General features: G+C 43.4%; 5 protein-coding genes across 5 annotated transcripts; 3 read left to right on the top strand and 2 right to left on the bottom strand.

Moving 5' to 3' along the window:
* Positions 1–4,281: 4,281 nt before the first annotated feature.
* LOC112576380 (sodium-independent sulfate anion transporter-like) lies at positions 4,282–56,257 on the bottom strand. The gene is made up of 20 exons (XM_025258765.1): positions 56,086–56,257; positions 22,397–22,608; positions 21,888–21,990; positions 21,201–21,405; positions 20,455–20,540; positions 18,793–18,872; positions 18,126–18,180; positions 17,622–17,721; positions 17,011–17,180; positions 16,409–16,481; positions 15,885–15,935; positions 15,177–15,237; positions 14,163–14,218; positions 13,448–13,595; positions 12,926–12,983; positions 12,221–12,292; positions 11,669–11,839; positions 10,602–10,667; positions 9,999–10,092; positions 4,282–7,411 (listed from the first exon to the last, which is right to left on the bottom strand). Exons 1-20 carry the CDS (start codon positions 56,149–56,151, stop codon positions 7,365–7,367), a joined length of 1,974 nt encoding a protein of 657 aa, XP_025114550.1. The 5' UTR covers positions 56,152–56,257; the 3' UTR covers positions 4,282–7,364.
* Positions 56,258–65,117: 8,860 nt separating this feature from the next.
* LOC112559397 (N-sulphoglucosamine sulphohydrolase-like) lies at positions 65,118–71,212 on the top strand. Its single transcript, XM_025230625.1, is given in 8 exon segments — positions 65,118–65,800; positions 66,449–66,581; positions 67,330–67,463; positions 67,984–68,161; positions 68,363–68,601; positions 69,283–69,458; positions 69,757–70,069; positions 70,072–71,212. Coding segments are annotated over 8 exon segments (1,650 nt in total). The 5' UTR covers positions 65,118–65,691; the 3' UTR covers positions 70,440–71,212.
* A 1,475-nt stretch (positions 71,213–72,687) lies between these two features.
* Positions 72,688–87,263, bottom strand: LOC112559369 (leucine-rich repeat-containing protein 45-like). The gene is made up of 18 exons (XM_025230557.1): positions 87,107–87,263; positions 86,259–86,345; positions 84,445–84,596; positions 84,094–84,155; positions 83,599–83,669; positions 82,486–82,664; positions 81,937–82,065; positions 80,520–80,632; positions 79,701–79,759; positions 78,525–78,602; positions 77,750–77,885; positions 77,146–77,223; positions 76,244–76,355; positions 75,925–75,995; positions 75,532–75,717; positions 74,651–74,824; positions 73,670–73,817; positions 72,688–73,352 (listed from the first exon to the last, which is right to left on the bottom strand). The coding sequence occupies exons 2-18, from the start codon at positions 86,342–86,344 to the stop codon at positions 73,174–73,176; spliced, it is 2,013 nt and encodes a 670-aa protein (XP_025086342.1). The 5' UTR covers position 86,345; positions 87,107–87,263; the 3' UTR covers positions 72,688–73,173.
* Positions 87,264–87,661: 398 nt separating this feature from the next.
* Positions 87,662–92,627, top strand: LOC112576357 (D-threo-3-hydroxyaspartate dehydratase-like). The gene is made up of 9 exons (XM_025258737.1): positions 87,662–87,917; positions 88,693–88,874; positions 89,489–89,626; positions 89,851–90,003; positions 90,135–90,314; positions 90,625–90,746; positions 90,924–91,113; positions 91,615–91,720; positions 91,888–92,627. Exons 2-9 carry the CDS (start codon positions 88,720–88,722, stop codon positions 91,975–91,977), a joined length of 1,134 nt encoding a protein of 377 aa, XP_025114522.1. The 5' UTR covers positions 87,662–87,917; positions 88,693–88,719; the 3' UTR covers positions 91,978–92,627.
* A 646-nt stretch (positions 92,628–93,273) lies between these two features.
* On the top strand, positions 93,274–108,089 carry LOC112576351 (transmembrane protease serine 9-like). The gene is made up of 15 exons (XM_025258724.1): positions 93,274–93,657; positions 95,164–95,294; positions 95,609–95,697; positions 95,997–96,084; positions 96,352–96,538; positions 96,883–97,032; positions 98,065–98,171; positions 102,509–102,626; positions 103,056–103,177; positions 103,359–103,447; positions 103,764–103,851; positions 104,191–104,374; positions 104,923–105,070; positions 107,502–107,676; positions 107,950–108,089. Exons 1-14 carry the CDS (start codon positions 93,546–93,548, stop codon positions 107,641–107,643), a joined length of 1,755 nt encoding a protein of 584 aa, XP_025114509.1. The 5' UTR covers positions 93,274–93,545; the 3' UTR covers positions 107,644–107,676; positions 107,950–108,089.
* Positions 108,090–108,762: the final 673 nt, after the last annotated feature.

Here is a 108,762-nt window from a genome sequence, read left to right as displayed (position 1 = left end):
TTATCGCCATTGCACATGGCGCCCAGGTGTCGTGCTGAAGGCCTCAAGTGGTTTGTCACAAAGCTGAGGCCAGGAAAACAAATTTTATTGTTGTGTAGGTACACTAGCTCTAACTTCATTTCATGTGCGTAGAATATGAGGATTGAAAACCACAACATCTTGATGGAGACAAACGTGCTGACCCCGAGGTCATATTCCGGCCTTGACCTTGTCTCAACGGTTGTCTGGCAAAACATCGGCCTGCAGGTGCCACCCTGACCGACATGTCACGAAGACAATAAGAGAAATACTCACAAAATATTGATGTATTGATGTATCGAAGTCAATGTGATGTCACGTGATCCTCTGTGTGACCTCTGACCCCAGGCCACGTGTTTCATTGTGTTGTTATTATGAGAATCCCTGGGACAGCGTCAGAGAAATGTGTTGGTGAGAAGGAAAGTCTGGTGACAACAGTCTTACCGTGTCTAAAAAAACAAAAACAAAAACAAAACAAAAACAAAAACCCACAGATTTAATTTTGTAAAAGTTGTCAACTTGTGACGTGCGTTGTTGTTATAAAACTGTTGTGTAACTGACCCAAGACACAAATGTGTGAGGTACATGGCCTCAGTACACTTAAACTTGTTTAAATCATCTTCTGACTTAGAAATAAACTTGCAGAACTTGTAAAAACAAGTATTGACACTTGCATCATTCATGTTCGTAACCCGAGATACAATTTTATATTCTAGCCACATTTCACAAGAACAAATCACACGAGTCGTTGCCCACTGAGAACCTGAACCACCGAGACAAACTTTATAGGAAACCTGCACTACACCAGAGTCCATGACACGTCAGCAAACAAAAGTAGAAACAAGTAATGAATGATTGAGTGCAGGTGGCGTGTAGCGGGTGTGCGTGCGTGCGTGTGTCTGCCACAAACAAAACATCTTGTCTGTCTGTCTGTCTGCACACGTCAACAAACACGTTGCACGACTTTTCCAAAATAATCCCTGAGGTGCGACTGTCCTCAGATAAAGCGTCAATGTCCACTCTCTCCACCACCCCACCCACCTTCCCACCACACACCCGGCAGCAGCAGGACGTCAGGTCTTCAGACCACGTGGTTGTGAGACAGGAAGTGCGGCCTCCACTGGCGCCACCTTCCTGCTGCCTGCTGTACAGACTGGCAGGTGCTGCCGACACCTGTTGGCCCACAACACCTCCACCACGAGAAAGGTGGGGTGTCAGGACAGTGTCCTGTGCTGTGTACCCTGTCAGCGTCTTGTTACGTCACAGCAGGAGGGGGACGTGACGGAACATCCTTTGGTCTCATCCTGGCCAGGTAGTCACAGGTAGGACACGACATTCAGTAAACACAGAGCTTGTTTACAGCAGCATCAACAAACATCCAATTAATCATGGGACAAGCAAGGACCGTCCATTAGTAGATATACAGGATACAGGATACATGATACAGGATACGAGTACACGCCAGGACAACGACGTGTGGTCCTAGTCGGGTGGCCGTTGTCCGTGTGTATTGCGGGGACTCACCGGACAGTCAGTGTCAGTAAGACGGGTGTGTACCCGTTACAAAAGTCGTCAAACACACTGTTGCTAAACTACTTGTCCAAAATAAGTGGGTTAACTGTAAGTTGGTAATTTTGTGTTTCGCTGTCTTGCTGTGAATGTCATTACACGTGTAAATTGCCCTGGTAGAAAAGCCTGCCCACCCGGGTTAGAGGAAACGGTCCATCTCTCTGTGCAGCCCGTCCATGTCTTCAAACCTTATTGGCGCAGCTGAGTCTCCTCGGTGTTGATCCTCTCAACGCCTCCACAGTTGCTTCTCTTGCTATCACCCTGTGGAGGACTTCAGACACCAACCGATCCTTTCTCTGTGTATCCTGACATCATTCCTGACAGCACCTGCAGGTTCATTCCTGTGAACCCTGCGAGGTCTTCGCTGACCGTCGAGAACATCCTCCTTGCTGCGGGTCTTGTCAGTAAGTTTATTAACTTTAGTGTGCAGCATGGCTTTGTGTACCCTGTCAACATGTTCCTCCACTTCAGAGTAAGCATCGTACCCTGTCAACATGTTCCTCCACTTCCGAGTAAGCATCGTACCCTGTCAACATGTTCCAACACTTCAGAGCAAACATCGTACCCTGTCAACATGTTCCAACACTTCAGAGTAAACATCGTACCCTGTCAACATGTTCCAACACTTCAGAGCAAACATCGTACCCTGTCAACATGTTCCTCCACTTCAGAGTAAACATCGTACCTGTCAACATCTCCGTTGACCTTTGTGTACTTGTCAATGTCTTCGCTGATCTGAGAGGACAGCCTCTGTCAGCCTCCTTCCTGTTGTGGTGTCAGTGTCTTCATCCCAGAGAACAGATGGAAGATGCTCGGCTTCGGGGAGTGGGGATGTGACCTCCATGCTGACAGTGAACGCCGTTCACATTCTTGCCTCCTCAGCATCTTCTTTTGAGCGGCTGCTCACTGGTTCCTACACCACTTGGTGAACAAGCGAATGAATAAAGTCAGTCAATGACCTGACTAGTGGAATATAGTGACTCATCATCCGTGTCATTGGACTGAGCGGTGAGTCGACCTGACTATTGGATTATTCTGATGAGTCGACCTGACTCCTGGGTAACTGTAGTGAGTCGACCTGACTATTGGATTATTGGTGAGTCGACCTGACTATTGGGTCTCTCATAGGATTTCGCCTTGCCTTCACCTAATGACTTCAGTGGACGCTCCACATATGCAGACATACAAGTCTATCCAATGTCAATGTCTGCCTGCATGCACTCACATGAAAGAGGCTACACACACATGCACACACACACACACACACACACACACACACATGCAAACATAACTCAGCCCAGTGACTCCAAGCCAGCTTGATATCTGTATTATTGAAACACTCTTGTGACATCAAAAGATCCCAAATGCAACGTGTAAACATTTTCGCCCTATTTTATGATCCAAACTGTAAATGTGTGAGACTACACAATAATCTAAGCTTTCCAACATAAAATGTTTATACATTGTCATTCTCTCCCCTTCTCCTGCTAATTGTCATTTACACAAACTCTTGAAAATTACAGGTAGAGGTTTTTATGCACATTTGACAATGATACTCATTGATAGAAAATGATCTTTAATTAATGAGGTACAGCGACCTACAGCTAAGCAAAATGATGTACAGTGATACAAAATGATCCACAATAGTGCAGATGATCTACAATCATTCACAAGGCACTGTAGGGAATGGTGACCGTGACCCAGAAATGAAAACTAAACAAAACAACAAAGATCTCTCTTAAAATACTGCGGCTTATACCGCGTGTGTACAACTTGAGATCAGAAAATCGATTTAATTCCAAGTCATATGTAGTTAATATCAGGGAAGCGTGTTTACTGAGAAAGAAAATATTCCAAAAATAATAGGATTACATTTTTCGAAAGAGAAAACGTCTTTAAGTAAGCTTTGCATAATTTACAAATATCTCAGAATTATCGATTTTGCCAAAGAGAGAAGACTTGGAATATCGTATTGAAAAGGATTTAGTGAAAACACGTAATGTGCAAGGTTAGCATCAGAAATATTCAGCATTTGCCCCAGAAACAGAAGGTGAGCATGAAATAACCTCCGAAGGATTTTATCAATATGAAAGAACTATATCAGCATACAGGAAAAGAACTGTATTAATCTTTTGTCAGCAAGAGAAGAATGATGCCAGTATCTAAGAAATGTAAATTCCTTGTGTGTTAAGATCCAACAGAAAAGTGCCTAACAGAAGATGCTGATGCTCAACAAATGATTTGTGGATGTACAGCACAAGCGATGTCAATATCCCACAGAATTTTGATAATTATTGTGGATCGTTACAAACAGAAGACACGACACTGCGCAATATTCAGTTAAACATCACTTGCTCATTCTATGGATAAAGGTAAAAATTACAGAGTCCTATAGCTAAGATGCTTTAGGGGCAGTGAGAAGGTCCACTGGTCTAGGACATGGCAAGAGGAAAGTAGAGCCAACCCGCTCAGTAACTTTCCTGATATATCAGCTACTGATCGCCACAGACCAGCAACTGGGTGGGCAGGGTCAGTTTTCCAGCCACAGGGTGGAGCACCCCTCAGACTAGTCACCTGCTCTACAGCTGATATATTAACTTCTGCTCCCCACACCCTGCCTCTATTGGGCAGCAATGATTGCTAAGGATTATTCTTGTTATGAGAAATGAATTTTGACGTAGGATATGGCTGGAGAGACCAAATTCAAATGATATAATATTCCATAACAGTGTGAGAGATGCACATGCATGCACGCACACACAGAGAAGGGGAATGCTCTGTACCATAAAGTTAAGGTAAGTGCAAGCTCTACCACTCCCTTACTATTGTCAATAAGGTTTTGACACTGGCTGGGACCTTGTTTAGCAATTTCCATGGCTGCTGGTCATCCACACACAAGTCACTAGATGTCCAAATGAACTAAGAGAAGTATGGGGCGTAAATCTCTTTCAGACCAATGGACACTTCTGTCACTATCGCTCAGTCTATACATCATATCTATGTGTGTGTGTGTGACCTGCAAAAGAATTCTGCCAGCTAACTAAGCTAATGAAGCTCTGGATTCAAAAGGGAAACTCTGCTGTTAAATCAGAAGTGATCTGCAAACATTTCATGAGCATGACATGCCCATTCCAGCACAAAGTCATGTCATCAGTCATGTCACCGGTACAGATACCAGCACAACCTTTCAGTTACATTGCAGTTCTTATCACTCACATCATGACTCAAGACAGTCAAACTGAGGAAAGCCAACGGTCAACAATTAGGAACTTTGGATAACTCTTTCAGTTGTTTATTTAGTACGTTCTCCATTTCTACTCATTTCATATCCCACTACTCAAGTATTATGCTCTTGATAAACATTCTAATGACCACCAAACTTTTCTTGACAAAACACAAGAGAGAAACCAAAATGCGAGGTTATCGCAGGAAAGACTCTAGGACTTCAGGAGCTACCAGTACCCACACTTAACTTAGTGAACATCTTGGTGGCATGATTGTGGTTTTGCTGTTTGATCTGACATATTCGTTGTCATCCTTGAGCTAACTCCTCCCACCCTGCAACTAGTTTTGTATTTTATTAAGCTTCATATAGTGAAAAGTTTATTTTAAGAAACTTTGATCATTTGGGCAAACCACATGGCACAAATCTGCAATGATAAACAAACATAACAAATTCAAAAGTTTGGATTATCAATTTAAATGAGTATTTGAAAAAAATTATCAAAAACAAATTGGAGCATTCATGTGCAAAGCTATTGTGCGAATGTTAATTTTAAGAAGTAGAAAATATGGGCATTATGGGTAAATATTCCGCTTGTTTTTCACAAAATAAAGTCCTAGCTAGTACTAGCTATTCACAACCTGGTCTCTTTACTTTAGCCCTTTACTTTGCTTCAGTGAACAGTTCATCTACATGTTTATGTTGTTTTTCAAATGTAACAACAAACGTAAAATTCGAAATATGTAAAAGGCTCTCTAAGTGTAAAAACAACAGTAACATAATAGACAATACTTACAATTGATATTAGCATGTCTATATCAAAGGCAGCATGACAAGCAATGTTTATTTTAAAACTGTCCATCAACAATCTCTTTACTAAGATGGAGAGTATGAGCCATTAATCTCAACACCAGAAGAGAGTACATGCGTCTATTCTATCTTTAAAGTATATCTCACTACTCAAGTATTATGCTCTTGATGAGAAACATTCTAGTGGCAGCCAAACTTTTCCTGAGAAACACAAGACAACACACTGACGTGAGGTGTTATTTCAGGAAAGACTCTAGGACTCCCCAAACAGCAATCAACGCCATGCTGCAGTGAACACCGACATGCACAGTCACAGTAATACAGTCTCTACAGTCTTTAATCCTAAGGACCACAGAACTGATGAAGTCCTTCACTAATACTTGCATACTTTGATTATTTACTTCTTTATGAAACTGTGATGCTGAAAGAGCAACCATTTCTACAACTCATACCTGCAAACTGTTGTTTCTGCTACGTTAATATCAAAGGCACACTTTGGCCAAGAACATTATTTTATATATAAAAGTAAAGTTTAATCTATTCTTTGTGCATAAAGACCCCAAATGGATTTCATAATGATCAATATACAGCAGAGTATACATCTATAAAAAAATACATCGCAACAGCAACAATGGCAAGGCAATGATTAATTTTAGGGAATGTGACACAGATCCCCTACACATCAAAAATAAACTTCAAGTTGTTCTCAAGTATATATATATCCAAGCTGTCTGGCGGATTACAACATCACAACACATACATGTGACAGAATAAGGATGGTGACAATATGTCAGCCAAACATTGATAATAGCAGTCCGAATAACATATCTTTGTCACTGACAGAGTTATTGATGATACATTCTCAAGCATGCTCTCTTCGTTAAGTACACAGCAGAAAAACAAATGTCTGAATTAATGTTGCACCAGTAACTTTTGCTTTTGTTTAAAATTGTACCATTAGTTTGAATTTCATTTCCTGCTAACTATATATAGCAGCAACAGCTGTAAAGACTGCTAGACTACAGATTCTTTTTAACGATCAGTTATCTGCAATAAAAAGCAGGTGTCATTACATTAAACTTTATAAAAGGAATACAGCATCTGGCTTAGTTTGGAGCCTGCTTAACAGCTGTTACCACACATCCTTAAAAAGTATCAATGAAAGAATGGAGAAGCTTTGTGTAGTAATACTACAAATAGATGTGCTACATTTCCAATAATTGAAAGAATAATGGTTTTTGTAGCAATAATTTTACAGAGACATCTCCTACATCCCCAACCCTAAAAAAATCCTTTAAAATTCTTTTTTAGAAAAAGACAAAAAATATTGCAACAATGTTATGGCCCTAGCGAACATCCTGACATTCACACTGGCCTATGCCAAAAATATTGATTCCAAGTGTTAGGTGTGTTTTCACAAATGCAAAAGTTCATTGTTGAGATTTTTGTGGATGCTAGAAAACTACAAGGTGAGTTGGAGAGATGCGTGGATGTTTTCTCAGGACAAGGTCAGGTCCAAGTATCTCTGAATCTTCAGTCATTTTTTGAGTTCCACACATAATCACCAACACAGTTGTCCTGGGCACTTGCATTCACATTCTTTTGAAGGGTGTCCGTGATGAAACAATCCAGCGAATATGTCCCTCATGACACTCACAATGAAAGGCTGCACAAACCCTGGGTCTCACTGCAGACAGGGCATGAAGTAACAGCTTTGTGCAGGCAAAGAAGACAGGACACAGGTTTACAAGCGGCTAATGAAAGGTTGCACTTCTTCATGCAGCTCATGACCTGCAAAACAAAACAGATTCTACACTAATCACTTGCACTGTAGCAGCCTTTTGACACAAACATTTGAAATCACTTTGGCTATAAGGTATGAAGATCGTACAATTTAAAAATACCAAAACAGGAATTAATTTTTACACTTTTTGATGTGATAATGAAAACTACTAGCATGTCTCACTGAGTTATTAATATGTCAGAATAAAATATTTTATTTTAATGACACTGGTGAATGCAACTGAGATGAAAAGTGTTCTGATGACAGCAAAGATTAAAATATACTTACATTAAACAAAAATAAACATCAACAACAGATATTTCACATTTAAAACATGAAAAGAAGTGCCAATGTAAGCATAGAGGTAAAAGATTAAGTGCTGGCAGTCCCAAAGACTTGTGAACCCACTTTAGCAACTTACACATTGAAATGGACTGGTTTGTCTGGAAAATTTGTGATTTGTAAGAATTCAAAATAGCCTTTTCTATCATGTAGCTATATTTTGATTTAGCTGTATACATTGTTTTCGTCATTCTGTCACTAGATGACAGATGAAAGATAAAATTATTTAATCTCAGGTCTCTCAGAAAAATAAAACTGTTCATCTGTCTTTTATGTCATCACAACTCTCCAGGCAACCCAGCAACATATTGTGTATGTTACAGAACTTAATATATACTTGCTGTTGTCAACATTGTATATGTTCATAACACAACCCAGCATCAAGTCATTGTTTGTACTCTTCTTTCACTACAAGCTAGCTGCATTCTGACGAGCCCCTAAGGCAATTCAGTCTTGAGTCTTTACAGCCTTAAGTGCTTGCTTATATTTTACAATAAAGCTACCATAAAGTGAGATTTATTTCTCAGAAACATAAAGGTACCAATACAAATTGATTGTGTGTGTGCTAAAGCAATCATGTGCATGTGTGTATCATAACTGCACTTTCATTTCTTAACAATCAGTTACCAATTATGCGAAAAACCTAATCATGAATCTGGTTTTGAAATGTTTAAATTTTTGAAGAAGAAATCTACAACTGAGAAATGATGCAAACATACCAAACAGCTACAAACAAATCAACCAAACATTCAGATTTTTCAAATGGCAAAGCAAAATGCAATAAAGGTCCATGCAGGAGGGTGTGGACTAATGCCTACATGTTCTTTAATGAATCAGCACATAAGCATCATGGGAAAGGTGCTTTTAACTTTGTAATTCCCCTCATTAAATACAATTAATAATTATTAAATAATCATATTGTGATCATATATCATTGTTTTAGAGCATGACATGACTCAATGTCCTTTCTACTTAATTTACGTTTCTGTAGCAAACAGCATAATGTTCAACAGCATACATTACATACCCTCTGTAATGACTTGCCTTTTCAGGTTTTTAAGGTTGTCCTAATCTTCTTGTGAACACTAGATGCTAGTAAAGACTGAGATCTGTACACACATTAGTCATTATTTTGAAAGCTGTCATGGTGCTAGGGTTAACAGACCAGACATGCAGCCCATGACCAGTGACTGGTCATCATGCAGGGTCTAGTTTGATGTCAGGGTGATGGCACAGGCTCACTATTTATCCATAAATACTTGTACAAGACTGGGCTGCACTTCAGGAAGCCAAGGGAATCATTGGGAAATGTTACTAATCACGGACACTACCAAGGCAAAAGGTTGACAATGTGAAAGAGGAAAGCGTTGTGGATAAAATCATAATGAAAGCAGCAGAAAGGTCAGTTTTCTCCACAGAGGTGTCACCTTCAACACCTGACTTAGCACGTCCTTTTGGTGACTCACCTGTCATGAAGGGTCGGAAAAAAAAAAGCTTCACTGTTGTAAGGGAAGCCACTCTGATTCAGACAAAGGAAAAATGTGACTTTTCATTAAGGTAACTGTCAATTTTGTGAACAAATTTAGTTCACACTGAAAATCTTGGAGAGTCATAACATGCCTATTCACAACTGATGTCAATGATGCTTTGGCACTTACAAATCCTAACTGAAAGAAAGCCTTGAAAGAAATTTAAAACTGCCGATTTTATGGCAACACTATAAAGTGATGTCACCTCATCTAGGCAGTGTTCTGCATCGTCAGTTTTGAAACAACTGTGGCCTCAAATATATTTCAGATGTGTTGGTGAGACTGGCCAAAACTTAAACATAAAATCTGTAAAACGTTTGTGTTAGTATTTGTGTGCAAACTCTGTTCTTGTGTAAGCTCTGTTGTGACCCAAATGCTCACCTAATTTTTCACTGCTGTTTTCTTTACCATTTTTATTTCATATATGTACATAGTTCTTCTATATCTTTTTGCACAGTTACAATATGCTCTATGGTAAGAATTGTAGACAATAGGAAATTCACCACTTGGTAGCTGACAGCTAAATATTTCAGTCATGAATTTCAAGGAGGATATGAATTAGAGAAGACATGGTGTACTGAACACAGTCACAAGGGAGGAAACAGACGGCAGTGATTGTAGTAACGTACCTTGTGGAGAGAGTTCTTCTAACAGACAGCAGTGACTGAAATAACGCACCCTGTGAAAAGAGTTCTAACAGACAGCAGTGATTATAATAATGTACCTTGTGAACAGAGTTCTTCTAAAGCCTCCTCCACTGTGCCACATGTCTTCAGCTTAGAAATGTCTGCTTTTAGAATATCTTTCATGACCCGTGGCTGTGAGAATGAAATAAAACATCAGCAATAAATAAACTCACAGGAAATATATACTCATGTATCTATGCATAACAAAAATGAGAATTTATAAAGGGGAAAGCAAAATATTTTAATGGCTGGATGGCTGAAGGTGGTGTTTTATGCTGTTAACTATTAAGGCTGTAACAGCCAGAGCAACCTAAACTAGCTCTCTACAGAGAAACTGAGGACGTCAGAGATGAGACATGCAATCATGACTCACAATCTCTTGCTGTGGTGACCACTGGATCCTTCAGCTTCTATCAAGCTTGATCAGTTAATAAAGCCACAGTCACTAATGTGTTCCAGGAAAAAAACTACCTTCCAAGTTTCATTTTGATTATAAAACATGTATTTAAGGTTAATATAATTCCCCCTAGATCAACATGGTTTTAAAATAGTGCTATTGGATACTGTGCAAAGAAAAAAGTTGTTTTTTTAAGTTTTGCTGCTGACACACAACTCACCATTTTGTTGTATGTACAACTTACCCTTATCTGGCAGAAAATAATGCGCACAGAATGACGTGAAGCATCTGCCAGTAAAGACTTGAAAGTCTGGAAAGAATGAATTCAACTCATTATTTAGTCATCCCTAAGATAAATGCAATGCAAAGCATAGAGAACTTGATTCTGTTAATGCATGCTGTTAATGACTGAACTTCTACATCTACAAAAATTCAATACAGACAGTTATAATTCCCACATTTGTAATTAAACTATTTCATTCAGCATTTAGCTTCCTTATTGTTTCATTTATGTTGAAATAAAACAACGGGAAAAAGGGTAAGTGAGAAAGATGCCGCACAGTCACAATAATAGCAAGAATGCTTCATGAAGAATGAATTTCAACAAATTCATCTCGCATGACTACCAAAGATATAAAAAAACAATGTTGATTCAAGGCATAACATTAAATTTTTGCTAATTTAAGCACAGCGTCCTTTTCCATGTGTGTAGTATAAATGCATGTTATATGGACAACTGACAGATTATTTCAAAACGGTGTTCAGTTACCTTCTATTCCAATGCCGTCAAGTGGCAAAGCAGAAAGAACAACTCAAAGGGAAATAATTCATGTTGAAACTATTCTCAACACAATGAGATTCTTCAAGTGTGTCCCCTAGTGTTTATTTTGTTCATCGTCTCTTCTGGGTGACTATCACACCTTCCTATCTGTTGGGAGGGAGCAGGGAGTGCTGTTTGCAGTGACTGTCCAAGCTCAGCTGACATGTACATGAGAGTGAATGGAGGTTATAAGGGGAGTTAACAGCACTACAGCATTGGAAGTATGGATACCATGTAACACCTGCTTACCACCTAAGTGGCAAGTCTGTCCACTGTTTCCTCTGGTGACCAGTAGCAGCAGATTAGCCATCAGCCAAGGTATGAATGATTTTCTTCCCTTTGTTGCCCATAGTTTACTCACTGTGATATCTAGTTTATGTTAGCTGATCTAGCACATGAACAATCTTATCACTACAAAGATACTACCTGAGAGGACAAAACTGTCACAATGTTATTGTTCTGAAGAACGGACTCGACATAATCAGCCATACCTGGACTGCTGTGTAGTCTACTCCAAACACATGGCTCATATCCACAATAACAGCTTTAGGCTTCTCATCTTCCAGAGCCATTTTCATGATCTTCTCCTCCACATGCTCCACAGCTGGGAAGAAAAGACCTTGATCTAGCTGTATGATGACAATGCCCTGCTTCTGTGTCACCTGGTGACAGAGAGTGTACTTTGCTGATTAACACCATACACAAATCATCTGGTGACAGGCAGTAAGTACTGTGTGTGCTAAAGCGACCTACAAAAAGTAACAGTCTCTCACACACTCCATTTTCTGGTTGTATAATGAAGATGCTGAAACCTTGTTGTTATGAAATGCCTTTATGTAAAGATAGGTAATATACCTGCACATGCACACAACCACAAAATGTACTTTCATACAATCATGTACAAGTGCATCAACATTGTTTTGTGACCATATATGTACACACTTATATGCTCTTTCTTTTCTATCTCCTCTTTCTCACAAAAATTCTACATTTCTGTTTCTGTGTGCTCAAACACACACAGAGAAAAATGTGTGTGTCCTTACCTGAAGTCGAGGTCGTGCCATTGGGTACAAGAGCAGAAGAAGGGACAGTCCAACACCAATCAGTATGCCATACTGAACACAGGAGAAATCGCATTATTAATACAAGCGGCACTGTTCTACAGTAGAAAACTGATTATTAACTTCAGCAGATTTCTAACACAACAGAGCCTTCTGAAATACTAGTTTCAATAGCCTACCTTACAGGAAACTGTGATTTTAAATACTTTAAGCACACAATTGTCCACTTTATAGGGGAAAGTCAGAGCTGATTGGATTCTTTATGTGAAGACATAATAGATATTGAAAACTTTCATTGTTTTATTTGTGAACTTTATATTCAGGCTACTGTTATAAAAACAGCAAAATTATTACAATATACATTTACAGTTACTTGAGTTTTTTTCAAAAATGCACAACATTCATGTTATTGATTTCTCCTTTTCACTTTTTCATAAAAGTAAGAATAGTTCATAATAACTGCTAAAACGTTTCATCATGTCTTTCTCACATACATGCATATGTGTGTGTTGATATTAATTAACTAGAAAAAGTCCAGAAAAAAAAGTAAACCTTCCACTACATTCAGAAGAATAAATAAGCCTCAAAGCAAGGAGAAGCAGAAATAATCTCCTTGTCTTCTTTTTCTCCACAAATACACAAACATACACAGATTGCACAGAGAGAGAGAAGTGATAAAATACAAACCTCAATACCCAAAACAAAAGAAAGCACGAAGGTAATCAGATGTATCAGCAGCTCTATTCTGAAACACACAATATAAGTATAAGTCACTTTCCTTTCTGACACACATTGCTTTAAGTCTATTTTGAAAAGATATCTATTGTTAAATATTCCATTGTTTCATTTCTGAGTGGAGTCAGTTCCAGTTCTAAACATGAAACTGATACATCGATCATGTGACTTATTTTCACTCTGGCCAGTTAACTCCCAGTTTAAATGATCTCTTCATTTCTACTGTGAAATGTCCGGAATAATTCTTGTCCTGACATATTACAGAGATGTATTTTGCTTACATCAATTCCAATTCTAAAACCACTAATGCTTTTACCTGCTCCTAATGATTTCTCACTAAGAAACAAATTTCATCAGTGCTCACAATGAAGTGAACAAAGCAATGTTAATAATTGTCCTTATAGAAGGATGTATTTTGACACAGCCAAGCAGCCCACCATTTCAGCTACATACAGTGTCGAAATCATAAAGTACAACATACTGTTTGTTCTCCAGAGGATAGGAACGATTTTGTAGTCTACCATCTGAATGACAGCCATGATGATAACAGCCGCTAGCGCTGACTTGGGGATGTAGTAGCAATATTTCACCAGGAACTGCAGTGCCAACAGGATTAGCACACCTGTGTAGATGAGCAAGTGGCCACATCAGTGATAGTAGTAATTGTCCCACATGACATCAGTAGTAGTAGCAATAATTGCCCACATGATGTCAGTCACAGTAATAATTGCCCACATGATGTCAGACATAGTAATTATTGCTCCACATGATGTCAGACATAGTAATTACTGCTCCACATGATGTCAGACATAGTAATTACTGCCCACGTGATGTCAGACATAGTAATTACTGCCCCACATGATGTCAGACATAGTAATAATTGCTCCACGTGACGTCAGTAGCATGTAGGAGGTGGCTTCAAATGTCTGACATCTCTATTAGTAATGACAGCTCCACAGCAAGACAAATAGCATTCAGCAGCGATGATATGTTGCTAACATATGAGGTTGCTAAAAAATGTTACACACAGCATGTAAACACAAACGTGTGTATTAATGTGTCTCTGTAACTGCACACATGCAAGATTCAAGGAAAACTTACACAAAAAAGTGTACCTCTTTGTATCAAGCATAATTTAAAAGCTTCTTTTACCTACAAGTTAACAGATTCCATGAAATGTGAAATTTACCAGTGAAAAGGCCACCAGCTGGAGTTTTAACACCACTCTGTGAATTCACAGCTGTCCTGCAAGCATTAGCAAGAACTACTATTACATGGAAGGTGAGTTATCTTTTGTAAAAACAACAAACATTGTAGCATGCACGTTGAGGAGTTGTATGGTAGAAATGTGATCACGTTTGCTATATGGCAGTGGAGTTATGCATTGTATCATGTGCTGTAATATCACAGCAATAAGCAGAGCAGTGGAGTGATTGTTGTTATCATATACTGGCTCTTTCTAAAAGTTTGCCATCTTGTACGTTGAGAAAAACATTCAGTATAATCTTGTTTATAGCAGTTTTACAACTGAACAAGGCTTAATCTAAAAACAAGCCAGAAACTACTCACAACATGCATGCACACTTCCCTCCCCAACACACATAAATGCACACACAGTCAATCCATTAAATACTTTTGGAAAAAATGAGATCTCAAAATTGATTGTTAGTTCTTGGGTATGCCTTAAGTGCACTTCCTGGGAATTGCTGTGTGTTTCAAATGTGAAAAGGGAGAATTTTGGTTTTTCAAGTAGAAAGGCACATGGCATGGTTTCTACTGGTGATCTGGTGACAGTTTCTACCGGGGAATAAATGAGAAAGAAAGTCAGGAAACCTTCCACTGTAAAGACACCAAAATCAAAGGAACCACCTTGTATTCTATGTGCATCCTGACTAGAAGCCAGCGATGGTGTCCTGAGCCACTCAATTAAAGAATTGTGATGTTGCTAATGTAGAACAATGCAGGCAGCATATTTTTGAATTCCCTAAGTTTGTTTAGTTTCTCACTGGACAAGCCAACAAGAACTGCACTACAGTAATCAACATGGGCACAGAGTGAGTCACTGGGTTTTTCAAGAGATACTACTAATTTTCCCAATATGTCGTAAGTGGAAGTTGAATATTTTACAAAGCTAGTTGATTTGTACTTTCCAGAGACAGCTGTGCAGTTAGGTGCATACCTATAATATCACAGAACTACTCACCTTGAAAAACTACCGGTAACAGGGTAGGAATGTACAAAGCTGCTGAGAATGTTGGCAACTCCTGTCAAATAAAGTTTATAGTTTTTACTTTAAATATAAAAATATTCATATAATGTTGGCAAGTCTGTCACATCATGTTTTTAAATTTTACATAAATTACACATATATTGAGAAAAACTGGGGCAACTTTAATAACTCAATAACTAGCTCAAAAATAAAACAGAAGAATTATTCCTCTATGCTTGTAGCTTTGATATATATATATCTATAATAGAAGAATTATTGTACTTGTAGCTTATATTTTCATCTTCAGAGCAAAGAATTACTTATTGGATTATGTGCTATAAATAAATCTATGGCTTCTTATGTCAGCTGTTTGACCACTGATTGGATAATTGTTTATTACAGCAAATAAGCAAGAATCATTGTCTGGTACAGTCTGTTTAGTCATTAGTGAGCACATGTATGCCGTACCCACATGTATATGTGTAGGCCATTCACCGGCATTGTGCATTAATTAAAAAAAAAATTACAAGTCCCACATGCAGTAGCTTATGATCCCAACATAAGAGTGCTCTCAATCTACCATTGTGATGACACCAGTATGTGTACTACACACTGGCTGCTATGCCACACAAAAGTGTGTGAAATATATTGTTTTCTTCTGTTATCACCCTTCTTCAGAAATTTGAAAATGTCTCCACTTACCGATTGATATCAACTCCTGTGTAGCATCAATCTTGTAGTTGTTGGTGCGTGCTAAAATTAATGAGAAAAGAATAGTCCATTTCTGATTATTCCATTTATTTATTAGTATACAAAGAAGCATCACAAACACTGAGCACAGCAAGTGTCACACAAACAGCGATAATAAAAGTGTCACAGTGATCATGACAAGTATCACACAGTGATCATGACAAGTATCACACAGTGATCATGACAAGTATCACACAGTGATCATGACAAGTGTCACACAGTGATCATGACAAGTGTCACACAATTATCATGATAAGAGTGTCACAAACAGAACCACTCAAACATCTGTACTAATATTATGCAAGAATTTCTTATCTTCCACACATTAGTATGATAAACAATATATACAAATAAGAATCTTCAGATGAAAAAGTGTGTGATAGTCCCTATCATCTAAGTCAAATGCATCCTTTCCATTCCTCTTTGAAGACTTTGCAAAGTCTACCTGAGACAAGATGATGCAGAACGATACTAACCAAAAGCTTTTCCAATAGCTATGGCCTCCACAATACCCAAGAGCGGCACAATAACAAAACCTGCACCAATTTTCTGAAAATATATTTAAAACAGTCAGGTTAAAAAAAGTACAAAACACATTCTCAAATTGGTGATTAATAAATATGGGATGGTTGAATAGAGCTACTTTAGTCTAATGTAAATCAAGTTTACAAAATGAGCAATCAAGAAACAGTAAACAGCTAAACAAATCAGTGCAAGTTTTTCAAAGATCTGATGAAATGTGTGTGTGTAAAAGAGAGAGAGGAGGGAAAGCTGTACTTTTAGGGGAAATCAGTAGCTACAGCGTCATGCAGCTTCAACCATGCTATAAACTTTCTGTATAAGATATAAACTTATGGCTGCCTAGCATATCTTTCCAAGGATTGTTTTTGAGATTTTGAAGTAGTTGCAGTGTTTGTGTTTATAGTTTCATCCTATGCTTTTTGCATGAAGCTAAGCTGCCAGCTCAGCTTGTTCTGGTCTCAGTCTGCACTTTTGCACTGTGCAACCCACACTTTTGACCTTAAAAACCGCTGGGGTAGTAGGGTTGATACTTGCACTGTGCAGAAAGACTCTTTACCTCAAAAACCACTGGGGTAGTGAGGTTGATACTTGGGTTGGAAAACGCTGGTGGCTCAAAGTTAGGAATACCAGGGGTGATCTTGCCAGTGAGCGAGAAGACGTTGATGTTATGACTTAACATACCAGCTGCAACCCCGGCTGCCACAATCACCACGATGGCATTTGCACCTAAAACATAGTTTGTGTTGACCTTATTTGAAGCACTTCTTTTGCAAATCTGGTACTAACCTACTCAGGAGCAAAATTATTATAAACATCTACAAACTCATTTTTAAAAACAATTGTTACACAAAGTTATTTTGCTTCTCATTTATTTGGATCTGGAAAAATTTAGAAAAGTGATGAAATTTACACAATTTTTGATCTGGTGATGGTGATGACAATGTACAAACCTACTTTAAGTTTATAATTTTAATTTTGACAAAAATTATACACAAAATGTCATCTGAACTTTGGGTACTTTAATATAACAAACCAACAGCAGAAAATAACCTACTGCAGTGGTACACAAACTATAGTGGCTGCTTGATGCACACATTCACGCACACACACATACACATGTGCATACTGATCACAAAGAGAGCATTAAGCGTTACCACCAAACTATACCTGTTCCAACAAGCCAGAGAAACTTGCGAGCAGCTCGAACATAAAGTCTGACTGGTCTCTCTGGGTCATTCTGGTCCTTCCACTTGATCTCACGAAGTTTCTGTTCAATAACATTTTGGATTCATTATCTTCATCAAAGAAATATTTGTAATCTTCTTTGTGACCATAGAAATATCACAATAAAGCATCAGCAACTATCAGGAAAGATAAATATTAAGAAAAGGTGTCAGAAGACAAGCACAAAGTGAGAGCCTTTTTTTTTATGACATACCACTTGCCTTACAGAACAAGTATTGAGTGCAAACTCCTTTATTCTCTTAAAAAAACAGTACACAGAACTCGTTTTCTGACTTTGCCTGACTGTTTTACACAGCAACAGTTTTTATCTTCACTATGGAGAGGTTTACTTGGCATCTCTTTTCATCCAACATGATAGGTGACATTGCAAATAAACTGACTTCAGACATGACACATGTCTCTTTCATGATGTTACAGTCTACTCACCTTCAGTGCAAAAAGTGCCACCATAGAAACTAGACCCATCACCATGTCCCATATTCTGAATGAAAAGTGAAAAAAAAAGAATGAAAACAAAATCATTCTCAAATTCCTGATTTACTGAAGTTATTACCGACAGCAATTACTTGTATACACATGTGTCTGTGGAGGCCCTCTATCAAGCTTGATTACTGTCACTCCTTGTTCTGGGGAGGACATTCTCACATGCTAGTCAACTTTCACAACGTACACAACTCTGCGTCACCTCTGGTGCTCAAAGCAAAAAATGTGACCATGTCCCTCCTTTCCTTCATTCTCTGCACTGACTGCCCCTCCAAGCTTGCATTCAGTACAAGTTGTAGATTGCTATAAAGTATACTTAAGTATTTTGTATTCTGTGCCTACTGTCTCACTGCCGGATGTACCTAGAACAACACATGCTATAAACAATCTTCACAACCCCTATAGCCATTAAGCTATGGCACGTTTTACCTGTTTTTTGTTGTTGTCTGTTTTAAATGGCACGTACTGTGCTAGATTTATTATGTTATAGATGTGACATATACTGTCACTACATTTTACCTTACACAAGAAGATAAGAAAACAAAACACTGATACATTTACTGAACATAAATGATCTGCAGACAAACAAGACATCAAACTGTTCACTTACTTTGTCTGTGGGATCTGCTTACATGTGTAGTACACCATTGGCATAAAATCCTGTGGAATATTCTTCAGTCCCAAGATGCTCTGTGGTAGACAGACATTTTGAAGCTCTTAGCACCACTACCAGTGATAAACTATGCTAAATCTTTGCTGTGTCTTAGCTGTGGTAATCCAATTAATTCAGCGACTAATGGCTGAACAAGAATGAAAAGCTACCTGCAAGCTGTAGTTAACGGTCTGTTGATTTCTTGTGAATACCTGCTACTGCTAGATGTCTAAATAATGGGGAAGTCGACAGGGCCTACAGTGGACTACCCACCAGTCTTGGAGGATCTAGAATATGCCAACAACCTAGGACTATCATCCCATAGGCACCAAGACCTCCAACAAAAAACCAAAAATCTAAGTAAGACTGCCAGTATGATGGAATTCAACACTGGAAAAACAAAAGTCCTAAGGAACAACATGACAAATAATAATCATCTCACAATCAGCGGAAGACCCCTAAGGCACATAAAAGAATTTGTGTACCTGGCAGCTAGATGACAGCAGATGGTGACTGTTAACACAAAGATCAGCAATGCCAATCAAGCTTTTGCAATGCTCAAGCCCATCTGGAGATCCACTGGCCTCAGCACCCACACAAAGATCAGGATCTTCACAACCAGTGTCCTTAGTGTTTTCAGTACGCTAGAAGACCACAGCCTCCATCAAGAGAAAGCTAGAAGTGTTCCAAACAAGTGCTTGCAGAGCATACTAAAAATCTTCTGGCTCAGCACCATCTCAAATGAAGAACTGCGAGTTAGGGCAGTGATGATCACCAATGATGTAAAAAATAAAACAGTGGCACTGGCGATGGCTAGGACATGTGTACCGCATGCCTCCCGACTCAATCACCAGAACGGCCCTGCAATGGACACCTCAGGGAAAGAGGAATAAAGAGACATGGAGGGGAACCATTGAGAAGGACCTCAAAAGCAGAGGCCTATCACTCAAGACAGGCCCCAGAGCAGCAGCAGACAGAACCAGACGGAGGTCATTTGTTGTCACTTCATGCGTCAGGCGGCACAGAGATGATGAATGATATTATTTCAAGTGTTATCACTGATGCTAGGAGTGAAGTGGGTGTGCAGATAGGAGTAGCACCACTGCTTTGGAAACCTGTCCTGCCATTCTAAGGGCAGCTCACACTTCTTTGTTCGCCATTTCTCACCCAGCTTTCACCAGTACAGCTAGTACACCCCAACCCCCAGTCCACTACTCAGACAGCCAGGACAAACCTGGTGAAGGTACCTACAGCTGGTCCCAAGTCCCCAGTAAACAATTCAGGTTTTGTCTACCATAGTTCACTTTTATGAGAATAACAGAATAACGCATTTTTTAAATGTCTGAAAAGCCATCTTGAGAACTCCTTACGAATGTAGATACTTAACACAAGTTCCACATGCCAAACCAGTAAAATAACAGACGAGAAGGGCAGGTCAATAGTATAAAATACAAACCACTTCACCCAAAGCTGTCTCATGCAGACTTACTGCATATTGAGTAGTACAATAAGATACGACAAACTGTACTTGCTTCTTACTTCTATACTTTAGTGAACTTGTAACAAGAATAAATCCTCCAAGTACAGTAATGAGATGTAGCTAAGATGTGGTCCACTAACCTTGATCTGGCCAACTGCAATGGTAATGGCAGCAGCAGAAGTGAAGGCATTAATGACCGAATGAGAGATGTAGCTGACCAGTATACCTGTCAACAAACAAGTTCACCACATATGTAAGCTGACCATTAGACCTGTCAATCAACAAGTTCACAAGATAATGTAGCTTAAGATATACTGGTAACCTTCCATGTACATGAGACACATCATATGCCAGTCAATATTTCCACAGTTCATAAAGAAAGACTAGGCCTGAGTGGAAAATAAACCTCAGCTCATTATTGTCAACAGCTGTTACGTTCATGTTATTAGTTTCAAAAATGGGGAGTAAATTTTTAATATTTCTTTTACTATGTACATTTGGGTTGACGTAAATTTGTATTTCTAACATCCTTGAAGCTTGCAGCCAAGAGCTTTGAAATGTGCTAAAGAGGTTGTGCTCAGTAAGAAAGTAGACGCGATCTGAAATGAGATGTTGACTTTGAGATCTTGTCAGTGTGTTCAGTTTACACAGCTTGTAGGGGAACCCTAGAGCCCTGATTCAAATTTTACAATACAAGTCCTCATCTCTCCACTAATTCTAATTGCAATGTCTACAGAATATAGTTTTCCTGTTTTTAAGAAAGTGAATAGGTCACACAGGCAGGAAAATAAAAATGAGAATTAATCTTATTACAGGCTGCAGCTGATAACTCTAGTGGTGAAGCTAGAAAGGATAAAGCAATCACAGGAGACAATCAAACACCAACCTAAGTTCAGAAGACCCATGGCAAGCTGGATTAAGCCACAAAACAGAGTCAATACGATGGCCATGGTGGGGTCATTTTCCACAGTTGATGCTGCAAATGTGTTTGTCAGCAGAGACATGATGGCTGTTGGGCCCAGCGTGATGTCTTTGGCAGTGCCCATAAACATGTATACAAAGCAGCCCATAAATGCCGAATACAGGCCGTACTGCAAGCAAAATGGGGAAGAAATGCTGTGGAGTAAGAGACGATTGTTCCAAAGTGACACGGACAAAAGGGCATTTATACAAAGTTCACACACAAGTTCAAAAATGCCAAAAATTTAAAACAGTTAATGCTGCAGGGATAATAGGAGATAAGCAGATCCAGGAAAGATAAACAAAAAGGATTTGATTACTAAGCTACGAATGTTGTTATATCTGTTTAGGAATATGGGAGAAGCTAAAACAGGCTAAGGAGAAACTTCATCAATAACAACAGGTGTAAAGGTGTGAGAATGGTCGGCTTAGTCAATCCCTGAAGACTTTCTAATCTCAGGCACTTTGTCAAAACTTAGTAAATAGCCCACAAAGGCTAGCAATCCTTTCATCACAAATGGCAGAGAGAGAGAGACATACAGGTGTCAGATGGTAAGCAGCTTGACATTTTGTGCTGTGTGCATCTGTCTGTCTTTGATATCACTGCCCTTACTTGAGGCTGAAGCCCTGCGACGACAGCATAAGCCAGACCCTGGGGGATGACAGTGAGACCCACCGTCAGACCGGCGATCAGGTCACACTGGAAATGGTTTAGCCTGTACACACAAGACATCATCACTCTTTAATGTAGGACTTATTCTCAGTGTCTTGCAAAGGATAGGTGTGACTCAGCATAGGGGAGCATTAGCACACCGCTAGATGGCCTGCCAACGTCCTGCCTGGATTATAAGGTCAACAGCAATATGTGGAACATGGTCACCTCTCTCCTTGTCACAATTCAATTCAACTTTATTATCTCAACGAGGAGAAATTGCAAGACGTAGGGAAGTGGCTCAAGCTTGGTGGTTGTGTAACTCGGACAGCACTTTAAGTCGCCACACAGACAGACCTGCACTGTGGGACAATGCAACAACTAGGACTAGTGTTTACACCAACAGACTGGCGGACACACGTACCCGGGGTGCCAAGCGACTAGCTCCATCGCCAGGCAGCAGCACTTACCTGTACTTGGGCAGCCACTGGATGATGGGCAACTTCCGCTTAAGTGTCTTCATAGAGAAGCACTTGCGGCACGACTCCTTGACCTTTCGGCGCACGCGCAGTGACGTGGGCACCTCTTCCGTCTGTGGATGTTCGCCGCCATTTTCACCCTGGTCGCCGACATCGTTGCTGAAGGCGATGTGGTCGTCGTTGACACTGCCGTTGGGGGCCGGCTGGAAGGAAATAAAAAGGGCGATGAATGGTGACATTTTGACATGGCTGTGCAGTGTCACCAAGCTCTGCTGGGCCAAGCAACACCTCAAATGTGTTGTCACCAACATCGCATGACACTAAGACTTTAGAAAACTTCTGGCAATGAACGGAGTTCTTGTAGTCCTCGTGACCTGGTGTGACAGAGCGGTGACGAGGTTAACTAGCTGGCACAGCCAGGTGACTGAGCCACACCTGTTGAATGAGTAATAGGAGTTTTTAGTTGCATGGTGGAAGGGAAAGACAATGTAGTTAACCATTGCCGGCCAGCACAGCGTGCGACCCCAGGAGGCGCTGTCTGTCACAGAAGGTTGAGGTCGCTCGTCCCCATGTGAGTACAGTGTCTGACCCCAGGAGGCGCCGTCTGTCACAGAAGGTTGAGGTCGCTTGTCCGAGTGGAGGCGACAGTGGGTTGGGGGCTTTTCTTTGATCACTGCAACATCAGGCTCCAGTTTGCTCCTTGTTACTCCTCGAGGAGCATACGGCTCCAGTGTCAGAGACCATCACCAAGTGTGAACGGCAAAAAGTGACCTTGTGCCGGACTATGAACTCGAGTATGTTTTAACAATCGCCCTGAGAAAAGGACTTTCTTTCATGACTGTGTTTAAAATTAGAGATATTAATAAGTAATAAAAAGAGATAGTAGTAAGGACTGACTGATATATATAAATTAAAAAATCTTTTTTGAATATTTATCACATACTTTTGTAAAAAGTATTTACCATATTTTTGTTAATATAATTTAATGTACACAGGCCTGCCGAGAGGCCGAGTGCTGTGAAGAAAAGAAGGCGCAAATGTGCAGACGTCTACCTGTACACGAGTGTGACACCTGAGCTTGTGATCAAACTGATCTTGTGACACTGTGACATCGCCGTAGGTCTGCAGTGTAGTGTGTCACGTGAATATGTGGGAAAGTTTTCACTTCTCCCTGTGATCATAGTCTGGTGTGTGTGTGACCTGCACGTGTACAGAAGTTGGTGACCTCTCCCTATCATCAGTGTGACCTCATCAGATACCCGGCCTGTGGTGGACAGGGACCGCTGTACAGGTGTTCACAGAGCGGTTAGCAAGTGAACTGCCACTCCACGCACTTTGTACACAACACAAGCTAACAGTCTGTCGGCCTCTCTCTCGAAGCAAAGGTGGAACATCTTCACAAACATTCCATAGTGAGTTCAGTCCTAGCTTTGGTACGTGAACACAATCAGAATAAAACACTTTCTCTTTCTTAGAACATCCCCCAAGAACCATCTATAGCAACACATGTCAAGAACCGTTAATGGCGATTATCCCCCAGTAGGCATTAATGCAAAGGTTCTCAAATTTCACTGATTACTTACGGCGATCAAAGACTGAAACGGAAAAGAATAAGTAGGAGAATGAAGACAGCAGACAGGTGAGGTGAGGGGTGGTAGAGAGCAGGCTGGTGTCATCTAGCCATGTAAAACAAACTTGTCCACGATCAAATGCAGCACCAAAAGCGTACCAAAGGAGCGGTTCATCTTCCGGTGAGGTGGGACTACTCACATGTCCACTCTGAAGGAGGGCGAGACAGCTTCAGGTGAGACAAGACAATCTCGACAACGACCACCACACTCACACACTAAGCACATCACAGTGAGTACTGTCAACCCCTGTACACACCAACTGTCACACCACTCATTACACGTAGGTAGATGTCATCTGATGGTAGTCTAACCTATCCCTCCCTCAACAGACAAAACTGAGTTTGTGAGACCCTTGCCAGCAACAGCAACCCTCACTACCGCCATCAGCAGCCACGGAGGCCCGTCACCGGGTCATCACCTGCTACTGTCAGTGAAAAATATCTACAACACATAGCTATCCCGCTGGTGTCTCGATACAACACATAGCTATCCAGCTGCTGTCTCGATACAACACATAGCTATCCCGCTGGTGTCTCGATACAACACATAGCTATCCCGCTGGTGTCTCGATACAACACAAAGCTATCCCGCTGGTGTCTCGATACAACACAAAGCTATCCGCTGGTGTCTCGATACAACACATAGCTATCCCGCTGGTGTCTCGATACAACACATAGCTATCCCGCTGGTGTCTCGATACAACACATAGCTATCCCGCTGGTGTCTCGATACAACACAAAGCTATCCAGCTGGTGTCTCGATACAACACATAGCTATCCCGCTGGTGTCTCAATACAACACAAAGCTATCCCGCTGGTGTCTCGATACAACACAAAGCTATCTAGCTGGTGTCTCGATACAATACGCAGCTATCCATCTAGACTAGAGGAATGCCAGTTGCCGTTCAAAGATGATTACGAAGACCCTCCGTCATTGCTTCTGACTTGGGAGACAAGAGGATTGGAACACGGATCACAGGGCGAAGTCCGGGCACATGTTTGGAAATAAGATGACGAACGCGTTTTATGAAGAAAGATTTTGTGTCCCAAGGTGAATTTAGAATTAAGGAAAAACAGGTTTTATTACAAACTAAAGGATGTCACGAGAGACGAGTGTTAGACAATCCGCTGTTAGTACAATGAATACAATGAATCTGTCAGGCAAGTGACTAGTCCACTCTAGTTTGTTAGTTGCCACAACTGTAAATGCGTCTATCTGCTCGCTTACCACTGACAGCCATCTCGAGTATAATTAATATCCAGCAGCCTAGCCTGATTATCTACGAGGCCGAGCGGGCAATATATCACAAGTCAGGTCAGGTCAGGTCAGTCCCATGCCCGGTCCGGGCGTAGGGGGGACCGTCCGGCAGCAGCAACAGACAGAATTTTCCACCCGGTCCTGTCTTGAGCAGATGAGAGCAGGTCTGGCATCTCGCGTTCGGTCCATTCTTTAATGTTGGTGACCCAGCTTTTCCTCGGACGACCACGACGACGGCTCCCTTCGAGGGTTCCTTGTAGGATCGTCTTGGACAGGGTGTTGTGGCGGGTGACGTGACCGAACCAGGCGAGCTTGCGCCGCTTCACTGTTGCCAGAAGGGGCTCATGTGGGCCCACGAGGGAGGTTACGGTGCTCCGTACGTATGCGTTGGTCTTGTGTTCGCGGTACGAGATGCGGAGCAGCTTTCTCAAGCACTTGTTCTCAAAGGCCTGGAGCTTCTTTTCCGTTGCGGCAAGCAGCGTCCAAGTCTCGCAGCCGTAGAGTAGGATTGACACTACGAGGGACTTGTACAGCCTGTGCTTGGTACTGAAGCTGATTGAGTTGCTTCGCCAGATCCTATCCAGCCTGGACATTGCGGATGTTGCCATACCAATCCTGATACGGATCTCTGCTGTACAGCAACCATCTCTAGTCAGGGTGGCACCCAAATACTTGAAGCTGTTGACCTCCTCCAGTTTCTGGCCGTTCATGACGATGTTGCTGCTGCTGTCGGTGGTGGAAATAATCATTACTTTGCTTTTTTCTGAGCTTATTTCCATGCCATAGGCCCCCGCTCGCCTGGAGAGTCTGTCCGTCAAATCCTGAAGTTCGTTGTTACTGCCTGCCATGAGGTCAATGTCATCTGCAAAGCGGAGGTTGCACAGGGGTCTGCCACCAATGGAGATTGAGGTAAGGTGGTTGTGGAGGGTGTCTTGCATGATTTTTTCAAGGAAGATGTCACAAGTACAAAGCCTTTAAGCCAAGCAGACTACAGAGAGGAGAAACAATAAGTGAGACCAAAGCTGGGAGTCGGCCTGTGTAGCGGATTAGCTTGCAAGCCGACACTAAGACACTAATTAAGACACTAATCAAGCACGCGCCTGTAGATGCACAGAGCAAAGTAGGGAGGATCATGGCGTGCACAGACACAGCAGACATCAACCATAACAGTCGTCAGACGCGGTCAAGACCACCATGACGACAGCGCCGATGTGAGGACGAGGCCATGACTGTGACCATAGCTGGCTGAGCTGTGTTCACATGTCCTAGTGCCAGACAAGAGTTGTAGAGAAGCGTTAGCCAACACTGTCAAGCTAGTTACGTGTGCTGTCACACGGACATACAACAGGTTAGAAAGTGTTAATCACCAAAAGACTTTTACCTCTGTTCCGTAGTTCATTTTAACCTTTGCCATCCTGACACTGTCTGGTCGCTCCTGTCTTTCAGCAAACAGACGTAGCGCCCCCAACTTCCGCTTGAGTGTCTTCAGCGCACCTCGGAGTGAGGGTACTTAACCCCGGGACTGTCGTCCGCACACGTGTCACACCTTGGGAGCGGAGAGTTGTGTTAGCGAGCGTTCCGCTGACAAAGGTGCGAGTGAGAAATCAAAGTTTCTTATCTTAACAAGTCTTTGATGGCATCCTACTCACAAACATTGTACTTATTGTCTCTACAAGTCTAACCGCTGACAATGGCGAGCGGGCGGTGTAGTAGGGACACGTCAATACGACAGCGACCGCCTGCACGGGACACACGGACAGCACGACATCAACTGCCACCACGACCCGCTCACACGGGACACAGGATGATCAGGAAGGGATGAAACTAATCTTTTCTGTTCCTCGTCAGTCAAACAAAGCCAGCCTCTCGCCACAGCCCTGAGTGTCCTACAAGTTCCGCAGGCTGATCAATGCCACTTATACAGGACATCAACCCACCGTCCACACATCCAACTTCCGGTGTGGGTGGGGCCCAGGCGACAAGAGCTAAGTGCTAAGTTTATTAACAGCATCACGCGGGGCCACGTGACGAGCGATCACGAGTCTTGGTCTGTGTATCTGAGTGAGGATGAGGCCAGCTGTGATCCCCAGCAAAATAATACATTCGTCACCATCAACTTGCCGCTTATTGGGCAACAGTTGTGCATCTTGTGTCATGCGCGTGCGCGTGCGGTCACACGGATACTTTATTTTTCATCTTCGATGATTCACTCAAGAGGACTATGTTTGCCATCGATGATGGCAACGGTTTCACACCCTTCGTCCACTCAAACTAGTCACTGGATGTCACGGAAACACCTAAGAGGTAGACACTCCCAGTGTAGACTGAGAGGTAGACTTCTACTGTAGTGTGAGAAGTAGACACTGCTAGTGTAGACTGAGAGGTAGACTTCTACTGTAGTGTGAGAAGTAGACACTCCTACTGTACACCAAGAGGTAGACTTCTACTGTAAAGTGAGAAGCAGACACTCCTACTGTACACCGAGAAGTAGACACTTCTACTGTAAAGTGAGAAGTAGACACTCCTACTGTACACCAAGAGGTAGACTTCTACTGTAGTGTGAGAAGTAGACACTCCTACTGTAAAGTGAGAAGCAGACACTCCTACTGTACACCCAGAGGTAGACTTCTACTGTAAAGTGAGAAGCAGACACTCCTACTGTACACCGAGAAGTAGACACTTCTACTGTAAAGTGAGAAGTAGACACTCCTACTGTACACCAAGAGGTAGACTTCTACTGTAAAGTGAGAAGCAGACACTCCTACTGTACACCGAGAAGTAGACACTTCTACTGTAAAGTGAGAAGTAGACACTCCTACTGTACACCAAGAGGTAGACTTCTACTGTAAAGTGAGAAGCAGACACTCCTACTGTACACCGAGAAGTAGACACTTCTACTGTAAAGTGAGAAGTAGACACTCCTACTGTACACCAAGAGGTAGACTTCTACTGTAGTGTGAGAAGTAGACACTCCTACTGTAAAGTGAGAAGCAGACACTCCTACTGTACACCCAGAGGTAGACTTCTACTGTAAAGTGAGAAGCAGACACTCCTACTGTACACCCAGAGGTAGACTTCTACTGTAAAGTGAGAAGCAGACACTCCTACCCAGAGGTAGACTTCTACTGTAGAGTGAAAGCAGCAGGTAATGTGAGCGCGGAGAGCCACGTCACGTGCTGGGATTGTGCGCAAGACAATTATTATTAAGAAGAAAGTTTTGTAAAGGTAGGTCTCTAAAAGCCTTAAGACTGCAGTCAATCCCAGTCCTCGGATGGTAGTGTCCCTCCCACGGTCTGTCAGGGTTAGAGAAGACTGCCCCCCGACACACACCCGTCCTTTGACCCTTCATGATACAAGCATGTTACTGGCACCGAGACTTTACTGCCCGCTCTCTGCTCCATCTTTTGTTTGTCAACATGCGAAGTGTGCAGCATGCAAGGAGGGATCAATTTTATTTTGCTCCTTCCATCCGATACGGGCGGCTACCATCTGACGTCCTGACAGACGGCGACACGTGCCCTGTACACCACGTGATGTAGCTAAAAATAGAAGCATGCTGTATGTAGACTGTAGAGGGGCCGTGAGTAGGTGCTCACACCCCTTCCTCCCCTGGCCTTTGAACTCGTGACCCACTACAGCGCCTTGTGCATCGACGTCAACGCTGTTGAAGGTCAGAGGGCAAAGGTTGCATGCGATCCACAGCACGTGCCGGTGTAGTGAATCGAAACCTCCGGGCGTATCTAAACGTATGGGTATAGTCTGCGCATGCGCATGAAGCGAAACTTCACTACCGCCTGGTAGTTTTACTTGAAATAAAAGTAAAGGATGAAATATTACAGGACATACGAAATAAAATGGCATTGCAAAAGCAAAATTATACAACTCACAATATGCTTTGAGCTGGTTTTTGATAAATAAACATCTGATGGATTAGTAAATATTTTCTTGGGTTTATTTTATCAAAAACCAGCTCAAAGCATATTGTGAGTTGTATAATTTTGCTTTTGCAATGCCATTTTATTTCGTAATGTTTTGTAATGCTTCATCCTTTACTTTTATTTCAAGTAAACTACCAGGCGGTAGTGAAGTTTCGCTTCGTGCGCATGCGCAGACTATACCCATACGTTTAGATACGCCCGGAGGTTTCGATTCGCTACACCGGCTGGTGTGTTCTGTACGATCGGCATTATTGAGCGTACCTGTGTTCACACTAATCAAACCTACTAAAAGCAATTACATTGATAGACAAACCAGACAACACAAGCCACTCACAGGACAGAGAAGGCGGCGAGAACAGCACAAGACAACAAACATCATGTGAGACATGGTCCTAGAAAGTAGCTGCCACGCTCTGGTGACACAGCCCCTCCTCTCTCTTCAATGTAAACAGGGTACAGGCGAACTCCAGGTCCCTCCTCTCTCTTCAATGTAAGCAGGTACAGGCGAACTCCAGGTCCCTCCTCTCTCTCAATGTAAGCAGGTACAGGCGAACTGTAGGTCCCTCCAGTGTTGTCACAGTGTCGTTTCCTCCTGTACAATGCAAGTGTCGCCATGTTCAGTCATTAGACGGACGCCACAGTCGCCCCACTGAACCCTGGCTTCCCGCTGACAAGAGAAGAGTGAATGGAAGATGTCTTCAGCCGCCAACCTCAGCCGTGTGGACACACCAGGACGCTTCCCTCATGTTGCTAATCCAAATAAAGCGAGTTTAGAGATAAATTAGTATCACGCACACTAACACACACACGATGCTGCTCTTATCCCACATCTGACCAGCTGACCACAGGACATCTTTGCCAGGCCTGTGGCATGTGCTCGTGAGTACTGTTACGCCCTGCGCCTCGACATCAGATCGTCTCCCTCCCCATCCCCCCCACGGTGTGATGTGGACATCACGTGCAGTATATCGACGCAGAGGGACGTGAGGACTTTACACGTATAACTGTCTTACTCTACCGTTACAGCTTCATCATGTCAAAGGTTGAATTAAGGTAGGTGTGCGTCGTGAATGACAGTGTCCTCCCCCACCCAAAAAAAAAAAAGGTCCATGATGAAATGATGGATATTTTCTGAACTATTTTCTCTTAAAGCTTCGTGTGGCAAACGATCGCTTACTTGTTACAACAGTAACAACTCCGTTAGCTTCATATAACCGCCAGTCCGCCATTTCCTTAGAGAAAACAACTACTGTACATGTAATCTGGTTGCTAACCAAAGTTTCAAGCAAAGTGTGGAGCGATGCTGGGATACTGTCAGCAATGTGTCCCACAGCATGGCCAGCAGTCTGCCAGAAGCACCAACAGCTTGCAGGTGTGGCTGCCAGCAAGGGTCGCACTGGCATCCTCTCTCAGAAATTAAGGTAGGTGTCGGGCGCTGGTTTTATTTATGTGCGAGGATTTGTTTTAAAAACCGTCCAGTACAACCGGTCTCCACGCAGGTGACGCAGAAGCAACTGCAACTGCATTTTCTATTTTAAACGCACAATTCGTCGGAGGGAGAATATCTTGCACAGCAAAACAAGACTTTCAGGTGCTACACTGACACTGTTACTGTACCCGTCTCACGCCCTGCCACCTCGCTCAACCTGCTTCACTGCGCGCTGGTCGCCACACACCTGGCCAGTTCCTCCCGTGTCACTTCCTGCTTCCCCAGTGCACCCAACCGTGAGCTGGGCATCCTGGGAAGGATGGGGACAGCAAGGCTGCGACTGAGAGGAGGGAGGCACCACGCTCACAGCACGCTGGTTCCCATAGACGTGAAGTCTACGTCTCACAGCCAAAACGGCCGTAAAGTCACGTGACTGCCTTTACCTCACGTGACCGCAATGTGACGTGACTATCTTTAACTCACATAAAGTGATTACCTTTACCTCACCTCACCATATAAGACCTGACTAACTTTCCTCGCGTGACCGTGAAGTGACGTAACTACCTTTACCTCACGTGACCGCGGAGTGACGTAACTACCTTTACCTCACGTGACCGCGAAATGACGTAACTACCTTTAACTGGCTTACACGAGGTGAAGAACACAAAGGCTGTCAACAGACTCCAGTCCCAGGATGACTGCCCCGCCACTACCCAGAGTGCACCTGCTCTCAGTAAACAGTAAACATGTTCATCCTCTACTGACCCTCACACAGGCTGTACCATTAAAGCAACATTCACGCAGGATTTTACATTTCCGGAACTTTGTCCTCCGCTAAATGCTGGTGCCGTCTGCTAGGCACAGCTCCGTCACATCCAGCCCTGTACCCAGACCAACCGCTGGTGTCAAAGATGTCAGCACAGGTGTCAATCAGTGCATTCATTAGTCCTAGTGCGAGAAAACGTGTTGTTTGCTTAAGCAGACATATCAACAAAAACGAACAGGAAGCTGCACGGGAAGATGTGATGCAGAAAGCAAGCAAACAAACAGGGGGAGAGCAGCAGTGACAGGGAGGACAGGCCTGAGTTGTCACGCTTGCCTGCGTCTGCACGCGTGAACCGTGAAGAGCTCACGATGATGTCGCCACAACATGAAGCATGAAGCAGGGGAAGTTAGGACCAACAGGCAAGTCGACAAACAGTTCGCTGTCAACATCACAACAAGCTTCCTGTCTGAATACCTGCGTGTGACTGTCACCCGCCCACGTGTTCTTTAGTGCCATGTGTGTGGATGTAGACAAGTGTTCAGTGATTACTGCAGCTGGCGTGTGCATGTAGACACGTGTTCATTGCTAGTCTGTGTATACACGTAGACACGTGTTCATTGCTAGTCCGTGTGTAGACACGTGTTCATCACTAGTAAACACATGTTTACCTAGCGTGTTCTGTCTCTATGTGACTTGTCTCCACTGTGAGAGCAGCAGACACGGACAGACTGTCACACGCCGCGTCTCCCTCCAGATTAATGGTCGTCCGTTAGAGTCAGGTCCTACAAAACATCCATCCAGTGAAAATGAGTCTTCTTGTCTTCTTGTATTTATTGTCTTCAGCATTTCTTGCACGCCAGTGTTTGCCCTCCCAACTATTTTCTTCATTTGTCCTTGTGGCCTCCCTCCCTACAGGTGTAACAGCCAGGTAACCACTTGTGCCACTGTCGGTGGGAGGTTGACACAGCGGATTGATATTGGGAGATGATGTGACGGCAAATAAGAATTCTACAACCACTGGCTGAAATAATGTAAATCAGCTATATCTCTACTTTGGGTTTCCATGGTTACGTGACCTATGACATCAAACGTGGTTTCAGGTGCTGGTGGAGTCATTGCCGAAGACCACGGCCTTGTGTTTCCATGTTACAGCTAACCCAACTGTATAACAAGGTAAACAGAAGGCGAACAGAAACAAAACCTTTTATGCACTAACTGCACATTTTCTCTCCGGTCAGGAATGACAACAAGAAGCTCAACAGCTTTGCACTAATGGCCGACGTCTTCCGACAACGACGAGAGAAAACGAGTAATACCAGAATAAATATAACACCAGACGATGATGGCGGAGACAGACGATGAAAAGTGACATACATCAACACTAGCAGCAACGGACTAGAGCAAGGATATAGCAACAGACGATGATGGAGATGACCGATGGTAAGTGACGTACGTCAACATCAGCACCAACAGACGAGTACAACGATGGATATGATGAGAGACGAAGATAAAAGACGGCCGAGGAGACGGGACAGAATAGGATGAGGTCAGGACTTACCGCCCCGATGTGCACCGATGTCTCGTGAAGCATCATTGACTGCTGCTTCTCCATGTTTACGGCAGTGGGTCACGTGGGTCGCGGACGATGTCAACTGACTGGCTGAGAAGACGGGATGCACGTCAACGCCCTCGCAACGACGATGAGCACCAGCACCGTCAGGGTCAGGCAAGGGTCAGGCAGGACAGCAGCCAAGGTGTGAGTGTAGAAGATAAGGGAGGGTGACAGGCAGAAGATGATGGCAATCAGCAAAGTCAGAGTCTACAAGGTACGGCAATGTCAACCTCTAGCTGCAGCCGCACGTGAATACACCGTCACACGCTGCGACAATGTGAGCTGGGCGGACACCAGCGCGGCATCTACACCTGGCAGGCGCCGCCTCCGGCACCGCACAAGCCCGGCCCTCCTGGTGTCAACAAGCCCGGCCCACCTGTAGTGTCAGTGGTCAGGCACTAGTGTCTAGAGAATCACACACACCATGCACGTGGCCCACATCTAGCACCTGAACCAGTCTGAGTGACGTCGGTGGCGCCGGCTGCAGGTGGAAGTATGGGTGGGGCGGGCCTCCGTCCAGAAAACTTCACTACAGGCAAGGGAGGCGACCAATCCCATGTCACCTTGCCACCAACAACACTCTACATGACAGCCAGCAACCCATCACGTGACAGCGGGATCCCTCACCCCCATTTGCCGGTAGTGTTAAAAAAGATCGGTTATGAAATGTAAAAAGCCGTGACACGAAAACACAGAAAATGCTACTGCATCACTATCTCTCTACCACCAACAGTCCTGAAGGGGAAATGAGTCGGTAAACACTCATGTTAACAGTGCATTTGTGCGCACACAGGTGTGTGTGTGTGTAAGGGATCACGTGCCATGCTTTACCTGTGGTCACGCTGTCCCTGCACTACATCCCCAGACTCTGTCAGTTCTTGCATGACGGTGACATCCACACTTTGCCAAACCTGTCATGTCTTTGTCCATACTTGTCCATTGTCGAGGTTTGTAGCGCGGTCACTTGTCTAAATACATGTACCCCCGTTGGGAGACGACTGGCTGGTGGTGAGAAGAGAGAATTTTAAGCTCGTTTTTGGTAAACAATGAGGGCCTTTCTTGAAATCAACAATGAACGAGGTCAGAAGCTGCTGAAGCGTGACCTCAAGTCCAGCAGGCGGTGTGTGGGTACGGTAAACAAGGCCTGCACCTGTTAGCCCCAGACCATGAAGTACAGTGCACACCCGTGTACACACACCATACAGTCCTGTGAGGTGAGCACACTGTCAGCTCGCCACAAACAGTGACCACAACCACAAAGTGTGACTACAGACGGACGACTGGCTGCTCACGTGACCACAGTTGTCTTACAGTCTGTCAGTCATCCTGTCCTGCATGCAGTCATTGAATGTCGTCCTTTTATTGCCAACCTCTAGTTCGAGTCTTGTTTGACAGAGACTGCCAAGGTCAGGGTTAGGGAGGCTGCAGCTGCACATCGTACAGTCGGCCGACATCAGCTCGTGCGTGTCTCGTTACGTCACTAGGGTGATCACAGGGTGTAGGTGACGTTCGTCTACACTCTACATCTCCTTTCTCTGCTTCTACAGTTTGCAGCGACTGAGTATGAGCCAGTGGACGCTGTCACCACAGACTCATTCACACCACACTAGCGCCCCCTACAGCGCTTGTCTCCCTTGTCTCCACCACAGGATGTCACGGTCATCGTGCGCGTGCGCCTGCCACAGCCAATGAGACTGAAGGACAAGGCCGAGGGCAAGACGGGTGAAGGAGGAAAACATCGGACAGTCGTTACTGGAGGCTGCTGCACGGCTGCTGCACACGCGCGGTACCACACGTGACCAGTGTTACGTCACGGCACAAGTAAGAATCCAGTCCATTTGAGGTGCGCACATTACTCGCTCCTTGTCATTTTCGTCAACTCTAGTAATAATCATAAGCAGTCGATGAAAGTAAGTGTTTACACAGGACTATGATAAGCTTGTGTAGCACGGGTAACCTGACCTACGTCACCTTTCACACCTGAACATAACATTGCGGCATTCTTACTGCTGGGTGCTGTGTGAAATGATAAACAAAGCCTTCATTACTGACTGATGCAGCATCACAACCGTCGTCATCATCATCATTGCTGGTGGTGGAGGAGGGGAACACACCACAGCAAAGAACTGTGGGAAAAAGCCAGGTGTGGTTAAGTACACAAGCCAGGTAACAACAGCTCAACACGACAAGACCACAGACAGGGCCTAGCAGACAGTATGTATACATGTACATACTACGTACATTTGCCGTGGTTCACTGTGACAAGACCACAGACAGGGCCTAGCAGACAGTATGTATACATGTACATACTAAGTACATTTGCTGTGGTTCATTGTGACAAGTCAGTGCAAGTCCATGCATGCCATGCAGATTTGTCACAACAATCAAAAGTCAGCGTAAATCGGATTTCAAAAATGAAAAAACGTCCTCAAATACAATAAAAATGATGATAACTATTTCATGGACAGTGGCTGTGATTAGGACAAGTCTTCGTGGCCTCTCTACGTCCGTAGGTGGCAGTGTCACGACCTTACAGCAACACGTGGACTTTGTAAAGTACTGACAGCAAGAGGACATATGGAGGTGGGAACTCAAGATTTCAAAACAGACCGAAAATAGGAATGTTAAACCGACATGAATTGTAACTTCTAAACATGATGAAAGCAATAACAACAACAAAATCCCCGCAGACACAATCATGTAACTAGGACAGCTCGTCCTGCCAGTGCTGTATGACGCACATCCGATGCTTGCTGCTGTGCAGGTGACGTGCTGACGCCCACTGCTTGGTGCTGTGACGTCTGAGAGACATTCAGTTAGTGAGAAATATTGACAAACATGTTTTCCCTTTGCGGTCACACTTGTAATTTGCTCGGAAATCCCCACAATGAAGCTCCCCGCCCGACTTTCGCGACCACCGGAGGCACGGACGTCACAGGTCCCTCTCCCCGGGTCACTGACTGTGGCGGTGGCCTACATCAGGGACACCATCGGTGACAGGCAGGGAGCACGAGGAATCTGTCAAAAAAAAAAGACAAAACAGGCGGGGGAATTTGAACCCTGAGTCTCGCATCTTGAGTCGCTCAGCCATGGAGGGTACACGAGGCAAAAATGCTGTACACGCACCATCCACTTTCTGTGTCTACCACAACAACACCTTGTGTCTTTATGTACGCAATTCATACACTGCAATTTTAAATGTACAAGACAGTCTACGTAATAACAACACAATACAATAAGGACAGAACAAGTGCCTTCACTACCGACATCATAAATCTACATATTAGTAGAAAGGAAATGTTTCCACTCCTGACACCAGAAATCTACGATATAGTAGAAAACAATTTTATTTAAAACGAAAACAAGACCTAAACAGTCAGTTGGTGTGTCGTTACTGCAGGTATCGCCTGGTGCTTGTAACTTCAGATAGCGGTTTGTGTGTTCACAGTGTTCATACCTACCTACGAACACTATTGCATGTATGTGCACATCTCGCTAGAACAATCAACTTACAGATGGTGTTCATTACCTGCCATGCTCTGGTCTAAAAGTATGGGTGGGATGCTGTCTCCCTCTCCACAGCCCATGTGACAGCATCCTTGGACACAGTATGATGTTCTCCATTCATTCTCATTGCAGCTACTTGGCATTAGCATCACTGCTGTGAAATGGAGAACATGGCTAGACTGCTGGTCGTCTTCTTTCCTACTTCTTTTGCTCTTAGCTTTGTATTTCTCTTCCTTCACTGCTTTCGATGCTTGCTTAATGTCTTTATTTTTATTGGAGAAATAAGAATGTTGGAGTTCATAATATTAAGCTGAGGACTTTTTTTCATTGCACATTTATCTAACAGCAAACAGTGCCAGACCTGCGCTTAACAGCCATCCAAGCAGAATACAGAACTGCATGAGCACCACGGTGGAAGAACTACAAGAAGAAGGACTGACTAGAGAGCAGGTAAGAACACACTTGCACACATCTAACTGTCGCAGTCTGACAGAAAAGCATTCGCAGCACCAGCAGGACCTCGACCACAGCTTCACAGACTTTAAAAACGCCTTTGACACAGCCTAACACTAGGCCATGGCATGTGATGCGAACATTCAACACTGAAGAAGGTCTGGTCCATGTCATCAAAGCCTGTAGAACAACGAGCACAAGGAAGGCAGGACTGCTGGATAACCAAACAGGAGTTTGCTTGAACACCACAGGCGAACGTCAATTATTTAAGGTTATACAAGAGTTTAATAAAGTTTAACAAAGATTTAGGGTGGGTGCCTCAGTTGTTTCTAGTGACTGCTTTTATTATACGTATGGTGACTAGCTGGGATTTTGGCCAAGAATATTAAATTTATGTGCTGTCATTTATGGCTACTAGCTTTAAATGTATCTTGTGCATTTTGTTTACATGTGAGCACAAGCACGGGTGAAGAAGGCTTTGAGATAAACGCAGAGATAGTCTTTTAGTGAAGTATGTTGTAGTGAGCACAGGGAGTCCAAACTCAACTGCTGTGTGGGACGAGGTGGGCAACGCCTCTGTGGCAGTCATCATACAGACCCTCTCTCTCAACAAAGACACATCCTCGGGCTGCATGGCGGCGCTGAACTTGTGAATGTACAAAAGTCCGCTATTGTCCATTCCATACAAATGTTCGCCACTCTCACACACCAAAGGACCTCAGCCACCCTGATAGTCCAGTGATACGATTTGCTCGCTCAACAGACCCAGGCAGCCATCACCCACGCAGGGAACTGCAGTAAGGACACGTAAACCTGGATACCCAGGGCCCCTGCACTAGTCTCCATGACAACCTTTGTCACAATCTGCACGCTAAGCACAGTCAAGTTCAGCAAATACACTGGGTTTTCCACTGCTGTAACGGATTTCAAATATTAAAAAGAGATAAGTTTAGGAATGCAATACCTGCTGTCACAAGCCTAAAACTTCAGGTAAAAAAACAGGAAACGGGAGGGGGAGAGTTGCGGTGGGTGGGGTCACGTGCCTCCCCACAAAGAGTGTTTGTATGTAAGAGCAGTGCGTCACTCAGTGGCGCAGCAATACAAACATAAAGTGTAACGGGGCAACAATTTTATTGTATGCTCCAGTCTCTATCTGACCCGATGGTCTTTGTAAAGTCCTGACTGGCTTTTATTTACAGGTGTACTGGGACTCACAATTCCAAACTCTTTCATTTGGTTTATTAATAGTCCAAACAAGTCCAAATCAACTAAATCGCGATGGCAAGCTTGCAGAAGTTAGAATGTTGTACAAGGTACGGCTAAACAGGTCCCTTCAGGAAGAGTAACAATTCTCCAGTTATTAATCATGCTAAAATAAGTGCTCTTACCAAGCCCTTCCCTTGGTTCACTTGAAATAAAAAAAGATGAAATGAACAGAAAACCATCTATAAAAGCATTGACACTATGGGCACACCTGGTGTTAGTACCTGTAGAAATGTGTGAAAAGTATCGGACACATCGATGGTTGTGGTCTACTCCAAGTGAACAGGGTGGTAGCACAGGAGGGACTAAGGGGGGTGGGGGTGAGGAGGACAAGCCAAGAACCCGGACCATACAGCATAACACACAGAATAACACAGAGCGACAACACCACTGGTGTAGGTGTACACTGTGGACAGGGAGGCTGAGAGGTGCTGGTGCTGTCCTTCCCCGGGATGGAGGAATGGAGGGATGGAGGCTTTTTGCTGGGTGCTGTGTGAGGTCCTGACCACACTTGTTGAGCAGAATATAAATTATTCTCGTGAAAATCAGTTGAGGTCAGTCCGTCTAAGTTTCTGAATCGTTTTGTGTTTGTGAATGAATCGCTCATTGTGGAATATTAAAATAGTTGTATAGAGAATGGAAATGTGGACGCTTAATGCATTATAATGAGTTTATTTTTGTCCCTATTTTTTTGTTTCTTCCTTTTGTCGGTGTTCTTTGTATGCTACTGCGCCGGATCTTACTGAACTTAGAAAAGAGGACAAGCAGAAACAAGTGTTGTGTGGGGTTTGTTTCATGCTGGAGCTCCCAACCTGACGACAAACTTTCGGTGAACGGTAACAAGAGAAATTTATTGTAAAAGAGTGACTTACTGTTTTTATTTGTCCTGTGAATGTTTGTGAATAAAATTAATCATTTCGCTTTGTCTGTCTCCTCCGAAAGTAACTGCAGAGCTGAATGTGACAGACCAAAGCCAAACTCCATTGCGGCTGAACTGTCAGCAATAAGAAGAGGCGACGAGAGTCAACTTGATGGTGTGTTGTGTTTTCACTTTAGTAAGTCATCGCAATAGAGTATCCGGGATATTTGCCCCAAAAAGGAAAGAAGCAGCAGTACCTAAGTAACAAATTAATTGCAAGTCTATTGTCGGTAACATTTTTTATCGCGATTCCGAACACTAAACTGTAAATGGTTCCCGAGACCTGACAGCCTACAATGTACAGCCCTGTGTTTCTAAAGCTGATGGACTACAGATTGCACACCGGTGCACCTTTCACCCGGGGACAGGCGCCAACATCCTGCAAAGCAGCCACAGCACATGCCAAGAGCCTGCAGACCTCGCAGTGCCAGTGGAAATGGTCAAGAGTTGCAGGCAGTCTGAAGGTAGTGAAGGCCCCTGGTACTGACAACATGAGGGCAGGGGAGAAATAAGACCTCACTGCTCTGTGTCCAAGAATCTAGAAACACATAATTACCCAAAGAATGGACTTCCAACACACTTTTCAAAGACCTCCGTATCAGTATCGCAACATCCACGGCGGCAATGGCCAGGGTGGAGAGGACTTAGCGCAGCAACACCCAGGCCTGACGAGAGGGGGGGACAAGGGGGTCTGGTGTACCCGGGCCCGCGGCTGTCATGGGGGCCCGGCCTTGGTCAGTGGATTTTTTTTTCTTCTTTCGAATTGTAAACAATGCATTATATACTGGGAAAATAATTTACGATTACAAGTACAAGGGGCCCGGAGAGGTCGTCTGTCCCGGGGCCCGGGCTGGCTCTCGGCGGCCCTGGCAACACCAATGTTTGCTTCCAAGTCCTCAATCTACACAATGTTGACAATGTACAAACCCACCGTACTTCATTTCCTGCTCTTCCAAGTCCATCGTACTTTATGCCTGTTCTTACAAGACCACAATGTACACAGTGTACACGTCCATCTTCAAAGTCCATCGTACTTTATACCTATTCTTCCAAGTCCACAATGTACAGTGTACACATTCACCGTACTTCATATCCTTCTCTTCCAAGTCCATCGTACTTTATACCTATTCTTCCAAGTCCACAATGTACACAGTGTACACGTCCATCGTATTTCATATCCTACTGCTCTTTATACAATCCAAAGTGGAACATGGGGAGTATTTAGGAATATATTTTGGAGTAGGTGACATTGCCACATAAAAAGGACAATAAAAAGGACAACTTGAGTGGATGGCTTTATACACAAAATGGACATGTAGCTTGTGTGGGTAGCACAGCCAGACAAACATTGAGACAGACAGCACGGACGGACAGAGAAACACACGACCTCGTTCTTCACCTTCATTTCAGACTAACTGTATCCTTTTCCTTCACTCTCAAAATCAATATTGGATAAGTGAAAAACACTTTCTTCCAGACCAATATTCGAAAGCATCAATGCGAAACAATCTACAACAAGATTCAACCTTCTGAACCGGAGGCAAAGAGCAAGTTTGACCAGCTTGTCATAAGCCACGGAAGACTTGTGGTGTTTAGTGACTGTTGCCTATTAACTATTTTATTTTAATCGGTGATACACTAAAGCAGGGGTGGGCAATTAATTTTCCCAAGGGGCCGCATGAGAAACTGGGATGGTTTTAGAGGGCCGGACTAATATAGTTAACTCAGTTTTACCCAATACTGCATATGTAGTATATATACTATCTCTTCGCCAGCGGGCGGGCCGGTCAGAGACAGTAGGCGGGCCGGATCCGGCCCGCGGGCCGGCCTTTGCCCAGGTCTGCACTAAAGTATTAGAGACAGCTTCTTGACACCTCCCTTTGTAATGCGACATCAGCCGTCCTTTCAGTCATCTGGTGATGTAGGGCTTGATGTACTAGCTAGTCTCACTAGGTTGTGGGTGGTGCGAGTGATTCTTGATATAACATTTCTGCACTTGCCAGCACACAAGTGAACATTTACAGTCTGACGGCCACCCTTAATACCACCCGTTATAATGTCCTCTCACTCCCTCCACCACCCGGTACCAGCCACCAGCAATCATCCAGACTGGTTCCATACAAATGATGCAGAAACTCAAGCCCTGGCTCTGAAGAAGCATCATCACATTAGCGCACTTGAACGTGTTGAGTGTTCAAATAAAAGTACACAACATAGGCAGACAGCATTGAAAGGTGTCCAGAAATCTCATATATGAATGTGGCCTCTAGATGGCTGCTTGTTTATTGTTGCGAATAGGCTGCTCACAGGTACATGTAAGTAAAACCCTAACATTATGAAAATGCATATTTACACAGGTGCACGAGATGTGATAGGTTTTCCAAGCTTTCTCATATTGCGAAACTAAACAGTCGCCCCGAGAAGGGGCGCAATCACTGGTCACACGCCTTTTGGAAAAGGTGAGCAATAGGAATTGCCAGAACTATCAGACGACAAGCCTAATTAGTTATCCCAAGAAAGAAAGCAGACAGCCGCACATTTAACATCTACAACAGTCGAATTGTTATCGAAACATTTCCCACACAGTAAGGATCTTTACAAGAACTTTACCGACTTCAAGAAGACGTGGACAAAGGCCTGCACGAGGACCATGCAATAGTGAAGAGGACATCGTCCAAACCATCCAGTCGCTGTGGGTCAGTTTGGGGAGCTCATGACTTCTTAGTAACCAGGTGAGCGAATGGACATAAAATCACAGCAGCGACAGCAGCAACTGCCACATTAAGTCATGTCGGGGACAGCAGAGGTATACCGTATAAGCTGTCAGCAAGTTCATGCTCTACAAGTCACCAGTCGTCCCCATTTTGCTGTGCAGTTGTCAAACGAGGGCCTTGCTAACGGAAACGGAAAGACGGATCCATGCACTCGAAACTAAATGCTTAAAGAGACTGGTCCCCAGCTTTGAGAAACTAGAGTTGTTCGGCCATGTCGCTGGCTACGACGCCTTACCGAAGACCTCAGGAGGAATGTGGAAGGAGGAAGACCTCGTGGAAAGCAAAAGAAAACTGAAAACATCAGCAAGTCCTCAGGATACTAGATGGGGGAAGGGGACATTCAAAGGTTCTCAAGGTCGGCCCCGACATGCCTTCGCCATCTTTCCATTGCTGCATCTCATCGCATCCCCCAGTGACCAGTACTGGCGGGTGGGCCACACGGTTGGGTTGGCTTGCTTCTAGTACGGCCGGTACCAAGGAATGAAGATGATGATGAAGACAGCATTCTGTGTTTTAACCACTTGTATACAGCAGTGACAAATCATTTAAAGGTGAAGATGGGAAGCCTAAAGTGATCGCTGTGGTCATATCTTTATGTTGTCCCTCATTTCATGTATACAGTCTACACTGTGGATGCTTACACCCTTTACAAGGGGCCGTGCGCATGTATGACATTCCACAGTATCACTTGCTGTCTGAGTCTTTTTCTTGCGTTCACTGGAGAGAATTTTGAATAAAATGCAGAGCCAATGATGTGTAAGAGACAAGACAAAGCGCCGGAACAACCTCCTGGTGTATCCCAGGACCCGGCGGGTATCAAGGCTCGCCTTGCCACAATGTGCTCGGCACTCGGGTGTCTGTGGATGGCGTGCACCCTGACACCTGAAGCCTGGCAGCGGCTCGGTCACAAAGTAGAGCGAACACGACACCTGGACAGGCGGCCAGGTAAGGACGCACGAGGGAGGCAACTCCCGCCAGCAGACACCTAGTCACTCCGGCACGCGACGTGCACGACCCAGCCTCGCCCGCCGTGGGTTATCTTTCCACATGCCATCTTTAGAATCTGTGGGCAGTACACTGCCTCAAGCAGTCGCCGGCCTCGCTTTATGGGTGGCGCCCTACCCACGTCTACCTCGCGCACTTCCACTGGCAGAAAGAAGAAACTCTGCAGTGTTTAGTTACACACTAATGCGGCAACATAAGCCCGCAAGAAAAGAGATCCTAAAGGGGAAACACTAAAATTTCATCAGCTAATGAAGTTACACGAGCAATAATAATCCTCCCCACCACCTGAGTTCACCCTGACTCCCTTCCCCAAAAGTTATCTTGTTTCGAAGGGCACATTTATTTTAGACAAGGGCTAATAACAAATATCCACGGACAAGACAAACATCCGACTGATGGTTGTCTTGCTGAATTCTTGTTTGTTTTCTAACAGCGCAGTGTTTTAGTTATCAGCGCGAGGCTAGAGAAATTTGAGTCAAAATATTGTCATTTGTACCTCGTCACACTAGCGGCAAAAAAAACAAACAAACCAAAAAACAACCAAACAAACAAAACAAAAGCAACAAAAACAACAACAACAAAAAAAAAAAAACGCGACTGCATATATTTATCATCCAAAACAAACGAAATTTTTGAGTAGCAAAAGCAGTTAATAACAGTTAAGGACTATCTATGGTATAGCTACATATGTCAACAGCAGTTCAATGATGTGTCTAATTATAAAAGCAATATACAAATCCGTACTGAACATTCTCACAGAATGTGCGAGTAACAGGTGGGCCTCACTATAAACACCAACTTGCATTAGTGGACTGCTGGCAGACGATTTCTACCAGCTAACTATTAAAACGAGGCAGGAGACTACAACGCTTCCGGTTTAGTCACATTCATTGTTTATGCTCGCCGAGACTAAGAGCGGAGAACTTCACAAGAGGCTAAGTGTTGGTCTCGGCAGACAGTAATTGACCTACACACATCCATGCTATTATCTAGTCCCCTAAAGCGATTATAACTTGGGAAAACAAATTGCCTCCACATCACGGAGGGGACGGCTGGTGGGGAAAGCAGTTCTATGCGAGGAGAGCTGATTTGTAGGCAAGCAAAGGCACCTCCACTTTCTAGCACCCAGACTGGTTTTAATCTCACCCATCAACTGGCTGTGTGGATACTGGAATTTCTGACTTTCAGACAGCAAAAGTGTTTTGTAAATGGTCGTCATTGTGATATTGTTATTACAAGTACTACATCTCCACAGGGATGATGGCTAGCCCTTCTGTTGTAAATCACTTGTCATGTGACCGCTGTCCAAAACACCTCTACTACCACCATTATCTGCCGCCCAGCACAAGTAAATAAGTAAATAAATGCAGTAATGAGGTGCTGCCATTATTTCACTCACTCGTGAACCATCATCATAACCTGCAGACGCTGCAAGACACGTGACGACGGGCGAGCGAAGTGATGGCGCCAGTACAGGCCGCGTGCGACTGACTCAGCCTTGTCCTATATAAACATGATGCACGAACCTCTTCTATCCCAGACCCTCCAACACCTTTCTTTATTGACACAAACTATCAACACCACATTTGGTGTCTCGGGTAAACTTTGTTGTGTACTATGATGTCGTGCTATTTTTATCAATATTGTCAACTGGATTAGCGTGTCTGTTGACTTCTTTTCTCTATTCGGTTAGACCAGTGGTTCTTAACCGGGGTTCGATGGAACCCTAGGGGTTCGGTGAGTCGGTCTCAGGGGTTCGGCGCAGCCTCCGCCACGGAGGTCAAGACACACCCGCAATTAGTGATGACACTAAAGAAGGGTTCGGTGAATGTGCAGATGAAACTTGTGGGTTTGGTACCTCAAACAAGGTTAAGAACCAGTGGGTTAGACTTACAAGCAAGTCATCTTGTTACAATAGTTTGAGGAAAGTCAGGAGGAGAAGGTGGTGCAAGTTGAGAAACAAACCACGGAGGACACACTGCTGTCTCTTGTGTGAAACAAGTTTGTGACCAAGTAATACACAAACAGGTAGACCACCTTACTGAAACAAACAGGTACTCGTGTTACTAAAGACTGGAATATTTCACTCTTCTTATCTTACTTAGTTAGAAACGCTAACTGGGTAATAAATATGGAGTCCACTGTGCACAGGGTGCTGCCACTGTACTCTGATGTCCGCAGTGCCACGTATGTAAGTCATGTCATGCAACACCCTCCAGTGTCAGTCTACTGACAGCTATACAAACCTTCAAGCACAGTCCTCCAACAAGCACACAATATGGTATACGAGCAAGCCAGTTAGAAAGCTGAGAAAATGACGAGAAAGTCAAAATGAAGATGTTGGATGGAAGGCATATACGTCTCTCCTCTACACACGTGACTGTCACAAGGTAAGTGGCTCCACGGAACCTTTAAGGGAACGGCTAGGGGCAGGGATGTCAGCAGACCTGTGTGACAAAAGCTGGAATACAATGTCATTTTATCTGTAATACAAATGTCATACAAACAAAAGCTGTAATACAAATGTCATTTTATCTGTAATACAAATGTCATTGTATCTGTAATACAAATGTCATACAAACAAAAGCTGTAAGACAAATGTCTCTGCACAGTCGACACACAACACATGTACTGACAAAGGCTTCTTTATGGTTATTTCTTACTGCAGTTGCAAGCGATTAAAAATATTAAGTAGTGCATTATAATTAATGTACACGTGTGTTAATACACAATAGAAAAAATGAGTGTTTTCTCTTGCAAACTGTGGCTGGCGGTGCACACGTGGGAGGCAAGAAAAGGGCGATGTGTTGATATGTGTTGCGATGTGTGGTGATGTGTGGCTATGTGTGGCGATGTGTGGTGATGTGTGGCTATGTGTGGCGATGTGTTGCTATGTGTGGCTATGTGTTGCTATGTGTGGCGATGTGTTGCTATGTGTGGCTATGTGTGGCGATGTGTGGCTATGTGTTGATATGTGTGGCGATGTGTGGCGATGTGTTGATATGTGTGGCGATGTGTGGCTGTTTTGCTATGTGTGGCGATGTGTTGATAATGTGAGGCTATGTGTGGCGATGTGTGGCGATGTGTGGTGATGTGTTGCTATGTGTGGCGATTGTGTTGATATGTGTGGCGATGTGTGGTGTTTGCTATGTGTGGCGATGTGTTGCTATGTGTGGCTATGTTTTGCTATGTGTGACGATATGTGGCGATGTGTTGATATGTGTGGCGATGTGTGGCTATGTGTTGCGATGTGTTGCGATGTGTTACTATGTGTGGCGATGTGTTGCTATGTGTGGCGATGTGTTGCTATGTGTGGCTATGTGTTGCTATGTGTGGCGATGTGTTGCTATGTGTGGTGATGTGTTGCTATGTGTGGCGATGTGTTGATATGTGTGGCGATGTGTCGCTGTTTTGCTATGTGTGGCGATGTGTTGCTATGTGTTGCTATGTGTGGCTATGTTTTGCTATGTGTGACGATATGTGGCGATGTGTTGATATGTGTGGCGATGTGTGGCTATGTGTTGCGATGTGTTACTATGTGTGGCGATGTGTTGCTATGTGTGGCGATGTGTTGCTATGTGTGGCTATGTTTTGCTATGTGTGACGATATGTGGCGATGTGTTGATATGTGTGGCGATGTGTGGCTATGTGTTGCGATGTGTTGCGATGTGTTCTATGTGTTGTATGTGGCGATGTGTTGCTATGTGTGCGATGTGTGGTATGTGTTGTATGTGTGGCATGTGTGGCGATGTTGTGTTGCTATGTGTGGCGATGTGTTGGCTATGTGTTGCTTATGTGTGGCGATGTGTTGATATGTGAGCTATTGTGTGGCGATGATGTGGGATGTGTGGCGATGTGTTGCTATGTGTGACGATGTGTGACTCATGTGTGGCGATGTGTTGCTATGTGTGGCGATGTGTTGCTATGTGTGGGCTATGTTTGCTATGTGTGACGATATGTGGCGATGTGTTGATATGTGTGGCGATGTGTGGCTATGTGTTGCGATCCTTGTGTTACTATGTGTGCGATGTGTTGCATGTGTGAGATGTGTTGCTATGTGTGGCTATGTTGTTGCTATGTGTGGACGATATTGTGGCGATGTGTTGATATGTGTGGCGATGTGTGGCTATGTGTTGCGATGTGTTGCGATGTGTTACTATGTGTGGCGATGTGTTGCTATGTGTGCGAGTGTTGCTATGTGTGGCTATGTGCTTGCTATGTGTGGCGATGTGTTGCTATGTGTGGCGATGTGTTGCTATGTGTGGCGATGTGTTGCTATGTGTGGCGATGTGTTGCTATGTGTGGCGATGTGTTGCTATGTGTGGCTATGTGTGGCGATGTGTGCTATGTGTGGCTATGTGTAATGTGTGGCTATGTGTTGATATGTGTGGTGATGTGTGGCGATGTGTTGATATGTGTGGCGATGTGTGGCTATGTTTTGCTGTGTGGCGATGTGTTGCTATGTGTGGCGATGTGTGGCTATGTGTGGCTATGTTTTGCTATGTGTGACGATATGTGGCGATGTGTTGATATGTGTGGCGATGTGTGGCTATGTGTTGCGATGTGTTGCCTTGTGTTGATATGTGTGGCGATGTGTTGCTATGTGTTGAAATGTGTTGATATGTGTGTTGAATGTTGTGGCGATGTGTTGATATGTGTGGCGATGTGTGTCTGTTTTGCTATGTGTGGCGATGTGTGGCTATGTTTTGTATGTGTGACGATATGTGGCGATGTGTTGATATGTGTGGCGATGTGTGGCTATGTGTTTGCGATGTGTTGCGATGTGTGGCGATGTGTTGCTATGTGTGGCGATGTGTGGCTATGTGTGGCGATGTGATGTGTGGCTATGTGTGGCGATGGGTTGCTATGTGTGGCGATGTGTGGCTATGTTTTTGCTATGTGTGCGATATGTGGCGATGTGTTGATATGTGTGGCGATGTGTGGCTATGTGTTGCGATGTGTTGCGATGTGTGGCGATGTGTTGCGATGTGTGGCGATGTGTTGCTATGTGTGGCGATGTGTTGATATGTGTGGCGATGTGTCGCTGTTTTGCTATGTGTGGCGATGTGTGGCTATGTGTTGCGATGTGTTGCGATGTGTGGCGATGTGTTGCGATGTGTGGCGATGTGTTGCTATGTGTGTTGCGATGTGTGGCGATGTTGCGATGTGGCTATGTGTGGCGATGTGTGGCTATGTGTGGCGATGTGTTGCGATGTGTGGCTATGTTTTGCTATGTGTGACGATATGTGGCGATGTGTTGATATGTGTGGCGATGTGTGGCTATGTGTGGCGATGTGTTGATATGTGTGGCGATGTGTTGCTATGTGTGGTGATGTGTTGCTATGTGTGGTGATGTGTGGCTATGTGTGGCGATGTGTGGCTATGTGTGGCGATGTGTTGCTATGTGTGGTGATGTGTTGCTATGTGTGGTGATGTGTGGCTATGTGTGGCGATGTGTGGCTATGTGTGGCGATGTGTGGCGATGTGTTGCTATGTGTGGCTATGTGTTGCTATGTGTGGCTATGTGTTGCTATGTGTTGCTATATGTGGCGATATGAGGCGATGTGTGGCTATGCTGTCTGGCTAAGACCTGAGTCAGGCTGAGTGTCCAGGCCCCGACAGTGAGTTGACTACAAGTGCTAGCGGTCCTTTACTAGCGGCTCGTTCCACTGTCCACTATTGAAATACGCGATGAAGACTGTTCAGCATCCCAAGCGCCTTAGTGGTCAGCCATGTCAACATGACAGGTAAGGTAGGGGTGTGAACCCCGCGCTCTACACCTGCCACTGCAGTGGCGACAACAGCTTGACCACGCAGTCCCTTGTCTCAACAACGACGGCCACATTGTGTGGTCAGATGCAGACTGAATGTTGCCAAGGTTGTGTCTGTAGGCATCACATCAATTAAGACATAACGATGTAACATCCTCACAAACTAGATGACACTGTGATGAGAAGTGTCTACCCTATGCCACACCTGGATCAACTGCGGTCAGAGGAGGAAGGAGACTGGTGCTGCAGCCACTCGGCTCTCCATTCTCTCACCTGTGTGATAATGTGATGACAGGTGTGTTTCATTCCCTTCTGTCCACTGGATTACAGTAAAGACATTTATATTTAGCAAGTCGTAAGTTGATGAAATAAATCCTACAATTACTGAATACTAACTGCTCATAGCAACACAGTAAGTGACAATCGTCAACCTACCCACTGACTGCCCTAGCCACCTAGCCTAGCTACACCAGGCCTACAGGTCACACAAGACAAACACATTGCTGAGTGCTGACCGCTAGACAGGCTGTTTCTAATAATCGTTTGTAGTAAGCAACACGCGAATGATTACAATCAGTGCAAGTGCTATTTTCCCCCAAACATAAACTGTGTAACTGTCACGTGACCCAAATGGTGTGCTGCGAGTGGCTACATCGAGAGCTTGTTACAAGTAGTCACATTTATAGCTAATAGCTAATTGTTCACAACTGTACTCTGGAACTCTATAAACACGCCGCATCCAACCAAAGCTTACAATGAACTGTTTCAAAACCAGTTTTAATAAAATAATGGTATAAACATATAAACCATTATGTGCACGTCCCATTAGGGTTTGATGATGTGACCACGTGACTTCTATTTGTGAGGGACATGGTGGAACTTCTGTGACCTTGGCCTTCCTTGACTTCTGGTAAACTGTGATAAGGCAGGACAAGTGACGTGGCATATTCAGCCCTGAATAACTCACTGCTAGTGAGCTTGCCAGTTGTAAGCCGTCAACTCCAGCAAGCATACTGTCGCTGTGACAACTCCAGGCCCAAGCCCGCCACCTGAGAAACAAGACCCCAGACAGTCTCCATCCACTGCCACTGGCGACTGGCGGCTCACCTCAGTGGCACAGACCTTCAGGATCAAAGAAAAGCACTGCCTCGCTGTGGAATGGTGACCTCCACACCTTTACCTGTGAAAAGTCAAGGGTCAGCTAGCGCCTCACTGTCCTGTTTCGTCCTCCTCCCCAACTTCCAGTGCAGGGCAGGGCAGGGCAGGGCTTGCCTCCAGTCACCTCACCTGGGTGCAACGGTGCTGAGTGATGTCTGCGAGCTGTAGGATTGTTCGTCCGAAGCAATGTCTGCGCTGTTTCCCACTCAACAGTCGGACTCCTACAAGTCTCGTGACCTTTGTGTGCACGTGCATCCTGCCACTGGTGCTGCCGATGTCTTGTTTGCCGTCCTTCTGTTTGTGGCAGTAAGGACTGTTGCTGTCTTCTCACCTGTAGACTGCCTGCCTTCCTGACATTAGCCCAGCGCCTTTCTTCTAATGTTTCTTGTGAATACCTGCACTTAAAGCGCAGTATATGTGTTTTCTGCTTTTCTGTTTTCATTGTAGTACATGTACATCCGTACAAGTGTGGCTTTCAACTAAAAGTATTTGACTGAACATGCAATGGACAGCAAGGACTACGAGTTCCGTTTGTGACCTCCACACTCAAATGTTCCCTGAATGTTCTTATGTGATGGTTAGGCTACTCTATTTGGTGGCTAACTTATTCTACCGCTGACGAACACAAGACTCGAACCCGTCCCGTCGAGACTGCTTCTGCGCACGACCGCTTCCACGTAGCATACAGGACACCCTCTGTACCCGACTGAGCGGCTCTCACGGGTCGACCAGCTCTCGGACCTATAAATATCTTCATTGGAAATGTCAACCTGTACATACTTTCCACGTAAACGTCAGAGAAATCAGCTCATCTCATCTACTCCATCAGTATAATTTTATGTTTTCAAAGTTAAAGTGGTTCTAGATATTCTCCTCGTCTGCAAGGCAGATTGTGTGTTGATTTGGATGTGGACCGACCCCATGCAACATCAAAACAAACGAACTCTGACCAGAATAACACCACGCAACAAGCCACCCTCCTATTTCAGTTATACAGCCCTAAAGCAAACAAGTAAACAAAGCTACAAAAGCTTTGTAATCACTAAGTGCAACCCCCTTGTGCAAGTGTGTGTGAGTGCAAAATGCTGAAGCTGTGTGATGTCTACAGGCTGAGATGCGGACATCGGGTGAGACTGGAGGACGTGTCCACGTGCCGCCATTGTGAGCACGGGTGTGACAGCGTCTCTCCCCCTTCTTGCTGCCTCACCATGCCGCACTGCAGGGCTGCTGGGAAGTGCATGCAAGCAGAACCACAGAACTCTTGTTTACCTCGCTTCCCAGCAAGTCACGAACCCACGGCGTGCCACGACACACTCCCCGAATTACCGAGTATGTGAGAATCCCTGGGGTCAAGGGCACTGCAGCCAGCAGCGACAGTTATCTTGTGTCCGCATCTCTCCCTCACAACACACCCTAACCTGATAGGCAAACATGAGGATGCACAATAGGGAAGTTTCATTTCATCATCATCACCGCAATCATAATTGTCGTCATCGTCATCATCATCATCATCGCAATCATCATTGTCATCGTCGTCGCCTTGTCATCGTCGTCGCCCCATCATCATCATCAACAACGCAATCGTCATTGTCGTCGTCATTGCCCATCATCATCACAATCATCATCGTCATCATCATCACCGTCATCATCATTGTCGTCGTCACCCCATCATCATCGTCGTCGTCGTCGTCATCGTCACCATGATTAGGTTCCATTTGCAGTAATGAAATGAAGAAGGTAAAGATCGGTCTATGTTGGTGCTGAAGAGTAAGGAAGTCACAGCTACTGGGTGGGCCGTTCGTCCCCACAAAGTACATGACTCAATCTGGTCACAACAGAACCCCCTTTAACACCCACCTCACTTGTGCGCAACCCCCCTTCTCACCCACCTCACCCGCACTCAACCCCCCTTCTCACCCACCTCACCCGCACTCAACCCCCTTCTCACCCACCTCACCCGCACTCAACCCCCCTTCACACCCACCTCACACCCACCTCACCCCAGGCGGAGCCCCCTTCGCACCCACCTCACCGCAAGCGGAGCCCTTCACACCCACCTCACCCCAGGCGGAGCCCCCCTTCACACCCACCTCAACCGCGCGTAACCCCCCTTCTCACCCACCTTCCTCTGGCTCAGTGGATATTGACACTCACTTCGCCCGCAGCAACCCCCTTTTACACCCACCTCACCCTGTGCTCAACCCCCCTTCTCACCCACCTCAAGCCAGGTATGAGGGTGCACATGGCGAGCGGCCGTGCTCAGGTGAGGACCGGCGAGTATCGCCGACTGTAAGGCACACCGCCATTATGTTACGCAAGTCATCTGAGACGCCTACGTCTGCTAAAGTCGACGGTCCTCAGGCTCTCCATTTCTCCGCCGACTTTTTTAGTGCCACAGACCGCTCCGCGCGGTACACCCACACGTGACTGGAGCCGTGACTTGCGACTTTTACCTCGTCTAACAACGCTCGACCTCCTTGCCCGACACCACACCTCCTGCACAACAGGGGAATGATGATAAACATCTGTGTACCAATGTCGGCAAGTTAGGGGCTAAGCGAAACACAGTTGAGCAAAGTCACAGACCGATACTGGCGGGGGCTTCACGTGTCAAAGCTTCCCTCCAGACTCAACTTGAGGTGACCACCCCGTGTACCATTCTCTTCCCCGTCTTTGAGGTGTAGAAATAACTGCACTACGCTTGCAGAAAACGAGGAAACTCTCCACCCAAGCGATGTCTGGTCAAATAAAGCAAGCAAGAAGCTTACAGCTACCCACCATACTTCCATCCACAAACCTTCCAAATGCACAGAAAGCTTTGAGGTGGAAGCAGCACAAAAAGCCGGAAGTAGCGCGAGGCCAGGAACCCTGGGGCACAGAACGGATCACGTGTGAAGCATGCGCAACAGCTTGGGGCACGAAGGGCAGCATACTACCATGTACTACAGCTGTAGTGTCTCTATACAGAGCTGTACAATATACGGTGTAATACAGCTGTAGTGTCTCTATACAGAGCTGTACAATACACCATGTAATACAGCTGTAGTGTCTCTACACAGAGCTGTACAATACACCGTGTAATACAGCTGTAGTGTCTCCATACAGAGCTTCACTACAGTACACTCACATGTAATACAGCTGTAGTGTCTCCATACAGAGCTGTACAATACACTATGTAATACAGCTGTAGTGTCTCCATACAGAGCTGTACAATACACTCACATGTAATACAGCTGTAGTGTCTCCATACAGAGCTGTACAATACACCGTGTAATACAGCTGTAGTGTCTCTATACAGAGCTGTACAATATACCGTGTATTACAGCTGTAGTGTCTCTATACAGAGCTGTACAATACACTATGTACTACAACTGTAGTGTCTCTATACAGAGCTGTACAATACACCGTGTACTACAGCTGTAGTGTCTCTATACAGAGCTTACAATACACCGTGTAATACAGCTGTAGTGTCTATACAGACCTTCACTACACACATTACTCACATGTAATACAGCTGTAGTGTCTCCATACAGAGCTGTACAATACACTATGTAATACAGCTGTAGTGTCTATACAGAGCTGTACAATACACTATGTAATACAGCTGTAGTGTCTATACAGAGCTTCACTACAATACACTCACATGTAATACAGCTGTAGTGTCTCTATACAGAGCTTACAATACACCGTGTAATACAGCTGTAGTGTCTATACAGACCTTCACTACACACATTACTCACATGTAATACAGCTGTAGTGTCTCCATACAGAGCTGTACAATACACTATGTAATACAGCTGTAGTGTCTATACAGAGCTGTACAATACACCGTGTAATACAGCTGTAGTGTCTATACAGAGCTTCACTACAATACACTCACATGTAATACAGCTGTAGTGTCTCTATACAGAGCTGTACAATACACTATGTAATATCCGCATCAGGATTGTAACAGCAACAGCACCAATGACTAGACTGGATAGGATCTGGCATAGCCATAAGATGAGGTTCACTACAAGTACAAGCTGTACAAACCCTGGTAGTGGCCATCCTACTCTATGTGTCCTATGTGACACGTGGACTCTGCTTGCCGACACGGACAGGAGAATCCAGAGAACAAGTGGCTGAGGAGGCTGCTCCGGATGTCATACAGAGAACACAGAACCAACGACTTTGTAGAAAACAAGATGGCGACACTCGGAGGACACCAGCAACCTCTACTCTCTACATACAAACTTCCTAAGCTGGTCTTTGTTCACGTGACCCGGCGCAACACCCTGTCAAAGACTGTCTTCAAGACACCTTGGAGGTAGTGCACACCGGGTGGTGAGAGGAAGAACTGACTTACGAAGGTCCAAGACTGGACTGGTCGTCATCTACAGGACCTGCTGACTGTCGCCCACAATAGACAAGATGGCGGCCTGTCAGCTGCTAGTCTATCCATGTGATCCCCCAGCTACAGGTGGCGGTCAAGGAAGGGACTGACTGACTGACTGACGGACGGACGTAGCTGAAGGTGTAGGCGCGCGTGGATACATGCTTGTCTTACAGGGATACAGTGAGTGTAGTACTGGAGGTGTGGTGGTGTGGTGGTGTGGTGTGTGGTGTAGCAGTAGCCATCCGGCGCTGAGATTTATTCACTGCGCTGTTGTTCAGCAAAACACTTTTCACGCGTGCACACGATCCCACTCTTACAAGTAAGGACTTCTTAGTGCTTTTCTCCTCCAGTTCCATGCGGGCATCCAGCTGATGACCGCAGCAAACACAGGCGTGAGGAGTCTTACTAAGGTCACTAAGGTCAGCTACATACAGTCACGTGGTCTCTGGGGTCAGCAACAGACCGCTCAGAGAGCAGTGGCAGTGTCACCGCTGATGCAACAAGCCGATGCCCACCTAATAAAGGAAGTACAAACACCGGCATTAAGCTGCCACACCTTCCTGAGCTGACTTCTGCCATTACGTCACTGTCTGCTGCTCCAACTGACTTGATGGCGTCACAGTGTCGTCATCTGGCTCGAGGCAAACGTCACCAGAGCACGTGTACACCTCTGGCATCTCACGCACTGGGCAAGAGAGGGAGGAGGACAGCGGCGCCTGCAAGAGATGCATGAGACAGACATGGACATCCGAGACGTTCCCTCGCACTAGAGAGGACTCACCTGTCTGCCACCCTGCTCCTCCCATCCTACACCTCACCATCGACACTCCCCCCACCGTGACACAGTACTGGCTGTCTGTCACAGTGTATGAGGCCTCATAGCAGTGTACTGACCCCAGTGTCATACGAGAATCATCGAGACACCCGGCGCTAATTAATGAGGTACTATATGAGGTACTAGCGCCTCATCCCCCACCACACGGCACTGACACCTCGGCTGTGGGATCCACAACAAGCACATTCCTCTCCAGGCGAAAGTCCAGTACCAGTACACAATTATTTACATGACCACGGCCTTTGGCTCACTGCAGCATTCATGAAAGTCTCTAGATGCCAATAGCACTATATGGTCCACAGGTACAAGCCTCTGACCGCCACAGTTCTTACCTGTCTTGTAGAACTCACACCGTGAGATTAGAACAGGCCCGCGCTATAGCAGCCCGTCACTGGCTTGTGGTCGAGAATCTCCAATCATCTGTAGCTGTACGCAACTATCACTGACTTCACAAATTAGAAACATGGCAAATCCTCCACCCTTCCCAAAAAACAAATTAATCACAACATATTTAAGTGACAAAGAGTAGTCTTGTGACACGTCTGAAAACATCTGAAGGTTTTGCAGCTGATGGCTGAAGTGCACGACCTGTTACCAAGGCAATGACTGATTGGGGACCACCTGTACCCCCGTCCCTCGTCCCCCCCACCCCACACTACCTGCCATTGCACCCGTCTGTTACTTGAAGACGGGGGCAGGGTTGTATCGGGTGACGACGGGTAGGTCCTGTGGGCACGTGAAATGCACGCAATATCGCAAACCATTCCCAGAGAACCGCCAACAGCAGGTGAGCAAGTCACGTGCACTTTCCACCCGGTACAGTGTGACAGTGGCCAGTATACATCCACAGCATCCATTCGCTGAGCAGCAAGTAATTCTGAGAAGCATCCAGTGAAGCGAGTAATAAAGCTCTGCTTGAATGCACAAAAGAATAAAAGAGAGAGAGAGTAAAGAAGGAGTGAAGCACAGGAAGAGTGTACATGCCTGTAGCAGACCCCGCTTAGCCTCGCCGTCCGTCATCTCCAGTTCGTCGTGCTCCGTGTCGGCCATGTGGCTAGGTGGCGCTGTTGGTGTGGACACACTTGACCCTAGGACACAATGAGGAAGACGGTCTCACCGCCGCCACCAAAATGTTAGTGAACTCCCCAGACGGACACCTCGCATTATAAACACAAGGTAACCCCGTGTACTCACCGGAACCAACCGGCTGCCGATTACACCAAGAGGTGGCGGAGAAAAGTCTGCATGTCTTTAACCCCTTGTTACTCTCAAGACATGTCCAAAGTGTTGCTACTGAAACTCCTGGTGAAGGAAGCTCACCTGGCAGTGCACAAGTGACAAGTGTCACGTGATACAGCACACCTTATACACTTCAGATCGCAATCTGCTTTATTAAAACTGTGTTCTTCGTGTTAATTACTTAATCATTAACAGCATCTTCAGTGTGTGTAATTAACATTAACTCTTTACCGGGTCTCTCAACAGATGGACAGTAAACTGTTTTTAATAACATATTTACCTAAGCACACCTAGCACTCATGTCGCCTAGCAGCACTGCCACCACCTCGTATATCTCGCACTAGAGGTCACAAATTAAACTCGGCTGACATTATTCTTGTATATTGTTCGAGCCATCAGAAATAGTTTACAAGGGGTTAATCCAGATGGCAGGCAAGCACCACCCCGTGTGTAATTTAATGCAGGACTGTGGAGTCCTCACGATCAGCAGTCCGAGCGCCGTACCGCGATGTCACGAGACCCCAGGACTCTCGCTCCTCTCGTCCTCACCATCGTCAAAAGCTGCATCCTGCCATTGTTCCAAGTTTAGCCTCATTTTATAAAGATGTGGGAAAAGTGAGTGTGATCTCAGTAGGCATAAATGGAAGCAAAGAGCAAACTATGCCACACTAAGACTTACATGTCCGCCAATAGGCCAATAAAAAGATGCTCGCTGATGTCAGAAGTCTTTCTACAAGTGCCAAGTGTCACCTGTCGACACATTCCCTACCACCTGGTCTGCTGGGTTCTCCCAGTGCCACTGTCAGACACTCGCGAGCTCACCTTGCATGACAGACTTGCTCATGTTCTTATGCGTGTACAATAGGGCTACGTGGAATTAAAGAGAACTGGGGCCGGGTGCACAGTCCGCTAACAAGTCAGCTAAAGTGTTAAAATATTCTATAGGCATCTTAGCTAATTGCTAGGAATTAACATTCAGCTAGCGGCCTCTGATCTCATCAAAAACAGGAGAAAAACTAATTACGGAAATAAAAACTTTGATCAGCTTCATCTCCCCCTCGTCTTATATTGATCTAAACATTCTCCTTCTAATAATAATAATCATCATCATCATCGTCATCGTCATCGGCGTCATCACCACTAGCAACGCAAGCTTCTTGTTCTGTTTCTACAAGTATAGCTGATCGTGACACCATGCTTATCTAATGCACACGGCAGCTTGATGGCGATGCTGATGACAAAGATGATAAAGATGGCGTTATGACGGTGTTTGCGATGTCAGGTCCGCCGACAATGCCGTGGCTGTTGTAGGCGGAGAAGCGCCGTGAAGTTCTGACAGAAGGATCGCGAACACCTGACAGCAAATAAACAACGATGCCAGCGCGCTGCACACCCCAGGTGGCGACCAGGTCAGGGGGTCAAGGGTACCTCGTGTCACTCGGACTAAACTGCGTCAAAGCTGCGCTTACACTGCGCGCGAATACAAACTGGTTTGAACCGGAATGTTTAGCTAATTAACCTGTGACTGTTATTACCTGGCACGGCTTTCCTGCGATGGCATCAAATGTTAAACAGATGCCCATGTCAACTCCCCCTGTCTGTAAACGGTTTGGTTTCAAACAGCAGCTCGCATGTCTGTTTTCACAAATTAGTGCACGTGAGTGAGTTCCTTTAAAGATGTATTTAACAAGAATGGAAAAAATCCCTATGGTTACAGATAATAAACTTGTTCATAACTGATAACGACGACAAAGCTCTGAAAAGCAAATAGATCACTGAATCGCAAGAAAACGTAGTGATTTTTAAAGTGAATATTAATTATAAGACATGAATATAATGCAAGTAACAAAGACACCGAAATGAAAATTCTTTAACGGTCAAGATAACAGAGGACTATTTATAGACCAATGTACTGTCACACCCACAAGGCCCTTGACCTCCGGGACGTTGTCACCAGCCTGGACACCGTGTTCTTCACCCTCCCCCACCACTCCCCTCTCTCCAACAAACTCATAAACCTTACTCCATTTTTCTGCTTCCCCGAAAATATAAGAAGAATGCACGCAAACATAGCTAAATAGTGGTCTCGAGATGAACTTCCACTCGATGAAAACGTGCTAAAAATTAATTTTTCAAGTATTATAAATGACAAGGTCTTTTTATTTAGTCTTATGAACTTTTCTTTCAAAGACGACATGCGGAAGAGCATACGCGAACTCGGAGGGGTCCATGGACCAAAGCAGCCTTACCGTGCTTCCAAACGTGTCGGCCGTTTCCATATCAGTAATCAAAACATGACCCATACAGGGTTAAACAAGCCAAAAACAAAGAGATATGAGTGACGGAATGAAAAAAGACACGAAAAAGGTGAGTAATCTGTCGTTCACACTGGAGTAAAGCTAACCTGTACACCATGACTAGAGTGAACAAGGACGAGAAAAGAGCCCAGAGACCGCGTGTTCACAGGCAAGTCTGACCTCTAAAAGTTAAATATATCAAACTTAACCGAGATAAAGAAAAAGTGATTATACAGACTACATTTAATTCTGCCTCAGGCCGCATCTAATCACAACATTGACCTCGCCAACTCTCCTCACGCCAGGGTTCTCGGCGCGCCACCCGCGGCCACACCACACCATTGTTCTCACCGCTCGCTGTCTTGTCATTGCCCTCCGTCAGCAGCACACATGTCTGCATGGACAAAGACAGCAAACAGAAAGATCATTATTACACATGAACTCAAGCCACAACTTTCTGTATCTGGGTCATCAGCTTCAGCAAGTGGCTCACCAGGCATACCACAGCGTCGGACAGAGGGAACAACTGGCCGCAAGACAGATCTTTGAGGGACAGAAGCATCTGATTACAGTGTTTTCTATCAAAGTCTGGTCCATTATAGACTACAGACTGCGCCGAAACCAGGGTAGGGCAGCATCATGAATGCCAAAATATAAAGGTTTTTTTTTTTTAAGTACAAAATGATTAACGGAATGAAATGCAGCATACAAGTCTCAAAATGCAAGAAAGGACCCTATTATCATCAAAACCAATGAGCAACTCACTGACAAAGTTAATTCCAACCTGCTGATTCCATACCAAGCACGAAGACGATTTTGCTCCACAAGTACAAGGAGGTGAAAAAGAACACTCTTTTCCAGAATCTTGCAAAGAAAAGCTCTAGGCTGGTGTGTATTGCTGAGACAGTTCTGATTCAAAGATGGTTTCTTTATAAATGGGCGAACAACAGCAGACTTCCAATTCAAGCGGAAAGTAGACGAGAGAAAAGTATTCATGATATAAATGATATGTGGCAATAGGATCAAGGCCACCAGCAGGCAAAAAGATGGAATAGGGTCAAATTCACACGATCTGGAACTACTACCAAGACACACTTCTTGAATAAACTGCTCTGTGGCTGGTGTAAGAACCACGAAACTTAGGACCGCTGTAGATGATATCAGATACAGATGAAAGTGAAACGAAACCAGAGTCAAACTTTTGGCGTATAAATACAATCTTGTTTGCGAAGAAACCAGCAAATTTCTGTTGGAAGTGAATGACTAGTGAGTTTGTTTAGCAAGCTGTTACTAGCACACAATAACTAGTCGTTGAGAAGTCAAGTGGAGGAGACTGTAGACTGCACGATGACCACCAGCCGTCACACAGTCTCTGGCTGCATGCAACATCTTTAAGTACACTCATGTTCCTCCCGCTCTGCTCGCCACCGGTCACGACTGTTCTCAGCAAGCTTATGTCCCACAGTGCACTTCAATGAACAGTCGGGGGAGGGGAAAATGACTGGACACAAGGTAAGGAGCTAGCGGAAAGGAGCGTGGTTATAGGGTGATATGGAAAGTCTGTGGTTCGGGAGGTACGTTAAGACGGAAGTCAGTTTTCAAATATTCAATGTGCAGTGAAGCCAACTTCCGCACAATAAGTGCAACAGCCGTCGGCGAGAAGACAATCCCATCCATGAAGCACACAAAGTCTACAAGAAGACGACGAGAAAAACGACAAGCGTCCGCCAAACAGCTTCCAAGTGCATTGTGACAAAAGGAAAGGTATAAAGACAGCTGAAGACAGCTGAAGACAACTGGATCAAGTACCAATGCTGGACTATATAGGAAGGAAAAGAACGAGGTGACAGCCAAAAGACCTAGTAGCTCCTACAGACCCTAACAGACATCAGACATCAAACACGGCCATGGCCATAGTCTCGTGGACACTAGGGCTGTACTCTCAGCCAGTGGAATGAATATCGCAAAGATCTTTACAACTTCCACCTGAGGACAGATGCCATCATCATTCAAAGTGACCAAGCTCAAGCCGACGAACTTGATGATCTGCCAGTTCTACATGAAACAGGTCGAGGGAGCTGTCCCAGTTAGGCTGCACAAATATAAAATAAAGACCATAATTACTTTCTCTGTGCCTCATCATAGGGAAGCCATGTTTCGGTGATGTAGCCGCAAGTTCGCCCCAGCAAACACTTTACAGCTGATCAATGCGTACGTGTCATCTACGGTGTCACCGATCACCGCAACTAAAAAATATATCCATGGTATTCATATTGCCATGGCATAGCGTCGCACGAACTGTTTCATCCTACACTTTGTGCGAGTTTGTTGCCTGTCTCGCGGTAAGTCGCTGCGATCTGCGCGGTTCGGACACGATAGGGACTGTCATTTCTGGTACTGTCATCTGACACCACAGACACTGTTACTTCTGGCACCACAGGCATTGTCACAAGAGTTCTGTGTGATGGTTTGGAGAGTAGCATACCACCTCCTGGCGTTTCCTCTTCACTGTCGTCATCCTGAAGTTATGGCGCCTCCCGCAGTTGAATGTCCTTTATCTTGGAGTATACCAAATGATCGTCTAGGTACACAAGAAGGACTGAAATTAAACAGTTCGGCATGGTGGTCTGCATTAACCTCTGGAAAGGGCTGGTGTGGACGTCAGACCCATTGGCATCCTGGAACGGGCGTGTTGCCAGCGGCCCTAGCCAGTCCTTTTGTTGACAATGTCTTCTCAGATGAGCTTCATGCACGGCTGCCTGTACTGCTGCGCCACATCTGCGGTAGAGGTCCATTATCCGATCAAGACGTTCTTCCTAGTAGAAGCGACACGCGCCTCCTGCGCTCACTTGTGACCACATCGACCAGGTCCTTGACACCAGATAGGAACGTCCTCAGACGCTGCCGTAAACATGTCCACCACCGCCACTCCTGAGTTTGTTTTAGCTGTAGTCCTGTATGTGCCCTCGTGCCCACTCGTCAGTGACCGTCGTTACCTCACTGCCGTGTCGAGCAACGCCATCACTCAACTGCCATAAATGACAACCTCCGCCGTCGGACACTTTCCAGTCAGGCCAGCTACACCTTTATTTCCCTGTCATCCTGTTACGGACGACGGGGCAGTCACTTCCCTGCCGGTCGGGCTGCATCCTCCGAGGTGTCAATCGCCGCCACTCGACGCTCTGCGCCGCCTTCTACCTCGCCTGCTTAAATTCTGGAGCTTCGCGGCGTATTCTCGACCACCTCATCACGTTGCTGTGGCACTGATGTCGACATCTTTCCGTTCGCCGTACGCCTCCACTAGGACACCCAAGATCTTTCTCGCGTATCTCTTGCGTCATGCGGAAGCATCAACACTCGACGTCTGGCAGGTCCTCAGCGAGCTCAAGATGTAAACGAGCCGCATTCTGAGACATCGGGTTTTATGGCGAGAGCTAACTCGACCTCTGTTTCATCTCGTCGACACTCGTTGGTCCACCGGCAAACTACTGAAAGCGGACTAACTAGTATGCTCGTAGAGCCTCTGCCCACCCAACGGATAGCATCATGGTCCTCTCTATGTACTATCTTCTGTCGTGGGCTTCTGCCCGTGATGAACAAATGTTTCTTTTTGTTCAGCAGTGCTTTTAGGCCCTTGGTCACCCAAGGTTTGTTGTTAGGATAAACATACACTGCCTTGATGGACTGGTGCAATCAACACTATTTTACTCCTCACTTTTACTCCTAACTGTTTGTTAAATGTCTGTATGGGTATGTGAGCAAAGACAAATTTCTGTCCTCCTGGGCAGACAATAAAGTCTGTTTTGATTTTGATTTGATTTTGATGATACATGAAGCCTTCAGATCGACTTGGGCAACACGTGACCGATGTTATACCTGTAGAGGCGTAGACTCGGAATCAACCTAGGAACCGCGTAACAGGAGAGTGAGTGACACACCCAAATATTCCTTTCAAAATCGTCTCATCGGATATCTACAGGTAGTCCTCGGGTTACGACGGTCTCGAGTTACGTCGTTTCGTGGTTACGACGCTCATTCCGACTTACGAGGTCAGTGCATCAAAGAAAAGGAAGGCCATCACCATGGAGGTGAAAGTGGATATCATAAGGCAATCTGAGAAGGGGGAAACAGCAACAGAAATTGGCAGGTCATTAGGACTTAGTCGTTCGACTGTCGCTACGGATTATCAAGATAAAGATCTCATCCTTGAACACGTGACAGGATCTGCTCCTATGAAAGCGACAGTGATAACAAAGCGTACTGTACTGCACAATACACTGTACTCATGTTTATTGATAACTATGTAGGGTACTGTGTTAGGATAGGTGTTTGGATAGGCTAAGTGTTTGCAGTACTGTTATTATGGTACAGTACATCAACGTATGATCCGACTTACGTCGAAATTCGGTTTACGACGCCGCGTTAAGAACGGATCCCCGTCGTAAGTCGAGGACTACCTGTATTTACTTGGCAAAAGGGAGGGAAAGGGGATTGATAGTAGATGTCAGGGACGTGGGTTGTCGCCCCTGACTGTTTAAGCGCCAGGGGTTGTCGCCCTTGGCTATAGGCTACAGTATTAGGATTGCATGATAGTGAGCATGACGTGGAAGAGCGCACGACTGAACGAAATGTTCATTGGAACGTCTGTAGTAGTTAAGAACTCAGTTTTGTGATTCCCAAACAAGTCGTCGAGGTAGAAAGACACTGTAAAGATTTTCTGCGTTAAAGAGACTGCGAATGCGAGTGATTCCTTCCCCGAGAACCCTTTTGTAAACGTTTTATAAAATTGTTTAAATGCTATCTGGGTTAGTAGACAAGATATTGTGTTTTATTATTATGGTTATAATTGTAACGGTCGGAGAAAGAATGAGGTGGAATCTTAACATTTGGTCGGGGATTTTGCTATTTAAAGAAACGTTTTTGAACGTACGTTCGAATTGTGTATGGAGTCGTAATGATTTCAGGAATCACTCGGGGGCACAAAAAAAGGGGGAGGGGGGCAGAGAGGATTAGAAGTCACTGCGTCGTCCTCATCAGTCGGAACAGCCGGCACCAGCTGTCACGGATAATAGGAGTTGTAAAAATAGGTCACAGTTTGTTAGCTGTATACAAGCTTAGTGTGGATGCGACCAGGGCCGTGCTTAGGGGCAGGCGGACGAGGCATCTGCCTAGGGCCCCGCGCTTTTGATTGACCCATTGACGAAGTTACAAATAAATTAATCGTAGGCATGTTGTAATGTGTATGCAGCGTGCTGTCAATGAAAAAAGACAAGATATCCTGAGGAAAAAAGTGACTTAGATACCAACTTGTGCTGGATGCGACAATATTATAAAGTACTAGAATAGACATGTTAACCTCAAAATCTCTTAACCACATTATATGCAACAGATTGGGAGTTAAATTTGATACAAGAGTGGGAGGTATCCAGGTGTGTGTGTGCCTGTACCCACGCCCGTGTCTTGTCATCAAGAGGAGGCAACGGCATCTCGCAAGTTGTGGCGCCATGGCGACGACTGACAAACTTCTATTTGTACCGCGTAACCAACATGTCAGTCCCTGGTGGCTCTGTCGGGGTGGGCTAGTTGTACAAGAACACAACAAGATGGAAATTGCCGCATATATAAGTGCACAACAGTAGATTTTATTCAGAGTTTCACTCGACGGCTGGTCTGCCGTCTCTCCACTCTCACTTCCGAACTCAAACAGCTTCTCTCAAGTGTAAAGCTACACTACTTATCCTTGAAGTATTATTCACGAAGTACACATAACAAATACAAATAAGGACGTGCACTGCGTTACTAAGGTAACGGATGACGCGGTTACATGACGCAGTGCTCGCGCTGTGACGTCAAGACTTGGTCAGCCAGAGTTTTATACGAACGAGCAGCCGGGCATGGATACAATTAAAACTCGTGTGAAGTACCGGACTAATTAGTGTCATGGTGATTTAAACATCACTGTGCTGACAAATGATGACTGTCAGCCGCGGACCACACAGAACCACTGGAGTAGCTAGGTGAAAGCGGGTCGCTATCTTAGTAACTACAGCGAGCAGACGACACACAAGACGCCTACTTCCGGCTGTTCATTCAAAACTCACAAAACAATGAAAGTCACAAATAAGAAAACTATAACGGTTTTTCTTGCTCTAATAAAGTACTGAGTATCAACACTACATGATCTAGATACTTCAGTGAATAGTTATTTGAAACTAAAAAGTCTAAGGACATGATTAGTGACTGATCGATTTAGTGAAGCGCTGAGGTACGACATGTAGTAGCAATATGAGTATCCTTGAGTACTATATCTCGCGAATTAATTATATTTATCCTTTTTTTGTACTTTTATGTTAAAAGTATTCTTACCTCATTATATTCAGCCAAGAGTCTTTGGTGGTTCATTTTGTTTTCGACTATATGGTTTTTCAGATTATTTGTTGCCCATTCTTAGATGACATGTCTGCTGACATTTGGCTCTTGGTGAACATGTTTCTCACATGTTGTTCTGCATACTATGAACTCCGGAAGATCAGCTCCATTCGTCATACTCTGTTCATCTCAACCCCCGAAATTCTCGGCTGCTCATTCTTTCAGTCTAGACTACTGCAACTCTCTTCTTGCTGGCTGTCCACGGTCCCTCATTGATTAGCTTCAGAAAGTTCACAACTCGCGATCAGCTGCTCGCCTAGTTTACCGGACTCGCAAGTGTAAACACACCACTTCTTCGCTGTCTTCATTGGCTGCCGGCTAGAATAGACTACAAACTCTCAACTCTATGCTATGGATTCTTTGAAGGCTCCTCCCCGCTCTTCGCCACTTTAATCTTGTCCGTCCACACGTACTCCTGTCCCAAGCCTTCACTCATCAGACTCGTCCCTCCCCCTATTATTCCCCCTTTCGCTCTTTTAATTAGAAAAGCTGAAAGCGAGAGATCACATGACTGGTCATGTGGTCAGAACATAGGGACGACGTTTGTGTTCAGCATTAGGTCCACAAATCCTCGCCTTCAACTCGACGTGAATGAACTCTCAGTAAATTAAGTGTATGCTTAAGCATGATGTTTCTTGTGTGGATGAGTCTGTACAGCTTTTGCCTGTTGGTGTCGTCTACATCTGAACAAGGGATCAGAAAATCAGCCTCGAAAAACGTTCTTGTGCTTGTGGGTATGTGTGCGTACGTGTGTGTATAATCCTAGGATTTATAAAAACAAAATAAATAGGTATAATTCAAGCTAGATAATTGTTCCTGCCGTTTGTCAAAAAAGTGTTTCCTATTGTGATTTCGTATTTTCTGTGCATTCTTGAAGGGGCCAAATGCTTTATTGTATTATGTCATTCGAGTGATCAGTTCAATAAAGAAGACAATATTTCTGTGTGGCTTAACACATACCCTTTTTAAAGCTTTGTACACATTTAAGCTGACAGTTTTTCCGCAAGCTGGCGTTACCTTTTCATTCATAAAAGTACTTTTTTGATAAAGCTTACAATTTTTCTTTTCCAACTTATAAGTCTCAATGTTGCTATTTTACTTAGAAAGTCTTCATTATTGTACCAGATCATCTGTCCCTTGCCACACATACAATTTTAGCATTTTCTTTCTTTGTCAGGATTAGGGATCAGAATGGAAATGCTGACTACTTTTCAAGGCTTATATTTACTGGGGTAACACAATCTATACTAGTGCTCCTAATCCCTAAATCCTATAGTAAAAGCTAGCAACTAGAGGGAGATGCAGTAGTCTGTCAGTAAGTTACCTTATACTAGTGCCTTCTCATGCTGACAGAGGTAGATCTGATTGACTTTCGTAAACAGGTGATGATGCTGGTTTTGAAACTCAGGTGTATAACAACACCATCTGTCGAACACCAAACCTGAATGAACTAGCACATCGAAGCTTAATCTTTAGAAATGCATTTACGTCTGTCAGCAGCTGTTCACCTAGCAGGTAAGGTGTAAAATTGTTAATATATTAATACAAATATAGTTGTATGAATTCAGTATATAAATGCACCCACCTACCCACACATGCACGCACGGAGACTAGTTCAGAAAATATTTTATGCTGCATAAGACAAAATGAAAGTCTCTAATATAAATTATAATCATTTAAAGATATTAGTTACCTATAGTGAATCTATTTTAAGCCTTCATTTGGCTAACAAATATTGCTTATGCAGATCAGTTTGGAAAGCTTCTATTAGATTAAATGTCATTTTATGTGGTCCTGAGTAGCAGCTGTCAAGTCAGAGATAAGAATGTTTTTATCCAAACATCAACACATGCAGACCATTGACCATGTTTAATATGATCATGCAGGGTGTTGGCCATGTTTGATCATGCAGGCTGTTGACCATGTTATGATCATGCAGATTCTTGGCTATGTTCGATATGATCCTGCAAGTTTTTAACCATGTTTGATATGATCTTTGACTTGATTTTTGACTTGATTGTTTACAGGTATTAACCAGAGGTCAATCACAGCAGCATGCATTTATGATGCATACAATAATTATTGCAGATTACAAATAGAACTAGAACCAATTCTGCATTTTAATTGTCTATGTTGAGCGCATAAAACTTGATAAGAAATGACTCATTTTATTTTAGTAACATGACTTTTGTCAAAATTTATTGACCAGTGTAATAAATATAACCATGCAGGCTACTGACAGGGTGATATATCCATGCTGTAGATCTGCCATTCTGTCTGGACTGCCTCAGCATCAGAATGGCATGTATGGGCTACACCAGGGAGTTCATCACTTCAATTCCTTTGATGGTGTGCAGACTTTGCCTCTCATTCTTCATAAGAACAACATTCGCACTGGTCAGTAAACTATTATTTCTCACTGATATGAACAAAAACATCATCTGAGCAATGAAGGCTTTTAATGTTCATCAGTCTGGGTAGATCTTTAGCACTTTTGTTTTTTCTGCTTTAATTTCTAATAGTTGCTGTTTATTTTGAGCTTAATTAAAGCTTAAATTGGTGTCAGAAAGAGCAATATATGTGTAGCCTCTAGATAGATGGATTAGAATTTATTGTAGAACAGCATGCAGCTTATATCATCTGAAATAAAAAACAAAACAAAAAACACACACACACTCACATGCGCAAACACAGGGTGGAGGCAACCAGAGTACCACACTGACAGTCAGGTCTGTAAACAGGCTTCACATTCAGAGAGAGGTATGTCAGAGCCAAGAATTGATCAGACACACCCACTTGTAGTAAACCTACGTTAGGCTATGTGCCAACAACTGTTTTGCAGAAAATGAATGAGGGGATGTGAGGAAGGCCTCAGTGCCTTTGTGTTAGGGGACTGGTATTAATGCCTGTGCACTAGGTGCTTTCTTGCTCTTCTTTCTGAAGGATTATTGGAAGAAGCACGTGGGGCCAGATTATGTCTACCCATTTGACTTCGAAGAGACTGAGGACCAGCACCCAATTCTTCAGGTGGGACGCAACATCACCTTCATGCGTCTGCTTGCACGCCAGTTTCTTCAGAACAACTCTGATGTCAGGTAACAGTGTTCTGTCAGAAGGAGCCTGTTCATAGTGTTCCTATACCTTTGCATGTTGGGATATACAGATTTCTGCTTGGAAAGTTCGAGGTAAATACCGTTTCATTTTAAATATAATAAACATGATATTTGTCATCTACCCATGCATTACTCTATTAATGTAATGTAACACATCTACAGCTGGTCTTGTTTTATTTGCAGACCATTCTTTTTATACATTGGGTTTCATGACCCACACCGTTGTGGCAGTGTCACACCTCAGTATGGAGAGTTTTGTGAAAAGTTTGGTAATGGAGAGCCAGGAATGGGCACTATACCAGACTGGAAACCTGTGATCTATGACCCCAGTAAGGTTGTGGTGCCCTACTTTGTGCAGGATACACCAGCTGCACGTGAGGACATTGCAGCACAGTACACAACTATTAGTCGACTTGACCAAGGTTAGTACAGCACAGTCCACTAGCATTAGTCCATTAGACAAAGCTCAGTACAATGGAATTGTTTTTTTCTTACATCAATGGGGCAGGAAAATGTTAGCCAGTCAAAAAGAAGTCGAATGTTGAGGAAAATAACAAACACGTAGCATTACTTTTATTGAGTGTCAATGAATCCGCTTCTGTAGTGCAATGGTAAGAGTGGGAATTTTTGTGTGCCGAAGACTTTTTTTTTCGTTCTCATACATTATTTTTCCCACTTGATTTTGGTTTCTTTGTTTTTGAGAATTGTTTTTTGTTTTATCTCTCATGCTACTGCATAAGTTAGCATTGGGGTTAGGGCTTGGGTTAGATCTGGAGTTAAGGCTGGCATTTATGCATGCATACAAGTACATTGAGCCTTGTTTACTTTCTTGTTAGCTAAGCACACATAATGCAGTTCATTATGATGGACTTTTATTGGTTTCCATACTCTATTCATAGTGGAAAAAATACTTTTCTGTATGGTAGAACACACAAAACATATGCAAGTGCATACAGATAGCAATCTTTTTACATCTCCAATTCTTTGCTAATCTTTCAGTTATACAGGTTGTGCTGCACATGATTAGCCAGAAATGCTATTGTAGACCCAGACACTGAAGAGAATTGTCATTCCAACAAAAACAGCATTTCTTTGTTCCAAAGGTGTTGGTGTCATCCTGGAGGAACTGAAGATGGCTGGACACCTAAATGACACTTTGGTTATTTTTACCTCTGACAATGGCATTCCTTTCCCAAATGGTCGCACAAACCTTTTTGATCCTGGTATGGCAGAACCAATGCTGATTTCTTCACCATTCCATCCATCATCATGGGAAAAGGTATGTAATTTGGAAGGAGATATATGGGTGGATGTGCATGAAAATGTAAGACACAATTTTTAAAAATTTGGTTCGAGAGAACCCTAATGATTGTACATACTTTTGTTTGCTTGATATAAATATAAATCCACCACTTTGTATATGTTCTTATCTCGCTTTAGATGGTTTGTTGCTTCTGCAATAGTCTTATACTATTGGTTAAACAATCTCTAGGCATAGAAGTTTGTGACTGCTTCTTAAATTCAAAAATAATAAGAAATCATGCCATCTTACAGTTAGGGGTGGTTTTTTTTTTCAGGAAACAAATGCAATGACTAGTCTCTTGGACATTGTACCCACTGTGCTAGATTGGTATGGTCTGCACTATCCCACCTATACACTAGAGGGCACCACTGTCAAACTGACTGGTCAGTCTCTTCTGCCACTTCTCAGTGACAGTAGGTTGTCCTATGATGAAGTTCATACAGCAGTGTTTGCCAGCCATAATCTGCATGAAGTCACCATGTTCTACCCGATGAGGGTTGTACGAACCCTGCAGTTCAAGCTCATTCACAACCTTCATTTCAAGATGCCTTTTCCAATTGACCAGGATTTCTTTGTTTCACCAACATTCAGGATATATTAAACCGAACAGTAAACAAGCAACAGCTTCCCTGGTATAAGACGCTTCAGCAATACTATTATCGCCAACAGTGGGAACTGTATGACCTGGCACAAGATCCAAAGGAAGTTACTAACTTAGCATATGATGAGAAGTATGCTGCAATATTTGCATCATTAAAACAGAGGCTTCTGTCCTGGCAGAACTTAACATCAGATCCATGGATTTGTGCTCCAGAGGCAGTGCTAGAATATCAGGGTCTGTATAAAGAGCACCCTCAGTGCCTTCCCTTGTACAACAACCTGGACTTACACCTTGCAGATTTGGCTTCTAAGGATCAGTGGGAGCCAGAAGTCAAAGACCAATGGAAGAATATTTGATGGTTTTACTGAGTGAGATGATAACATTAACAGATTATGGGGCTTTAAAATGCATAAGACAATGAATTTATCAAAAATGGTTTTGTTATAAATGGAGTCATTGTTCAGGGTATTAGGGAAAGATTGACGCTGAAGATAAAACTTATTTTGATAGCTTCAGACATTCTAAGGATATATGTCATTAGAGACTCAAACTACTATTGTCTTTCAGTGGCATAGGAACTAGGAAGGGGGGCAGCTGCCCCCTCCAAAAAGACAATGAGGAGGCAATAATGTGAATGTAGTTCGCTGTTAGCATAGAGTTTGCCCCACCATCCACCCCCAAGGCTGAGCATCTTCTTACGCCACTGTCTGTAGCTGGCTGCCTTGTGCCAAATGCATGACTAACATATCAGTGTAAAACACTTGCGATTATAAGTATGAACTAAATCACATTATAATCTTGCTACTCATCTTGTTAAATGCTGCACATTCATAGGAACAGACATTTATGTCTGTGTGAGAATGACTGCATTGCATGCACATGCCCTCATACTGGTATAAACACAAGCTTGCACATGCACAAACATACAAACAATTTTAGAAAAGTATTAACTTCATTAGTCCTTCAAACACTTTTTGCAGTTAATACAATGTAAATTTACATGTTTTTTATTGATCATAATAGCAATTTCTTGTCAGCATCCTGTCACTCTCCTTCCTTACACAGTTTATAAATTACCAAAGATTCTATATAATGTATAATTTTTCTAATTAAAATACACTTAAAATTTGCCATTGTTTGGATTAAGCTGGAGATGGCTTTTTTCTCTGGTTTGAACTTGACTGGGTTGTTGATTCCATTATACTTATTGCATAAAGCCTGCCTTTGTTGGAGCTCATCCCTGCAGTACATTCTCTAATCATGTTCAGTTATTACTTACATAGACTCCTTTTACCACAAAGAATCTGCTGTCTACAGCTGATCATGGAGCCTTGGATTTTATTTTAACGACTGCTCCATCAGGATTTTTTTTTTCCTTTTGAATATTTTTGTTTCTCATGGCATAGGTTAATTTCTCATTTATCGAAACTTCAAACGTATATGATATTCAATTAAGTTAGCATGGAAACTTTATTCAAGATTACTTGATTGCAGTCAAGCTGACAAGTATGAGGTTGTCAGGAGTGTAGTGACCCACTCATGATGATAATGTCTGAGACATGGCAGTGTCATTCCTCTTGTCTGGACTGTAGTGACCCACTTCTGATGATAATGTTGGAGACAGCATGGGTGACAATACACATTTTACACCATCATCTAATGCCATTTTTTTTCTCCAGATGAAGGTTTAGCTAGATCTATGATGTTCATGTGATCCCATTCAAAAGTCATTTAGAAGAAGTCTGTTAGTATGAACACCGTAAATGAAACAACCATCCACTATTTCAATTTCAGAATTATAACCACTAGTGCCAATGCTAAATTTAGGCATCAACAATAGTGCTTGTGCCGTGTTTAGGCTAGTCCACAAATAGCACCAATGCTGAACTAAGGGTAGTCCATAGTAAAAGTATAATCTGCTACAGTGCTAATGCTAACTCTAGTCCACAGCATCCTAAGGAATGATTATTCATTGCAAAAAGGGTTGCTAGTGGCTGGAAGTGAAAGTGAGAGAAATGAAGTGCTTGCATATAAACCAGTTGTTTATAAAAACCAACAGTGTAACATACTGAAAATGTTTTCGTAATCAAATGCCTCATAGCTGTTTCATTTACAGTTTATAAGAATCAAATATCAAACTTGTTTGGTGCACACCTCTGACATGCTTTTAAGAGATTTCCATATAATTTTAAAAAAAGAATTTTTTTCTTCTCTTTTTAATCTTAAGTTTTATTCTGGGAGTTTCATGAAGAGACTGTTTAGGCAATGGTGTAAAATGATTGTTGCTGTGAAGCATTTTATTGGTGCTTTGAAATATTGGGTTAGGGTTGTACATACTAGATTACTAGAGACTTGGCCCCTTACTGAAGACATGGCACCTAACAGCAAAGGTAATTTTACAGGTCAAAAATCATTTTATTTTGCTGGAGTAGCTCATGTGTTCTCAAATGAACTATACTGATGATGCCCACAAATCAGATGCAGAAGAGAATCCCATCTTCCATTACATACTAGTCTAAAAATAATCTGCTTGAAGGTGCAGTCAAGCCAAAAATCTTCCTTCTGAAGCATTCTTAAACCAAAAAAATATGAAATACAAATAAATTCTTTGGGTATATGAGAATTTTTATTCTTGCAACAATTTTTGAAAATGTATCCCTTCAAAATCCTAAACATTGTTGCTTTGCTTGACAGCACCAGGTATTTGCTGTAATGTACCAAGTTCTGACTTCAAAAACATTTTATGCTGCACAGGACATCTTGGGGATCCCTCTCATTCCTCCACAAGTAAAAACCACAGCACAATAGCATCCATCCTTCACTGAGACACCATCACAGCCACCAGTGGCTGAAAGTACCTCCACAGTACTCTTTTAGTAGGTGATCATCTCTCTTTTACACCATGTCAAGGGTGACACTATGACACACATCATTTAGCAAGTGAATGCATTATGTCCTCTGGTGGCTTCTAGTCGGGAACCATGTCGTATGACATCAATCATTTAGTAGGTGACCATGTTATATACGACTTAAGTAGGTGACCATGTTATATACAACATTGTTTAATAAGTGACCATGTTATATAGGACCTCATTTCGTAGGGGACCGTGTTATATATGACATCATGGCTGACTGAAGAAGTTGAGCTCTCTGTACTTCTTCTTCTCGCTGTCTCTGCATTTCTAGCTCTCGTGCTCTTAGCTTTTCTTGTACCATCACAAGTTCTCGATCTTTTTCTTCCATGGCTTGTCTATAACGAAGAAGCTGATCTATTTAAATCAGGAGAAGAAAGAAAAGCTGATTTTAACATTCAAATTTTAAAATCTGTTCTTGTAAGAATTTTTAGCACCCAACTTTTCAGCGTAGGTAAGGTTTATTGTTATGCCTAGAGTAATAAGATTTATAAGAAATACGTACAAATGAGCAGCATGCTTAAAGTGTTAAAAAAGGTTTTCTAAAATCTAATAAAAAAATCCAGGTGCATAGAGACAGATAATCTTTCAGAATATTTTTTTCTATTTGTTCTCATTTTGTGTATTTACTTTCTCAGACATTTATTATTTAGAAATATGTTCAATCCACACACCTGACAATTCACGATCAACTTGAGAAAGTTTTTCACGTAGCTCTGCATTCAAGGAGCGCTCACTCTCTAGTTTGTTGACCACTTGGTTAAGCTCAATCTTGACTTTCCCCACTTCTGCCATTGTGTAATTGTTCTTGTCTGCTAACTCCTGTCAAGTCAGAAAGTCATTTGAGGAGAAACACTTCTGTATAATCTTTTTATTCTGCCTAGGTTAACGATAACCACTGTGCACTGTATCATATGACACTGCCGCTATTGTGTAAACCCTATAGTCTGAACTTAATAATAACAGAGAACTTCAATAGTTTGATCTTAATAATAATGCAGCATTTTATAGTGCAGCACCACAGCCAAAGTAGGTGGCACTCTCTGTGGTGATCAACAGAAAGAAATAACAAAACACTTGCTAACATATGGTAAACAAAACACTCTTAGCCACAGATTAAAGAATATACAGGAAATAAATGTAAGATATTAAATATGAAAGAATACATCTGATTAATAAAATACAATGTGAAAATGAATTGCACTGATGCCTACTGCTAGCAAAATGACTACAACTGATCAAGCATAGTACTTTTTAAATACTATGAAATACTATTTTTTAAACAAATGTTTTCAGTGAGTTCTTGAATGCTGCCTTTGAATCCTAATAGTTTATATGGTATGAACAAGAACTCCACTGTCTAGCAGAAAAGAGAACACGCACTGCCCATATGTGACTGTCTCTGTAGAAGAAATGAATATAATGCCAGAATTGGACGAAGAGTGGAAAGTGGTGAAGCATGATCAGATCTGCAAGTCTGGAGAACAAGCTGAGTCCTGGACTTTTTGACACTTGTGAATAAAGTACTGTGGGCAGCCAGTAGGAAAAGAGTTGCAGCATTCTAATTAAAGAAAAAATGTGAAGTGTGGTAGTTGATTTGTGAGAGTACTGTGAATGGAACTTATAACTAGTAACACATTGCAAAAGCAGCTAACATGGCCCATCTCTTCCAATCGGCGCTTGAGATTCTCAACTTCCAGTGTCAGGCCACTGTTACGGCTTTGTAACTCAGACACCAGAGCAGCTTGCTGGTTACAGTGACTCTGCAGTTCATCTTTTGTAGTCTGTAGAACACGTACTTTCTCCTCTAGCTGTCGGTGTCGCTGCTCCTGAAAGACATGCATAAAGCAGACATGACAGTGAGTGTTATGATAAGAAGAGCCTAAATGAAGTACATGTATTGAAAATACAAGGCAGGCAAACAAATGCCATTTTCAAAGAAGTCTGACTTTTATTTCTTTGTGACCTAATCTTTTCTTGGGGCGGAAACGAGAACCAAAGCTCATTGCGAGTCTGAACCTCTGAGGATGGAACACCAGTAAACCCAGTAAACACCAACAGACCCTTTTTTAACAGTAAAGACATGAAAGCTGATCTGGTCCAGCCATGTTGCCCAGCATAACAATATCTAAAACCGTTCTTCAGGGCACCATGGAAGAGAGTTCATGGAGTAAGGAAGAACTGGTGAACATGAAGTGAACCGGTTGTTCCATGCAGGACCTACTCAACACTGCTCAAGATTGAAGAAAGCAGAGCCACCTTGTCATCTGGTGTCTGCAGGCAGGTCTCCTCTCATGACCAGCACCATGGAGCTAGACCAGGCCAGGTTATCTGGTGACCAGTTTAGTACCAGTCAAGTGATGATGATGACTTTCCTCAGTTTTCTTTTAAAAAATGTTTCCTACTTCCTTCTGCATTAATGCATTGTTCAATAACCTTTCATAAATCTTTCCATTTAGGAATGCCTGGTATAAGCAAAAGTCTCCTCACCTCCTTAGCTTTAATGTGCTATTTGGCTGACTGAAGCTGTACTCACCTCTTCTGCCCTAATGCGCTGTTTGGCTGACTGAAGCTGTTCTTCAGCCAACAGTTTGTCAGCCATATTATTGGACTTAAGTCGGGAAATCTCCTCTTCCAGTTCCAAGCGATGGGATTCCATTTTCTGAATCCTGTCTCGCAGTGAGCGCTCAACATCTTCTGCCTCTTGTTTCACATGTGCTATCTGTAAAACAGTGTGGCCAACAGAAAAACCACAATGTTTTAAAAATACACTGGCAATAAAAATACATGGGCTTGGTATACACCATGTAATGGTATAAATCTCAGTGAGATGTGAGCTGGTCAAAATCAAACTATATCCCTGACTGCTGGCAGGATGAAGCTGCTTATCCATGCATTACACTATGTAATTAGGCCAAGTGTCACTCACATCCTTTGATCTGGCAGTTTCTAGGTCTCTCTGGATTTCCTTGTGATGCTGTCTCTCTGCCTGTAGACGTTCTAAGAAGACCATAATGAGAATGGAATTAAATAAAGATAAATCGTGGACAGGGAAAATTAAAGAAGTGCATGGGATAATTAAGGAGAACCATGGAACGGATATTTAGGGAAGAGTAAGAAATGAGATCACAAACAGCACAAATTTATTTATTTTAATTTCACACTTGTCCGAGGTCCATATCTGAAAAACTCCAATTAATTCTGGGATCAAATCCATCTGGCTATCACGTGACTACAACAATACCAACCTTCAAACTGAGCACCTTTCAGTTTGAGTTCTGCCTGAAAGTGAGCAACATACTCCTTCAGCTCAAAGATCTGTTCTTGCTGTTGGCGGCATTTCCTATCAAGGTCTTCTACCTGATGAAATATTATAAGGGCAGGTCATGTAATGATAATTCCTTTAATGGCGATTAATGGTGACCAGGGACAGAAGAATCACCTTCCTATTATATTTTCATACCACCAGTCATAAGACTCCTCAACAAAGCAGGTGTGTGTGTATGCAAAGAAGAACAAGTGTAGGAAAGAGAGCTATATCAGGGGAAATTATTCGTATCTTAATATCTTGTTTTTGTATTGTATATGTCCATTAAACATATAAATACATGTATACAGCATCTCGAGCAGAGAATGAATTATCAACTCCTCTTGACACAAATAAACTTAACTGAACTAAATGTAATGACAGATAATATACTGTCAGGTCAGGCAATACCAGGTAATGTGACACTCTTCAATGTATATAACAAGTCATTTATCAAAATTAAGTGTAATAAGTTATTTATCAAAATTCTATTTTATTAAGTCCTACATTAGTACTGCCAGTGTTAATATCTGTTAAACACCAGGGCTACACCATCTCTACATGGGCAGAGAAAATAAGAACCACAGACTTTCCCTCTTAATAATAGCACCAAACACTAAAAAGAATTTTTGAATAGCTCTAGTATTTTAAAGTTAAAAAAAAAAAACTCAAAATCAACAAGTCAATATACAGTGTTCCTTACTCTTGTTTCACCCAGCCCCACATACACACACTCACACTACCCCTAACAAAAGTGTCTTGGGTTTGTAAAAATGCAGAAACGCCTGCTCTAACAGTCTTCAAGCCTGCATCTATGAGAATGAGATGGCTAAATTTTCTCACCTTATTTTGACTCAGCAAAAGTTTTTCCTCGAGATCAGAAACTTCTTTGAGGTACCTCATTTCTACTTGTGCTCGATCCTGCACATCAATTGCTTGTTTATGTCATTTATCTCCTGATCCTGCATGAAGGTTTATTAGCAATGCACACACAGACAGACATGGCTAAAAGCAAAGGATCAACAAGTTACAAGGTCTAATACCACAATCATTTCATTGTATCAGCCTTATATCCTCAAGAATATGACAATATCAAACAAGGTACTTAAGTAATATTTAACGATGAATGTCACTTGCCTTTTGCAGATTCAACATGGCAACATGCAAGCAAACTGCACTGTTATGTATTTTTTTTTAAAAACAGTATTAAATATGTGGAAGTCCTTTTACTAACCTAAAGTACATATTTCTGATGTAAGCTAGCTGTCTCAAACCTATTTTTTTTAAATTTTGTTTGAATGAAAGTGAAAAACGTGGGCAGATGGCGAGTGTTTTGTGTGGGTGTATGAGTGGACACAAGCATGCGTGTATCTCATGACAGCCAAGTTTTCTTTATTACATAAATATTATTATGCTCATATTATTACACCAAGACAGCTGCACCCACCTCCTTCTCCTTTCGCAGTTCATTCTGATGAATAAGGGCAGCATCTGTCATCTCCTGTTTCAAGTGGTTTACAATTGCTCCATAGTCATTGGCCTTCTGTTCAGCCAGAACTAGTTCTGACTCTGTCATCGACAGCCTGTGGCAGACATCTTGAAGCTTTAAGTGAAGATTATTTTGATGAATGCAATCTCAACCATAACTTTTTGTATGCAGCTAAGTGGTCAAATTATTTGCAGAAAAGAGAAAGTTGGGAGGGGCATTGGCATTTTGCGTGGCGTCAACAACTAAGGCTATATCACAGCAAGGAAGCCAGCCCTGTAAACAGATGACACATACAGAGTGTGCCTGAGATGAAAGCTCAACCCAGGACGGCCGACCCTCACTGTATTGGTAACAGGTGTTAACTGTTGCTCCACTGAATTGCCCTTTATGGAAAAGAATGGCTGGGTATGTGGTGACATCATCTATAGCTGGCTAATAATGTCAGTGATAAGGTTGTGGGGAGAAGTGTGACTGAGTGAATATATGAATAATTAAGACAGATATTGAACTGAACATGAGCGCCTATATTAATAATTAAGGCAGACACTGCAGTGAGCATGATGATGATGAGGATGGCAGACAATAACAACAGCAATGAAGAATAAGAGAACTTTTTTATAAGTCACCAGCATTCTAAGAGATGAAGATAACAACTTTGTATAATATACAAAGCACCACTTCTCTTGAACATAGACAGCTAAGCATGCCTTACAAAGCAGTGAGCACAACTTACTTGGCTGCAAGAGAGTTGAATGCCCCTTTTCTGTCCTCAAGGGCCTCCTGCAGCTGTCCAATGTGATGTGAAGATGTCCTAAGAAGACAGTTGTTGAAATCAAATACACACTGTTAGTGATACAAAATAAAAAATGTACAGGTATTTTTGCAAACTTATGGTTAGTGGGAAGGGAAGTGTGAAGACAGCACTTAATCTGGGCCAGCACTTTTGTGAGGGCAGAACCTATTTGCTTTACCTGGCTATCTTATCCTTTCCAGATCCTCTACAGAGTCAGGTATCCATTCCACAGCTGGCTTAACTGTGAAAAATATGGTGTATCACACAAGGACATAACCAGGTAAAGTGCACACATTTAGTTTTACACACCACCGGTCTAACCACTTAGCTCTCCACTTCCTCACGGTCATTGATATCAAATATAGTATTGATACAGTAAAGTCTCTGAAGAAATTTCGAGACCAAAGGTATCTGGTTACTGAAATCAAATACACACTGTTAATGATACACAAGACGCATGCTTACTAACATATGAAACACCACGGATACACATTTACTGATGTCAAACACACAGTTAAGAATACTGTTAATAATACAGAGAAACTGACATCAAGTGCACACCACTGCAAAATAGCTACAGCACATCACAAATACATCAAAAACGACAGGCACACACTCTTTACATCACAGATGCACAAATTATACCAACGTTACTGAATTATCTACACAGAGATGCAAAATAAGACAATTTTTGACACTGACACAGTATTAAAAAAAATAAGCATAGCATAATAAACAATTTGATAATATATATTTATAAGAAAAGCCAATCTGGCATTTATTGTCAAGAATGTAAGATAATGTGGATTTTGTTTCTGCAGACATTTACAAATACTGTTTGTGGTACCAGAAATCAACATATGAGACTGATAACATAAAAATACATAAACTGTTTTGAAACATAAACCATTCAGATCCATTCTTACTTTTTGCAGCTCAGTTGTTATTTGTTATCAGATATTGCTACAGTTTTACATCATCATCATCATCATCATCATCATCATCATCATCATCATCATCCTCCATCATCATCATCATCAAGTGAAAGTTCTGTTATTAGATACAATTTAACCGCTCCTCTTTTTGTTATTTATGAGACACTCCTTCATGGCTCACCTTTTTGTTTTCCTTAGTAGCTCCTCTTTGTGATCTATCTCATTCATCAGTTCTGAGAGCTTCAGGGACAAACAACACTGACATTTGAACATGTCCATAACTCAAACAGCTTCAAGTACTAATTAGTTTGAACACAGCACATCACTCTGTGGCAATATCAATACATAAGGTGATCTATTTATGATATCAAAAAGTAAAAGTGGTTTTAGTTTAATATTCTAGTATTTGCTAAGAGAATCACCAATCAACTTTCAGTGATCACAAAAGATTAAGAAGAATTTGCCAAGGAACATTACACTAAGAATCTGATTTGATGATGAACATCACTTACTTGAAAAATACCAATCACTCCCGTTCTTTCACATTCACTATACTGTTACACACTACCCACACATTTCAGAATCACCAATAGATACCAAAACACATAGGTGAGGATAGGTGACATACCCACTAGAACACTTGCACCTATATATAACCCTCACAGACTACAAGAAGACGCATTCAACTATTATTAGTCCTGACAGGAGCTCCTGCGGAGTTCAGGTAGGCTATTGCTTTGGCAAAGAAACTGCTTTAAAAGATAAAGAGATGACAAGCTAGCTTCAAGGCGTTGATAGAAAACTGCTGAAAAATTAGCAGCACCACATCAAAGGTGAGTCAGCACAAGCCTAACCATTACTGAATAAAAGTTTTAGCTTTAAACTAGATCAGCCTAGCTATGCAGGTTACAAAATGAACACAAGGAAGTGATGGCAGCATCTGAAGTACATCTAATCGCCACTACAATGACGATAACATCAAAAGTGTCTTGTAAACTACCTGAACTGAGCGCTCCTTCTCAACAGATTTGATGTGCTGAGACAGTGTATGTGTACGTTTCTGGTGCTCCATTGACAGGATCTGGCGCTCCGCATTGTTGTCAATGGCAGTTTCTAAATAAACAAAGGCAAAGTGTGATCCCTTCAATGAATGCAACTACTGGAGTTTTGGCAACACATTCAAATGTATTAGACTAGAATAATATACCCATCATGCAAGAAACCTTCAGGATGATTACCCCCTATTTCTATCAGTGGGTGGCCCATATGCAATCTATGCTTTGCAGACAACACACTGATGGGAAGATTTACCAGCAGACAGACTGTGCAAATGCATACTGAATAGAGACTAGACCTGAAAAAAGAAAAGTCATGGTTAAAACCAACAGCAAAGCAGAGATCAACATGGATAGAATACAGCTGGAGAAGATGAATAGCTTCAAGTACTTGAAAGTCACCATTCTAAAGATGGCAGCTGCATGACAATGGGCAGAACCAGAGTCACAATAATGGCAGAATTCGCCAGGATGAATGACTTTGGCAAAGTAACACCATCAGGTTTGCTATCAAATACATACTGTACACATCCCTTAAAATTCCCATCCTGTAGTACAGATGGATGTGGTTCTTCTTGCTGATACAGAGAGGAGAATACAGATAATCAGCCAAGTGCCTCAAGAGGCTGATCTAAATCTCCTACAGGGGACACAAAATCGATGCCTCTGTATGGTTATAACCTTATAAGACACCAGGAAGTATTTTTTGCAACAGTGAAGTTTAGTGGGGGAGAATTGGTGTTTTATGCCGTGCCAGCAACTGAGGCTATATTACAGCAAGCAGCCAGCCCTGTAAACAGATGCCACGTGCAGAGGAAGAACAGCATGCCCAAGACGAGAAATGAACTCTGGGCAGCCAACCTTCACTGTATTGGTGACAGGCACTAACCGTTGCGCCACCAGACCGCTCAACAGTGAAGTGGAGCAGGTTTGTCTGGTTTGGTCACGTGACCCATCACAACATTCTGTCTAAAACTGCTTTTAGGGCACCTTGGAAAGGTGAACAAAAAAACAAAGGAAGACAGGGGATACATGTGTGAAGGAAATGACTAGTTGTTCCTGACCTGCTGACACTACTCAAGACATGCCTGAGAGGCAAGATATGCCAGACCTGCTTACACTGCTCATGATAAACCTGAGTGGCAAGCTGTGTTAGGACTTACACCCTTAGGAGAAGTTTATTTAACTATTCAATACATCCTCTACAAGAGAGTGTATGTGTGTTTGAAGGATTAGAATTAACTTGTCTAAAAATTCCCAGCATAAATCTAGTACAAACCACAATATCCAGATCATGGATTTTCAATGCTCAGTAGAAACAAAGTACCTCCAGCTTTTAAGATATAATCAATAACAACTTGCCTATGGATTTTGTAATATCTGAAGGCACGTTGTTTCCTGCAAGCTCCAGGCGGGATAGAGATTTGTTTGATTTAAGCATTTCAAGGAAGGCCCTGCCTCCTAGAAGGCCAATGTTGTTCCATCTCAGATCTGGGGGACATACAAGAGCGAGCTGCATCAATCAAAAGATCATGCTTTAGAGCTCATGCTGGATAACTTAATTCATCATAAGGACAAAGGAAATGGACTGCTAGGCAGCTATTCATGATTTTCCTAACAAAGAGTTGAAAAAAGGTCCAGACTTTCTTGCTATATCACAATCACTGCACAAATATGATGCGACAAAGGAGCATGTTTCACAATACATCTAAGACAAAACAGATCAAAAGCGGAATGGTCTTGCTGATGTCAGGTTGGGTACATCAAATGCACCAAGAGCTTAAAAATTTATTGCAAGGAGGACAGATATGATTATTTTCATATAACAGACATGATGTGTAGAGTATACACTTAATTGATTATTTTTAGAGGATGGATTTGACATGTGATTATTCTCAAGTCCTCACATACCAAGAGCTCGAAGACATGTGTTGCGTTTTAGAGCTGTAGCTAGTTCCTCCCCACCCTCATGATTGATCTGGTTGTTCCGAAGGTCAAGGGCCTGCAGCACTGAGTTGGCTCCAAGACCATCACAAAATGTTGCAAATGATGTCTCTAGCATCCCCAAGGCATTCCACTCCAAACAAATACTGCAGCAAAAGAAACATTCTTACAACTACCAGACTTGTATTTGGGTAAGCATCAGATTATGTTTTTGTGTTTGCTAAAAGCAATAATTTTTCCATACAGAAAAAAACTTTTGACCAGTTTATAATGGGTTGTAACTCCACAAACTTTTAGCTTTACCTATCCAAATTGAATAGCCTCCCTTAACAAGTACGAATGGAGAATGAAAATGATGAGGAAGATGGACAAACTGACAAGCAATTAACAAATAACAAAACAATGCTGAATGTTGTAAAAATACAGAATGCTGTAGAAAGAAAAATTCTTGGAAAATCCATTGGATGCACCGGCTGGTGAAACTATAACTTTTTTTAAAAGATGGATTCAGCTAGGAAATATTAATTTTTGCATATTCAATCAATCAATCTTTATTGTCTGTACCAGGCGTAATCCAGGACAGAAATTTTTCTTTTGCTCACAAGAATAATTTATACATGTAAGCAAAACATAATGTATATACATATAAACATAATACCCATTTGATGACATTCAACACACATGCACACCTATATCCTTTCACGCATGCACATGAACTTCATCCAATGCATCAATGTCTGTCTTCTCTGAATACGATCCTATCGGGGATTAATGAGGCCCTTTCTGTGTGAGTAGTGTGAGTAGTGATGAAAGTGAAAAAATGATCAAATTGGAAAAATGATTCCTATCCTGCAACAGCTTTGTCAGTGGTGGTAGGGAAGGGAATAAAAAGCATGACATCCAAGTTGGACGGTCACAATCATCTCACTGTAGGCCCTTCAAATCAACCATCAGCTGAGAAATCAACCTGTGGGACTTAAAACCATCTCCAAGAATGCCACTTTGAAAAGAGAACTAATCCTGAAAACGTTCACCTGTGTTTGCCAACCAATGGCAGGGGAAAATATTTAAGTTACTTACCTGATCAGACTTTTATTATGCTGCAACATCTTCCCAAGCGCTTCTACACCTGAGCCACGAATGTTGTTCCCCTGAAATATACAATGTTGTTTTGCAAGTAGCTAATAAATCCACATATCTATGAACATGCAGTCACCCATACCCAAAACTCGAAAATGTACTTTAAGCGAAGATGAATCATGCTTTTGATTTTCATCTTTGCAGCAGCTGATAAACTGTAAATTTATTTATTGAAATGATGAAGATTGTAATTTATCAAATTCATTCAAAAAGAATAATAATTTTGCATGGTAGCTTTCAGTACAGCAGATTAAATACAGAAATGTCTCTACTATTTCTCTGTTAGCAGAAAGCAGTTTTTGGAAAACATTTCTATGGTTACATTCCTTTTTCAAAGCTGTAGGAGACACACAGCATTTTACAGTCGACTAGTAATGCTACCATAATTAAATTAAACTTACAGCTTTAGTTTTGTTTGAATTATCATTATCTTACCTTAAGATCAAGCTTCTTGCAGAATCCATTGTATGCTAATCCCTGTGCAAGACTCTTCACAGCTGTACAGAAAGCAAAACAAGCACAAAGCAATATTAAACATTTTCCAAAGTTATGATGAATAGCAAGGGCAAAGCAGAGATATCTATAAACGGGGTACAGCTCCAAGAGGTAAGCATGTTAAGATTTACATAATACTAACATTTCATCGCTACATTTTGCATAATCTGGAACTACCATCTGGAAGGCAAAGCGTTCAGATGACGCTGCAACACTCATTATTCATGCTATCTGGAAACCCAAGTGTTGAAAGGCCACTGCAACACTTATCATTCAGAAGGAGGAGCTCACCATCATCTGAAAGCATGCAGTCAGCAAATTTGACCTCTGTAAAATTTCTGTCTGTTGCTAACACTTTTCCCAGTACTGCACAAGTCTTGGGAGACAAACTGTGAGTTGAAAGGTCCAGAGTTGTTCGTCCTTTGCCACCTGTTTGCTCCAAGCTGTAAAAAAGCATTAACTCATTATCAACTTCCAAATATACATCTTTCAAAAACTTAGGTACAGCATTTAAAAAAATAATGTTTTAAGAAACAAATAAAAGATATGGGGAGCAAATCAAACTATAACTGCAGTTCAAACTCTGCAGAAATTAACTCTCCTGCCTCATTCATTCTCAACTATTCATTTTCTCTCAAATCTAAAAAAAATCATGCCTCTCCAATGACCTGTCGAAATTTTATTTTTAGGCACATAATTCTGCCATAATGAGTGCCATTTTTTTGTTTTTGGTATGGTAACAGATTTCCATCTTAATTTAATTTGGATCTATGTAGTATCAGATTTCAAAATCTCTTTGCCGCTCGATCTACTTTGCTGTGTGTGTGTTAAGATCTGTTTGTCACTTTTTATAGTTTTTATACTTTCTTGATCAGTAAAGCTTGACAAGCTTACACTCCTCTCAGGATGACAAGCTTACATTCCTCTAAAGGTGGCAAGTTGAACAAGCTTTGTAATCCTTGTGAGGAAATAAAATTTAGTGGTGGTGATACAGAATGAAGAATTCTGCAGCTCTTAGCACTGCAATCACTCGATCTGTGCAGAGAATGAAAGATATTCTTTTCTGTTATTTAACAACTGTGCAGCAGGATGATCACCACCATCGTTTTTAATAACCCATGTGCTCACTCACATTTTTTTTTTATAATTTTGAAAATTACTTTGTTAGTTGTCAAAATCAGATAGATCTTAATCACTGATATCTTCTGCTTTAAAACTACGTTTTGTTTGGGACTAACATCATTTTTAAGACTTTTAATTCTTCTTTCATACTGACCAATCTGTGTAAACTGCCTAAAACCGCGGTTTTCAAACAGTGGGGCGCGACCCCCTGGGGGGGGGGTGCAACGTGCTTACAAGGGGGGCGCGAAGTTGGTCATTTTTTTTAAAGTTTCTTATACCAGTATTAGTGAAATTAGCTTACATTGCTGGCTAAGGGTGGCGCACGGACATACCTTTGTTCCTCAGGGGCGCGTCACAAGTAAAAGGTTGAGAACTGCTGGCCTAAACCCATTTTTTTTCAGAAAATGAAAGGGAAATTTAGAAAATCTATGTGCTTGCTTTAACAATCATTTCATTCTCTAGCTAACTGATGGAACTCAGAAATGTTCAAGTAAAGCTACAATAGTGCTCTGTTCCAAATGCACAATATCCTTTCATAAAATCATTAAAACATATTGCATACAGCTTTTGTATGTAGTGTACTGAAACTAGGCTGTAGACTGTGTATCACATGTACACAGCATTCTCACTGTGTTAATTGTCAGCCAGTACAAGATAATGCAATTGGCTTTTGGATGAAGCTGAATTTAGAGGCACCAAAAGAGGAAACTATGTTTCACTGTAAACATCAATCTAAACAGAACAGGAGAATGATGAGGCACACAGATAATGACGGAATCAATGATGGACTAGATGTAGGACTTGCAAGATATTCTTAAATTTCTTGCCCATCATTTAATAGCTTTATCAATGATTAAAGTCATTCCAATCAGGCCTTTTGTGGGGAATAGAGTTCTAAAAACAAATCAAAATGAAAACACTAAAACAATAAAAGCAGACTTGTGCTAATGAGTATCAGTACACAGATATCCTTCAAGTCTTACCTTTTAAGCTTTTCTACCACAACATCCTGTGGTTCAGTGTGATTTTCCTTGCACAGGCGAACATATGTCAGGCGAAATTCGTCCATCCTCATGGCAGAATTGAAAAGATTACATACACCAAAGAGTATGATAAAATATTTTAATGTGGCCACCTTCTTTGAGCAAAATGTAATCAAAATGGGATATGATACTGGAATATCTTTACAACATAATAATGTATGATGATAAAACAAGTAAACTTTGGGAATATTAAAAAGAAGTACAAAATACAGATCAAATATATTACTCGGGTGGCACACTGCACCAGGAGTGTAATCTACTGTGCTTACTTTTAACTGATGCAAAAAGCTATTATCCAGTTCATGAAAAGTCATTAAGGGTAAACAATTCCATGGTCCACTAATTAAGCCTATAATGTGAATATTGTGTGGTGTGTGCAACCTAATTAACACATTTTACCCAAATAACTTATAAAAACAAAATTCTTTAACTTTTTAAAAAATAAATGTTAGGTGGAAAACATTATATAATCTATATGCACTTCACCTAAGCGTCATAGTTTTCAAAATATAAAAAGGTGGTGTTTATTAGAAAACAAATTAAGTATACGCAGTCAGCAAAAGTAGAAGAGATGGTGAACATCAAATGGTCGTCTTTAACTATAGGCACCTCGTGTGCTTCATGAACTGCTATTTGTCATTTGATTTGCTCCTACATCATGACTGCATGGCTTCACTCCTTCAGTCCGACGTTTTGGGAGATTTTCACGTTCTAACATGACATGCACACAACTCTGACTAAAATGCTGCCTAAGCCTTGGGTCATTTTAATATCTTCCGTGCACTTACTTTTTGAAAATATGAAACTTTTTCCTGCCTCAGGAACCTGGCATCGTGTGTAGTTTTCAGTTAATTACCGAAGAAATGAAATAGGTTCATCGTGGCTGCGTTGTCAAGCGAAGCCGCCACACTGGCAAGGGAAGACTACTCAGTGTAACAACGCCGCTGATCTCCCCTGCCGACTGTTTACACAGTCAGTCCACACGTAAACACACAAATAGTCATTAATTATGCCTCGTTAACGACTGCAGCACTGACCCATCTACTTTCTCAAATGAGTACAAGTGTTAGAATTTGTTCGTCATACCAAATCCATGCCAACTTTAAAACCAGAGAAGACAGTATAGTTTTTTATGTTGTCGCGTTGATCTGTATAACAATTTGTAAAGTAAGTAGCCGTTGTAGTCACAGAAGAAATTAAATTTGATCAAAGTTGCGTAAAGGTTACAGGACACTACTACCATATCCGTGGAAAGAAAGCAAAAACAAAACATGTAACAAGCTAAACACGATCGTTTCCAATGACCCAGTGACAATGAAGTCAAGGTCGTATATATATAAACAACGTATGTAGTCGACACTTGACACACTCAGTAGAGGAGGTAATCTGTATGCAAGTATTTTCTTCGCTTCTTGTCGACTTTGTTACTGTTATCTTTATTCACTGCATTCCGCACACTTCTCTGTGTCGTGTTCGTTCTTAGCTAGTCCGCGTGATATATTTTGACCCTAACCCTGAGCCTAGGAAAAAAGGTCAACGTACGCCGATAGACTGGATGTCGATTTTGTCGTCTGCTTGAAGTATCATCGCTTTAATCAGGTGGGTTTTAAATTCTGTCTGATTTTAGTTTTAGACATCACTTTGTGATACGTGAGCTATTTCTGTACTATGAGTTCGCAAGAAATAACTAGAGCATGGGCCGCCCCACTCTGTGTATCAGATGGCGGTGTACCTAGTTTGCTGTGACCCCAGGCTACGTGTCGATGGCGGCGTGGCCTAGTGGCTGCAGGCACAACACCAACGGATAGAAGTACACTAGAAGTATTTTCTGGTTGTATGTGTTGTAGACGGTGATAGAGAAAGGTAACCACTACCACCACTTCAAAAAAGTGTTGTAAGGCGTTCGTCTTTAGACGTTGGCATTGGCAGTTTAACTGACACTTATGACACTTAACCGACAGTCTGTTGGCAGTTATTGCCACAACTTCCCGAGTCTGGTACCTGTTGTCAGACGGCAATGACTACGATGGTTTTTTTGGTGTGGAAGTGCACCTGGTGGATATAGAAACCCTTACAGATGTAGCTAGAAACCTTCACAAATTGAGAAACCTTTGGTCATAAATCTACCGTAAGAGATATCGAGGGCAGAGAATGGGTGAGTTGGTGGGAAGACAATAAAAATTCTTTCCGAGGGTAAAAGATAAGCAAAACAGCTTGTTTACATTCGAGCCCTCGCTTTTAGCTAAGGGCTGTCCACTGAACAGGCAAACAATCGTCAGATTAGAGACGAGAGATGCTGACGTGTTTTAAAATGTTAAGTGGGGATCACCTGGCAGACACAGCGCACATCCTTGTTCTGGATTTTTATTTACAGAACATTTTTTCAAAGGCATAATTCACTATGGAACTGGAGCTGCCGGCTGTGGTTGAAGACGTCCCGACACCTTGTTTCTTACTGGACGTGGACCGAGTGAAGGCCAACATCGCGAGGATGCAGGACACTTGTCAAAGACTAGGAGTGGCACTGCGTCCTCACACCAAGACACACAAAACTCTGTGAGTGTTACTCCCTAGTGTCACCACAAACAGTAAACTGTGAGTGTTACTCCCTAGCACTACCACATACAGTAAACTCTGTGTTACTCCCTAGCACTACCACATACAGTAAACTGTGTTACTCCCTAGTGTCACCACATACAGTAAACTGTGAGTGTTACTCCCTAGCACTACCACATACAGTAAACTCTGTGTTACTCCCTAGCACCACACATACAGTAAACTCTGTGTCACTCCCTGGTACTAACACGCCTTCCTCGCACCAAGAGACGCACAAAACTGTGACATCACTGTACACAAAACTGTATGTGCAGGCACGAGCGCACACACACACAACGCATAACTATATGTTTTCTCATTAAACAAAGACATAAAATGTTGAAAACAGTGTGCCCAGTGCGATCCCAGACCAGCATGATATTTTTATCTTCATCAATTAGTCAAAAGACTTGTGTCCCTGATACTTACTCTTCCTAACACGAGTTCTAGACATGAAGATATGGAAAGGACTAGATGTGCTGCTTATTTATTTAAAACTTTTTATATCTACTTAGCTACATTATTTTACTGCAGACTCGTGAATGTCTCCTTTCTCTGTATTCTGGCGAGTGCAGGGAAGTGGCGGACATGGTGACCAACGGCCAGAAACGCAAAATCGTCTGCTCCACCATCGCCGAGTGCAACTTTTATGCAGACGCCGGATACGACGACATTCTGCTGGCGTTCCCTGTGACAGCCAACAAGATTGCAAGGTTTCAGTAGCCGTTGATGTAGCAATAGATGTAGTCATTGTAGTGTGTTGTCTTTCTGGTGGCTATGTTTGCTGACTCCCTTCCTTTAAGGCGGCTACACAGACATGTCTCGGTACAAAGCAGGGTTGCCTTTTGTGCCTTTGCTTGTGTCATAAAACTGATCATAAGTTCGTGCACCACCAAGCAGTTGACTAATAGGTCTTTACATACGACTACGTCTGTAGGTACGCTCAACTAGCCAATCGTCTCCAGGAATTTCACCTCCTGCTCAGCTCTGTGGAGAATCTCGGGTGCCTGAGGGACGCTGCCTCTCGTCTGGATGCGGGTAAAATCTGGTCAGTCTTCATTGAGGTGGACACCGGCTATGGCAGAAGTACGTTGGTCTTATGTTGATTTTATTTAGTTTTAAATTTGAATTTTGAAACTCGACGCTCATTGCTGTTAAGTGTAGCCTGTCGAGAATGGTTGGGCATTAAAGTGTGATGCCATTGTATAATTTAAATGTCAGCTGGGATCCCATGGGCCAGCGAGACGTGGTGCGGGTGGGCCGCTGTCTGTGGGAGGAGCCGTGTTTCCGGTTCCGGGGAGTATACACTCACTGTGGGGAGAGCTACGAAAAGATGGCGCCGGACGCACGTGCGGCTGATCAGGCCACTGTGACGGCCAGACTTCAGGACATCGCCTCCAGGTATCACCGCGTGAGGGCGCCACTGGACTGTACAGTGCGCACTGTCTGCATGTTAACGTGTATTTTGATGGTGTCAGTCAATGAATGAATCAGTCAGTCAGCTATCTAACCAATCAATAATAATCAGGGAAAGGATCGAGACTGTTTCCATCTCTGGGGATAATTTCCACACTTTGGAGGGGAAGCAATAGGCATTCTAGCAAGATAAGCCTGACCTTCACAAGATAAATAAGCAAAATAAATCTGACTTTCACAAGATAAATAAGCAAAATAAATCTGACGTTCGCAAGCTCCGATGTGTGTCCTACAGGCTGCGGACAGCAGGCATTGACGTGCCTGAGGTCACCACTGGCTCCACGCCCACGTGCAGTATGGCTGGCGACGTGCTGAGGGCTGTGGATCAGTTTCATCCGGGCAACTTCGTCTTCTACGGTAACTGCCGGTCCTTGTGCTTCTCGTGAAATATTCACTGGAAAGACCACTGCCTTCGCGTTAAATCATCAAAATGATAAGATGTAATGACATGCGGGAGTTTGTGTGATCTCAGTCCCAGGTTTACTAGACTGCACCATCTTGTGCTCCCATAACAGGTCCCCGCCTTGTCTCCAGATTATGAAAACTACTTGCTTGGCTCCTGTAAACTGTCGGACATCGCCTGCTGCGTGGCCACCCGGGTGGTGTGTCAGCGGCCTGACCTGGATACCCTGGTGGTCGACTGCGGCTTCACGGCCCTGGGACACGACGGCATGCGGCAGCGACCTGACGACTTTTGCGTCATCAAAGACCACCCCAACCTCCGGTACGTGTGGTCTGCACCCGGATGTCTTGTCTTTAACACCTGGATTGTTTTGTCTAAGCGGGTTGTTAGTATGGTTGGTGTTGTTGTGGTCAGAACTCTGGCTTTGTAGAATCGGATTGTCATGAATTATTATTAACGTAATGAAAAGACGCTCGCTCCTCACTCCTTGTTATTTTCACACACACTCTTTCTCAAACACACAGAGGCACAGAGTTTGTAAGACTTGATCGTGCGATGGCCATTGTCGATGTTATTATATTTACAAAATGCAAATTATAATACATATAATAAATATTAATTTTTAGCCCTGACCCTGAAGATTTTATCTAAAAAGAAGATGCAAATGACTTCTGCAGGATTTGTTCAAATGCCCACAACGTTTCACTAAGGTGAAGGATGGGTCTCTAGGAGGGTGTGTAATTATGTGAGTGAATTACTGAAAGGTCTCAGTGATATTAATTTCATTTGTTTGTTTGTCTGGCTGGCTGCCTGATGGATCAGTGTCGTGGGAATGTCTCAAGAGCTAGGAAAGGTGAAAGCAAAGGAGGGACAACTAGATTTTGACCGATACACAGTCGGCACCTTGTTGTTCATCTACCCGTATCACGTGGGTGTCTTTGACTTCGCCTGATCAGCGTATGCGTTTGAAACAGTTTTATTGTGCAGTGTACTCATCAACGCTCATTAAAATTAAACTGTAGCGCAGTTTGTTTCTCCTTTGTCATGTCTTGCAGACTAAATGTAGGAAATAATTCATGTTTTGTCCCCGTTTAGGCTTGTGCCACTGCAGCCATGCACCAGCGGTATATCGCTCACTCAGGGGACACAGTCGTTGGTGTATGGAAACCTGTCAAGGGCTGGTAGTCGAGCAGAAACTTCATCTCACCCTAGCGTCACGTGCAGTCAACCAGCTGTAAACGTCACCTGAAGCTCCTCGCAGCTGACCATCTGAAAAAGTTTCTTCCCTTGATTTTCATAAAAATTAATTTTTAACTTTCACAAGTTTGTCTGACGATGTCCAGGAGACCAAACAAAATGTAAATATTTGAAATCTGTGTGATGCTGTTGAGTGTCAGACCAAATGTTCAGGATGTAAACGTCACAAATTAGGTTTGATATTGTCCCACAGCAGAGCAACCAGAACACACAAGTAAAAGGTTTGTCTGACGTTGTCCAGTGTAGCTCTGTAGCAAATAATCAGAATGTAAAGAGTTGAATTTGTCTGACATCGTAGAGCGAACGTCAACACTTAACAAACGTCAACATCGCCATCGTCCTTGTACCACACTCCTAACGACATTTCACGTGGTGCCGGTGCACGTTTGTTTGTTTGGGTTTTTTCCTGTTTTGTTTGTTGATTTGACCTGGTTTAACGTAGACGCTCCCGAAAGTCGGGAGTTTATGATGTTATTGTTATCTGCTTGATGTCACTTACACAGTAATCAAAAACTTTAGTGAGGGCCACTGACGGTTAGAGTACTGAATGTGGCAATAAATAAACCCAGCAACCTTGACTACTATTAGGATAAACAGCTTGTTTGTAGGATGAACGGTGAGAGTCTTGTGATGATGGCAATGTGGCATTGTGTGTGTGTGCTGTAAGTCCTCAGTTCCACGCTCCATCGGACCATCACATTCCAACACAAACACGACCGCACACGAAGGGCCATGGTCAGCGACGTGTGTTGTCAACCGTCACAACCCAGTCGGCTGCTGGGACAGGATTGTCTCAGGAAGGATCACTAATCTCAATCAACTCCTTCTGATCATCCCACCACTACCACCACCACCACCACCACCACTACCACTATCACCACCATCTAAGTCTTTTTAAGATGCCATTCTCGTGAAATATGACCACCACCTGAATAAAACAATGCAATATAGTAGATATGCAATAAGTTGGATGTAAGAAAAGGTATCAGACGCACAAAGATAACACGTAGCAAAGATCTGAGCTATTATTGTGTTGTATGTTTGTGTGGAGATGGCGTCCTAACAAGGTGTGCTCACGTGACTGTCTGTAAAAGCGCTTTGAGTATGTCTGATGCTGAAAATGGCGCTAACAAGCTTGTTTATTATTATTGATGGGCACGATTTATCCAAAGAATCGCCAACAAATCCCAGTGTCAACATTAGCCTGACACTAGCCGACATTCACGGCAGGCGGACTGGCAGGCTGCTGTAGTCATGACAACGTCTCGCAGATTCTCGTCACGTGCAGACGCTTGGCGCTGAAGCAGACGCGGCAGCAAATAATCCTTCGTAGCAGGCCTTCATACTAACTTTAGATACAGCCTGAGGAGCCTGAGGCCAACACCAAGCCAGGGTTTCCATCTACAGTCTTTGTGAAGACAAGGAATTAAAGTGTGTTGGTGTGTCCAGAACTCGAGTCCTGCTGTGACACCTGAGTGAGCGACAGTTGCACACTGATGCCTGAAGCTCACACAGTTAGCAAACAGACGAAGACTGCTGAATACTTCTGGTGTATTCAGAGAGAAATGGTTGGACTCTTGATCCTTGGCGTTCTCGTGTTATTGCCTTGTAAGTTCATTTAATTATTACAATTTATTTGTCGATGTACTGTAACGTCTGCATGTTTACTGCGTAGTCTCCCCTGCTTCGCCATGCACGTCGTTGAGTCTCTGCAGCAACATCAACGGGTTCGACCTCGCAGACGTTGCTGACGATAGCTTGATGTACTTGGCATCTCAGTGTCTGCAAGTTTCCTGTCAAACATTAGTGACCTACGGACTGTAATGAGCTGCTAGGAGGGAACAAAGCAGCCGACAGATTAGCTGCCTCAAGATGGCGGACTTCATGGCGGCGCAGCTGTCTCCTCTGACATCTTCCTTCTTGTTTCATCGACAGCTTCACTGTGTGAGTCTGCATACTATTCTGATTGTGGATGGATAATTCTCAGTTACTACCAGCTACATCTGCTTGCTGGTCGCTCTTTACCTGTCTGTATCTCTTTGTTATGGTCATTCTCCGCTTCAGATCTATCTCCGCCTCCGTTGTCGTCGCCTGGCTGTCACCTACACTGTCGTTGTCGCTGTCACCTACACTGTCGTTGTCGCTGTCATCTACACTGTCGCTGTCACTGTCACTGTTGTCAGCTTGGAATGTCAGAGGTGCTCACACGCCTAACACGCCGTTGTGTGGCGTCTTGCTGTATTTGTTTCCTGTTACGGTGACTGCAGGTTGTGATGGTTGTCATGGTTATCGTGTGTTTTGCCGGCGCCATGGCTTTTCTGTGATTCACTTCACTGTCAGCGCTGAGCTCAGTGGCGACATGTACTGCTGACATGTACATGACACATAAATAGTCATTCCCTGCAAAGGATTGATAAGGATGTATTTGCATGGTATTTGTATCATATTTGTATTTGCCTCTACCTTTTGGTTACTGTCAAGGTGGTCGCTCCTCGATGTGCCACGTCTGCAGCTCTCCATTCCTCTCCTCAGTCGTCTACATTTTCTTTCTTTTTCGCCTCTACGTGCTGTGCAATCGATGTGGACTAGACTTGGAGTGTGGCGACTGCGTGTGATGACGATGATGTGTGTGTGGGTCTTTGCTAGGACTTTTTATTTCCGATGTTTGTCCCCTAGCATTAGCCCATTTGACCTCCCGAGAGAATTCCCCCCGTTGTTGTTTTTTTACCCTTGTGTACAGTCATTCCAACGTGTTACAGCGCATTGCAGATGTAACTCACTATCTTGACTTGATTTGTCCTGAAGCCCTTAAATTTATCTAAGGTCTTTAAGCCTAAATCTCCATCTTAGGCAAAATTCAAGATTCTTTATTGTCACCATCTAAGCAGTATTTAGACATTGAAAATATATGGAATCCGTACATGTTTGTACACATTCCTATCTTTATAAATACTATCTATTTTTCACATACACACACTACAGGTTTATGACAGCTAGTACAAAAATCTTGATCACTGTATACCTCTGCAAGCGAGTTGTCTGCCAGCTTATCTCCAAGATGTTCAGAATTATTATGCTTGGTACCAACGTTTCAACATTTTTCACGCGATTCAGCAGCAGCCCTTGGGGGACCATTGCACCCGACGTGTGACAGCGCCCGTCCTTGTGGTCAGTCAGGCACGAAGCCAGTCACGCCACGCATCATGGGAGGGAGAGAGGCGATGGATGGAGAATGGCCATGGACGGTAAGATCAGCTCCCTGCGTACATTGTAGTCACGTGATCCACAGAACGATCTACCTTCAGGTGAATGTCTGACATGGCATTCACCGAGAGATGTAGTCTTGTAGAGATATCGTAGTCACCCTGGCCTGGCCTACAACTAGTCTACTTGTAGGGATATCTTAGTCACCAAGGGTTGTACACGTACAGGTGATAGTGGCGAAGGAGAGTAATGAAACTGAAAGGATTGCTGTCTACTTGTAGAAAATGCTGAGACGCGATAGTCACTGAGAACTAAGTCGAGAGGATGTGTAAACATAGTCATCGTGTACTTCCAGGTGAGTCTGGCGGCGAATGACGAACCGTTGTGTGGTGGCGCGCTGATCCATGACCGGGTGGTGCTGACTGCTGCTCACTGTTTTGAAGAGTAAGGGTGATGTTAGAGAGAACTGCATGACAATAACTTGTCTGTTGATTCTGTCTGTTGATCACTCTACGCCAGTGACTGCATTCCCTGCATTGGCTGCCTGTGTATGTGTTGTTCCTGTACAGCCCTTGTCCACTTGAAATGTGTTGGTGCTGGTCACCTCAATTTACATGTTGCCTTAACATAAAGACACAAACAGTCCCATGTAGGTGTCACTATGTTGTGAAATGTACTGACTGCCTGTCACAAACGTCCACCTTTGCTCTTTGACACTGAGGTCACGCCACTGTTTTCGACAGTCCCAACCTTCGAGACATCCGCAGGTGGAAGGTGGTGGCTGGTAAACATCACCTGGGCCAGGTGGACACCCACACACAGCTCTTCAGGGTGGGTGACCAGAGATGCGGGATGTAGACACCAGTACATGGGTTAGAGTTAGTACATGCATTGCTTGTGTGTCTGTGCTAAATATACTTCTCTTCCGCTTTATCTCAGGGTTAGGGTCTCTCTCTCTCTCACACACACACACCCGAATCTTTAAAGGTATGTAGACACGATTCCTGTAGAGGTCTAGTATCGCCGCAATGCATAGATATTTTGTATGGAAATATGTAGACTTGTCGAATTCTGTGCATGTCTTGGCGATGTGGGCAGGTGAAGCGCTTGGTGATGCACGAACAGTTCTTACATACAACAGTAATCGACAACGACATCGCCCTCCTTCTCCTTGACCACAGCCTGAACTACACGCACCACGTCAGACCCATCTGCTTGTCGCCCACAGAGCAAAAGCTGTCCTCAGGCCACGGGTGCGTTATGGCCGGCTGGGGGTCCACAGAAGGTAGGCTGAGCCGTTTCACTGACCCCAACAGACTGAAGGCCCGCCGACCCCGCCAGACTGAAGGCCCACTGGCCCCACTTGACCGATTCTAGCAGGGCAGTCCCATTGTCCCGAGCTTAACTGACCCCGATAGATTAAGTCCGATGTCATCAGTTCCTCACGAACGTCGTTTTTGTTGTGGAAGGCAAACCCAGGTTTGCTGAAACTTTTCTTGAGTATGTTTCTCACCTGTTCCTTTAAATTTCACTAATATTCTGGCCGACTCTGGTTACGTTAAAACAGTTTACGAATTTTTTCATTGCTCCTTGTAAGCTAAAACTTTTACGTCTTCTGCCATGACTCAGGTACTGGCCCTGACTTTGTCCTCAACGTGGTGAGAGTTCGTATTGTCAGCGATGAGCTGTGTTCAAAACTGGACTGGTATGGCAGCAACTTCCTTCCCTGTGCAGACATTTTGCGCAGGTTTCAGAGAAGGAGGGAAAGATGCTTGTTACGTAAGATCCTTATAGATATTATTAACATTAAGACAGATATTTTAGCATTTCTTCTTCTTGGTCCTATTCGCCCCCAGGTGAGCGTAGGGCCGCAACCACACCCCGCCATCGGACCCGGTTCTAGGGTTCCCTTTCCATTTGGAACATTTTTAGTATTTAGACATATAGAAATTATTGTTTAAGATATTATTACTGTTAAGACATAGATATATATATGTTACAAATGCTGCATGAAGTGCATGTATATGCCTTTGTCTATAGAATTTAAAAATAACTGGTCTTGACATTATTTATCTGCATTGTATGTACATCAGTTTTAAAATGTGTAGTTATTTTCGTAAACACTCACACCCTTGCTGAAGCTATGCCCTTAAAGCAATAAAGTATCAAGCAATCTGATACATACTGAAATGCCTACTTCTTCATCTGAATCTTACATTGTAGATGTTCATCTTCATTCTCACAGTCTATAACACTGAATAAAACGTGTTGCTAGAGCGTCCGTCTCACACTTTCTGTCTCATGCTGTCCGCTGTCACGTGTGTCCAGGGAGACAGTGGAGGGGCCTTGATCTGCAAGTCTGGTGACAGATGGTTTGCGCGGGGTAAGTCGGGTGACAGATGGTTTGTGTGGGTAAGTCTGGTGACCGGTTGTTTGTGTGGGTAAGTCGGGTGACAGGTTGTTTGTGTGGGTAAGTCTGGTGCCAGATGGTTTGCGCGGGGTAAGTCTGTATTCGTGTGTTTGAGGGAATACTGGCGTGCCTCTGTAATGTGTGCCCTAGTGGATGCAGTGATCAAGATATGTTCAGTGCTCTGGAATGCGTGCGCGCGCATGTGTGTCTGTATGTGAATATGTATATGTGTATATATTGTGTGAATGAGTGAATTTGTGAAAGAGTATTTTGTTTTTAACGTGTGCTCAATGTGTATCTACGTGAAAGTATAATAACGTACCCTAATGTGCTGAATAGTTTGCTGACAGTCCTGTGCAAGTGCCAAAGCTACTAGATTGCTACCATTGTCCATCATACAGGTGTGTGCAGCTATGGGTACAATTGCGGTGAAAAGAAGTCTCCCGGCATCTACACCAATGTGTCCTACTACCTGCGCTGGATCTACGACAACATGAACAAGCTGGACGTGCAGCCCTGCCTGGAGCTGATTGGCTGATATAAATAGACTACAAGTGGGATCCTGATGAGATATGATTATTTGTCCTTAAAGGTCTACCAGGAGACAGGACTTTTCTCAAGTCCTTTTGGCTTCAACAGCAACCTCAACATCTTGTGACAAAGCCATGGGTGTGAGGACTGAGGGGTAGTGTAATCTGACAATTATAGTTTTACTATCTTTGTATATTCGGAAACTAAAATCTTTTATGTGCCTTAATTAACTTTATTTACTTTAAAATACATTTTAAAATATTTCATTTAATCGATGTATTCCCTAAGTAATCTACTTTTCTTAGATCATTTTGTACATGTTAATGCAACTTGGACTTCGACTGACAAAAGTAAAATGTTCAAGCAGTCGTGGTTCTCACCATTACAAAGTGCGGGAAAGTGGTGAATTTGTTGAATCCTGCAAACTTCACTTTACAGTGCAATAGCATTTTTAGCTTTCCTGTTTGTTTGGGTTTTTTCTGTTTTGTTTGTTTTTATTTCTTTTTTGTACTGCCCACTTTTGCGACAAAGAAAGACTACTCTTAATTCTTTTCCACTTTTCTCAGTTTCACCTTTTTAAAACTTTAATAACACTTTTTACTTATTAACAAGATACAAGATACAAGACATCTTTACGTTATTGAGCGCCTATTTAGTAAGTCCCAATTGTATTTTTTGTAATTTATTTTAGCTTAAAATGTTGGAAAATATCATAAACATTAATTGTAAGAAAAAGGTCATGTGACAGCGCAACAGTTGTATAAGTATTGCATGAAATAGCAAATCGCAGCAAAGTTGTACTATGTATTAAGGTCATGACGCCATTAAATTTTGAAATTTATTGTTTGGTGGCCAGTTTGAATCGTTTCTATGGCAACCAATGGTTACATTCACACGAAACTTTTCCACACACAAACACATCTACATCGCCAAGACTCAGCATTCAGCTCTACAAACACGCTCTTTATCGGACTGGTAGTAAGGTTGCTATGGACAGAACAGCCCTGGCTTTAATTTATTGCCTCATTCAGCCACCAGAACTGTATTGGCCTTCACTCAACTTGCTGACGACTGTGTAAGTGACCCCAGGCAGATCACAATAACATCATAAATCGTCCGACGGTCAGGAGCGTGTCCGCTGAAACAACAAACAAGAGCTGGCACTTGGCACCAAGTGAAAAGTCGTGAGGAGTTTGATGAGAGACGTTGGCGAGTTTTGACTTTCTAAGATTCGACCGTTTGTTCAGCCGCTCTGTGATGTCAAATTTAAATTTTACATTCTGATTGTTTGATCTGTCCATGGATAGTGTCAGATAAATTTAACTCTTTACATTCTGATTGATTGCTCGGTCACTGGACAAATGTGTGCATGATGAGTCTGCTGCGGGACAATATCAACCTAATTTCTGACGTTTACATCCTGAACGTTTGGTCTGATACTGACAACAGGACAGCAACAGACAAATTTTAAATAGTTACATTTTGATTGTTTGGTCTTCTGGACATTTCATGTTCTCTCACACTCACACGCATACAAACACGCACACGCTCTGTGTCCGTGCTCACCGCCGTGTGTAGTTAGCGGTCACACAGTCGGCTGCTGATGCAGGTTATCTCAGTAAGGACAGCTAATAACTCCTTTCGATCACCACCACCACCGCCACCAAGGGTCAGCTCTGGAGTGCTGGAGACTGTCTACAGGTCTCTTGTTGAGAGCATCCTGACATTTAACATCGCCGCCTGGTATGGTCACTCCTCGTCAAAGACAAGACAAGGCTGACCAGTCCTCCACCAGGCAAATAGCATGACAGGTACACCTCAGCTGCCGCTGTCTGACTTGTACCTTCATGCAGTCAGAAAGATGGCAGATAACATCATTTCAGACCAAACACACCCAGTCCATCCCAACTTCCAGCTGGTGCCCTCGGGCAGGCGCTACAAAGTGTCACCTGCGTGAACACCTGCGTGAACACCTGCGTGAACACCTGCCTACCAGAGATCCTTGCTGCCAGCAGCCACCATCATCCTCAATAAAAGACACAAGGACTCGTAGGCTGCCATACTACCTGGCATCATCCTTAGCAGGTTCACATGTATGTGAGAGAAGGTGTAGGAGTGCGTGTGTGTTGAATGTCTGACCATTATGTTACATATGTATGTGCTCATATTATGTTTGCATATGTGGTTGGGTTTGTGAGCAAAATAAAAATTTCTGTCTTGTACTTTCTCGAAGAGACAATAAAGTTTGATTTGTTTTGATTAGCAATAATTTTACCTTCTCTGTCTCAAAGGAAAACTTCAAGTGTATTTTTAAATAATACATTGTAAATAACATCAGATGAGAACAAGACGTGAGTTACCTGTACATTGCATGATATGACAATGATATGTATACAGAAAAAGCGAAAAGGTAAATGAAGAAAAGACCTGACCTGACCTCTCCGGGCTTTCACACCTGCCTCGCCTCTACTCTGTCCAACATCCGCGTGCGTTACGTCACGTCACGTCACATTACGTCACACCACAGGTGGAAAGCAGTTCAGAAGAGGAACGACTACAAGCTTATCAGGTGAACTAGGAGAGCATATGGATGGACTAGCATATAGGGCTACCGTGACCCTGTGGCTGTCAGCCTCGTCCTCAAGTTAAGACCTTGCAGCAAGATGAGGACGAGTGTCATGAGAAGTGTGTTCAGGTCAAGACACGTGTTGCCAACTGTTGCCGACTGTTGCCTCAGGCATGCCGAGTGGTGTGTAGACGGTCCACAACAATGGCGCGGTCTGTGGACGATGTCGTCGTCGTGAAATACGACCTCCACTCCACTGACAGCAAACAATGCACGTGGTGGGTGAGCAAGTGCCACACTTGTGTGGAGAAGACGGACACCATTTATCCGAGGCGTCCCAACAAATCTCAATGTCAACATTGGCCTGACACTAGACACCTCGACATTCACGTCAGGCGGACTTGCAGGCTGCTGTAGTCATGACAACGTCTCGCAGATTCTCGTCACGTGCTTGGCACTGAAGCAGACACGTCAGCAAACAATCCCTCTTCAAGCTACCTTTACATACAGTCTGAGGCCAACATACAGGGCAACACGAGCGCCTAGTGAAGATCCCTAGAAGTGGAGCAGAAAGTATCATACAAACATACTCCAGTGATACTTTATAACAACGAGGCACGATAAATATTATATTAATGCTTTTCTCTCACGGGAATTCGCAGCGGAATGATGCAATCGTCGGTAACAGAGAAAAGACCAGACATAGTGTGCTGTTTATTGAATGTTCTCCTCCACACCCAGAGTTAGTTTGTGTTCATTGTTATTTCCTAAAGATAACAGACTCCAGTGGATGAACAGTGTGCAAAGATCTGTCTATACACATTTCGGCTTTCTTCAAACTTTGTCACAGCATCGTACTCAAGAATTTGTTCAAAACATTTAAAAAGCGATTGTATACAATAGAGTCCAGCCAAGTCCTTGACTTGCAATAAAAAGAAATATCTTCCTACATCAGCGCCATTGTTGATAAATAAATATGTATCCAATGTTTGCAATGTTTTATTCTTCTACTTGAAATAGTATACAACTCAAAAAGTCATTATCAAAAGTCAGTTGTAACTATAAAATAAAAATGTGATGCTGGAAATTAACCATCCATCTAATAAAAATTACAGTTTATCTTAGACAAACACACATTTCACAAGTGTTTATGTTGTATTAACAGCAATAACCTGGGAAATGAACTCAAGTGATCCCCTTAGTAACAGAGAATCAGTCACACAAGGTGGACTGTAGTGACTGTGATTGTTGTCTGTTCATTCAAATGTTGGTATGGAGGAGATTTCTTTCCAGTCTGTTGAGTGAATTTGGTTTGCAATTTTGTTTTAACTTCAGTGGAATTTTCGAGATAAAGTTCAAGTCTGTAGGGTTGGATTCCCTTGAACACAACCTGAGCGATGTGTCTTCTGACTCGCTGACATCCACAGGTGAGCCACACTGACTGTGACAAATACTGTTTGTGTGTAGAACTCCAGTATAGAAACTCATTTGCTTCTGCTTTCCCAGTGGCAGGTGAGGATTGCCGATGTTTACAGGGTTATAGTTTGAGTATTAAACATAATTATGACTTATGTTTTGGGAATTATTGTTTTAAAATGAACTTAGCCTGATCATGAAGAAAAGATGTTGCATGGTGTGTCCTTAAGACAGGGCTTCCATCGTACGGTCTTCCCCAAGACAAGGATCGTGTGTTGACTCGTATAAACAGGGCTCGAGCCCTGAGTATCCCACCCGAGTGACCCTTGTAGACTCTGATAAGGGAGGCTCACACTGGGAGGAAACAGACGAAGACAGTCGAATACTTCTGGTCTCTTCAGAGAGAAATGGTGGGACTCGTGGTCCTTGGCTTCCTGATGTTACTGCCAAGTAAGTTCATTTTCTGTACAATTTATTTGTTGATACATCTCTCCCTCCTAGTGTACCCCTACAGGGCTCATGGGAGAGTTGGATGGGGAGATATGGAGGATGAAAGCGATAACAACTTGCAGGTATTGGTATACAACTCAAACTATTGTAGCATGGGTGTTGGAATCTTTACATCTGTGGTCTGTCTTACAGACTTTAGAAACAATGTCTTTGTTCACCTGCTTGTCGAATCGATGTTTGTTTCGTCCTTCAGTCTTTCCGTATTTCACGTTGTTTCCTGAACTTTTACTTAATTAAGCCTTCAATGGGCCTTCAAGACTATCTCCATCTTTTCCTTTGGTCGCTGTGTACCTGTGAAGCGAGATGTCGCCAGCTTATCAAAGATGTCCAGACATTGTGATGCAAGGTACCCATGTTTCACCATTTCAGCAGCAGCCCGTGGAGGACCACTGCACTCGACGTGTGACAGCGCCCGTCCCTGTGGTCAGTCAGCCATGAAGCCACGCATCGTTGGAGGGACGGAGGCTATAGTGGGAGCGTGGCCATGGGCGGTAAGCAGCTGTAGTCACGTGATCCATAGTTGTCGTTACTCCCGTGGGTTGTCGACGTACAGGTGATAGTGGCGAAGGAGAATAAAAAGAACAAGGATGGCTGTCTACTTGTAGAGTATGCTGAGACAGTCAGAGAACTAAGTCTGGAGGAGGTGTAAACATAGTCATCGTGTACTTCCAGGTGATTCTGGCGGAGCAGAACTTTGCGGTGTGTGGCGGCGCGCTGATCCATGACCGGGTGGTGCTGACTGCTGCTCACTGTTTTGAAGAGTAAGGATGATGTTAGAGAGAACTGCATGACAATAACTTGCCCGGATCTTTGTTGAAGTCTGTTGATTCTGTCTGTTGATCACTCTACGCCAGTGACTGCATTCCCTGCATTGGCTGCCTGTGTATGTGTTGTTCCTGTACAGCCCTTGTCCACTTGAAATGTGTTGGTGCTGGTCACCTCAATTTACATGTTGCCTTTAACATAAAGACACAAACAGTCCATCTAGTTGTCGCTATGTTGTGAAATGTACTGACTGCCTGTCACAAACGTCGACCTTTGCTCTTTGACACTGAGGTCACGCCACTTTATCCACAGTCCCACCAGTCAAGACATCCGCAGGTGGAAGGTGGTGGCTGGTAAACATCACCTGGGCCAGGTGGACACCCACACACAGATCCTCACGGTGGGTGACCAGAGATGCGGGATGTAGACACCAGAACACATCCCGAATCTTTTAAAGCTGTTAACATTCGGCCTCAAGTTCTGTTAAGGTAAAGTGTCGGAGGTGTCACATCTTATCTCATAGTATGCCGACATCTTGCCTGTGAAGTGTGTACACTTCTTGTCTCGAGCTATCTTGTGTCAAGGTGTGTCTACGCTTTCTGTCGAGGTATGTAGACGTGTCGATTCCTGTAGACATCTAGTGTCGAGATCTGTAGACTTCTTGTGTCCAGCTGTCCATATCTGTCGAATTTGTGTCCATATCTGTCGAATTGTGTGCATGTCTTGGCGATGTGGGCAGGTGGAGCGCCTGGTGATGCACGAACACTACTTACGCAGCACAGTCGCCAACGACATCGCCCTCCTTCTCCTCCACGAAAACCTCAACTACACCGACCACGTCAGACCCATCTGCTTGTTGCAAGAAGAGCAAAAACTGTCCGCAGGCCAGGAGTGCATCATGGCCGGCTGGGGGTCCACACAAGGTAGGTAGCTACAACGTTCCGCTGACCCCACCAGACCGAAGGCCAGCTGACCCCAACACACTGAAGGCCCGCTGACCCCAACCGACTGAAAGCCCCCTGACCCCTCTTGACCGATTTTAGCAGGGCAGTCCCACAAAAAACTATATATCACTCTCTCCAAACAAAAATTGTACTGTTGATTCACAACATTCAAACAACACATCAACCGCCGTGTTTACACCAGACACTGACAGACACACCCACCTCCACAGGTTCACTTTGACAAGTTTGCTCAGGTCTGGCAGGACTTGTACCCGGGAGACCTTCCCGTTCCCAGACCCAGTGGAGGGAGAAGCCAGCACACGAATGACAAACAAAGCACAACAAAACTCTTGTCTGCTCCTCCCTCTGTTCACATTTCGACATGTTCACATCCCTGACTGAAACTGTGGACATCTCATGACACGCGCCCATCGCACCTTCCCCCTGCTTCTCCATTTCTTCTCTCTTTCCCAGCTAAGCTAAAAGAGGTTTGTGACAAGTGTAAAGTGTGTCCTGTCATGACTCAGGCACTGGCACTGAGTTCGTCCTCAACGAGGTGACAGTTGCTATTGTCAGTGACGAGCAGTGCTCAGCCCGCGACTGGTATGGCAGCGACTTCCTCCCCGTGCAGACCTTTGTGCAGGATACCGACAGGGAGGCAAAGATGCTTGTGAGGTGAGCTCTGTTGTTACATCATCAATATTATTAAAATTGGGGCTTCTAGACATGATTTCTATTGCGACTTATAGACATTATTACTATTACGACATAGATATCATTGCTACTAAGATATAGATATTGTTGCTATCAAGACCTAGTGTTACTAGTGTGACACACTTGCTACCATCTAGACAAAGATATTATACAATTAGACTTCTAGAAAGATGCGTAAGGACTGCAGTATGTACACAGACATACCTATGTACAGTCACGTGACCCACTACATTCACTCGACAGATGTGAAGTTATGTCCCTCAGAAGTTTGACTGATCTCCCTGGAATATTTATTAACATTGTCTGAGTACTGCTGGCCATGGTAGTGGTAATCAATGGTAATGAAGGCAAGCGACTGACTGAGCTTTATAAATATATGTATTCAGGGCTTCTGCTTACGCAAAAAATTGCGTACAGTACGCCACAAAAGTTCGGAGGACCCCTTCAGTTTTCGTCCAATGGGTCCCATTCCAATTTGCACCCCTTAAAACTGAAGAATGGGACCAAAGAATTTAGTTAGCAGAAGCATTACTTTGAACAGAAGTACATGAACATCCTCCTTATTAAGACTCCTTACGATTTACCATGATCATGTCAGAGATTGTTATTGTCTTTGTTATTCTAATACTATTATCCTATTATGATGTTATGGCTAAAAATATCCTCAGGGCTTACAGCCAATAAATCAAACCTTCAAATGGTTGTAACTGAGAGAGGTCGCAGTAAGACGTTTGTTTTCATTCCGGGAATGGACTTCCATCTCTTGTAACATGAACCCTGTAACATGTAACATGTAACCTGTAATATATGTGTAACCCTGTAACACGAACCCTGTAACATGTAACGCTGGTAACATGTAACATGTAACATGTAGCACGACGACCAGTCTAGTCTATGACCTTCGTGTCAGTTCTCCCTCTGACCACCCGGTGTGCACCACCCTCCAGGGTGTCTTGCCAGTCTGTGACCGGCTATTGTGAGACAGGCTCTCACAAGACTGTAAGCCCTTATTGGCTACTGTAAAGACCACGTGACTAGTTTAAAGACCATGTGGTCGCGCTGCCGCCATTTTTCCGTCTGCCGACAAGGAGAAGTGGTGAACACAGACTCCTAAATAGAAAAGTAGGGTTATCTAACATTTTATCTATCTTTGTAAATACTTGTAAATAGCCATGGATCATGAATGACATGCTAGAGATCTGTAGCCAATGGAGGGCCTTGAAAAGTGAACTGTGCCATCAAGAAAGGAAGGAAGGCAGCTAGAGAGAATGGCGCTGAGAGCCAGTGTCGGAACACAGAGGATGGAAGGACACGAGGTCAAAGCAAGAAGGCCCAGCCTCTAAAGACCCTCACTAGGACAGGTCAGCACAAGACCTCAGTCATCGAAGACAGCAATGGCCGCCTTCTCACAGAAGGCAATGCTGTACTTAACCGATGGACTGAGTACTGCAAGGACGTGTACAACCTCCAGCTGAAGACCTCCAACATCCTCCAAACAAGGAGACTAGAGACAGTGGACCTGCAGACCTGCCAGTCCTACGGGAGGAGGTCGAAAGAGCTGTACACAGTCTGAGGGGAGGAAAGTCGTCAGGTGTTGACTTCCTCTATTGTCATGTTGATTGCATCGAGTCCCCCCTTCCTGGACTACTACCCCGAGATTAAATGAGTACTTGGGGAAAAAGACAAAACTAAAAACGAGCAATCGTTCAATCGACACTAGGACAGGTCAGTGTCCGTGGTATACGAATTCTGCGATTTCTGTAAAATGTGGCAATAAAACAAACAATCGTGCACAATGTTTTATTCTCATAAATACCGACTTCTGTAAAAAGTGTCGTTGATGAAGCACAGTCGACAAAGGAGAGCTGGTTGAGATAAAACAATGACCAGGATGCGGTGCCATTCGACCAAACACCATCTCGCTGCTTGTTCTATCAGGTCACAGGTCATTGCAACCCAAGCGAGACCCCTCCAGTTCGACTTTCTGCCTCAGTGGATTCGACCCCGCCAGGACCAGACCGTCCCAAGCCTCGGCTTAATAAACACAAGCAGTGACACCTGTGACACCTGTGACACCTGTTTCATGTTAATAGCGCCTGAAAATACTTTTAATACAAACCTCAGACTTGTTATGGCAAAGCTTTAAAAAATAATAATAATAATAATAGCAATGATTACAGAGAAAATTGTGTTTGTGGTTATGAGATTAGTTCTGTGAGTATTGACAAGCGACCAGCTGTGTTTAATAAGATGGCGGCTACAGATGTGAGAACAACTCACGGTCTGTTGGTAATATTTTAGGTTATTAGCCCCTCCTGTCATCATGATTAATGTCTGTTGGGCCTGAATCCACTTGACTTTGGTATCGGGACGATGTATACTTCTGTGGAAGGATGTGGTCATGGCGGGGTGGACTTGACTGGGTATGGAGACCTACAGCACGTGTCAAACGTGTTGCTAGAGCGTCCGTCTCACTTTCTGTCTCATGCTGTCGCTGTCACGTGTGTCCCAGGGAGACAGTGGAGGGGCCTTGATCTGCAAGTCTGGTGACAGATGGCTTGCGCGAGGTAAGTCTGGTGACAATGTGTTTGTATGGGGTAAGTCGGGTGACAGATGGTAAGTCTGGTGACAATTTATTTGTATGGGGTAAGTCTGGTGACAGATGGATTGTGTGGGTAAGTCTGGCGACAGTTTGTTTGTATGGGGTAAGGCTGGCGACAAATGGTTTGTGCGAGAGAAGGGAATGTGGACCTAAGTGAAAGCGTAATTAATCTTAAGACCGGAAGTAAGAACGTTCTTGTGCCAAAGTTCATTGAGTGCTACCCTTGTCCACCACACAGGTCTGGCTAGCTGGGGGTTCGGGTGTGGTGAAGAGAAGTTTCCCGGCATCTACACCAATGTGTCCTACTACCTGCGCTGGATCTACGACAACATGAACAAGCTGGACGTGCAGCCCTGCCTGGAGCTGATTGGCTGATATAAATAGACTACAAGTGGGATCCTGATGAGATAGGATTGTTTGTCCTTAAAGGTTACCAGGAGACAGGACTTTTCTCAAGTCCTTTTGGCTTCAACAGCAACCTCTCAACCTCTTGAAAACACATTTAAAAATATTTCATTTAATCGATGTATTCCCTAAGTACTCTACTTTTCTTGGATCATTTTGTACATGTTAATGAAACTTGGAATCCGACTGACAAAAGTAAAATAAAGTGGATCTTACCATTACAAAGTGTTATTATGAATGAAATTTTGAAACTGGTTGATTGGTGGCTATTTTGAATCGTGTCCATGGCAACGGATACTTACATTTACACGAAACATTTTTTCGCTTTTCTGACAATGTCCTGTTTTACACGCGCGCGCACGTGCACACACACACACATCAAAGTAGCACCAGAAATCCGCCTGGTAATGCCATCCCCCACCACCACTACCACCACTACCACCACCACCACCAACCACCACCACCACCACCACCACACTGTACATAGACCCAGACTCTGGATGACGAAAGGACACAGAATATGGGGGCTAAGCATGGCAACACCCGATAAGAGTGACCCTGACCTTTGGGTATATCCGGGGTCAATTATGATATCACGAGGTTACTCTCGCTCTTGTGCGTGATGTTGTTTGAAGTGTTGATGTGA

This window comes from Pomacea canaliculata, linkage group LG1 (assembly GCF_003073045.1).
Source record: "Pomacea canaliculata isolate SZHN2017 linkage group LG1, ASM307304v1, whole genome shotgun sequence".
Lineage (NCBI taxonomy): Eukaryota > Metazoa > Mollusca > Gastropoda > Architaenioglossa > Ampullariidae > Pomacea > Pomacea canaliculata.
This window is presented reverse-complemented; position numbering and strand designations above follow the sequence as displayed.

Excerpts from the sequence above, each read along its gene's own strand:
- LOC112576380 (XM_025258765.1), bottom strand. The coding sequence starts at position 56,151 with ATGGCCGACACGGAGCACGACGAACTGGAGATGACGGACGGCGAGGCT. Across the intron at positions 21,406-21,887 it reads TCGCAGGGCTTCAGCCTCAA|TACGGCCTGTATTCGGCATT; the intron begins GTAAGGGCAGTG and ends TTTTGCTTGCAG. Across the intron at positions 15,936-16,408 it reads AGCTATTGGAAAAGCTTTTG|CACGCACCAACAACTACAAG; the intron begins GTTAGTATCGTT and ends CATTAATTTTAG.
- LOC112559369 (XM_025230557.1), bottom strand. The coding sequence starts at position 86,344 with ATGGACGAATTTCGCCTGACATATGTTCGCCTGTGCAAGGAAAATCAC. Across the intron at positions 80,633-81,936 it reads AGATATTACAAAATCCATAG|AAACTGCCATTGACAACAAT; the intron begins GCAAGTTGTTAT and ends TTGTTTATTTAG. Across the intron at positions 74,825-75,531 it reads AGCGCATTAGGGCAGAAGAG|GAGCAGCGACACCGACAGCT; the intron begins GTGAGTACAGCT and ends CATGTCTTTCAG.
- LOC112576351 (XM_025258724.1), top strand. The coding sequence starts at position 93,546 with ATGCCTGAAGCTCACACAGTTAGCAAACAGACGAAGACTGCTGAATAC. Across the intron at positions 97,033-98,064 it reads GAGGGAAAGATGCTTGTTAC|GTGTGTGCAGCTATGGGTAC; the intron begins GTAAGATCCTTA and ends TCCATCATACAG. Across the intron at positions 103,448-103,763 it reads GCTGCTCACTGTTTTGAAGA|TCCCACCAGTCAAGACATCC; the intron begins GTAAGGATGATG and ends CTTTATCCACAG.
- LOC112576357 (XM_025258737.1), top strand. The coding sequence starts at position 88,720 with ATGGAACTGGAGCTGCCGGCTGTGGTTGAAGACGTCCCGACACCTTGT. Across the intron at positions 88,875-89,488 it reads ACCAAGACACACAAAACTCT|GGAAGTGGCGGACATGGTGA; the intron begins GTGAGTGTTACT and ends TGGCGAGTGCAG. Across the intron at positions 91,721-91,887 it reads TGTTCATCTACCCGTATCAC|GCTTGTGCCACTGCAGCCAT; the intron begins GTGGGTGTCTTT and ends GTCCCCGTTTAG.